General features: G+C 41.8%; 3 protein-coding genes, 2 long non-coding RNA genes and 4 other non-coding genes across 9 annotated transcripts; 5 read left to right on the top strand and 4 right to left on the bottom strand.

Moving 5' to 3' along the window:
* The first annotated feature begins 16,595 nt into the window (after positions 1-16,595).
* Positions 16,596-17,776, top strand: LOC148187006 (uncharacterized). The gene is made up of 3 exons (XR_015779225.1): positions 16,596-16,862; positions 16,985-17,475; positions 17,562-17,776. It is a non-coding gene; the product is annotated as an uncharacterized LOC148187006 (long non-coding RNA).
* A 7,724-nt stretch (positions 17,777-25,500) lies between these two features.
* Positions 25,501-31,755, top strand: LOC148187007 (uncharacterized). The gene is made up of 6 exons (XM_088089217.1): positions 25,501-25,605; positions 26,257-26,415; positions 26,668-26,760; positions 27,527-27,725; positions 30,424-30,600; positions 31,733-31,755. Exons 1-6 carry the CDS (start codon positions 25,501-25,503, stop codon positions 31,753-31,755), a joined length of 756 nt encoding a protein of 251 aa, XP_087945343.1.
* Positions 31,756-35,271: 3,516 nt separating this feature from the next.
* On the bottom strand, positions 35,272-102,212 carry LOC148187008 (uncharacterized). Its single transcript, XR_015779109.1, has 5 exons — positions 101,961-102,212; positions 41,954-42,130; positions 41,697-41,844; positions 36,924-37,105; positions 35,272-36,247 (listed from the first exon to the last, which is right to left on the bottom strand). It is a non-coding gene; the product is annotated as an uncharacterized LOC148187008 (long non-coding RNA).
* On the top strand, positions 90,225-99,178 carry LOC148187009 (uncharacterized). The gene is made up of 5 exons (XM_088089742.1): positions 90,225-91,660; positions 96,676-97,333; positions 97,772-97,861; positions 98,256-98,410; positions 98,868-99,178. Exons 2-5 carry the CDS (start codon positions 97,248-97,250, stop codon positions 99,176-99,178), a joined length of 642 nt encoding a protein of 213 aa, XP_087945868.1. The 5' UTR covers positions 90,225-91,660; positions 96,676-97,247.
* Positions 102,213-129,102: 26,890 nt separating the features above from the next.
* Positions 129,103-129,173, top strand: trnag-gcc (transfer RNA glycine (anticodon GCC)). Its single transcript has one exon. It is a non-coding gene; the product is annotated as a tRNA-Gly (tRNA).
* A 4,232-nt stretch (positions 129,174-133,405) lies between these two features.
* trnad-guc (transfer RNA aspartic acid (anticodon GUC)) lies at positions 133,406-133,477 on the top strand. The gene has a single exon. It is a non-coding gene; the product is annotated as a tRNA-Asp (tRNA).
* Positions 133,478-133,630: 153 nt separating this feature from the next.
* Positions 133,631-133,701, bottom strand: trnag-gcc (transfer RNA glycine (anticodon GCC)). Its single transcript has one exon. It is a non-coding gene; the product is annotated as a tRNA-Gly (tRNA).
* A 381-nt stretch (positions 133,702-134,082) lies between these two features.
* trnav-cac (transfer RNA valine (anticodon CAC)) lies at positions 134,083-134,155 on the bottom strand. The gene has a single exon. It is a non-coding gene; the product is annotated as a tRNA-Val (tRNA).
* Positions 134,156-138,698: 4,543 nt separating this feature from the next.
* Positions 138,699-139,822, bottom strand: LOC148187012 (uncharacterized). The gene has a single exon (XM_088089362.1). It carries the CDS (start codon positions 139,578-139,580, stop codon positions 138,699-138,701), a length of 882 nt encoding a protein of 293 aa, XP_087945488.1. The 5' UTR covers positions 139,581-139,822.
* Between the last annotated feature and the right edge of the window lie 4,357 nt (positions 139,823-144,179).

The following is a 144,179-nucleotide window of genomic DNA, read 5'->3' on the forward strand; positions in this document are numbered from 1 at the left end:
CATACATTTGCAGGTATTATTAAGTCACAATTATTACGTTTTCACAGGATATGTACACAGAAAGAGGATTTTAAACAGGCCACCAAGGTGCTGTTCTCGGCTTTGTCCAGTAGAGGGGACTCTAGGACCTTTTTGAGAAGCAGCTTTAAAGCCTTCCTCCAGGCCAAACCCCTCCTGGTGTCCACTGCACTCCCATTTGTCACCACCTACTCTCCATCTACAGTGAAGCTGGTCAGACAAATTAAAAACAATTTAGAGGCCACTGTGAGATCGCATCAACCCCATAATGATGTTAGAGTTATTGCTGCGTTCTGAAAAATAAAAATCTTCAAGATTTTTTTTGGTAAGGGCAAAGGTCAGGTCACGGGTCAATCAAAGAGCTGTTCCTAGGAATAATTATTTCAAACAATTAAAATGGGTGTATGATTCACATAAACAAAAGGTGTTTAGGACTGCTTTACAGGGGACTATTTTCACTAAAAATTGTGTTTATTTGATGATGTGTAAAGTGTGTAGTTTGAGATATGTGGGGGAAACGAGACATACTATTCATGTACGGGTTACATGTCACAAACATAATATAATTAGACAAAAGCATACAGACCGACATGTTGTCCAGCATTTCGTCCCTCATGGTTGGGATGCGGTTCAGGCCTCGGTCCTGGAGTGTAATCCACACTGGTCCACGGCCCAGAGAAGAAGAGCAGAGAGGGACTGGATTAATAAATTAGGAACAACATTTCCACTAGGCTTGAATGAAAGAATTTACTTTCGTGCCTAAACCCAACCTCTCGCCCTAACCCTGAACCTCACCCTAACCCTAACCTTAACCCTAACCCTAACCCTAACCCTTAATCTCACCTTAATTCGAACCTAACCCTTAATTCTGGCCCTAATCCTGACCCTAACCTAACCTTAACCCTAACCCTAATCCTAACCATGCCCCTTAATTCTTGCCTAATCCTAACCTAACCCTCAATTAGGCCCTGACCCGAACCACACTCCCTAATTTGTGCCTAATCCTAACCTAACCCTTAATTCTGGCCCTAATCCAAACCACGCCCTCTAAAATTTTCCCTAACCACACCCCCATAACAATAAAAGGAGAAATATATACAGGGTGGGTGGGGCAATGTTTAATGTGGGTATTATAGGGTTACAAAATTAAAAAAGTAACAAATCATCAAATTGGTCTTTGGCAATTAATTTATAATGGGATCATATAGTTAAAAAATACAAAATGACATCATTCATAAGGGGATACATAAGGACATCATATTAATAATTTAAGGGGCATATATACATATATGGGATGGGTTACAGTTCATACGGGGGGAATTATAGGTGAAAAAAGTCAAGTAGAAAATAAAAAATAATAAGAAATTAATAGATAAACCAATCAATTTATAACCCTAATTTTTTTCTCTCTAAATAAAACTGATTAAAACATCAATTACGAATAAACCAATTCATTATAACCCCCTTTCCCATTTAACAGATAAACAAACAATCAAAATAAATATAAAATAATTAAATAAAATTAATAAATAAACCTGTGGTTCATAACTCTCTGCAACAAAGCTCTTTTTGGACAATGTGTTTATTTTGGGGAGTCACTGAGAGGTCCCAGACATCGGACGGTCCAAACTCCCTTCATCCTAACCCGCTAGTTCCTCCATCTGCCCTCCTGGTTCTCTGTCACCTCCCAATAATGCACTTTTTATTCTTATGCTTTGTGACAATGCTTCTACTTCTTTGATGTTAATTGCACTTATTTACTGTTCTTTTGTTATAAAAATGTTCTTTTATAAGGTGATTGCTCCCCATATCAATATTTATAATCACATTCCTAAGTCTTAACTGTTTTTGTTTAATTGTAAGCGGACTTGTTTAAATCTATGTTGGATATAGTATTAGCGGCAGGCACAGGTTGACGACACTTCCTTTCTGCTACTTCCGGGTTCTGAGCCAATGGGCTTCTTCGGCGGGAGAATTCAATTTCAAACCGCACTATAAAACCATACAGACCCGCTCAGACTACTCGGAGCAAAGCAGAGAGCACTTGTCGTTCAACCAATACTTCTTTTTGCAAGAATAGCCTGAAGAAGGCTCGGTTGTGAGCTGAAACGTTGCTTGCTTGCTTGTGTTCTTGTTTTTGCCGTTTTTTGAAATAAAGAGAACCGAGTGCTCCAATAAGAAGTCTCCTCTTCTCTGTCACTCATTGAGAGGTTTTCTTCAAAAATTCCCCGCTACAATCACACACCAGCCCCTGATTCTTTGACGAAGAAGAGGATGGCTGGACCACGGTCCGGTACCGCGGCCGCCGCAGAGAGCCGGACCGCCACCGCTACGAGCCAAAAGAAGACCCGCCCAGATATAGCTCGTATGCCGCCGCCGTCACCGCTCCTGCCGGGAACTTCAGACCCCGCTACAGGGATAATCCGACCCGCTCTACCGATGACCGGGACGCTGTGGTTGTAAATGTGAATAAAGTATATGTTTATTTAGTTTTGTAGCCTTCTAGACATTCTAGAATTGTAATATTCTACAGATACATCATAACATTCCACAACTGTAACATTCTACACTTACATCAAAACATTTTATTACTTTAACATTCTACAGTTACAGCAACATTCTAGAACTGTTACATTGAACAATAACAGCAACATTCCAGAATATTAACATTCTACAGTTACATCATAACATTGTGGAACTGTAACATTCTAATTACATCATAACATTCTAGAACTTTAACATTCAAAACTTACATCATAACATTCTAGAACTATAACATTCTACAGTAACAGCAACATTCTACAACTGTAACATTCCACAGTTACATCATAACATTCTAGAACTGGGGATACTCACCACTATACTAACGAGGAGATGTCTGTAGGGAATAGCCCTCCACGGAGTAGACGTGGGTTCGATTCCCGGTCAGTGCAACACCTTTTGGCAAGACTGAAATTGCGGTGTCAGGTTTGTTATGTAGCACATAACTGCTTTCAAAAAAAAAATTAGGAGAAAACAGCCCAAATTTCCTTGCAGTTCCCCTGTCTAGGCTGCTCATTTCGACAGGTAAGACACACTTTGGGCCCTGACACACCGAGCCCACGGTCGTCCGACGCTCAATGTCGGACCGTTGGTGAGCATTTGTTGACCTAGGTTTGGCTGTGTCTTGCACCGTTGGCGCCAGTCAGCCATTGACGGGCCTTGTCCCTGTACGGGGAAAATTTAAAAAATCATGGTCAGGCTGAGCCTTGCAAACACATATAACCCTTACCTGGGAGGGAATAAATCTGGCAGAGTGGTGCACAGAGAAGTACCTCCTGCTCAACATCAGCTGAACCACTGAGGCGACTGTTGATTGTAGAAAGAAGGAGGCAAAAACACAGACCCTGTCTGCATCAGTTGAGCTGAGGTGCAGCAGGTGAACAGCTGTACGTTCCTTAATATCACAGTCACTGAGAGCATATGTTGGTCATCACACATCACCATCCAGGCTAAAAGAAAAGGACAGAATAGGCTCTACATCCTACGGAAACTTGGCAAGGCTACATTCTGGAGCAAGATCCTGGTTAACTTCTACAGAGGAGCAACAGAGATTATTCTGTCTTAAACCTTGGGAGGAGCTTCATTCCCGAGGATGTGGAAGTCCTCTTTAATCTTCAACAGACGTAGACGGATTAGGGACAACTTTCAGCACTGTCACATGAGCACTGGTGACAACCATTCATTTCTGTCTTCATGTATAAACAAGCAGGGGTTCACTCTTGATGTTTTCCTGCCTTTTCTGTCTCGTTGGTGCTCCCTGCCACCCGTAAGAATTATCTGAACTAAATTTTTTTGAATAAATGACAGTAATCCTAATATTCATCAGAATTGTTTTATTCATTATATAAGTTCCTTTGTTTGGCTCTGGATTTTAAATAGTTCTACTTTATATTTCTGTTATTTTAGTTGCCAAATTATTATTAATTTTCATAACTATTTGTATATTTTTTGTGACCATATGAATGTGAGTTACAGTAGTCATATGATCATAATAACTTGGCACCACGACGGTGGCGATCAACTAGCTTTGTTTACCCAGGCTTTCTCTCCCTCAGGCTCTGTGCAGGTCCCCATGAAAGAAGACGTTTGGCACACCATTGCAGTCTTGATGGGCGCAAAATGGATCGGTCGTGTCCCGCCTGATTCGGCCTAGGAAGAATATGAAGACAAGATTGCGTCAAAGAAGCAGTGGTGGCTGTGGCTGTCACTGCCATGTGAGCATTGGTGGTTCAGTGGTAGAATTCTCGTAAGTCTTTACTGCTGTATGGACTCAATGGTTGCACAACTTCTTTGTCTTGTCAGCCAATGCAGTTGTCCTTTGTAGTACTTAGCACAGACGGGCTACACCGGAGTACTTACCAAAGACCAGAGGAATAACCGGCGTCCCCTGTGGTTGTTAATGTGAATGAAGTATATGTTTGTTTAGTTTTGTAGCCTACGACTCCTCACGAGGCTCTACAGCTCTGCAACATGCCACCAAACAGCAGAGCACCACCACACATGTACTCCCCCTGAGGGCCACGTTCAGGGCCGCATCTGAAGTTACAGACCTCTTGATCATCGCCAGCAGCAGCTAGTCATTCGGTGTCAGGACATCAGACCACACAGACGTGTGATGTTTGAGACACGATAATGAAAACCTCTTATTGTTTCCGCCCGGTTTAGAAACCGGGGACCTTTCGTGCAGGAGCCGGATATAGTGATCACTAACTTTACTAACTTTTCCCATTCATTGTCTATGGTAGCGATTATCACTACAGATGCAATATATTTTTGGCTAAAAGTGGAATTGTGGTGGCGCTGTTTCCCCCACTTTTTTTAAAGAGATGAGTTTATCTTGTCCTTTGAGTGACAGACGACTGGAGCAGCAGTGATTTCAGTGGGGATTTTCCATTTGACTGTTTTTTTTCCGACTGCGGTGTCAAACGTAAAGTCAAACTCGACGAATGTAAGTGAGCTGTTTTTTAAGTACTAAATTTAGATGTATATGTGCGTAAACTGTATACTATTGATCAAAATAGGCTCAACTTTTATTGTTTAACTCAGGTTTTTTTTGCCAGGCAATACAAAATGAACGTTTTTTTATTGTTTGTAATGTTAATTCAGGCTATATATCGTATGTATCGTCACATGTCACTGTGGAAGAGCTGACAATCGGAGTTCTCAATTTCTCTCTTGCTCAGACTGATATATAATCGTGCTTTTTTTTCGACCCATTTATCATGTTTTCTAAAGTTAGGCCTGCTGTAAGAATGGAGCCTTTTGTCCCTTCGTATTTTTTTTAAGATGATTTTGTCTTGTGGGCAAGTTCATTCATTTTTAGTAGGTGAATATTATAACATATGTCATTTTCATTGTCTGCACGTAAGATCGGGGTTTATTTGCAAACACAGTGTTAGATTACTTTTAAAATGTGAAACAGAGATTTTGTTATCCCATTTGTCTAGTTTGCAAATTAACATATAACTAACATATCTAAGTTTGCTGTAAAGCAGCTTTTATTAGCAAAACATTAAAATGAGAAAAAAAAATTAAAATTCTGCAAGATAAACTGATTTTTGCAGTACTGTGTCCTGTTGGCACAAACTGAACCTTCTGTCAACATTCCTGTAAAGGCATATTTGTTCATCTATACACAGCCTCTGCAGCTAAACATCTCTGTTATGCAAATAAACACTCCCTAATTTTTTCAGTGCATCCTTGTATCCACATTACCCTGTTTATATGCTTCTCTATGTGCATTCCCGAACAATAATCCCATTTTCTTCTCTTCTTTAGAAATGTAAGAAATAATATCCACAAAACACACATGCATTAACAACAATTTTCATGTTAACATCATTTTAAAAGTTGTTTGCTGTATTGATTAATAAATACTTCATCAACCTGTCTTTTTAATACAGTATGTGTATTTCTACTAATACATTAATATAATACTCCGCCTCAAAGGTTGCTTGATCTAACCCTAGACTCTCAAACAGTTGCTCCACACCAGCATAACTACATTTCTGATTTGACAGATAAATAAATGGCTTTCATAATCTCCACTGCCTTCTTACCTGACTTTTTATCACCTACACTCTGTCTTTTTTACCCACATTCCTCATCACTACTGCAACATATCAATGTCCTAGTGGACAGCTGATATTCAAAACAATACAATGAACATAAATGTTTTTTATAAGTCCAAAGACAGGTACTGTCTCATTTACATTGGTGACTATCAGAGACCGTTCACTCATGTACTTGTTACCATTGAGAATCAACCACTTTACAGTGACGCATGTTGTCTGCCATCCATCCCCCCAAAAATATTGTGTCTTTTCTGTGATGTACTCCATATTTGTTACTTCTGAGACAGGACACCGCTGCTCTTCAGACGGACGCCATCCGGTCTGGGGCAGATCCTCCAGAAGATCCTCTGTCACGTTCTTCTTCACACACACCCACACGCAGACCTACAAGACACGTTAACACCACAAAAAAACTTAAAGACTGGAGTCTGTGTGTGCGGAAAAAATTCCTCATTATCGGCGACTCCAATGTGTCCAGGTTTCCTCCCTTTCAGATCCAGGACTTGCAGGTCGACAGCTATCCTGGAGCAACGTTCCACCACGCCGAGGCTCTCCTGCGTAAGGCTGTCTGCACCGCCGAGGCTGAGGTGATCATCCTGGCCTTTGGACTCAACAACAGGCAGCAGAAGACCCGTGTCACCACCATCAAACAGCTGCAGGGAGCCCTGAGAGTGACAAAACACAGATTCCCTGACGCCACAATCCTCGTACCTGCCATAAACTTTTCCACCGCTCTTCCACAGAAGGAACAGCTTAACCTGCAGGTACTGAACAACCACATCATGAAAAACTGTGATTTCATTGCAGAGCTTCCCAGCAAAGATTTCGACACAGAAAGGGACACAACCCACTGGACTCACCGCACAGCCTCTAAAATGCTGGACCATTGGATGCGCCGGGTAAACTAGAGGCCCCCGAGAGCCCGGTTTTCCAGGAGGGGGTTAAAAATGTTTTGATCCTAGCAAAACATACTGAATTATCCACTCGTCAAATATCTCTACTCAACAGAGGTTTGAATTTCATTCCCACCAGGGGCAGTAATAAAAATATCAAACCCCAATCTAGGCTGGACCTCCAAACCTATCACAGGAGATGAAAACTTTTAGCTTATTATGAAGATAAGGGGACCTCAGTCAAACAGCCTTTTACTCCTGCTTCCAATTGGACCCCCCCAGAATTAAATTTACCTTCTCACATTCGTGATTTGATTAAGATGGATCTCAGCTTCTTTGAAAATTCATTTGAAGTTCTCAGGGTTAAATCTAATCTGACACCAGAAGAAAATTTGGCTCTTGAGGAACTTAGGAACAATAACAACATCATTATTAAACCAGCTGACAAAGGGAGTGTGGTGGTGGTGATGGACCTTGACCAGTATTTATGGGAAGGACGAGAACAACTGAGGGATACTAGATATTACTCTAAATTAAATAAACCCATTTTTCTGGAGACTTTCACTCAGATCACCCAAATTTTTAACAAAACATATGAGAAAAAATTGATTAATGCTAAACAAAGGAATTATTTAACTGGAGACTCAGAACCTAGACCCAGAAGATTTTATTTCCTTCCCAAAATCCATAAGGATCCGAGCACTTGGAGCAAACCGTTTCAAACTCCTCCAGGGCGACCTATAGTGTCTGACTGTAGCAGCGAGACATACAGGTCTGCTGAATTTATTGATTATTATTGAAACCCATTGGCAAAAAACATAAAAGCTATATTAAGGACACTTATGATTTCATAGATAAAATTAAAAACCTCACCATCCCCACAGGGTCCCTTTTGTTCACTCCTGATGTCGAGAGCCTTTACACTAATATAGACACACAAGAAGGCATCCAAGCCGTTAGAGACATTTTTAATAAATTTCACGACAAAAGAAGACCAGATAAGGAATTATTCAAATTATTGGAAATTAATCTGACCCGCAACGATTTTGAATTTGATGGACAATTTTTTCTCCAAATAAAAGGTACAGCCATGGGCAAGAAATTTGCTCCAGCATACGCTGATATTTTTATGGCCTCATGGGAGACTGCAGCTTTGGACAAATGTGATTAAAAAAAAAAAAAAACCTTGCATTATTATAGATACCTTGATGACATTTGGGGTATTTGGACCTATTCTGAGGATGAATTTGCTGCTTTTTGGACACCTTAAACAATCACAATCCCTCTTTCAAATTAAAAGCCACAACACATCGTAATTCGGTTAATTTTTTGGACACAACCACATTTAAAGGCCCCAAATTTACACTACACAATCAATTGGATGTTAAAGTTCACTTTAAGGACACGGATACACATGCACTCTTACATAAAAGTAGTCATCATCCCAAACATACATTTGCAGGTATTATTAAGTCACAATTATTACGTTTTCACAGGATATGTACACAGAAAGAGGATTTTAAACAGGCCACCAAGGTGCTGTTCTCGGCTTTGTCCAGTAGAGGGGACTCTAGGACCTTTTTGAGAAGCAGCTTTAAAGCCTTCCTCCAGGCCAAACCCCTCCTGGTGTCCACTGCACTCCCATTTGTCACCACCTACTCTCCATCTACAGTGAAGCTGGTCAGACAAATTAAAAACAATTTAGAGGCCACTGTGAGATCGCATCAACCCCATAATGATGTTAGAGTTATTGCTGCGTTCTGAAAAAATAAAAATCTTCAAGATTTTTTGGTAAGGGCAAAGGTCAGGTCACGGGTCAATCAAAGAGCTGTTCCTAGGAATAATTATTTCAAACAATTAAAATGGGTGTATGATTCACATAAACAAAAGGTGTTTAGGACTGCTTTACAGGGGACTATTTTCACTAAAAATTGTGTTTATTTGATGATGTGTAAAGTGTGTAGTTTGAGATATGTGGGGGAAACGAGACATACTATTCATGTACAGGTTACATGTCACAAACATAATATAATTAGACAAAAGCATACAGACCGACAAGTTGTCCAGCATTTCGTCTCTCATGGTTGGGATGCGGTTCAGGCCTCGGTCCTGGAGTGTAATCCACACTGGTCCACGGCCCAGAGAAGAAGAGCAGAGAGGGACTGGATTAATAAATTAGGAACAACATTTCCACTAGGCTTGAATGAAAGAATTTACTTTCGTGCCTAAACACAACCTCTCGCCTAACCCTGAACCTCACCCTAACCCTAACCTTAACCCTAACCCTAACCCTAACCCTTAATCTCACCTTAATTCGAACCTAACCCTTAATTCTGGCCCTAATCCTAACCCTAACCCTAACCTTAACCCTAACCCTAATCCTAACCATGCCCCCTTAATTCTTGCCTAATCCTAACCTAACCCTCAATTAGGCCCTAACCCGAACCACACTCCCTAATTTGTGCCTAATCCTCAACTAACCCTTAATTCTGGCCCTAATCCAAACCACGCCCTCTAAAATTTTCCCAAACCACACCCCCATAACAATAAAAGGAGAAATATATACAGGGTGGGTGGGGCAATGTTTAATGTGGGCATTATAGGGTTAAAAAATTAAAAAAGTAACAAATCATCAAATTGGTCTTTGGCAATTAATTTATAATGGGATCATATAGTTAAAAAATACAAAATTACATCACTCATAAGGGGATACATAAGGACATCATATTAATAATTTAAGGGGCATATATACATATATGGGATGGGTTACAGTTCATACGGGGGGAATTATAGGTGAAAAAAGTCAAGTAGAAAATAAAAAATAATAAGAAATTAATAGATAAACCAATCAATTTATAACCCTAATTTTTTTCTCTCTAAATAAAACTGATTAAAACATCAATTACGAATAAACCAATTCATTATAACCCCCTTTCCCATTTAACAGATAAACAAACAATCAAAATAAATATAAAATAATTAAATAAAATTAATAAATAAACCTGTGGTTCATAACTCTCTGCAACAAAGCTCTTTTTGGACAATGTGTTTATTTTGGGGAGTCACTGAGAGGTCCCAGACATCGGACGGACCAAACTCCCTTCATCCTAACCCGCTAGTTCCTCCATCTGCCCTCCTGGTTCTCTGTCACCTCCCAATAATGCACTTTTTATTCTTGTGCTTTGTGAGAATGCTTCTACTTCTTTGATGTTAATTGCACTTATTTACTGTTCTTTTGTTATAAAAATGTTCTTTTATAAGGTGATTGCTCCCCATATCAATATTTATAATCACATTCCTAAGTCTTAACTGTTTTTGTTTAATTGTAAGCGGACTTGTTTAAATCTATGTTGGATATAGTATTAGCGGCAGGCACAGGTTGACGACACTTCCTTTCTGCTACTTCCGGGTTCTGAGCCAATGGGCTTCTTTGGCGGGAGAATTCAATTTCAAAAATAAATAAATAAAGAGAGTAAGAAGTCTCCGCTTCTCTGTCACTCATTGAGAGGTTTTCTTCAAAAATTCCCCGCTACAATCACACACCAGCCCCTGATTCTTTGACGAAGAAGAGGATGGCTGGACCACGGTCCGGTACCTTGGCCGCCGCAGAGAGCCGGACCGCCGCCGCTACGAGCCAAAAGAAGACCCGCCCAGATATAGCTCGTATGCCGCCGCCGTCACCGCTCCTGCCGGGAACTTCAGACCCCGCTACAGGGATAATCCGACCCGCTCTACCGATGACCGGAGAAGAGACCGCCAGCCACACCGCCGTTCTCCTCCTGACAGTGAGAGAGAGCGTCCTGCCCGCCGCTGCTCCCCAGCTGAGCGTAACAGAACCGACTGGGAGCGCCACCGCTCTCCAGCCGACCAACGGAGAGACCGCTCCACACACCATCACCCTCCAGCCTCCGACACCTACCGGGGCGGCCGTCCTGAGTTTCACCGTCGGCCCTGGTCCTCCGGCTTCCCGCGCCATGACACACGGCACCAGCAACAAACGCAGAGGTATAACTATCACACCAGCCGCCAACCACGCTACTTTAACCAGAATAACACAGGTTGGGGGCACACCCAGGGCTCCCGCGACACTAGGGTACAACCAGGTCGCAATAATCCGAACTGGATTGAGTCCCAGGATGCGCATTTTACGCACAAGATTAGGATCATTTATAAAATAATTACAGCAAAGCACCACCTCAAAAACACATCGGGAAGAGATCCACCACCCACAATTCGAAAAGTAACGGCTGATTTAGCCACTTTTATAAAACCTGCCTCCACCTGCGAAAAAACGCAGCTAATGCTGGAAGGCAATGCCTTATTCAAACTACAACAACACTATGAAGACATTATGACGGAGGAGCTCCAGAATCTGGCCGAGTTCCCCTCCTTGGAGTGGGACGGTCCGTTCATAATCGCCTCAGCATGGGCCAGGTGCAAACTCGGCCGCAGACTCAGGGAAGAGACCCTGGACCAAACCAGGGCCCTTTTAAGGGCCAACCTAAATGAGCATTTTCCTACGGCGGACACGCGTCACCGGAGTCCGGCTGCAGTCCAGCAGCCTGCTACACCTCAGCCACCTACAGTGCAGGCAGCTCCGATCCAGCAACCCGCCGCAGCTCAGCCACCTACGGTCCAGGCAGCTCCGATCCAGCAACCCGCCGCAGCTCAGCCACCTACGGTCCAGGCAGCAACCGTCCAGCAGCCGGCAGCAGCTCCAGCCCAACAACCCGCCCCAGACGAAGTAACTCTCTGTCCTCCAGACGCCAGACCACGACCTCCGCTATAATCCACACCACGACTGGCACGATGACCGACCAGAGAGGCAGCAGTTGGACCCCTGACCGGGATGAAGATAGGACGACAGACGGCGTCCCGGAGCTCATTCCCACCCCTATTACTCCCTCTGTTTCTCCTCCTCCTCCTGCTTCTCCTCTCCCCCAAAGAGCTCCTCGCTCGGGTCTTTTTCCTATTTTCCACTCTTCTACAACACAGGCTCAGAACCAGCCACGGCAGCAGCAGCCCGGGAGGGATCAACAACAGGCGGTTACCATGGCAACGGCACCAGTAGCAGCCTCCACCTCCACCGCCCAAGACGCAGAATCCATGCGTCCAACCCCTCGACACCGTGATCCTGTCGGGTGAGGGAGACAAGTCCAGCGGCCTTCCCAGCCCTCCTCCTCCTCCTCACCCTCCTCTTCCCCCCGTGAGGCTTACACCCATCCGACTCAGGACCCGATCTGTGGCCCAGAGAGCAGCTTCACAGCCTCCATCCCAGCCTGGTCCATCGGGGGACCCCCTGCTGCAGCAGAGGACGACTCACAGCTCCTCGAGCTGTTTGACTCACACCTCCTCAGACGCAGACTCACCAGGCACATCTCCACCAACAACAAACTAAGAGACTGGAATCTGACCATCACACACAAGGTGGTCATCATGGGGGACTCCAACCTCTCCAGAGTCCCCCCCTTCGCCAACAAACAGGTCCAAGTGGACAGTTTTCCTGGTGCCACTTTCAGGCACGCAGAGTCTCGCCTGAGGGGAGCGATCTGCACCCAACCACCGGAGATCATCATTCTCTCCTTTGGCCTGAACAACAGACGGCAAAAAGCCAGGCCCACCATCATCAGACAACTGAAAAAGACTGTTCAGACGGCAGCAGAGAGATTCCCGGACACCATGGTTTTCATCCCTGAAATCAACTTCTCTCCTGACCTACCCTACGGGGAGAAACACAACCTCCAGGTACTGAACAATCACATCATAAAACACTACGACCACTTTACGGCACTGCCAGGGTCAGATTTTAAGACTGAAAGAGACAATATCCACTGGACCCGCGGCACAGCCGTCAATATTTTAACCCACTGGAAAAACACTTTAAACTAAAGGACCCCACAAGCCTGTTTCACCAGGAGGGGTTCAAAAATGTAATGATATTATCTAAAAAAGTTAAACTTACAATACAACAGCTCTCACTGTTAAATAGGGGACTAAACTTCATCCCAACCACCATGAATAATAAAAATCTGACGCCACAGGCCAGATTAGACTTACAAAATTATCACAGACGATTGAAATTATGGGCCTATTATGGGGATGACGAGACCACCCAAAAACAGCCCTTTACTCCATCTTCAAGCTGGACCCCTCCTGAGCTTCAGCTCCCAGCGTATGTCAGAGACCTAATCAAACTAGATCTGACATATTTTGAAATTTTTTTCCATATTAAGAGCATACGACCTAACTTAACCTCAGGAGAAAAGGCCGCCCTTAAAGAATGAATCAATAACCCTGATATTGTTATTAAACCAGCCGACAAAGGCAGTATGGTCGTCGTCATGGACAGGGTACAATATTTATGGGAGGGGCATAAACAATTAGAAGATAAAAAATATTATTCCAAATTAAACAAACCTATTTACATGGAGACATTCACTGAAATAGCCCAGATTTTTCAAAAAATTTATGATAAAAAATTTATTAATGCAAAACAAAGGAATTATTTAATTGGCGACACAGAACCAAGGCCTAGACGATTTTATTTACTCCCTAAAATCCATAAAAATCCCAACAAATGGCCTAAACCCTTTGAAATTCCACCAAGTCGCCCCATAGTGTCTGATTGTAATAGTGAAACCTATAGATCAGCTGAATATATTGATTACTTTATTAACCCGCCAGCCAAATTATATAAAAGTCATATTAAAGACACAAATGATTTTATAGATAAAATTAAAAACCTGATTATTCCAGAACACTCCATTCTTTTTACTATAGATGTAGATAGCTTATACACGAATATAGACACAGTTGAGGGCATACAAGCTATTAAAGATATTTTTCAAAAATACTATGTCAAAAATAGACCGGATAAAGAATTAATTAAATTATTAGAAATTAATTTAACTAAAAATGATTTTGAATTTGACGACAAATTTTATCTTCAGACAAAGGGAACAGCCACGGGCAAAAAATTTGCACCGGCATATGCAGATATATTTATGGCAGCCTGGGAAACAGCAGCGCTAGAAAAATGCAATATTAAACCTTTATATTATTTTAGATATTTAGATGATATATGGGGAGTCTGGACTCACTCTGCTGCTGAATTTGATAATTTTTTAAATACTTTAAATAATCACAACCCATCTATAAAATTAAAAGCCACCACTGATGGTAATTCAGTAGATTTTTTAGATACCACTACATTTAAGGGACCTAAATTCGCCACCGAACATAAATTGGATATAAAAGTTTTTTTCAAAGAAACTGATACTCATGCTCTCCTACACAAAAGCAGTTATCATCCTAAACACACCTTTAGTGGTTTAATCAAATCACAGCTCCTCAGGTTTCACAGAGTCTGCACACAGAAAGAGGATTTTCTCACATCCACCAGAGTGCTGTTTCGTGCTTTGTCCAGCAGAGGGTACTCCAGGTCTTTTCTGAGGAAGTGTTTCAGGCTCTATCTGCAAACTAAGCCGATTACAGTCACTACGGCCCTCCCCTTTATAACAACTTACTCACCGTCATCTGTATCTCTGGTGAGAAAAATTAAAAACAATTTTGAGCATATCATTAATTTAAATAACCCCCAATTAGATATAAAAATAATCGCTGCTTATAGAAAAAATAAAAATTTACAGGATCATTTAGTCCGAGCTAAACTTAAATCACACAAGATCTCCCAAATTGACACAAACAACAATTATTTCAAACAAATTCAATATGTTTATGACTCCTCCCACCAAAACGTTTTTACAACGGCCTCTCAGGGAAACATTCATACCAAAAATTGTGTTTATTTAATTATATGTAAACAATGTAATAAGAAATATGTGGGGGAAACCAGATTAACAATCCAAGTCAGATTCACCTGTCATAAATATAATATAATTACACAAAAAAATACAGACCGCCACGTGGTAGCACATTTTATTTCTCATGGTTGGGATTCAGTACAGGCCTCGATATTACAGGTGACCATTTCTGTGATTGGTCGATAGAAAGTTAACCCGCCCCTATAAGTAGGAACATTTGTTAGCTGTTCTGCCATTGATGACTCTGCAACCCTTGAGGTAAGACCACACTAATTCCTGGATATTGATGTACTATTTCCGGAAATGGAAACGTGTGTAAATTTATGTCACTCCTTTAAATATGAGTACGTTTTTATTGATTTAACATGTTTAAGTCAAATTTCCCTAACCCTGCATCCTATAAATAGGAGCTTTTGTCACCTTTTTGACAATCTGAACATTCATAAAGGTAAGAACACACTATATCCTGGAATTTTGACGTACTATTTCGGGAAATGGAAACATCTATAAATTTACGTCACTCCTTTAAATATGAGTACGTTTTTATTGATTTAACACGTTTAAGTGAATTTTCCCTAACCCTGCATCGTATAAATAGGAGCTTTTGTCACCTATTTGAAATTCTGCACAGCCATAAAGGCAAGAACACACTAAATCCTGGATTTTGACGTACTATTTCCGGAAATGGAAACATCTGTAAATTTTTGTAACTGATCAAAATGTGAGGACATTTGTATAGTTTTAACACATTTAAGTCAATTTTCCCTAACCCTGTCCACTATAAATAGGAGCCTTTGTAAAGTGTCCTGGAACGGATTGTTTAGCAACCATGCCGGTAAGATCACACCATATCCTGGATGTAGATGTACTTTTCCTGGAAATGAAAATATTTTTTATTCATTTACATTCATGTCATGACTTACCTTACTCTAGCACAAGGGTAAGTGTCCACAATGTGGACACAGATTCATTTCAGTGTCCCGCCATCTGCACGAGGTCCACAAGGTGGATGATTCCACAGTGAGGCGTCTCCTAATTAGCAAGAGGAGCCTACGGTATGGGGGGAAACTGACCTGCCCCATTGAGTCCTGCAAGACAGGGAAAGAATACGTAAGGCTCGACAAACACCTGATGTCCTCCCACGGGAAAAAAGCAGTATGATACAATTACCACAAAATTGTTTTTAAAATAGAGTTGACTTCAATGTTCATTGTAAGGCAAAGCAAGGCAGTGTAATTTTATTTGTATGGCCAATTTTTACAACCAGTTTGTCTCAAAGGGCTTATTGGAGGTTCATTTCCTGGAACTGACATCCACCACTGATCACTCTTAACCTTTGCACCCCACAGTCAGGGCACTGTCTGGGGCGTGTGTCCGAGATACTTACCGCATGTAGGTCCTTTTCCTGGAAGTGAACTCATCCACCCTTCACTCTCACTCTTCACTCTTTCCACAGGGAAAACACTTGAGTAAATTGATGTCAAAGGCGAAGAAACTGGCCATCAGGGAAAGCCTGAAGAAATACTCTGGAACACCATCACTGCCTCGAACATCAAGACGCACTGCACCTCCATCAACACGCCTGGTGCCTCCATCACGTCAACATCACGCCTCTCTGCCTGCTCTTGAACCTCACTCTCTGCCTCCATCAGCCGCCACAGCTCTTCAACTGCCACAAGAAAAGCTGAAATTTGTGGTGACAAGTTTAAAGTTGGTGAAGGAGAAGCTAAAAACATTCTGTCAGGAAGTGGAGTTTTTGGAGGAGGTAACTTCTTCATTATGTGAAGAACCTCAGGCCAGTGCATCTCCTCCTACTGCTGTATCCAACGAGGGTGCAGCTGCTTCTCCACCTACTCCCACTCCCAACTCACAGAAACCTGAGGCCGGACCACCTCCTGCTCCATCCTCAATGACAACCACCGACCCTCAACAACCAGTGGCCGGGCCGTCATCAACCCCTGACTCCTGCAGCATAAGCAAAGCCCGGAGTGGGAGCCTGACACCAAACCTGGGTGAGTAATACAACTGTTGAAATTGACCTCATGTGAGTATTAAAAGGTAGAATTCCAGGAATCGAAAGAGTTTTTTTCCGGAACATGAACTTACCCACCCTTCGCTCTTTTATTTTGCTTAGATAATATGTTGGATATGTTTGAGGAAAACCAAATAGGGCCCAACCATTCCAAGAAAGCTAAGAGGAACATTAAACAGAGAACGTCATATGTCAAAAAGTTCCTGCTCTACATGTCTGGGGGAGAAACCGACATCAATCCGACACTTATATTTCTTAAAGAGATGAAAAAACTGAACAGGTACGTAGCTCAGCTTTCTACTCTCCAAATCCAAGTCATAAAATTCAGCACCATATTCACAGTTCTCATTAATTCCATCATTCCGTCATTAGGTACCTGAAAAACCTCAATTCCAGATTGAAGCCCACAAGTCAAAAACATGTCCTCGTGGACATCGAGGCGTTTCTGAAATTTGTGAGGGTCGCAGATGTCCCTAAAGTACGGTTGACAGTCAAATCAATCAATTACATTTTGGACAAGCTCTTACACTGGAGAAAGGGGTTGGGCCCTCAAGTCGTCATCCAAAGGACAGAATATAAAGCTAAAAAGAAAGGTTTGTTTCGATCTTAAAGAGGTTAGAAAGATTGATCCACTGAAACTCTAAGGTCAATGTGTATTTTTCTTTGTATTTTTCTGCAGCTTATCTGGTTCAGCCCATGGACATAATAGCATTCACCAAAAAGGCAGAGGCTGAGCAGGACATTGCCCTACAAGACCTTGCCAGGGAACCACACAATCACACAAACTTTGCCCACGCTGTGAGTTTGTTGGTCGGCCAGATGGTGGTGGCTACAGGCCACCGAAAATGTGTTTTTCTAGGGATGACGGCAAAGGACATCGCCAAGGCCAAGGATTATAAGAACACCTACGTCTTTCCAGTGAGTATTTTGGTTAATGATGGAGATTTTTTGAAGTAGAATACCTGGAATCCATAATGTGTTTTCCAGAACAGGAGCCTGCCGCCCATATGCTCCTAACCTTTCCCCCTCTGTCAGGAAACAATCTGGGACATGTGTGCAGCCCTTACCGCTTGGTGGTATTATAAGGTAGAATTCCAAGAATCGAAAGATCCTTTTCCAGAACATGAACTTACCCACTCTTCACTCTTATTCTTCCCCTCTGTCAAGCAACTGTCCTGGGCACGAGTCCGAGGTACTTACCACATAGAGGTGTCTTTCCTGGAATGCAAAATACTGCCCGTTCACTACTAACCCTTTCTCCTCTGTCAGGAAACAATCGGGGACATGTCTGCAGCACTTACCCCTTGGTGGTATTATAAGGTAGAATTCCAGGAATTGAAAGACCATTTTCCAGACATTGAACTTACTCATCCATTTCTTCTTCTTACTTTTCCAGGTCAACGAACACAAGACCATTCAATCCTTCAGCCCAGCAATGGTGTCTTTGAACGGGAAAATGATGGAGCAACTGAAGACCTTTGGGGACCTGAGGTCAAGCTTGCTGGCTTCAAAAACACCCACAAACATTTTTTTCACAAAGGCAGAGACACAGTTAGACAAAATGGGGATTATTTCACCAAGGCTTGGGAGGACCTTGGGCTGCCAGGGGCCCCGACACTGCGGGATATGCGCACCGCAATTTCAACATGGGTGTGTTATCTGTGTGTGTGCAAAAGGCCATCCACTTGACATGCGTACTTCGCGCAAACAGACGTTGCCAGGATCGATCAACTTTGCACCAATCACGATCCTCCTTTACCTGTCAATCTTCATTAGTTAGTTAGTATCAGTTCTGCAGCTTCGTGGGCCTTTGTCGGTCTGAGACGGAGAGAGAAGCATGTCGCCACACTTCACTGATGGACTATTTAGCACAGCCACTCGTGAATCACTTGATCAGGATTAGTGTACTCCCTTGTGTGCGTCCATGAGGATGTGAGTATCCATTAGTTTGACAGTTGCTAGTGTTGCTGTAACGAGGCTCCGGTGTTTTTTGATACTTGACGGACATATGCTGGAATAGTGTTATGAACAACTTTTGTCACAAAGAAGTGGCTATAATTTTGTGTGTAATGCACCGCTGTGTCTTCATGCATGCAGAGTTTTTATTTATTTATTTATTTGTTTTATTTGTGGTGTGTTAGCGAGTGTATCCAGCCGACGCATCCATTTAGGGACCGTCGCGCACTTCCTTACCTCACCCTCTGTGTGTAACAGTATGTGAGAGCCTGTTTTATGTGATAAGCGGCTATTTGCTGACGGTCCCTTACAGTTGACCACTGCATTTGGATCATGTTTCTTTGACATAACTTCAGTTTCAGTATCCTATTGATTTCATTCATTTCTGCTTTGATACTTCATTGTTAATATTTTATATTTAAATGATTGATTTTTGCAGTGGATAATGTTGTGTTATTTATACCTATTGTTTGTATTATTGCACGTTTGATTAATAACTAACATGCATGTTGTTTTTCTGTTTTCTCTTTATAGTAACCACACACACACACACACTCACATGTACACCCATTTCTACAATAAATGAGTGGTCATAAGAGAGAGAGAGAGTGTGGATTCTTTCATCTTGTCATTAAGCCATGATGTTCTAACCGGACAACCTGTGGTGATTGCAGTAATTCAGAGTCAGCTCCTAAATTCATTCACCTCCATTACAACCGGGGACTCCTCAGCCTTTCTCCTGGGAGTGAGTGCACTGTCTGGGGCTTGTGTCCGAGGTATGCGCCACCTGGAGGTCCATTTCCTGGAACGTGAATTCAGCCACAGTTGGACCTGGAACTTTACGCCCCATCAAGAGACTTCCCCGGGGCATGTGTCAGAGGTAAGAACCGCATGGAGGTCCACAGTCAGGTTACTTGACTGTGGTCAAATTTATCACATAGCTGTCTCACTCCCCGAACATGAACCTACAGTCTTGTTTAAATTTTTTCAGGGATGTGACTTACTCTATGATGTTTAATGTTGAAAACCTGGAAGAAGACACTGGGTCTCTGTCATGAACATATTTTTATTTGGTGATGTACATATCCAAACAGAACAAACAGCAAATACTCAAATAGAAACATCACCCCTGTTTTATCATAATGCAAACTTCGGTTGTTGAACTGTTGCTGCTGCAGTAGCCTCTGGCCATGCTCAGTCTCTGACGCCATCATTATATGTATCCATTAATGCGAAGAAGGAAAAAGGCGATCATGTACACCACTGCACACAGGTTAAAGGTAACAAGCGTCAGAAGAAGACAGGTTTCGCTGTGATAGCAACTGCATCTAAAGGGAAAACAAAAATCCTCAATTTAGACATATATCACTCCGCTTCTGGTTGAATTACACATATCAATGTATCTTTCCGGGAATTACACTTGCCCAGGTTCCTCGGTCGGTTCAGGTGGCCGCTGTTGTTGTCCGGTTTCCACATCCCCTGGGATCCAGAGTGAATCTGGGGCTTGCACTGCAGAATGAAGGACAAATAAACTCTACATTAGGCAATATATAACCAGACAAAAAAATGTGCAAAAGTAACAATTTTCATCTGGCCGGCCTAGACGTGGCATTTCCATGAATTGAAGCATCAATCCTGGCTGCTGACGTTACAGATGCATACACTGTAAATGTCAACTTTGCCCTGACTAAAGATGGAATAGTGCATTTCACTTAATTTACACTAGTTCTATAATTTTACTTTCTTACACCGAGTTTTCTGCACTTTTTACCCACATACTTGTTTCATTCAATTATATGTACTTGGTTTTTCTGAGTATGCAGCATGGTTCGTGGGATGAGACTTAAGTTTCAGAACTGCTGCGCCCCAGTGCGCATGTGTCCATTTCGGTTAGCGCATCTACTTCTGGAGGCAAGAGGTCAAAGCCGTTTACGCAGACCCAGGGCTCTCACGGAAAGTTGGCTCTAACGTTGATTTCGGTAAGTGTAAATCTTTTATTGATAGTCTTATCAGGCAGGTAGCCGAACGTTAGCCGACCTACCGACCTGCATTTTGTGTAGCCTGTACGTATTTTGAAATTCAGTTACACTGGTAAGAATTAATGCTCTAAAAGTACGCATAATGCTCGGTAATGCCTCGTGGATTTTCAACGGGCTCGCCTTTCCAAGTCTGTGCACGCTGAGTCATTATGGACGAGAGAAGCAGAATAGTTTGATCTATCACGTCGCTGAGTTCAATTGCAGTCAGACACACAGTAGAAAAACTAACTGCTCCCGTGCTGGTGCAGCTCTTTGCCTCACTAAACTGCACACTGCACACGATGCGACTCACCAAATTAAAGCTACTATATGCAAGTTTTGTAGAAAGGAGCATATGTAATCGATGTCCAACATGAATTTGTTTTCAGCTTTTTTAAACATTATTTATGTCTTAAACAATGCAATTGTGAATTATGAATTTTGCATCATATTTAAAAATACCTAATTCTCACTTTGTGGGTCTTTCTATCATGATAATAAAGTGTTAACATTGTTAGTATTAGTGTAATGAATATCTAAACACTAGTAAACCATCCACCTGATGCCATAAGAGTGGTGCAGTAAAGTATTATTATTATAAATATAAATATTATTATTAATAGTAAAGAGGTGGTACTCAAAACACTGTCAAAGGTTGTCAGGTCTGTAGTATTGTATTAAATGTGACTAAAAAGTTGTTTGGAATTGTTTTATAGACAACTGTTTGCTCTTTCCAAAACAGATTCAGACAGTACAAATTCACAAGTAAAAAAGAAAATCTTGGATTGTGGCCAACTGTCCTCCACTGAGGAGCAAATCAGATTTGTTGTCCTTTATTTAAAAATTCTTTTCATGTTTTTTCTGTGAAATTATACAAAACATCATTGTGTTATATTTCAAATTTGATAATTCAAATTCTAACAATGATGAATAATTAGTAACATTTCAAAGGGACGGGTTGCTGATCCCAAATATTTCAACATTAGTCATTACGATAGGTGGTTACTGTCTCTTTTAGTCTAATTTATTGTTGTCCTGTATTTTTTTTTTTCAAGTGTCTACTGGAAGAGGCATGCAGTGGACATGTAGGTTTTGCACTTTTGTCTCTTTAAAACGTGGCCAGCTATTAAAGCATTACAGATTGAAGCATGGTGGCTTCACAAGAACTTCCCCAATACCATGTCTTCATCAGCAGTGTATTTGCACATTCAAATCATTTAATGCCTTGAAGGTTCATTTATCCAGATTTCACTCACAGGTGACTAGTGAAAAAGATGATGTGCAAACATTTAATTGTCAAGTGTGTGAGTTTAACGAGCCCTGCAGTGAAAATGATTTTTTACACATTTACGCAAGCATCTGAAGTTGATGCAAAAAGTGCAGTGCCCCTATCTGGATTGTGACTTTGAGACAAATGTCTACTCTACTTTTAACACACACAAAAGTAGGAATCATGACCAGAAATATTCTACATCTAGTCTGCAGTTCAAACCAGGAATAGCTTTGCAGCTCTGTGGCACTGAGGAGAACACCTCTGTCCCAGCTGAACCTGTGACTGAAGATGTGACTATTTTAGGGGAAGAGGAGCTTACAGATGTTGGTGTTGATGTCAATGACCTCGACTCTCAACTTGAGCATAATTTAGCTTCACTTTTCCTGAAAATGCAGACAATACTGAACATACCTGAAAGTGCTCTCCAAGAAATCATCCAGCAAATACGACAGGTATTTGAACTTTCAGAACCGCTGATGTTTTCTGTGGTTCAGGAGATGCTCAGACGCCATTACCCTGATATTGATAATGCTGTTGTTAAGGAGGTAGTGTCTGCAGTAACTGACTCAAATGTGTTTTTGAAACACACATCAACTGGAGGCTCACTTTCAACTTCCAATAGGAGAGCAACTTACATAGAAAAGGAATTTCCTGTTGTGGAACCTGTGGAGTTTGTCACTGACAAGCAGGGTCAAAATATAGTTTACATTCCACTGATTAAAATGCTTCAGGCACTGTTGAGCAAAGATGATGTTTTAGACAAGGCTCTGACCACAAGCAGCTCTAAAGGAAGTGAATACAGTAACTATAGGGATGGTTCTCACTTTAGTGAAAATGCCATTTTAGCAGAAGACGAATTCAGAATTGCCCTGGGCTTATATATTGATGACTTTGAGGTTGCAAACCCACTTGGAACATCTAAGAAGAAGCATAAGCTGTGTGGAGTGTATTGGGTTCTTGCCAATCTACACCCAAAGTACCGCTCATCCCTTCATGCCATACAGTTAGCTGTTTTATGCAAGGTCAACACAGTTAAAGAGAAGGGGTATCATGAAGTCCTACGTCCACTTATTGACGACCTAGTATCACTTGAGGAGAATGGAGTTTATGTTGAAAAGTTGGGAGCAAGTATAAAGGGGACTGTGCTGTATGTTGCAGCAGATAACTTGGCTGCCCATGCATTGGCAGGATTTCAACAGAGCTTTATTGTGGAGAAAATGTGCAGGTTTTGTATGGCCACGTGAGAGGAAATACGAACAAAGAATGTCAGCTCAGGTTTTTACATACTGAGAACCAAAGATGCCCATGACAGACAGGTTCAGGAGGTCAAGCAAGACCAATCTAAAGTAGCACATTATGGAGTCAAAGGCGAATGTGTGCTTAGTGAAAGCTTGAAATATTTCCATGCTGTGGATGGATTTCCTCCAGATGTTCTTCATGATTTTTTGGAGGGAGTAGTCCCATTTGAATTGTACCTGTGCATTCAAGATCTGATTAAAAAGAAGTACATCTCTCTTGAGACACTAAATCAAGCCATCAAAGAATTCCCATATTCCTTTTCTGACAAAACGGACAAACCTCAACCAGTTCCAAAGACATTTGCTTCAAAGACGACAATAGGAGGGAATGGCCATGAAAACTGGTGTCTGATCAGGTTGCTTCCTTTAATGATTGGGCATCATGTACCTGAGGGAGATGAGGCATGGGAGGTGCTCGTGGTCTTAAAAGATGTGCTTGAATTGGCTGTATCTCTGAGATTCACAGATGAATTTTTGTTCTATTTAGAGTCTAAAGTGTCAGAGCATAGGGAGTTACTACTGAATGTTTTTCCAGATTGCAGACTCCGTCCAAAGCATCACTATATCGAGCACTATCCCCACTTGACAAAAGTGTTTGGACCTCTCATAGACATGTGGACAATGCGATTCGAAGGGAAGCACAAGTTCTTTAAAAAAGTCATCCATGAAACTCAGAACTTCAAAAATGTTCCCCTAACTTTGGCGAGGCGACATCAAAAGATGATGGCTTTCCACTTGGACTGTGCTTCCTTCTTCAAACCAGCACTCCAAGCAAACAAAGTAAAGAGCATATTGATTGCGTCCCTCCCACAGAACATCCAAGACATTTTGCACCAAAGATGTGGTCTCCAAAACACAGTCCTGTCAGCTGTGTCTGTCACTATTGATGGAATGAACTACGCTGCAGATATGGTGGTTTCTGTAGGTTCATGTGGAGGGCTTCCAGAGTTCAGGCAAATTAAGCAAGTGCTAGTGCTTAATGCAGACATTGTTTTCTTGTGCAAACCAATGATTGCATGGTATCATGAGCATCTTCGTGCTTATGAATTGACACAAAGCAGCACAGGCTTGGTTGCCACGCAGTTGACTGAGTTCAATGATGTTTTTCCTTTGTCAGCGTACCGAGTCAGAGGCACATTGTTTGTTTCTTTGAAACATTACATATTATGTTAACTGGACTAAATTTATGACTCTGTTCTTTGTAGGATGATGGAACAGAAGTGGCCAATCAGAGTCATCGTCACTGATTGTGACATTAGAAGAATCAGTCTTGATCAGAAACCAAGCAACCTTGAGTCTCTTTTGGATCACTTAAAAGTTAAACTGGAACTACCATATGACTTCAAACTACAGTTTGAAGACCCACTGTTTAACAATGCCCTCTGCAACCTGACAGATGTGTCAGAACTGCCAGATCGAGCTACGCTGAAAATTTTAAGTCTTGAGTCCCTCTCTTCAGTCTCTAGCGCACTGTCCTCACCGAGCACATCTGATACAGATATACTGTATACAAGTGAAGAAAAATCTCAAATGATGAGGCCGGATCCTTGGCCTTCTGCATTTGATATTCCAGCATTCTCTGTGGATGTAAATTACCGACTGAGACAGGGAGACCTTGCCTATATGAAGGATGGAACTCGGATGGATGTTTCTCGGGACATGAAACATGTAATCTTAGAGAGACTTGCAGAGACAATGTACAAGTACACGGCATACCCCACGGAGGGACACTGTCGAGAAGTAGCCTCTGCACTGATTGCAAAACATCCCTGCCTGAAAGAAGCTGGATCACTCACTGGATATTGTGGATGGAAGAATAGCATTAAGTTCAAGATGGGGAATTTCCGAACAAAAATGAGAAGATCTGGAATGTCACAGTGAATAGCAACAAGTTGAAAAGGGGTTTCCCTGAAGGACAGCCATCATGTAGTAACATAAAAGGGCAAAAGAAGTGAGACAAATTTCTTGCCAAATTTTCCTGATGGTGAAAATGCAGATACTCTAGAGTCAGTTAGAAGACAGCTTGAAAGTGAAGCAAAGAAAAGGCTTCCGGACTCAGCTAATGTGAAGAAAATGATGGACCAGACATTTTCTTTGCGACGTAAAGAAATCGTGGAAGAACAGCCTTCAGTCAGAAGGATGATGGAACGCTGGCCTGCACTGTTCACAGAAAGTCAGGTATGACTTACTTACACTGCACTACGCTGACCTAGGGCTGCACCTAACGATTACTTTCACAATCGATTAATCTGCCAATTACTGTTTTGATTAATCAGGTAATTGGTTGGGCCCTAGAGGGATCAAACCAATATGAACCAAACCCAAACAGTTAGTGGCTTGGTCTGCAACATATCAGAAAAATGGCAAAAATATTGATCACTGTTTCCCAAAGTTCAAGCTGGTGTGTGTAAATGTCTTGTTTTCCCTAAAACACAAAGATAATAGGTCTGCTTTCATGGAGGACAAAGGAAATCAGAAAATATTCACATTTGAGAGGCTGAAATCAGAGGGCTTTTTACATTTTTAAATCAAATAATGATTTATTAAATACCAAAATAGTTGTTGATCAATTGGATCATCAGTTCATTGATTAATCATTGAAGCTAGGTACTGAACCACACCACAACCAATCATTAATTTCATTGTAGATTACTCTGTTGGTTCTTTAGATTCCTTGATTAATCATTTAGTAGACCTAACACATCATCAGTTTCTGCAATTTGGTCTTTGCTTTTTGAGAAATGTATACAACAGTCAAATAGACTATTGGCATTAAAATGACTGCCATAGTGGAGTAAACAATCCTTTGGATGTGTTTTTGTTTTTAAGGTGTTTGCTGAGTTCTACAGGGTTGCCAGTAAGAACCTCAAGAAAGACTTCTCTGAAGCTCTTGACCACCACACCACTCGTCTCACTGACCTCTTCAAATCCAGAAAAGGAGTTGTCGGCCAATCACTTGATCACCTCCTCCAGCCAATCAGTACACAAGTAAGTGTTTCAGATTCTTCATTATTACCACCTTATGGTAGTGTGCTTGCTTGCTTCAATTACGCCTACAGCTGCTGCTACTACTTTGTAAAACAACTACTACTTCTACTACTACAGTACAAGTAATTCTTGAACTACCTCAAGCACACAGTTGTAACTTGAGCACACGCATATGCACAAATTTTGTTTTCTAAATAATGTTGCCTTTCATATGGTCTTCTGCTTATTTGTTTTTGTCATCTTTTCCATGAGACCAATGACATCACCACAACACGCACTGCTGTCCTGCAATGTCTGCCCCTGTATCTTGGAGATAATTCCAGCGAATTCTTCCTCAGCTGCTCAGTAAGTACATTTATGACCATCGTACAGTGCACATTTTAGGACATCTTCATCTTCAGGTTCAGTTCTCAGATTTCAGAGAAAAACACATTGTTCAGGTCTGATATAAATAAACCCCACTGATGTGATGCCCTTTGCAGTAAAATCATTTTGCAGAACACTCATTTCTTAAAGGATACAGTAATAAAATAATGGCTTTGTTTTGTTAAACTTTGGGTTGAAATATCTAAAAAATAAATAAATAAATAAAGATCTCTTTTGAGCATGTGCTGCTGCACTGTTTGGCATGATCCTGTTTGGTCTGTTTGGCTTGAGACTGCTTGGTCTGAAGCCGTTTTGTTTGAGGCCTCTTTGTACTAGCCCATCGGCCTGACAAAGTTTTCCCAGTGATCTGAAGCTTTTTAGTCTAAACACCAATATTATTTGTCTGATGCCAGAGAACTGAGACTGAGGTCTGATGTCGTAAAATGTACATCGCACCATTGAGTAGTACCGTAGGAAAATTAGCTCAAAAATTTGGCACACAAACAGCCTTTATGGACTTTTTAAAAATGCATTTTGTTAAGGCTTGGTGCTGAAATGCGGCCAGTTCCACCTGCTCACAGTCTTTCAAAAGAGCTCTGTAAGACACTATTCCTGAGTGCTGTTTTTTTCGATGTGATTTTTAAATTATGATTCCTGCAGAGACTATGATTACAGGAGTGACATTATAAGCGTGGGTCATAACATTCTACCTAAATTTATTTGTGTTCTTTCATTTTGAACACAGGATTCAGACACTGAAGATGACTTCACCCAGGTGCCTGTTGGGGTTCTTAGAGTCATGACTGAGGACATGCCACCATTGATCAACAGCGTTGCTATCATCCTAGAAGGAAACATCGTCATGGATGACATTCCTACAACCTCTCAAGCACTTTGTCTTCTCTTTGGCTTAATAAATGCACTCCATCTGGATTACCCCAAAGGTATGAAGAGCACATTTGAGTTCATCCAGAAGATATTGTTGAACATGGGACAGCAAAAGCTCAGCCCAAAACTGCAAACATTAAAAAATGCTCTTCTGGGCTAGATGTTGTGGCTAGGGATAGCTATAGTGGCATGCACAAGTTTGGGCACCCCTGGTCAAAATTTCTTTTTTTGTGAACAATTAAACAAGTAGAAGATGAAATGACCTTTAAAAGGCATAAAGTTACAGACAAATATTGAAAAGAGTGTTTCATGTTTAACGTTATGCCTTTTAAAGAACATTTCATCTTCTACTTGTTTAATTGTTCACAAAAACAGAAATTTTGACCAGGGGCACCAAAACTATTGCATGACACTGTATACTGGTTGTCTACACAAGTGTGAGTGTGATGTGGCTGAACATTTATTTTTACTTAATTGAATATTGTATTTTACTTTCATTTTTTTTTAATGTTTTGATAATGAAACTCTGACAGAATTGATGGACAACGCAATGACAATGATCCCGCTCTCAAAATTATGAATGGTCACAAAAACTGTTAAAAGAATAGCAGTACGTTTGTTTTGTGTTTTTTTGGTTCAGCCTTTTTTCATTTCATTCTCATCTGGCTCAGTATTACAAGTGCTCAGTTACTGCTACCTCAAAATTGCTGAAAGGGAGGAGGTACTTGGGGGGCCAACAGTAGAAAAAAAAAAAGTTCACGAAGACCAAAAGTAACCAAAGTATTCTATTGGAGTACACGGTTTTGTATTTGTTCACTGTTTTCACATTTGTGATTGGAAAGCATAAAAAAAAGTTAGATAGCAGAAAAACACCTTCTGTAGGTCACATGACCCTGCCAATCAAAGCAAGGTATTCAGGGATTTCTAGTGAGTAAAAACTGTTGAAATGAGCGTACAGTATTTGATGTTTAGTATTTGTGCTTCTGTAACACAGGTCAGGTTCAATATATGTCAAAGTTGTTAAATTGCTAAGAGCTGACTTGTGTTTAGCTGCTTTGAAGGTGTATGTCCAAGTACAGTTCTATGTACGGTAATCTAGTTTTAATTCTCAGGTTTTATTCAGGTTTTAAACTTTTACAGACTAAATGTTGCCAGGTCTGTTTGTTGCTGTGAGACATACAGGAAAGTGTCCATTTTGAGTCGAAAGCCTTCTGTTAGCTTACACCCAGACCAATCGGCCCACCTCACTCACACTCATTCTCACTCTTAAGTCTCACCCATTTTGTCATACATCACTCACTGACATACACTTTCTGTCTCACACACGCACGCACACGCACACGCACAGACTTGCATGCATGCACACACAGTCACTCGCACACATGAATGCTCATACACTCAATCTCACTTACAAACACATAATAATGAGGAAATAATTTAGAGAAATGCAGAACTTAGCTGGAATCTGAACCAATCAGCAAACAAGGATGGATTTGCCTCCAATTGCTTAGCATCATTTATGCCCCGTTTTCTCTCCTCTACTCACTGACTGGCCTGGTTCGCCACTAACAGAAAGGTTTCAACTAGGGCTGAACAATTCATTGCAGTATTAAGAAAACTCACCATATAGCCAAGTACTATTATTCAAATTACAGTATATTTTTTGATAAAGGTCAAATTTGGTTAACCCCTTTTAAAGTCTAAGTATTGTTGTGCTACAGAGATGGTCTGACCTAAAGATTGTATTGCATAGGAAATGTATTGTCAATGTAGCAGTGGATAACACTATTTTATTTATCTATCAGCCCCCCACCCATTGTTGAGCCAAACTTGAATTGATGGTCTCTTTCTAGACATGTTTCAAAATTAACAGCATGTTGATTGTTGTTGTTAATTATAAATACAGAAATACAAAATAAATTGTGGTTTTCATAATGCCATTTTGTGAGTTCCTATTTTAAGTTAGCTAAACTAAGGTATGTTAGTGCATTTATTTAAAATTAAGTACTGCTCACTCACTTTGGCACAGTATATTAAGTTCATGTGACTTATCTTTATTGAGTTCGTGTCAATTTTATTGAAGTGGATTACACTAAGATCCCTTAAGTGTAGTGTATTACAAATTTCAAGTAATGCCCACTTGTTTTGGCAGAATATATTAAGTTAATGTGACTCAAAATATTTGAGTTGTAATAGCTTGGTTTGAATGTAACTACACTGAGATACATTAAGTGCTCACAACTTCAAAAAAAGTATAGTTTACTTGAATATAATAATTTCAAGCTACTTCACACAAATAAGTTCGTTTACTTAGTTTTCCCAAGGTACTCGGTTTCCTAAGTTTCATTAAGTAAACTCAACTTGTTAGAATTTACAGTGTATGCACACGTAGGTCTATATATATACCCTTGGCCGCTCCCAGAAGTAATGCGATTGGCCGTCAACCAATCACATAAAAGCTGCCAAATTCAAAATTACCAAGTCATTTTCCAGGTTGTCTTGTCACGGAAGTCCTTTTCCTGGAAGTGAACTCATCCACCCTTCACTCTTTACCATTTGGTCCCCTCAGTCAGGGCACTGTCTGGGACATGTCTATGTAGTATTTGGACTCAAGGTCGATTTCCTGGAAGAAGGACTAATCTACAGACTTTGTTCTGGCCCTCTCATACAGTAGTAGCCTTTGTGTAGGAGGTGAGACTCAGCCAGGGGGATATTGTTCCACACACCTCCCCATAATTGTGATCACTTTGTCAGGCTTCCTTGCCTTCAGTGACCTGTATCTTACACAGAATGAGCCTACCCACTTGAAAGCCCCCCTCCCCCCACAGCAAGCCAGGGTCCAGGCTTACTACTACTGCAACTACTGCTGCTCTGTGGGCAGCTGCCATGTCCCATCCCCCGATGAGCCACCTTCCTGTAACGCAGGAAAAAGTAAAAAGACAAGTCACAATATATGTTGCCAAAGTGCACGGTGATATATATACATTCAGAAACCAAAACAACGAAACAAAAAAGGAGAGAAATAAAATAAATGTTCATCTGATATGCCCAAACTGGAAAGTGATCTGTTGCGGTCTCTGGAGAGAGTGGGAGGGAGGGGAGGTGCAATGTACAGGTGGTGCAGTATTCATGCAGTGCACTGTAGACAGAATATATTATATATATAAAAACAGGCAGTCTATTGGCAGTAACATTGTTAAAATAGATCAATATGGATATCCATTATGAACAGCACAGACAGATGATTTAAGTATGTGACCTGTACATATGTGTATTAACAATAACATTGTAAGAGCAGTAAAAGTGTTGAGCTGAGTCTCAGTACATGGGACTACACTTCCCAGAGTGCAACAGCGAGAGGCAAGAGGGTGCTTGATTGCACTCTGATTTAGAGCACCTGGGAAGGACTGGGGGAGCTCAACAGTCACACACACACAGAGGAGAAAGGAGCAAGAGGAGACAAAGGAGAGGAGACCCAAGTCCACCTTTGGATTCAGGCCAAAGACGCCAATGGTCTGTAGAATGTTTATTTGCTTCTTGTCGTCTGAAATGTGCAGCATTTATTTGATTTGATTTTCTGTCCAATAAGCTATTAAGATATTTAATTTTGAGCTTAAATAGAGTAAAAATATAGCATATATATTCTGTTAAATGTTAAAACACTACTTTTTTTCTTGATTATTCTTTATTCAATTTAAAAGGCTTAAATGATTAATTAATTAATTAATTAATGGGTAATGTGCCAACTTTTTGGTTCTGTGCTGGATGGTAATTTTGTTTTCTGTCTTTAAAGGTTTACAACCTATGAAACAAGACGACCAACCAACTAAAAATAAAATAAAAGTTTGAGTTGGAACCTTGAATCGAGTTGTCCTCGCGTCAATTTGGTGGGAAAAAGAGGTGGACTTGACAAAAAGTGTATGACAGCAAGAGCAGCAGAATGTGGCTTTGTATAATTGTAATTACAGTATTTACATTGTATACTTAGAGAATGCAGGCAGGTGAAGAGCAGGCCACTTTCCATAATAAACCAGGACCTGGTTTAATGTCTTTGCGTGTCGAGATGGAGCCTTCAGGGCTGGCTAAGAGTATTAGATTACAGTTCAGCGGGTCTGGGACATGTAACAGAATGACTGAAGGCTGATGTCTGGCAGATTATGGGAGCCCTCCTCCTCTCCTCCAAAAGATTTCTTGGTGACTCCACCGGGAAGCAACACTTCTTGATGTGCTGAAATCGTCCTGGTTGCAAGGAAAAGAGTCACATGCCGTTCCTCTACATCCATTTCAAGCGTGAAATGTTTGGGCATGACGTTGGCCTTCTTTTTTGAACGCTTGATAAACCGGCCTGGAGTCTGCTTTCCAGGGTGGCAATCACAGCTGCTCACTTCTTGGCCCTCACTGGCTGTGACAACACGTCCATGATCATCACAGACCACCTCACCAGTACAAAATGTGCGCTTTGTGAAAACTCTTGTGCCCTTCCCTTCAGAGTGTTGGATGCAAAGTCCTTTCCACTTCTGTTTCTTCACAAGTCTCTGAATCTTTGGGCAGTTCATGATGTTACAGTCAGATCCAGAGGGTCTCCACCCGTCAAGAAGTCGTCGGCTACCGACTTTACCGACCCATGCCTATGTGGTGGCTGACGCCAAGGGAAGAGCGCTGTCAAAAAAAGAAGTTGTGTTAGTCATGAAGATAACAATTTAGGACTTTGAATCATGTAATTATATTCGCGTGAAAATAAAATACTCATAGCAAACATATTCTTGTTGCAGTTTCAGCTGCCGCTTCTGGCCGCACCAGTCTGTAGTACGCATCAAACCACTGTTGGCAGAGGACAAAAGGAAATTGAGATTACTTTCTGCTGGAACAGAAATGATGTTCTGACAGGTTCTGACAGAAAATGTGATGAACTTACACGCTCCTCCTGCTCTGACAGGGCGAATGAGGCCACTTGCTGTGCTGCTGTCTTGTGCTCCTGTACCCCAACGATGTAGTGTGATTCGCATCTTCTCCTGGAAAGCCACTCCCTGACCTGTAAAAATATGAGGATATCAAATTAATTAGTAGTGTTAATGACTAAAATATCAGGGTGAAATTTGCCAATGCAGACCAAAATAACACGGAAACACTCACGGTCATGTGCTCCACCACGCCCGGTCGTTGGAGGTGTCGCAAGATCACAACAGCTGAGAGGTAGTACACCACAAAGAGCCTTTCGTCAGCGCCCAGGGTGTCAGGACAACTCGACAGTTTATCCATAACTGCCAAGAAGTCCTTCTTGGCCTTCTCCAGAACAGCCACGCAGTCTGTTGTTGACAACTGGTGTTTGTCAATCAACATGTTATGCCTATGACAAAAGAAACAAACAAATATTTAAAAACACATCATATTACAGCAGACAGAGAGAGGACTACCAGTTCTTCACCATTTACATGGGTACAATAACAAACCTCAGCTGGATGATCTCCTTCTTCGATTGCTTGGAAATGATTTCCTGCAAAGATCCAATGAACTCAGTGAAGTGCTGGCACTCTTTAACAAAGGCCTCATCCTCATGCCTCTTGTTGGTTTGGACCGTGTGGAAACCCAGGAATCTGTCAGGGGAAGTAAGAGGATTTAAGTATGTATGTATGTATGGATGGTCCAGAGAATGCCTCTGATATAGGCCCTTCTCAAGCATGAGCTGCTTGGTCTGGATGCTGTATTTTGGAGCTTGGACACTGCAATGAGGGATAAGAGTTTTGTTTTAATAGTGCATCATAGTTATTGATGTGAGCCACATGCAAAAACAAGCATCAGATACGTAGAAAAACTGAGACTCACCATTGAATCACCTCGCCACAGTCCGCAGCGGCCTCAGACAGCTCACCCTCTTCACTGTCAGGAGTCTGTCTTGTGGATGGTCCAGCTATAGCACTGGCATCAGGCAGTGTGTGAGCATCAGGTGGCTGCCTGGTCGGTGGTCCAACTGTAGCATTTGCGCTGGGCAGTGGTTGAGGAGCTCCAGTCACAATCAGGTGATGACGCTCCAGCTCCTCAGTCAGTCTTTCAATAAGGAAAAACATATTTGAAAATGGTTCATGAAGTGAATGAAACTAAAGTGTGTGAAGCTAAACTCAAAAGAAATATTACAGGGGACTGTGATGAAAGCAAAAAATACTTGAGTGTGAAAGCATGTTATGAAGGCTTTTCACACACACACTCACACAGCAGCACAGAGCCATCAACTAGAACAAAAGGATGGTCGTTAACTAAAACAAAGAAAGTGGCCCATTGGGGGCTGGGACATGAGCAATAACATGATTCTGACGATGTGTGTTTTTGAGAGTGGCTCACATTATATCATTATTATGCAAAGTATTATAACAAGTGTTATCCCACATTGCAGTGACCCAGATGTGAAGTGCTCTGTCACGGCCAGGAGTCACATGCTGGAGAAGGGGCTTTATCAAAAGCATACCGAGGGACTTTGAATATGGCTTATTATACCTTAAATCACATCTACAGGTCCTGGGCTTTCAGAAAATATAAGTATAGACAGTTTTTAAAGCTGTCTGGATGAAGGGGGACCCTAAAACTATCCCTAACCTAACCTACAGGCTGACCATTTAGGGCTCCAATTCGCTCTTTTGGGGAAGCCTCAGCATTTGTGAAAGCATATGTGCCTTAAACCCAACATGTTAGACACCAAAATAAAGCTTAGATTGTGCTCTTTCCAACAGTATCAGACTTATGTGTATATCTAGTAGTACTGCTGTGTAATTAGACAGTATGTGTAGTGTATTTCTGGCAAAGGCCTTTCCATTTTGAAACCCACCTAATATCTGACCTCCTTTAGAGGTCTGACCTCCTTTAGAGAGCACACGTGTTCTGTAAGAAACAGCATATTATGCATAAAATGATCCTGCCCACAATGACAGAACTTGCTACACTTCAGAAAGAGAAATTTTTTTGAACTAGAATTAGATGCATGAAAAAGTTGAAGAAAAAATTCCATATTGTTGTCAGACACAAAGTAACAAACTCAGCCCACATATACAAGTCCACATATATTTAAGAATCATTTAAATATAACCGACGCATAACTTCTATCTTGTTCTTGTCTAAAACATTGACTCATTTTTGACAGCTTTTATCAAAGTTTATCAAAGTGGCCTTTAAAACAGGAAGAGGGTGGTCTTTTATCAGTGACAATTTCTCAGATTAACCTTTATCTTCCAGGGTTAGGGTTAGTTGTTAATGTTGTCAGATAAATAGAACAATCTGAGTCTGTAAGTGGCAAAAAAACAACCTTGTGATTGTACATTGACTTTGTGCTGTTACCTCAAAGATGCAGACAATTTCCCAATAATTTTTTTTTCGACTGGTGCCGGCAGAGTAATACACAGTACAGCACAGTACTGAACAGTATGAAAAGAAGCAGTAAAGTAGAAGCAGTACTATATGATAGAGGAAAAATGCTAATATATAATGTTTACATGGTCTGAAAAGCTTCAGCTCTTGGTAGTTTTTCATTTAAGATTCAGCACACACACACACACACACACACACACACACGCACACACACGTCTGTGTATCTGTGTGCTATGGCCATTGCGATGGTAATTAAAGCGCCACCTGTGGGAGAGGAGAGTGGAGGTTAATTTAAGGAAGATGTGAGCTCTCAAACTCCTTTTTCCGCCAAATTATTGTCAAAATAACACATTCACAAAAAAGAGGAGATTCCTGCAAATGCACACATATCAAGAACATATTTGTCTTTTGTTTTGTCAGAAAATGTGGGCAAAAGGACGAGATAGAATCTGTAAGTTGGAGTACATGGGATTTTTTTTGGCTCTCCCATCTATTGGAGGCTCACTGAGCCAGATGTGTTAGGCTGTTTGCTTCCAAAAATACATGTGTGTGACCAGCACAATGTATGTATTCTAAGCTTGGAGCAGCAGCATTTTAAGATAAACCATAACTTCATCATAGATTTAATAATTGTAAGGGGTGCAAACAACTAACCATGTCAAAAATGGCACCTTTCATATGACTAAAACGCCACAATGAGAGGAAAAAGTCCCCCTCTTTGCCTAGAAACGTGACAGACGGGACAGTCGAGCAGAGTGCAGCGTTTTCACACCGTCCAATCAGCATGTGAGTGTGCAGTCGTGAGTGGGTGAACACAACTGACAAGTGAAGGCCGAGACCACACACCTGCTCATACCACAACAGGAAGCAGGCCCATCTAAAAAGCATCTTGTGCAGTTAAAATCTCAAAGTTTTCCTGCCTCAAGCTGAAGCTAAATCTGACTTAGAAAGAAATCCTTTACAATACACGTATTTTTATTAACATTCATTTAATTTTAATAAAAAGTCCTTCACCTTTCGGAACAACGCTGAGCTTCGTTTGTGCTGGATTTCCTGTTACGTCTGGTGGGTTCTTCACGTCACAGAAGAAGGTCCCAATGTCGCTGAACCGAGCTGGACTCAGCTGTATCGAGACATCCCTCTTTTGTATGTCTCCGATAAATTGCAATCTGTCTCTGTACTCGTCTTGTCCCGAGAATGCTTTTCCATTGGAAAAGTAGACAATCTACAAAAAGTTGTAGAAGAATCATTATGGAAATTATTCAAGTTGCAGCAATTAGTCAGTTAATCAGTTGACAGAAAATTATTTAACAGCTATTTTGAAAGATAACTTATTTTCATATTTTTTCAAGCAAAAAAGACAGCACCAATGCCAGCTTCTCAAATGTGAGGATTTGATGGTTTTCTTTTTTAATTAAAGATGTACTGAGCCTGGTTCTTGAAGCCTTTGAAACCTGAGTAATTTGGCTTGAAATCATTCAAAACCACAGCAAGAGGGAAATGAGGAACTAAAGTACAAATAACCTAACAATTAGTAAGAAATTACTAAAAAGTCCAAGAAAAGTATTTAAGTTTTTACCATCGTTTTCTCTTTTGTCCTAGACACTTTCCCCTGCTATTTTAAAAATATTATTATTAAAAATGTATCTCTTGCAATTTATTGATAATTTCTTACTACGTTGCTCGTTGCCCTTTCTCTCCATGTTTTTGAAAGGAATTGCACATATTTTAACAGGTTTCAAGGGGGTTACATTAGGGTTAAGGGCAGCCACCTGTAAATGGAAACCATTTCATCACAATGAGCGGCTCTTCATTTGTCAGTATAGATTAATGATCTCAGGAAAATGTCCTGCAGCTGTGGGAACTTGTCTCTGCAACAGATATGACCAACGAGGACTCACCACATACGGAGCTTTGAAGAACTGATTATCGGGCTGACTCGACTGAAAACTCCAGGTCACCGAGGTGGACTGGCTGACCACCGCACTGGACTTAAAGGTGCATCGAAGGGTTCCCGTGGTGCCGTTCTGCATAATCACTTCAGGGTCGGCGTGCATTTCGGTTGCTGGTGAAGGTTTTATGACTGTTGATGAAGGAGAGGATGAAAATAAAATTCCAGGAATTAGTTAACCTGCTGAATGCACCATGGGGAAATGAGATGGGAAAAACTGTGTGGAATATGTTGCAACAGAACACAATAACTACAAACACAGCCTCGACACATTAGAGGGGATGTGTTGTGATGTTTCATCTGTGAGTGAAACAATAAAATACAGTCCAGGAAGTCTAGTTTGAGAAAAAACTAAAACTCACAGGCAGGATTTCAAAACAATAACCATGGTAAACGGTAGAAATATGCCGTTCCCGTTGCAGGGTAATTTTTCATCTCTTATGTTTCTACCTCTGCAGGTGTTTATGTACGGTACCTCTGCACCAGTTTAAAAAAGAGAGAAAAAAAATCTCGAATTTGGAACCAGGATGAGGATAAAACTTTTTGGCCTTTTTGCTCAAAAAATACTTTAAAGGAGCAGTGTGTGAAATGTAATGACATCTAGCAGTGAGGGTTGTAGATTGTAAGCAGCTGAAACTTCAACGATGAGCCAAGCTTTAACTCCTGGTTAAGATTCCTTTGGGGGCTGAATTATCTGCAGAGGTCTCTTGTCTCCAAAACAAACTGACCCGGATCATTTAAACCGGTAACAACACTGAACAAAGCAGTTTCATGTGAGAAACTATTGTTTGTTCGACGCTGTTCAGCTCGTCAGGAAGGCACTTCTCTCTCCGGTGGCTGAGGCAAAAATGCCATTGGCCCTATATAGAGCCAGTTTGTCTGGTCTGGGCTACTGTAGAAACATGGCAGTACACATGACGCTTCTCTGTAGACGAGGACCCGCTCCCTATGTATTTATTAGCAGCTTATTCTTAGGTGATGACACTTGATTACTCATAAAAGAAAACATATAATATTCAATTTCTGCCAGTATATCCTCCTAAACTCGACACAGTGGACCTTTAATGACTAATCAGTAAAACTATGATTTGACTGATCTACTAATCATTAAAAAGGTTGTGTAACGGGTGTATTGAGGACCCAGATGCAGTACAGTACGCTTCACTGGCAGTTGGTAATAACCTTTATTAATACCAACACGAATGGAAAACAGGATACAGACTGAGAGTTCGTTCTTCGGGCTGTGAGCCCAAGCAATGTCTCTGGGAATCACACGAAGCGAAGACACGAAGCTTGTACCCACTGTGGCTGGTGACGAGGAAACCCCGTAGCTCCGCGAGCCGACAACACGTGTGTGAGCGTTGTCGGGCATCGAGCGGAGGAGTGGTCGAGGGCAGGCAGGGGTTCGGTTACCGGGAAGTCCGTCCACGGAAACAACAGTACCGGCAGGGATCAGGCAGGAGAATCGTCGGAGCAGAGCAGAGAGGTCTTTACCAGGGAATCCGTCAGATCTTCAGGTTACACGTCATGTCCAGCAAGTATCAAGAATATGAATAATTCATATGCATGAATTACTGTCATGTGCTCTTGACTCAGTCCCCCTTTAAATTAGGTCACAGGCTGTTGTGGCTCAGCAGCTGTGTTGTGGAGCAAATTGCAGAACTATTCTACAAATTATACATTTTTAATTTACTGCATTCATTTCCTCCTCCATTTTTCTCTCAGACTTTCTCACTGTTCTGTTTTTTTTCATTCTGGTTTGCTCTTTGCCAGCCAGCTGTGTGCTAAATGCAATCATATAGTGTAGGTAATGGAGATCAGGGACAGTGTAAGTGAGCTTATTTGGTTAAATAAGGCTTTAGTTTTGATTTTAGACTGGGAGACAAATTTTTTTAAATGATTGGAGAATAAACACAACGGTGTGCTATTTTCAACAACTGTTCAAAATGTCAAATTTCTCTCACAATAATGTGTACAAATTAATTAAAAGGGAATGGGTAACCAATTTGTGCACCCAAAATCTCAACATCAAGAAAAAAGACACTCACAACTCACAACACACCAAAATAAAGCTTAGATTGTGCTCTTTCCAACAGTATCAGACTTGTGTGTATAGACTTGTTTCAAAGCTTTCTAAATAAAGGATTAGTTTAAAATTACATTCTGACTAGTGAGATTTCTGATGCCAAAATGTAAAACCATGTATATTCACAATGAATAATCTCACTAGGAGAGTTTACCATGAAATATTTTATTTTAAATCACATCTACAGGTCCTGGGCTTTCAGAAAATATAAGTATAGACAGTTTTTAAAGCTTTCTGGATGAAGGGGGACCCTAAAACTATGGGCAGACTATTCAAATTTGTCATGGTAAATTTAGAAAGCATGTCCATTTGTCATGAAAAATCTCACTAGAAGGGAGTACCATGCCCATTTTGATATTAAATCACATCTACAGGTCTTGAAGCAACGTAACCTCATTGTGAAGACTTCTCAGCTGTTGAGCACGATGAGCAAAGTTTCAAGGTGAGCATGTTTTATATTTGCCAACACAATGCAAACATAACCAAACACACCATAATCTATATTTAGGCAAATATCTTAAAGTCTAATGTTTTTCTTATAATCTCATTAATTTCTTTTGTTTCATGTAGTGCTGAGGCTTCTGGGGAAGGTACTGGATGTGAGCTTTCTGATGCCTGTTCCAGCCATGCTGTCCAAGACTCACCAACCAAACAGCCAGTGATCTGTCTGCCAAGGCTCCCTGCTGATAATGAGAAGGTCAAATTCTTCACCGCATTTGAAACCCTACTGAAAACGTACCCTCTGTCACTGTCTGGGAAAGGGCCACACGTGAAACACCGGCAGGATGTGTCTGAAGAATCTGAGCGGAAACTTTACACATACTGGAGGAGGAAGCAGTTTGAAAAGCGTGTTGAACGTGTCCGCTGTAAGTAGTTTTCTTACCATATTTCACATTATTTTCAAGCAAAAATGATTGCACTGTTCAAAGTTTTCAATGATTGTATTCATGACTAACAAAACTTTTGTTATTTATTTTGACAGCACAATTCAGTCGGCGTGCGCCAACAAGAGATCGTCTCGAGGCTTGGATAAAGAAGCAGGGATGGAAAAACACTGGCTGCATCGCTGATGAAGTACTCAACAACTGGGCACCGTCTGGATCGGAGGACACCATCATGGACAGTAAACAGATTCAGATGTTGGTGAAGACACAGAAGTGGAGAGGACTTCATATCAACCAATGTGAAGACAAGGGCAGAGGGATCGTCACGACCCGCAGATTTGAGGCTGGCGAGGTGCTCTGCGACTACCACGGAACGGTTGTCACACATCGTGAGGGACAGAACATTCACAAAAGCACCACTGGCAAAGAGACTGGCCATGGCTTCTTTTTTACAAATAAAAAGGGTGAGAAAATGTGCATTGATGCAAAATCAGAAACGTGTGATTGCCACCCTGGGATGCAGACTATCGGCAGGTTGATAAACCACTCGAAGAAAAAGCCAACATCAAGTCAAGTACTTGAGCGTGGAAATAGACGGAGAGCAAAGAGATGTAATCCTTTTCCTCGCAACCAGGACTTTGATGGCCAATGAAGAAGTTCTGTTTGATTATGGCGTCAACAAGAACTCTTAACGGAGAGGGTCAAGGACTCGACAGGCTCAACTAACTTGCCGAGCGTCATGCTTTAGACCTTCTGTTGCACTTCTGTCTACAGTACACTGCATGAATACTGCACCACCTGTACATTGCACCTCCCCTCCCTCCCACTCTCTCCAGAGACCGCAACAGATCACTTTCCAGTTTGGGCATATCAGATGAATAGTACTATTACATATGTACTATAATTTATAATAGTATATATATCACTGTGCACTTTGGCAACATATATTGTGACTGTACTTTTTAAATATGTCTCTCTTAGTAAAGTGTGGTGTTGCTAATGCAATTATTTGTCTCCTGAGTATCATTTGGGGAATGTCAGCACAGGTAAGAGTGAGGGCCAGAACAAAAGCAGGGTCGTTACAGGAACGTGGCTCATCGGGGGATGGGACATGGCAGAGCAGCAGTAGTAGTAGAGAGCCAGCACAGTGCCCTGATAGTGTTTGGAGCCCACAGTATTTAATGGCATTATAACCCTAACCCCTAACCTACAGGCTGACCATTGAGGTCTACAGTTAACTCATTTGGGGATTGTCAGCATAAATGCTGATACTTCCCCACGAAAGTGAATTTAGCTTTGCTGAAAAAGTGAGGTTATTCAATGGAGTAAAGAAATACTCTGGGGTGGAATACAGCTTATTATACCTTAAATCACATCTACAGGTCATGGGGTCATAAGAAAGGATTCCACAGACCAGTCTGCAGTGTTAGGCCAAATAAAATTGTATTTATTCATTTTTTAAATTTTTTTTTTCCAGAAGGGTCCTGTCGCAAGCAACGTATGTGCTGCATCTGCAGCGCATGCACTGAAAATGCACCAAGTGTCCTGAAAATGGGCAAAAACACCATAAAAAGACATGAGGTGTCATAAGAAAGGGTTCCACAGACCACTCTGCAGTGTTAGGCCAAATAAAATTGTAAAAATACACAATTTTAAAATACATTCTAATCATGACTTTTGCTCCTTGCTTCATCTTTTATTAACTTTCTAATTAACATTTCTAATAAACAGGGTGTGTAAAGATGGTCCTCACCTCCTGTTTGAAACTTTCATTGAGGAGCTCAATCTTAAGGTGTGTGGCAAAGTCCCTCAGCAGGAGATGGTCCAAGGAATGCTTTTGATAAAGCCCCTTCTCCAGCATGTGACTCCTGGCCGTGACAGAGTAGTTCACATCTCGGTCACTGCAATGTGGGATAACACTTGTTATAATACTTTGCATAATAATGATATAATGTGAGCCACTCTCAAAAACACACATCATCAGAAAAGTTGTGAAACTGAGGTTCTCACCATTGAAACAGCTCTCCACTGCTGTTTGACGCCTCGTCCGATGGCTCAAACACTTGAGACGGCTCAGCCTGGACTTCGGCCACAGTTGGCCGCCTGGTGTCTACATTTGCATTGGGCAGAGGGGGGGGGGGGGCTCCAGTCACATACAAGTGATGACGCTCCAGCTCCTCAGTCAGTCTTTCACAAAGGAAAACAAGATTTTTGGAAATGGTTAATGAAATAAAGTTTGTGAAACTAAAACTTAAAGAAATAGTAAAACAAAATATTTGAAAATGGGGAGTGGGGGCATGAGCAGTGAGGAAGGAGGAGGTAATATTGAAGTAAAGCCACCTACCTTTGCAATGGGCATGCATCTGCCAGAATTTGTCTGAGGACTTTATAATTAAAAGTCCTGCCATTCTTCAGGAGGTCAACAACGTCTAACTTGGGTAGGAGTGTAGCCTGCGGCTTAATTTGACTCGACACGGGAAACCTCACCCGGCCCGGACACGGAAAGGGTTGACAGATTGATAGCTCTTTCTCACCTCTCCAAACATTATTTTTCAGACAAATGGTAGCCTAACTTAGTAGCTTGCAAATGCTTTGGTGCCCAGACATGACAGGACACTGCTTAAGGCGTAAGAAACTCAGAGGAGAGGAGTTAGCATTAGTAACAGACATGATAATTCAGTTGTTGTTTTTTTTCCCTTTTTTTTCTTTCATGGTTAGTTAGCAGAACATCTTTGCTCATGGTTGTGTTTGGCTTGGGGATTTCCCTCTTCTCTTTTCTTGGTGGAACAGCACACAATAGATGCTAAATACCATTTGTTACAAGCGAACATGATTGAATAGATATGACACAGACTCGCCGTTGTGAGTTCTATGGATGGCTTCTGCAAGGATCATGGAGATGTTGATGACCTGGATTTTGGACAATGCTTCATCTTCTCCTCCTGAGGAGTTGTATTGGTAACCAAGACAGCTTCAAAGCAGGCAATGTTAATGAACCAAAAAGACCTTTCCCAATCTGTCTGCTCCTATAACTGCTTTTGCAGCCTCGTCAGCAGCTTTATCTCCCTGTGAGACCTTGGCAGATGACCTTCGTGTTCTTACTGATGTCGAGGTTTTGTCTTTTTCCTGTATAACAGTGTCTGACTCCACTCTGCTGCCAAAGCAGTCTGGCAAACAACCTACTGTGAGACATCTTCAGTGCTTCACCAATGACACCGGAGACTGTAACCACAGACACTCTGCAACCAGTTTATCCTCTTTTTCTACAATAAACTCTCAATGAACTGAATTTGACCACTTGCATATTATTATTTTTTTTTTCATCTGTTTTGCCTCAATATCACAAGTCCTTGATGCCACTGTGGGGAAAATACAAGATAATCAGAGTTTAGTGTTTTACTTTGTTGCTTTGATTCAAAGCACATCGAGGTCTTCTTTCTTTTCTAAACTGCTTATTCAATACAAACTCCAATTAACTGATCCTTTTGATTATGTTTAGGATGTGGGGTAAGATGATGATGTCTTGTGACAAGATCATGTTGATGGGAAGGGAGGGCAGAATAGATCACAGCTGCCTAGTCAGAGTTTAGTGTTTTACTTTGTTGCTTTGATTTAGGGCTGGGCGATAAATCGATTTTATCGATTAATTCGAATTTGTACTTAATGTCGATTTGTTTTAATGAAAATTGATTTTCTCATCAACATCCGCAACCAACGCCTGCCTGCTGGGCTCCCGTAGTTCAGAGTGCGCGCCCCCCTCCCCCCGCGCTTGATACACAAACAACATGGCGGCAAGCGGTGCAGATCTCACTCCGAAGAACGGAAACGTAACTTCAGTCATTGGAATTGGTTCGGGTTTGTGGCGTCAGACACTGAACAAACAGCACCTCGCTGCAAAGTCTGTTTAAAGGCTGTTGCTACAAAAGGTAACAGTACTACCAATTTACTGCAGCACCTCAAACAGAAGCATGCTGCCGAGTGGGAGAGGTGTTGCTCCCTACGAAAGGAACAAGACCGCGGCAGCCCAAGCACCGCGACCAAAAAACAACCTACCGTCTTGGAAACATTGACAAACTGTATCCTGTATGATAAGAAAGGCGCCCGGTGGAAAACTGTCACGGATGCAGTTGCGATGTATATCGCAAGAGATATGGTGCCCATATATACACTGTGGAAAAGCCGGGGTTTATTCACCTGCTGAAAGTTTTGGACCCCAGGTACATGCTACCAGGCCGCAAACATTTTTCTGAAGTTGCCTCGCCTCAGCTGTATAACAGTACACGCCAAAGGATCGCCACGGAGCTGGAGGGAGTGCCGTTCTACTCCGCGACAACCGATCTGTGGTCCATTTGACTGGTGGAAGCGCCACCAACCTAACTTTCCAAGGCTAAGTAATTTGGCAAAGAAATACCTCTCGGTCCCAGCTACAAGTGCCCCCTCTGAGAGGGTTTTCAGTGTGGGGGGAGGCATTGTTACATGCCACCGTGCATGCCTCAAGCCAGAGGTGGTAGACAGGCTTGTCCTCCTGGCTAAAAATGTTTAAAAACAGCAAAGAAGCACCTCATGCACTACTATTTGATGCTGTTGATAATGCTGTGAATGCAGATGTTTCATTTTGTGAACGTGCACTTTTTTACTATGCAAAATATGTTAAGGTAACTGGATACTGAATAGCAAGTTGTTAAACTTTTGTAAATGTTTTGTCAAAAAGGCTTACATACATTTTATTTCATGTTATGTTTATGTCACTGTCAGTAAGAAAAGCTTACTGAAAAGTTACATTTTCACAGTTGTTTACAGTGGAAAGCTACTATTTAATGCAGAAAGAAGAAATGTTATGTTTAATTTTATTTGATGCAGATGTTTAATTTAGTTAACATGATTCAGGGAATTAAAATAGTAACCAAATACTTTTGTTTACCACACAAGTACCTCTTTATTATGCAAAACATGTTCAGGAAACTGAGAGTTTTGTCCATCCATCCATCCATTTTCTTCCGCTTATCCGGGGTCGGGTTGCGGGGGCAGCAGACTAATCAGGGAAACCCAGACTTCCCTCTCCCCGATTACTTCATCCAGCTCTTCCCGGGGGACCCCGAGGCGTTCCCAGGCCAGCTGTGAGACGTAGTCTCTCCAGCGTGTCCTGGGTCTTCCCCGGGGCCTCCTACCGGTGGACGTGCCCTGAACACCTCACCAGGGAGGCGTCCTGAGGCGCCCTAATTAGATGCCCGAGCCACCTCATCTGGCTCTTCTCAACGCTGGAGGAGCAGCGGCTCTACTCCGAGCTCCTCCCGGATGACCGAGCTTCTCACCCTATCTCTAAGGGAGAGCCAGCCGCCCTACGGAGGAAACTCATTTCGGCCGCTTGTACCCGCGATCTTGTTCTTTCGGTCACTACCCAAAGCTCGTGACCATAGGTGAGGGTAGGAACGAAGATCGACCGGTAAATCGAGAGCTTTGCCTTTCGGCTCAGCTCCCTCTTCACCACGACAGACCGGTGCAGAGTCCACATTACTGCAGACGCTGCACCGATCCGCCTGTTGATCTCCCGTTCCATCCTTCCCTCACTCGTGAACAAGACCCCGAGGTACTTAAACTCCTCCACTTGGGGCAGGACTTCATCCCCGATCCAGAGGGGGCACGCCACCCTTTTCCGGCTGAGAACCATGGTCTCGGATTTGAGAGTTTTGTTTGCACTTTATTTTATCAACCTCAAAAAAGGGTCTTATAATTTTCTGTTTTATTTTTTTAAGTTAGTTTTAGAGTGCATTGTGTCATTTTGAAACTAGATAAAGCTTACTGAAAAGTTACATTGTCACTGTTTACAATGGCAGGCAGGGCTTGCCATCTCTTTTTTGTGGCTTGTTTGTGTAACTTAAACCCCAGAAGGGAAAATTTAAACAAAATAAAATTGAAACTTGTTTTGAACAATTTCTTTGTCATCTGCAAATTGGTTTTAGGTAGGGGGTGAAAAAAATCGATTTAAATCGTGAATCGGGATTTTTTTAGTAAAAAAATCGGAGATTTTTGTTTTAGGCCATATCGCCCAGCCCTACTTTGATTCAAAGCACATTGAGGTGTCTTTTTTTTCTAAACTGCTTATTCAATACAAACTCCAATTACCTGATCCTTTTGATTATGTTTAGGATGTGGGGTAAGATGATGATGCCTTGTGACTTGAGAATGAAGGCAGCTTTAATTTTCTCAGAGATATACGTTGGTGTTTGTATTTGTTTCTGTAGTTCTTTTTTTTCTAACCTGTTCATTCATATTGTGTGTGTGTGTATAGACTGTGTGTTTGTGTGCATAGATTTGCTGTATATGTAATTTAAGTTTCTTCAGGGTCATTAAAGAAACAATTAACAGCAATATATAAATACAAAATCATAGTTATCAACTGTTAAAACAAGTGAAGTAGAGTAGTAAATAAAAAGGCAGAGTGTGAGCTGTGAGGAGATGAACTCCAGCTGGTGTGTGTTGGTGTGTGTGCATGTGTAGACTCTTAACAACAATTTGTTAATATACTCAACAACCGCTTCATCAGGGTGCACTGGTTTCGTGATGATGGGAGTGATGGGCAGGGCAGATAAGCACTTATACTATGGACCCACAGTGAGTATCAGCCCAAAAATTGGGCGAGGATAAAAAAAAACTTCTTATTTTAGTGTGTTTACACTAAAGTCACTCAAAGACCAAAGCACTTACAGTGATTTTGACTGCTGGGGATAAAACGTCAAAGTGTTACCTTTCAAATGAGACCATGCAAGTTCATGTACTACAAAAGAAACAAGAATAGCTTTCAGTTTACTTTGGGTGTGTCTTGGACAGGCGTTTTAGGCGAATTTGACAGGAGTTGTATGGGGTTAAATAAAGTTTTAAAAAAAAAGACACATAAACTGTGTCCCAATTCAGGGTCTGCATCCTTCGGAGGCTGCATTCGAAGGCCGATTACGTCCTGGCGCTTCTTGCCAAGGCTGTCCCATTTGGTCACAAGCCAAAGGCTCCTCCTTTCGCAGCCCACAAACGCGTCCTCCTTTTCCCTCTGTTTGGAGGACACATCGCTACTATCCTTCGCAGCCTTCCATTTCCCAAGATTCCTTGCGCGCCCGCGATCTTCAAAAATAATGGCGGCACAGAGCGGAGATCGGAGCGTTGATTTAACTTAATGTGGGTTTTTACTCATTTGAAAATCAAACGCCAGATATGTTAAACTTAGAGGGACATTAAAATCTCATAATTTCATTCATAATACGTGACGTTAGTAATGCTAACATGTAGCCACCTAGCAGCCCCGCTGTGCTGCCCACAGCACAAAAGCAAAAGTACATTTTAAAAATACAATAATCCCCCCCCCCCCTCTCTGGCCTTGACAGCAGGAATCAGCTGATGTGGGGGTAAGGGCGGGAACATCTGGTGACGTAACCAGGAAATCCTCCGAAGGCTAGTCTGTCCCAATTAACAACCGTTAATGCAGCCTCCGAAGGAGTCGCCTCCGAAGGCTGCGTCCTCCGAAGGATGCAGACCCTGAATTGGGACACAGCTTGTTGGTGCTGCAAGGGGGAGTGCTAGTGCTGCTAATCGATTAAAAAAATGTAATCTGATTAATCACAGTTTTAGGCTGTGATTAATCATGATAAATCACATTTTTAAAATACCCCTTATTCATGCAAATTATTGTTACTTATCAATTACTGCATGTAAAACTGATTATGACGAGATAAAAGTAACTATTACATTACTATAAATACTTGCTTTAATTTTATCATTACTGTGCACCATACAGCTTTATTACTGTTGTGTACCTACATTTTCTTTTTCTTGAAATTGCATTTGAACACACCATGATGACTTTTTTGGTTAGCATTGCCTAGTTGTCATTTTTTCAAGCCGACCTTGAACACATGATGTAACCTTATAACACCTCGTTTAGTTCGATAATTAGCTTTTATTTTTCAACAGGGATTTCAACATCGGATCACACATCACATTGGGACTGTCTGCAATGTTTCAGGTCACTTAAGGAGGCTGCTCTGAGCAGACGACCTGTCCTGCAGCTGCAGCAGCAGCCAGAGGTGACGGAGCTGTTTCATCCAGCAGACAATGAAGGTAACATCACTGACTGAAGACTGACTGGATCTAGCCAGCTTTCTGTCTGCTTCCTGTGCAGCTGTGACACAATGTCGGGTGATTAACTGGTATTTCTGGTCATGTGATTCATTTGCGTTGATAAAAAAAAAGTAGCGCATTAAAATCTCTGAATCAACTTAAATTGGAGATTTACAAAATGCACAATTCCGTGCACTGGTGGAGTCTAGTGACTCAGATGAGAATCCAGGTCCCTCTTTGCTGATAGCTCAGCAGACCTACAGACACAGGAGCAGTCTGATACAGGAGAAGACGAGTATCGAGATGATCACCACCCGCCAGACAGTGATGGTGAAAGTGATTCAGAAATTGTAACTTTGTCTGAGGAGGAATCAAGTGATCTAAGAAGTGATTTGGCAAAATGGGCTGTAAAAAATAAGGCAACGCGCACGTCGGTTGATGAGCTGCTCTTGGTGTTACGTAAACATGGCCACCGGCTGCCAAAAGATGCCAGACCTCTGTTAGGAACTCCACCTCAAGAAGTCAGGGATCTGTGTGGGGGCCAGTTCCTCTACTTCGGTGTGGAGACGGGACTTTTAAAAATGTACTCACAGTATCCCGATTTCTTTTCAGCAGAAAATGAGATACTGCTAAATTTCAGTGTAGATGGTGTGCCACTGTTTAAATCATCCAATGTACAAATGTGGCCCATTCTCTGTAGTGTGAAAAACTTTGAGCCATTTATCGTTGCGCTGTTTTGTGGAACTGCAAAGCCAAACAGCATTACTGATTACACGGCTAGTTTTTTAACAGAACTGAAGGCACTCCAACAACATGGGGTTGAGTTCCAAAATGGAACGTTGAATGTAAAAGTGAATGATTTTATTTGTGATTCCCCAGGGAGAGCATTCCTAAAATGCATCAAGTCCCACAATGCCTACAACAGCTGGGAGGGAGAGGACTGCCATGGTGCACTGGTTTTGTGATGATGGGAGTGATGGGCAGGGCCAGTCTCGCTCACAGCAGCAGCCTCAGCCACAGCCAGCCACGGTAAAATTTCATTTTAAAGCTGTCGTTATAAAATGTTTTGCCTCAACACCAACACAAAATATTATTTACCTGGGTCCCCCTGCCCCCCGCCTCTCTGTCTCTCTCTTTTCAGTTTGGGAATGAGACTCAGCAGCTGGAGTGAGCGAGTGCAGCGAGAGCTGCTGAAGAAGCTCAGACAGCAGGAGCAGGAGGACCTGGAGCATTCAGCCAGGCTCAGATGTCCAGCGCATGACTGCTGAGCTACAAGATCATGTTGATGGGAAGGGAGGGCAGAATAGATCACAGCTGCCTCGTCAGAGTTTAGTGTTTTACTTTGTTGCTTTGATTCAAAGCACATTGAGGTGTCTTTTTTTTCTAAACTGCTTATTCAATACAAACTCCAATTACCTGATCCTTTTGATTATGTTTAGGATGTGGGGTAAGATGATGATGACTTGTGACTTGAGAATGAAGGCAGCTTTAACTCATTTTCTCAGAGATATACGTTGGTGTTTGGTGTTTTTATTTGTTTCTGTAGTTCTTTTTTTAAAAAAACAAACAAACAAGTGAAGTAGAGTAGTAAATAAAAAGGCAGAGTTTGAGCTGTGAGGAGATGAACTCCAGCCGGTGTGTGTTGGTGTGTGTGTATGTGTAGACTCTTAACAACAATTTGTTAATATACTCAACAACCGCTTTATCAGGGTGCACTGGTTTCGTGATGATGGGAGTGCAGACCCTGAATTGGGACTGACGACACCCGCTTGCGCAAAGTGGGTCTGTGTCGTCATCGTCAGGCTAAACAGGTTTTGACCGGCGGTTCGGTTGACGTTGGTGGTAACAGCTACAACTGTATAAGGGTAAGCAAAGTTTTTGAAGTCACATTTTATAATAAACCCGTGACGTCGTGTACGCTTTGGTTAATGGTTAATTTTGGGCATACAGCCAACAGCAGCATTCGCCAAGACTAGCAGTGCTAACTAAGTTAGCTAGCGGAGTGCATGCAATCCAGCTCTTGCTAACACGTGCTAACGAATGTTAGCATTATAGCACATGTGTCACACTCAAGGCCCATGGGCCGAATTCGGCCCGCCATGTCCTTTAATGTGGCTCACAAGAGCTGGCATGACTGGTGCTTTTGGGGGGTGTTGTGGGGAAAACGCTTTAATTTTTTATTTTTTTGTCCAACATACAGCAGTAACGGGTCTATAGTATTTTCAGCTGCTGACACAGCTGGAATGCATGCCTGACACGGTGTTACAGTTCATAAGAGTGGATGCTCACATCATCTTTAGGTACAGTTCTTGAAATAGTTATCATTCTTAGCGTGGACGGCCTTTCACATACCTATAATCATAATCATATCTAGATCCAACCTCTCTCTGTATTTTACTGGTGAATAGGATCCACCGGTGTGTTTCACTTTTCAGTGAAAAAAAGGTGCGTTTTATACACCGGCATTTACAGTATGCTGTAATAACACAGCAATGGATTTACACGTTTATATATTTTTTATAAAAACATGTACAATATTTGTACATGGGCAAATAAATATTATCTATGTGGTGGCCAGTTCCTTAATACAGTTTTAAGTTTAGTGCACCCAAAACCCAGCCACGTCAAAGCTTCTGATAAGTCTAACCTGAAAACCCTTCATCACCCCTCAGCATTCAACTCCTGTAAGATACTGGTGTTTGGCCCTGGAGATTCTGCTGAGCTACAAGATCATGTTGATGGGAATCACCCAGCCTGAAGGTATGGTCAAGTTTCTGTGTGATGTACGTGTGGGGCAAGATGATTAGTGACTCCTGTAAGATACTGGTGTTTGTGGCCCTGGAGATTCTGCTGAGCTACAAGTTCATGTTGATGGGAAGGGAGGGCAGAATAGATCACAGCTGCCTCGTCAGACTTTAGTGTTTTACTTTGTTGCTTTGATTTAGGGCTGGGCGATAAATCGATTTTATCGATTAATTCGAATTTGTACTTAATGTCGATTTGTTTTAATGAAAATCGATTTTCTCATCAACATCCGCAACCAACGCCTGCCTGCTGGGCTCCCGTAGTTCAGAGTGCGCGCCCCCCTCCCCCACGCGCTTGATACACAAACAACATGGCGGCAAGCGGTGCAGATCTCACTCCGAAGAACGGAAACGTAACTTCAGTCATTGGAATTGGTTCGGGTTTGTGGCGTCAGACACTGAACAAACAGCACCTCGCTGCAAAGTCTGTTTAAAGGCTGTTGCTACAAAAGGTAGCAGTACTACCAATTTACTGCAGCACCTCAAACAGAAGCATGCTGCCGAGTGGGAGAGGTGTTGCTCCCTACGAAAGGAACAAGACCGCGGCAGCCCAAGCACCGCGACCAAAAAACAACCTACCGTCTTGGAGACATTGACAAACTGTATCCCGTATGATAAGAAAGGAGCCTGGTGGAAAACTGTCAGGGATGCAGTCGCGATGTATATCGCAAGAGATATGGTGCCCATATACACCGTGGAAAAGCCGGGGTTTATTCACCTGCTGAAAGTTTTGGACCCCACGTACGTGCTATCAGGCCGCAAACATTTTTCTGAAGTTGCCTCGCCTCAGCTGTATAACAGTACACGCCAAAGGATCGCCACGGACAACCGATCTGTGGTCCACTTGACTGGTGGAAGCGCCACCAACCTAACTTTCCAAGGCTAAGTAATTTGGCAAAGAAATACCTCTCGGTCCCAGCTACAAGTGCCCCCTCTGAGAGGGTTTTCAGTGTGGGGGGGGCATTGTTACATGCCACCGTGCATGCCTCATGCCAGAGGTGGTAGACAGGCTTGTCTTCCTGGCTAAAAATGTTTAAAAACAGCAAAGAAGCACCTCATGCACTACTATTTGATGCTGTTGATAATGCTGTGAATGCAGATGTTTCATTTTGTGAACGTGCACTTTTACTATGCAAAATATGTTAAGGTAACTGGATACTGAATAGCAAGTTGTTAAACTTTTGTAAATGTTTTGTCAAAAAGGCTTACATACATTTTATTTCATGTTATGTTTATGTCACTGTCAGTAAGAAAAGCTTACTGAAAAGTTACATTTTCACAGTTGTTTACAGTGGAAAGCTACTATTTAATGCAGAAAGAAGAAATGTTATGTTTAATTTTATTTGATGCAGATGTTTAATTTAGTTAACATGATTCAGGGAATTAAAATAGTGACCAAATACTTTTGTTTACCACACAAGTACCTCTTTATTATGCAAAACATGTTCAGGAAACTGAGAGTTTTGTCCATCCATCCATCCATCCATCCATTTTCTTCCGCTTATCCGGGGTCGGGTCGCGGGGGCAGCAGCCTAAGCAGGGAAACCCAGACTTCCCTCTCCCCGATTACTTCGTCCAGCTCTTCCCGGGGGACCCCGAGGCGTTCCCAGGCCAGCTGTGAGACACAGTCTCTCCAGCGTGTCCTGGGTCTTCCCCGGGGCCTCCTACCGGTGGGACGTGCCCTGAACACCTCACCAGGGAGGCGTCCTGGAGGCGTCCTAATTAGATGCCCGAGCCACCTCATCTGGCTCTTCTCAACGCTGGAGGAGCAGCGGCTCTACTCCGAGCTCCTCCCGGATGACCGAGCTTCTCACCCTATCTCTAAGGGAGAGCCCAGCCGCCTCACGGAGGAAACTCATTTCGCCGCTTGTACCCAAGAATCTTGTTCTTTCGGTCACTACCCAAAGCTCGTGACCATAGGTGAGGAACGAAGATCGACTGTAAATCGAGAGCTTTGCCTTCGGCTCAGCTCCCTCTTCACCACGACAGACCGGTGCAGCGTCTGCAGTAATGCGGACTCTGCACCGATCCGCCTGTCGATCTCCCGTTCCATCCTTCCCTCACTCGTGAACAAGACCCCGAGGTACTTAAACTCCTCCACTTGGGGCAGGACTTCGTCCCCGATCCGGAGGCACGCCACCCTTTTCCGGCTGAGAACCATGGTCTCGGATTTGAGAGTTTTGTTTGCACTTTATTTTATCAACCTCAAAAAAGGGTCTTATAATTTTATGTTTTATTTTTTTAAGTTAGTTTTAGAGTGCATTGTGTCATTTTGAAACTAGATAAAGCTTACTGAAAAGTTACATTGTCACTGTTTACAATGGCAGGCAGGGCTTGCCATCTCTTTTTTGTGGCTTGTTTGTGTAACTTAAACCCCAGAAGGGAAAATTTAAACAAAATAAAATTGAAACTTGTTTTGAACAATTTCTTTGTCATCTGCAAATTGGTTTTAGGTAGGGGTGAAAAAAATCGATTTAAATCGTGAATCGGGATTTTTTGTAAAAAAATCGGAGATTTTTGTTTTAGGCCATATCGCCCAGCCCTACTTTGATTCAAAGCACATTGAGGTGTCTTTTTTTCTAAACTGCTTATTCAATACAAACCCCAATTACCTGATCCTTTTGATTATGTTTAGGATGTGGGGTAAGATGATGATGCCTTGTGACTTGAGAATGAAGGCAGCTTTAACTCATTTTCTCAGAGATATACGTTGGTGTTTGTATTTGTTTCTGTAGTTCTTTTTTTTCTAACCTGTTCATTCATATTGTGTGTGTGTGTGTTTGTATAGACTGTGTGTTTGTGTGCATAGATTTGCTGTATATGTAATTTAAGTTTCTTCAGGGTCATTAAAGAAACAATTAACAGCAATATATAAATACAAAATCATAGTTATCAACTGTTAAAACAAGTGAAGTAGAGTAGTAAATAAAAAGGCAGAGTGTGAGCTGTGAGGAGATGAACTCCAGCTGGTGTGTGTTGGTGTGTGTGCATGTGTAGACTCTTAACAACAGTTTGTTAATATACTCAACAACCGCTTCATCAGGGTGCACTGGTTTCGTGATGATGGGAGTGATGGGCAGGGCAGATAAGCACTTATACTATGGACCCACAGTGAGTATCAGCCCAAAAATTGGGCGAGGATAAAAAAAAACTTCTTATTTTAGTGTGTTTACACTAAAGTCACTCAAAGACCAAAGCACTTACAGTGATTTTGACTGCTGGGGATAAAACGTCAAAGTGTTACCGTTCAAACGAGACCATGCAAGTTCATGTACTACAAAAGAAACGAGAATAGCTTTCAGTTTACTTTGGGTATGTCTTGGACAGGCGTTTTAGGCGAATTTGACAGGAGTTGTATGGGGTTAAATAAAGTTTTTAAAAAAAAGACACATAAACTGTGTCCCAATTCAGGGTCTGCATCCTTCGGAGGCTGCATTCGAAGGCCGACACGTCCTGGCCATGCCAAGGCTGTCCCATTTGGTCACAAGTCAAAGGCTCCTCCTTTCGCAGCCCACAAATGCGTCCTCCTTTTCCCTCTGTTTGGAGGACACATCGCTATATCCTTCGCGGCCTTCCATTTCCCAAGATTCCTTGCGCGCCCGTGATCTTCAAAAATAATGGCGGCACAGAGCGGCGATCGGAGCGTTGATTTAACTTAATGTGGGTTTTTACTCATTTGAAAATCAAACGCCAGATATGTTAAACTTAGAGGGACATTAAAATCTCATAATTTCATTCATAATACGTGACGTTAGTAATGCTAACATGTAGCCACCTAGCAGCCCCGCTGTGCTGCCCGCAGCAGCGGAGAGCTCCGTCCGCTGACGGAGGCTCTACTGCGCGAAAAATCAGCTTCCGACGCGGACAGAGGCACATGTCCTCCTCCTCCAGCAAAATTTAAATAAAAAGTACAGTAGGCTGCGTCCTCCGAAGGATGCAGACCCTGAATTGGGACACAGCTTGTTGGTGCTGCAAGGGGGAGTGCTAGTGCTGCTAATCGATTAAAAAAATGTAATCTGATTAATCACAGTTTTAGGCTGTGATTAATCGTGATAAATCACATTTTTAAAATACCTCTTATTCATGCAAATTATTGTTACTTATCAATTACTGCATGCAAAACTGATTATGACGAGATAAAAGTAACTATTACATTACTATAAATACTTGCTTTAATTTTATCGTTACTGTGCACCATACAGCTTTATTACTGTTGTGTACCTACATTTTCTTTTTCTTGAAATTGCATTTGAACACACCATGATGACTTTTTTGGTTACCATTGCCTAATTGTCATTTTTTCGAGCCGACCTTGAACACATGATGTAACCTTATAACACCTCGTTCAGTTCGATAATTAGCTTTTATTTTTCAACACGGATTTCAACATCGGATCACACATCACATTGGGACTGTCTGCAATGTTTCAGGTCACTTAAGGAGGCTGCTCTGAGCAGACGACCTGTCCTGCAGCTGCAGCAGCAGCCAGAGGTGACGGAGCTGTTTCATCCAGCAGACAATGAAGGTAACATCACTGACTGAAGACTGACTGGATCTAGCCAGCTTTCTGTCTGCTTCCTGTGCAGCTGTGACACAATGTCGGGTGATTAACTGGTATTTCTGGTCATGTGAGTCATTTGCGTTGATAAAAAAAAAGTAGCGCATTAAAATCTCTGAATCAACTATAAATGGAGACGGCAAAATGCACAATTCCGTGCACTGGTGGAGTCTAGTGACTCAGATGAGAATCCAGGTCCCTCTTTTGCTGATAGCTCAGCAGACCTACAGACACAGGAGCAGTCTGATACAGGAGAAGACGAGTATCGAGATGATCACCACCCGCCAGACAGTGATGGTGAAAGGGATTCAGAAATTGTAACTTTGTCTGAGGAGGAATCAAGTGATCTAAGAAGTGATTTTGCCAAATGGGCTGTAAAAAATAAGGCAACGCGCACGTCGGTTGATGAGCTGCTCTTGGTGTTACGTAAACATGGCCACCGGCTGCCAAAAGATGCCAGACCTCTGTTAGGAACTCCACCTCAAATAGAAGTCAGGGATCTGTGTGGGGGCCAGTTCCTCTACTTCGGTGTGGAGACGGGACTTTTAAAAATGTGCTCACAGTATCCCGATTTCTTTTCAGCAGAAAATGAGATACTGCTAAATTTCAGTGTAGATGGTGTGCCACTGTTTAAATCATCCAATGTACAAATGTGGCCCATTCTCTGTAGTGTGAAAAACTTTGAGCCATTTATCGTTGCACTGTTTTGTGGAACTGCAAAGCCAAACAGCATTACTGATTACACGGCTAGTTTTTTAACAGAACTGAAGGCACTCCAACAACATGGGGTTGAGTTCCAAAATGGAACGTTGAATGTAAAAGTGAATGATTTTATTTGTGATTCCCCAGGGAGAGCATTCCTAAAATGCATCGAGTCCCACAATGCCTACAACAGCTGGGAGGGAGAGGACTGCCAGGGTGCACTGGTTTTGTGATGATGGGAGTGATGGGCAGGGCCAGTCTCGCTCACAGCAGCAGCCTCAGCCACAGCCAGCCACGGTAAAATTTCATTTTAAAGCTGTCGTTATAAAATGTTTTGCCTCAACACCAACACAAAATATTATTTACCTGGGTCCCCCTGCCCCCCGCCTCTCTGTCTCTCTCTCTCTTTTCAGTTTGGAAATGAGACTCAGCAGCTGGAGTGAGCGAGTGCAGCGAGAGCTGCTGAAGAAGCTCAGACAGCAGGAGCAGGAGGACCTGGAGCATTCAGCCAGGCTCAGATGTCCAGCGCATGACTGCTGAGCTACAAGATCATGTTGATGGGAATCACCCAGCCTGAAGGTACGGTCAAGTTTCTGTGTGATGTACGTGTGGGGCAAGATGATTAGTGACTCCTGTAAGATACTGGTGTTTGTGGCCCTGCAGATTCTGCTGAGCTACAAGATCATGTTGATGGGAAGGGAGGGCAGAATAGATCACAGCTGCCTCGTCAGACTTTAGTGTTTTACTTTGTTGCTTTGATTCAAAGCACATTGAGGTGTCTTTTTTTTCTAATCTGTTTATTCAATACAAACTCCAATTACCTGATCCTTTTGATTATGTTTAGGATGTGGGGTAAGATGATGATGACTTATGACTTGAGAATGAAGGCAGCTTTAACTCATTTTCTCAGAGATATACGTTGGTGTTTGGTGTTTTTATTTGTTTCTGTAGTTCTTTTTTTAAAAAAAACAACAAAACAAAACAAGTGAAGTAGAGTAGTAAATAAAAAGGCAGAGTGTGAGCTGTGAGGAGATGAACTCCAGCTGGTGTGTGTTGGTGTGTGTGCATGTGTAGACTCTTCACAACAATTTGTTAATATACTCAACAACCGCTTCATCAGGGTGCACTGGTTTCGTGATGATGGGAGTGATGGGCAGGGCAGATAAGCACTTATACTATGGACCCACAGTGAGTATCAGCCCAAAAATTGGGCGAGGATAAAAAAACTTCTTATTTTAGTGTGTTTACACTAAAGTCACTCAAAGACCAAAGCACTTACAGTGATTTTGACTGCTGGGGATAAAACGTCAAAGTGTTACCTTTCAAATGAGACCATGCAAGTTCATGTACTACAAAAGAAACAAGAATAGCTTTCAGTTTACTTTGGGTGTGTCTTGGACAGGCGTTTTAGGCGAATTTGACAGGAGTTGTATGGGGTTAAATAAAGTTTAAAAAAAAAAAAAAAAAAGACACATAAACTGTGTCCCAATTCAGGGTCTGCATCCTTTGGAGGCACCTCCTGGGCTGCATCAACAGTTGTTAAATGGGACGGTCTAGCCTTCGGGGGACTTCCTGATTGCATCACCAGATGTTCCCGCCCCCACCCTTACATCACAAGGCTCGCGCTGTCTGTTGGTGCTGCAAGGGGGAGTGCTAGTGCTGCTAATCGATTAAAAAAATGTAATCTGATTAATCACAGTTTTAGGCTGTGATTAATCATGATAAATCGCATTTTTAAAATACCCCTTATTCATGCAAATTATTGTTACTTGACTACAAAGTTACTGAATAACTCTATCAATTACTGCATGTAAAAGTGATTATGACGAGATAAAAGTAACTATTACATTACTATAAATACTTGCGTTAATTTTATCATTACTGTGCACCATACAGCTTTATTACTGTTGTGTACCTACATTTTCTTTTTCTTGAAATTGCATTTGAACACACCATGATGACTTTTTTGGTTACCATTGCCTAGTTTTCATTTTTTCGAGCCGACCTTGAACACATGATGTAACCTTATAACACCTCGTTCAGTTCGATAATTAGCTTTTATTTTTCAACACGGATTTCAACATCGGATCACACATCACATTGGGACTGTCTGCAATGTTTCAGGTCACTTAAGGAGGCTGCTCTGAGCAGACGACCTGTCCTGCAGCTGCAGCAGCAGCCAGAGGTGACGGAGCTGTTTCATCCAGCAGACAATGAAGGTAACATCACTGACTGAAGACTGACTGGATCTAGCCAGCTTTCTGTCTGCTTCCTGTGCAGCTGTGACACAAGCTGTGTCCCAATTCAGGGTCTGCATCCTTCGGAGGCTGCATTCGAAGGCCGACACGCCACAGGCGCCATGCCAAGGCTGTCCCGTTTGGTCACAAGTCGAAGGCTCCTCCTTTCGCAGCCCACAAATGCGTCCTCCTTTTCCCTCTGTTTGGAGGACACATCGCTACTATCCTTCGCGGCCTTCCATTTCCCAAGATTCCTTGCGCGCCCACGATCTTCAAAAATAATGGCGGCACAGAGCGGAGATCGGAGCGTTGATTTAACTTAATGTGGGTTTTTACTCATTTGAAAATCAAACGGCAGATATGTTAAACTTAGAGGGACATTAAAATCTCATAATTTCATTCATAATACGTGACGTTAGTAATGCTAACATGTAGCCACCTAGCAGCCCCGCTGTGCTGCCCGCAGCAGCGGAGAGCTCCGTCCGCTGACGGAGGCTCTACTGCGCGAAAAATCAGCTTCCGACGCGGACAGAGGCACTTGTCCTCCTCCTCCAGCAAAATTTAAATAAAAAGTACATTTTAAAAATACAATAATCCCCCCCCCCCTCTCTGGCCTTGACAGCAGGAATCAGCTGATGTGGGGGTAAGGGCGGGAACATCTGGTGACGTAACCAGGAAATCCTCCGAAGGCTAGACTCTCCCAATTAACAACCGTTAATGCAGCCTCCGAAGGAGTCGCCTCCGAAGGAGTCGCCTCCGAAGGCTGCGTCCTCCGAAGGATGCAGACCCTGAATTGGGACACAGCTACAATGTCGGGTGATTAACTCGTATTTCTGGTCATGTGATTAATTTGCGTTGATAAAAAAAAAAAAGTAGCGCAATAAAATCTCTGAATCAACTACAATTGTTGACAGCCCTACTTTTATCAAAAAGTTATCAGAGTTTTTATGATGGTTCCTTGATGGTTAAAATATCCGACGTTAGAAGCTGAAACAAGCTAACACTAACTAAAAACACAAATACATTTAAAAGTCAACTCGTCGCTCGGGTCTCTGTTACTTGTCGCCATGGTGACAATTTTTTTCAGCATTTAACGGCAGCGCGCAATGACTCTTGGGATATGAGAGGCTGCGAAGGATAGTAGCGGCGTATCCTTCAAAAACAGGCAGGTGAAGGCTGCATTTGGAGGAGCCTTTGAATTGGGACAGACTTCGCGCGGCGTTGTGGCGTGATCGGCCTTCAAATGCAGCCTCCGAAGGATGCAGACCCTGAATTGGGACTGACGAAACCCGCTTGCGCAAAGTGGGTCTGTGTCGTCATCATCAGGCTAAACAGGTTTTGACCGGCGGTTCGGTTGACATTGGCGGTAACAGCTACAACTGTATAAGGGTAAGCAAAGTTTTTGAAGTCACATTTTATAATAAACCCGTGACATACAGCAGTAACGGGTCTATAGTATTTTCAGCTGCTGACACAGCTGGAATGCATGCCTGACACGGTGTTACAGTTCATAAGAGTGGATGCTCACATCATCTTTAGGTACAGTTATTAAAATAGTTATCATTCTTAGCGTGGACGGCCTTTCACATACCTATAATCATAATCATATCTAGATCCAACCTCTCTCTGTATTTTACTGGTGAATAGGATCCACCGGTGTGTAAGATGCACATCACTTTTCAGTGAAAAAAAGGTGCGTTTTATACACCGGCATTTACAGTATGCTGTAATAACACAGCAATGGATTTACACGTTTTTATATTTTTTATAAAAACATGTACAATATTTGTACATGGGCAAATAAATATTATCTATGTGGTGGCCAGTTCCTTGATACAGTTTTAAGTTTCGTGCACCCAAAACCCAGCCACGTCAAAGCTTCTGATAAGTCTAACCTGAAAACCCTTCATCACCCCTCAGCATTCGACTCCTGTAAGATACTGGTGTTTGGCCCTGCAGATTCTGCTGAGCTACAAGATCATGTTGATGGGAATCACCCAGCCTGAAGGTATGGTGAAGTTTCTGTGTGATGTACGTGTGGGGCAAGATGATTAGTGACTCCTGTAAGATACTGGTGTTTGTGGCCCTGCAGATTCTGCTGAGCTACAAGATCATGTTGATGGGAAGGGAGGGCAGAATAGATCACAGCTGCCTCGTCAGAGTTTAGTGTTTTACTTTGTTGCTTTGATTTAGGGCTGGGCGATAAATCGATTTTATCGATTAATTCGAATTTGTACTTAATGTCGATTTGTTTCAATGAAAATTGATTTTCTCATCAACATCCGCAACCAACGCCTGCCTGCTGGGCTCCCGTAGTTCAGAGTGCGAGCCCCCCTCCCCCCTGCGCTTGATACACAAACAACATGGCGGCAAGCGGTGCAGATCTCACTCCGAAGAAAGGAAACGTAACTTCAGTCATTGGAATTGGTTCGGGTTTGTGGCGTCAGACACTGAACAAACAGCACCTCGCTGCAAAGTCTGTTTAAAGGCTGTTGCTACAAAAGGTAACAGTACTACCAATTTACTGCAGCACCTCAAACAGAAGCATGCTGCCGAGTGGGAGAGGTGTTGCTCCCTACCAAAGGAACAAGACCGCGGCAGCCCAAGCACCGCGACCAAAAAACAACCTACCGTCTTGGAAACATTGACAAACTGTATCCCGTATGATAAGAAAGGAGCCCGGTGCAAAGCTGTCAGGGATGCAGTCACGATGTATATCGCAAGAGATATGGTGCCCATATACACCGTGGAAAAGCCGGGGTTTATTCACCTGCTGAAAGTTTTGGACCCCAGGTACGTGCTACCAGGCCGCAAACATTTTTCTGAAGTTGCCTTGCCTCAGCTGTATAACAGTACACGCCAAAGGATCGCCACGGAGCTGGAGGGAGTGCCGTTCTACTCCGCGACAACCGATCTGTGGTCCACTTGACTGGTGGAAGCGCCACCAACCTAACTTTCCAAGGCTAAGTAATTTGGCAAAGAAATACCTCTCGGTCCCAGCTACAAGTGCCCCCTCTGAGAGGGTTTTCAGTGTGGGGGGAGGCATTGTTACATGCCACCATGCATGCCTCAAGCCAGAGGTGGTAGACAGGCTTGTCCTCCTGGCTAAAAATGTTTAAAAACAGCAAAGAAGCACCTCATGCACTACTATTTGATGCTGTTGATAATGCTGTGAATGCAGATGTTTCATTTTGTGAACGTGCACTTTTTTACTATGCAAAATATGTTAAGGTAACTGGATACTGAATAGCAAGTTGTTAAACTTTTGTAAATGTTTTGTCAAAAAGGCTTACATACATTTTATGTCATGTTATGTTTATGTCACTGTCAGTAAGAAAAGCTTACTGAAAAGTTACATTTTCACAGTTGTTTACAGTGGAAAGCTACTATTTAATGCAGAAAGAAGAAATGTTATGTTTAATTTTATTTGATGCAGATGTTTAATTTAGTTAACATGATTCAGGGAATTAAAATAGTGACCAAATACTTTTGTTTACCACTCAAGTACCTCTTTATTATGCAAAACATGTTCAGGTAACTGAGAGTTTTGGCCATCCATCCATCCATTTTCTTCCGCTTATCCGGGGTCGGGTTGCGGGGGCAGCAGCCTAATCAGGGAAACCCAGACTTCCCTCTCCCCGATTACTTCGTCCAGCTCTTCCCGGGGGACCCCGAGGCGTTCCCAGGCCAGCTGTGAGACGTAGTCTCTCCAGCGTGTCCTGGGTCTTCCCCGGGGCCTCCTACTGGTGGGACGTGCCCTGAACACCTCACCAGGGAGGCGTCCTGGAGGCGTCCTAATTAGATGCCCGAGCCACCTCATCTGGCTCTTCTCAACGCGGAGGAGCAGCGGCTCTACTCCGAGCTCCTCCCGGATGACCGAGCTTCTCACCCTATCTCTAAGGGAGAGCCAGCCGCCCTACGGAGGAAACTCATTTCGGCCGCTTGTACCGCATAATCTTGTTCTTTCGGTCACTACCCAGAGCTCGTGACCATAGGTGAGGGTAGGAACGAAGATCGACCGGTAAATCGAGAGCTTTGCCTTTCGGCTCAGCTCCCTCTTCACCAAGACAGACCGGTGCAGAGTCCGCATTACTGCAGACGCTGCACCGATCCGCCTGTCGATCTCCCGTTCCATCCTTCCCTCACTCGTGAACAAGACCCCGAGGTACTTAAACTCCTCCACTTGGGGCAGGACTTTGTCCTCTTTTCCGGCTGAGAACCATGGTCTTGGATTTGAGAGTTTTGTGTGCACTTTATTTTATCAACCTCAAAAAAGGGTCTTATAATTTTATGTTTTATTTTTTTAAGTTAGTTTTAGAGTGCATTGTGTCATTTTGAAACTAGATAAAGCTTACTGAAAAGTTACATTGTCACTGTTTACAATGGCAGGCAGGGCTTGCCATCTCTTTTTTGTGGCTTGTTTGTGTAACTTAAACCCCAGAAGGGAAAATTTAAACAAAATAAAATTGAAACTTGTTTTGAACAATTTCTTTGTCATCTGCAAATTGGTTTTAGGTAGGGGGTGAAAAAAATCGATTTAAATCGTGAATCGGGATTTTTTGTAAAAAAATCGGAGATTTTTGTTTTAGGCCATATCGCCCAGCCCTACTTTGATTCAAAGCACATTGAGGTGTCTTTTTTTCTAAACTGCTTATTCAATACAAACTCCAATTACCTGATCCTTTTGATTATGTTTAGGATGTGGGGTAAGATGATGATGCCTTGTGACTTGAGAATGAAGGCAGCTTTAACTCATTTTCTCAGAGATATACGTTGGTGTTTGTATTTGTTTCTGTAGTTCTTTTTTTTCTAACCTGTTCATTCATATTGTGTGTGTGTGTGTGTATAGACTGTGTGTTTGTGTGCATAGATTTGCTGTATATGTAATTTAAGTTTCTTCAGGGTCATTAAAGAAACAATTAACAGCAATATATAAATACAAAATCATAGTTATCAACTGTTAAACCAAGTGAAGTAGAGTAGTAAATAAAAAGGCAGAGTGTGAGCTGTGAGGAGATGAACTCCAGCTGGTGTGTGTTGGTGTGTGTGCATGTGTAGACTCTTAACAACAGTTTGTTAATATACTCAACAACCGCTTCATCAGGGTGCACTGGTTTCGTGATGATGGGAGTGATGGGCAGGGCAGATAAGCACTTATACTATGGACCCACAGTGAGTATCAGCCCAAAAATTGGGCGAGGATAAAACTTCTTATTTTAGTGTAAACACACTAAAATAAGAAGTTTTTTTTTTGGTCACTCAAAGACCAAAGCACTTACAGTGATTTTGACTGCTGGGGATAAAACGTCAAAGTGTTACCTTTCAAATGAGACCATGCAAGTTCATGTACTACAAAAGAAACAAGAATAGCTTTCAGTTTACTTTGGGTATGTCTTGGACAGGCGTTTTAGGCGAATTTGACAGGAGTTGTATGGGGTTAAATAAAGTTTTAAAAAAAAAGACACATAAACTGTGTCCCAATTCAGGGTCTGCATCCTTCGGAGGCTGCATTCGAAGGCCGATTACGTCCACAGGCGCTTGCCAAGGCTGTCCCATTTGATCACAAGTCAAAGGCTCCTCCTTTCGCAGCCCACAAACGCGTCCTCCTTTTCCCTCTGTTTGGAGGACACATCGCTACTATCCTTCGCAGCCTTCAATTTCCCAAGATTCCTTGCGCGCCCGCGATCTTCAAAAATAATGGCGGCACAGAGCGGCGATCGGAGCGTTGATTTAACTTAATGTGGGTTTTTACTCATTTGAAAATCAAACGCCAGATATGTTAAACTTAGAGGGACATTAAAATCTCATAATTTCATTCATAATACGTGACGTTAGTAATGCTAACATGTAGCCACCTAGCAGCCCCGCTGTGCTGCCCGCAGCAGCGGAGAGCTCCGTCCGCTGACGGAGGCTCTACTGCGCGAAAAATCAGCTTCCGACGCGGACAGAGGCACATGTCCTCCTCCTCCAGCAAAATTTAAATAAAAAGTACATTTTAAAATACAATAATCCCCCTCTCTGGCCTTGACAGCAGGAATCAGCTGATGTGGGGTAAGGGCGGAACATCTGGTGACGTAACCAGGAAATCCTCCGAAGGCTAGACTGTCCCAATTAACAACCGTTAATGCCGCCTCGAAGGAGTCGCCTCCGAAGGCTGCGTCCTCCGAAGGATGCAGACCCTGAATTGGGACACAGCTTGTTGGTGCTGCAAGGGGGAGTGCTAGTGCTGCTAATCGATTAAAAAAATGTAATCTGATTAATCACAGTTTTAGGCTGTGATTAATCATGATAAATCACATTTTTAAAATACCTCTTATTCATGCAAATTATTGTTACTTATCAATTACTGCATGTAAAAGTGATTATGACGAGATAAAAGTAACTATTACATTATTATAAATACTTGCTTTAATTTTATCGTTACTGTGCACCATACAGCTTTATTACTGTTGTGTACCTACATTTTCTTTTTCTTGAAATTGCATTTGAACACACCATGATGACTTTTTTGGTTACCATTGCCTAATTGTCATTTTTTCGAGCCGACCTTGAACACATGATGTAACCTTTTAACACCTCGTTCAGTTTGATAATTAGCTTTTATTTTTCAACACGGATTTCAACATCGGATCACACATCACATTGGGACTGTCTGCAATGTTTCAGGTCACTTAAGGAGGCTGCTCTGAGCAGACGACCTGTCCTGCAGCTGCAGCAGCAGCCAGAGGTGACGGAGCTGTTTCATCCAGCAGACAATGAAGGTAACATCACTGACTGAAGACTGACTGGATCTAGCCATCTTTCTGTCTGCTTCCTGTGCAGCTGTGACACAATGTCGGGTGATTAACTCGTATTTCTGGTCATGTGATTCATTTGCGTTGATAGAAAAAAAAAGTAGCGCATTAAAATCTCTGAATCAACTAAAAATGGAGACGGCAAAATGCACAATTCCGTGCACTGGTGGAGTCTAGTGACTCAGATGAGAATCCAGGTCCCTCTTTTGCTGATAGCTCAGCAGACCTACAGACACAGGAGCAGTCTGATACAGGAGAAGACGAGTATCGAGATGATCACCACCCGCCAGACAGTGATGGTGAAAGGGATTCAGAAATTGGAACTTTGTCTGAGGAGGAATCAAGTGATCTAAGAAGTGATTTTGCCAAATGGGCTGTAAAAAATAAGGCAACGCGCACGTCGGTGGATGAGCTGCTCTTGGTGTTACGTAAACATGGCCACCGGCTGCCAAAAGATGCCAGACCTCTGTTAGGAACTCCACCTCAAGAAGTCAGGGATCCATGTGGGGGCCAGTTCCTCTACTTCGGTGTGGAGACGGGACTTTTAAAAATGTGCTCACAGTATCCCGATTTCTTTTCAGCAGAAAATGAGATACTGCTAAATTTCAGTGTAGATGGTGTGCCACTGTTTAAATCATCCAATGTACAAATGTGGCCCATTCTCTGTAGTGTGAAAAACTTTGAGCCATTTATCGTTGCGCTGTTTTGTGGAACTGCAAAGCCAAACAGCATTACTGATTACACGTCTAGTTTTTTAACAGAACTGAAGGCACTCCAACAACATGGGGTTGAGTTCCAAAATGGAACGTTGAATGTAAAAGTGAATGATTTTATTTGTGATTCCCCAGGGAGAGCATTCCTAAAATGCATCGAGTCCCACAATGCCTACAACAGCTGGGAGGGAGAGGACTGCCAGGGTGCACTGGTTTTGTGATGATGGGAGTGATGGGCAGGGCCAGTCTCACTCACAGCAGCAGCCTCAGCCACAGCCAGCCACGGTAAAATTTCATTTTAAAGCTGTCATTATAAAATGTTTTGCCTCAACACCAACACAAAATATTATTTACCTGGGTCCCCTGCCCCCGCCTCTCTGTCTCTCTCTTTCAGTTTGGAAATGAGACTCAGCAGCTGGAGTGAGCGAGTGCAGCGAGAGCTGCTGAAGAAGCTCAGACAGCAGGAGCAGGAGGACCTGGAGCATTCAGCCAGGCTCAGATGTCCAGCGCATGACTGCTGAGCTACAAGATCATGTTGATGGGAATCACCCAGCCTGAAGGTACGGTCAAGTTTCTGTGTGATGTACGTGTGGGGCAAGATGATTAGTGACTCCTGTAAGATACTGGTGTTTGTGGCCCTGCAGATTCTGCTGAGCTACAAGATCATGTTGATGCGAAGGGAGGGCAGAATAGATCACAGCTGCCTCGTCAGAGTTTAGTGTTTTACTTTGTTGCTTTGATTCAAAGCACATTGAGGTGTCTTTTTTTTCTAAACTGCTTATTCAATACAAACTCCAATTACCTGATCCTTTTGATTATGTTTAGGATGTGGGGTAAGATGATGATGACTTGTGACTTGAGAATGAAAGCAGCTTTAACTCATTTTCTCAGAGATATACGTTGGTGTTTGGTGTTTTTATTTGTTTCTGTAGTTCTTTTTTTAAAAAAAACAAACAAACAAGTGAAGTAGAGTAGTAAATAAAAAGGCAGAGTGTGAGCTGTGAGGAGATGAACTCCAGCTGGTGTGTGTTGGTGTGTGTGTATGTGTAGACTCTTAACAACAATTTGTTAATATACTCAACAACAGCTTCATCAGGGTGCACTGGTTTCGTGATGATGGGAGTGCAGATCCTGAATTGGGACTGACGACACCCGCTTGCGCAAAGTGGGTCTGTGTCGTCATCGTCAGGCTAAACAGGTTTTGACCGGCGGTTCGTTGACGTTAGCGGTAACAGCTACAACTGTATAAGGGTAAGCAAAGTTTTGAAGTCACATTTTATAATAAACCCGTGACGCCGTGGTACGCTTTGGTTAATGGTTAATTTTGGGCATACAGCCAACAGCAGCATTCGCCAAGACTAGCAGTGCTAACTAAGTTAGCTAGTGGAGTGCATGCAATCCAGCTCTTGCTAACACGTGCTAACGAATGTTAGCATTATAGCACATGTGTCACACTCAAGGCCCATGGGCCGAATTCGGCCCGCCATGTCATTTAATGTGGCTCACAAGAGCTGGCATGACTGCTGCTTTTGGGGGGTGTTGTGGGGAAAACGCTTTTCTACCCGCCTGGTTTAATTTTTTATTTTTTTGTCCAACATACAGCAGTAACGGGTCTATAGTATTTTCAGCTGCTGACACAGCTGGAATGCATGCCTGACACGGTGTTACAGTTCATAAGAGTGGATGCTCACATCATCTTTAGGTACAGTTCTTGAAACAGTTATCATTCTTAGCGTGGACGGCCTTTCACATACCTATAATCATAATCATATCTAGATCCAACCTCTCTCTGTATTTTACTGGTGAATAGGATCCACCGGTGTGTAAGATGCACATCACTTTTCAGTGAAAAAAAGGAGCGTTTTATACACCGGCATTTACAGTATGCTGTAATAACACAGCAATGGATTTACACGTTTATATATTTTTTATAAAAACATGTACAATATTTGTACATGGGCAAATAAATATTATCTATGTGGTGGCCAGTTCCTTAATACAGTTTTAAGTTTAGTGCACCCAAAACCCAGCCACGTCAAAGCTTCTGATAAGTCTAACCTGAAAACCCTTCATCACCCCTCAGCATTCGACTCCTGTAAGATACTGGTGTTTGGCCCTGGAGATTCTGCTGAGCTATAAGATCATGTTGATGGGAATCACCCAGCCTGAAGGTATGGTCAAGTGTCTGTGTGATGTACGTGTGGGGCAAGATGATTAGTGACTCCTGTAAGATACTGGTGTTTGTGGCCCTTGAGATTCTGCTGAGCTACAAGATCATGTTGATGGGAAGGGAGGGCAGAATAGATCACAGCTGCCTAGTCAGAGTTTAGTGTTTTACTTTGTTGCTTTGATTTAGGGCTGGGCGATAAATCGATTTTATCGATTAATTCGAATTTGTACTTAATGTCGATTTGTTTTAATGAAAATTGATTTTCTCATCAACATCCGCAACCAACGCCTGCCTGCTGGGCTCCTGTAGTTCAGAGTGTGCGCCCCCCTCCCCCCCGCGCTTGATACACAAACAACATGGTGGCAAGCGGTGCAGATCTCACTCCGAAGAACGGAAACGTAACTTCAGTCATTGGAATTGGTTCGGGTTTGTGGCGTCAGACACTGAACAAACAGCACCTCGCTGCAAAGTCTGTTTAAAGGCTGTTGCTACAAAAGGTAGCAGTACTACCAATTTACTGCAGCATCTCAAACAGAAGCATGCTGCTGAGTGGGAGAGGTGTTACTCCCTACGAAAGGAACAAGACCACGGCAGCCCAAGCACCGCGACCAAAAAACAACCTGCCGTCTTGGAGACATTGACAAACTGTATCCTGTATGATAAGAAAGGAGCCCGGTGGAAAGCTGTCACGGATGCAGTCGCGATGTATATCGCAAGAGATATGGTGCCCATATACACCGTGGAAAAGCCGGGGTTTATTCACCTGCTGAAAGTTTTGGACCCCATTGTTACATGCCACCATGCATGCCTCATGCCAGAGGTGGTAGACAGGCTTGTCTTCCTGGCTAAAAATGTTTAAAAACAGCAAAGAAGCACCTCATGCACTACTATTTGATGCTGTTGATAATGCTGTGAATGCAGATGTTTCATTTTGTGAACATGCACTTTTTTACTATGCAAAATATGTTAAGGTAACTGGATACTGAATAGCAAGTTGTTAAACTTTTGTAAATGTTTTGTCAAAAAGGCTTACATACATTTTATTTCCTGTTATGTTTATGTCACTGTCAGTAAGAAAAGCTTACTGAAAAGTTACATTTTCACAGTTGTTTACAGTGGAAAGCTACTATTTAATGCAGAAAGAAGAAATGTTATGTTTAATTTTATTTGATGCAGATGTTTAATTTAGTTAACATGATTCAGGGAATTAAAATAGTGACCAAATACTTTTGTTTACCACTCAAGTACCTGTTTATTATGCAAAACATGTTCAGGTAACTGAGAGTTTTGGCCATCCATCCATCCATTTTCTTCCGCTTATCCGGGGTCGGGTCGCGGGGGCAGCAGCCTAAGCAGGGAAGCCCAGACTTCCCTCTCCCCGATTACTTCGTCCAGTTTTTCTCGGGGACCTGAGGCGTTCCCAGGCCAGCTGTGAGACGTAGTCTCTCCAGCGTGTCCTGGGTCTTCCCTGGGCCTCCTACCGTGGGACGTGCCCTGAACACCTCACCAGGAGGCGCCCTGAGGCGTCCTAATTAGATGCCCGAGCCACCTCATCTGGCTCTTCTCAACGCGGAGGAGCAGCGGCTCTACTCCGAGCTCCTCCCGGATGACCGAGCTTCTCACCCTATCTCTAAGGGAGAGCCCAGCCACCCTACGGAGGAAACTCATTTCGGCCGCTTGTACCCGCAATCTTGTTCTTTCGGTCACTACCCAAAGCTCGTGACCATAGGTGAGGGTAGGAACGAAGATCGACCGGTAAATCGAGAGCTTTGCCTTTCGGCTCAGCTCCCTCTTCACCACGACAGACTGGTGCAGAGTCCGCATTACTGCAGACGCTGCACCGATCCGCCTGTCGATCTCCCGTTCCATCCTTCCCTCACTCGTGAACAAGACCCCGAGGTACTTAAACTCCTCCACTTGGGGCAGGACTTTGTCCCCGATCCAGAGGGGGCACGCCACCCTTTTCCGGCTGAGAACCATGGTCTCGGATTTGAGAGTTTTGTTTGCACTTTATTTGATCAACCTCAAAAAAGGGTCTTATAATTTTCTGTTTTATTTTTTTAAGTTAGTTTTAGAGTGCATTGTGTCATTTTGAAACTAGATAAAGCTTACTGAAAAGTTACATTGTCACTGTTTACAATGGCAGGCAGGGCTTGCCATCTTTTTTGTGGCTTGTTTGTGTAACTTAAACCCCAGAAGGGAAAATTTAAACAAAATAAAATTGAAACTTGTTTTGAACAATTTCTTTGTCATCTGCAAATTGGTTAAGGTAGGGGGTGAAAAAAATCGATTTAAATCGTGAATCGGGATTTTTTTAGTAAAAAAATCGGAGATTTTTGTTTTAGGCCATATCGCCCAGCCCTACTTTGATTCAAAGCACATTGAGGTGTCTTTTTTTTCTAAACTGCTTATTCAATACAAACTCCAATTACCTGATCCTTTTGATTATGTTTAGGATGTGGGGTAAGATGATGATGCCTTGTGACTTGAGAATGAAGGCAGCTTTAACTCATTTTCTCAGAGATATACGTTGGTGTTTGTATTTGTTTCTGTAGTTCTTTTTTTTCTAACCTGTTCATTCATATTGTGTGTGTGTGTGTATAGACTGTGTGTTTGTGTGCATAGATTTGCTGTATATGTAATTCAAGTTTCTTCAGGGTCATTAAAGAAACAATTAACAGCAATATATAAATACAAAATCATAGTTATCAACTGTTAAACCAAGTGAAGTAGAGTAGTAAATAAAAAGGCAGAGTGTGAGCTGTGAGGAGATGAACTCCAGCTGGTGTGTGTTGGTGTGTGCATGTGTAGACTCTTAACAACAGTTTGTTAATATACTCAACAACCGCTTCATCAGGGTGCACTGGTTTCGTGATGATGGGAGTGATGGGCAGGGCAGATAAGCACTTATACTATGGACCCACAGTGAGTATCAGCCCAAAAATTGGGCGAGGATAAAAAAAAAACTTCTTATTTTAGTGTGTTTACACTAAAGTCACTCAAAGACCAAAGCACTTACAGTGATTTTGACTGCTGGGGATAAAACGTCAAAGTGTTACCTTTCAAATGAGACCATGCAAGTTCATGTACTACAAAAGAAACAAGAATAGCTTTCAGTTTACTTTGGGTATGTCTTGGACAGGCGTTTTAGGCGAATTTGACAGGAGTTGTATGGGGTTAAATAAAGTTTAAAAAAAAAAGACACATAAACTGTGTCCCAATTCAGGGTCTGCATCCTTCGGAGGCTGCATTCGAAGGCCGATTACGTCACAGCGCTGCGCGAAGGCTGTCCCATTTGGTCACAAGTCAAAGGCTCCTCCTTTCGCAGCCCACAAATGCGTCCTCCTTTTCCCTCTGTTTGGAGGACACATCGCTACTATCCTTCGCAGCCTTCAATTTCCCAAGATTCCTTGCGCTACCATGATCTTCAAAAATAATGGCGGCACAGAGCGGCGATCGGAGCGTTGATTTAACTTAATGTGGGTTTTTACTCATTTGAAAATCAAACGCCAGATATGTTAAACTTAGAGGGACATTAAAATCTCATAATTTCATTCATAATACGTGACGTTAGTAATGCTAACATGTAGCCACCTAGCAGCCCCGCTGTGCTGCCCAAGAGTCAGCTGGAGAGCTCCGTCCGCTGACGGAGGCTCTACTGCGCGAAAAATCAGCTTCCGACGCGGACAGAGGCACATGTCCTCCTCCTCCAGCAAAATTTAAATAAAAAGTACATTTTAAAAATACAATAATCCCCCTCTCTGGCCTTGACAGCAGGAATCAGCTGATGTGGGGTAAGGGCGGAACATCTGGTGACGTAACCAGGAAATCCTCCGAAGGCTAGACTGTCCCAATTAACAACCGTTAATGCCGCCTCCGAAGGAGTCGCCTCCGAAGGCTGCGTCCTCCGAAGGATGCAGACCCTGAATTGGGACACAGCTTGTTGGTGCTGCAAGGGGGAGTGCTAGTGCTGCTAATCGATTAAAAAAATGTAATCTGATTAATCACAGTTTTAGGCTGTGATTAATCATGATAAATCACATTTTTAAAATACCCCTTATTCATGCAAATTATTGTTACTTATCAATTACTGCATGTAAAAGTGATTATGACGAGATAAAAGTAACTATTACATTACTATAAATACTTGCTTTAATTTTATCGTTACTGTGCACCATACAGCTTTATTACTGTTGTGTACCTACATTTTCTTTTTCTTGAAATTGCATTTGAACACACCATGATGACTTTTTTGGTTACCATTGCCTAATTGTCATTTTTTCGAGCCGACCTTGAACACATGATGTAACCTTTTAACACCTCGTTCAGTTCGATAATTAGCTTTTATTTTTCAACACGGATTTCAACATCGGATCACACATCACATTGGGACTGTCTGCAATGTTTCAGGTCACTTAAGGAGGCTGCTCTGAGCAGACGACCTGTCCTGCAGCTGCAGCAGCAGCCAGAGGTGACGGAGCTGTTTCATCCAGCAGACAATGAAGGTAACATCACTGACTGAAGACTGACTGGATCTAGCCATCTTTCTGTCTGCTTCCTGTGCAGCTGTGACACAATGTCGGGTGATTAACTCGTATTTCTGGTCATGTGATTCATTTGCGTTGATAAAAAAAAAGTAGCGCATTAAAATCTCTGAATCAACTAAAAATGGAGACGGCAAAATGCACAATTCCGTGCACTGGTGGAGTCTAGTGACTCAGATGAGAATCCAGGTCCCTCTTTTGCTGATAGCTCAGCAGACCTACAGACACAGGAGCAGTCTGATACAGGAGAAGACGAGTATCGAGATGATCACCACCCGCCAGACAGTGATGGTGAAAGGGATTCAGAAATTGGAACTTTGTCTGAGGAGGAATCAAGTGATCTCAGAAGTGATTTGGCCAAATGGGCTGTAAAAAATAAGGCAACGCGCACGTTGGTTGATGAGCTGCTCTTGGTGTTACGTAAACATGGCCACCGGCTGCCAAAAGATGCCAGACCTCTGTTAGGAACTCCACCTCAAATAGAAGTCAGGGATCTGTGTGGGGGCCAGTTCCTCTACTTCGGTGTGGAGACGGGACTTTTAAAAATGTGCTCACAGTATCCCGATTTCTTTTCAGCAGAAAATGAGATACTGCTAAATTTCAGTGTAGATGGTGTGCCACTGTTTAAATCATCCAATGTACAAATGTGGCCCATTCTCTGTAGTGTGAAAAACTTTGAGCCATTTATCGTTGCGCTGTTTTGTGGAACTGCAAAGCCAAACAGCATTACTGATTACACGGCTAGTTTTTTAACAGAACTGAAGGCACTCCAACAACATGGGGTTGAGTTCCAAAATGGAACGTTGAATGTAAAAGTGAATGATTTTATTTGTGATTCCCCAGGGAGAGCATTCCTAAAATGCATCAAGTCCCACAATGCCTACAACAGCTGGGAGGGAGAGGACTGCCAGGGTGCACTGGTTTTGTGATGATGGGAGTGATGGGCAGGGCCAGTCTCGCTCACAGCAGCAGCCTCAGCCACAGCCAGCCACGGTAAAATTTCATTTTAAAGCTGTCGTTATAAAATGTTTTGCCTCAACACCAACACAAAATATTATTTACCTGGGTCCCCCTGCCCCCCGCCTCTCTGTCTCTCTCTTTTCAGTTTGGGAATGAGACTCAGCAGCTGGAGTGAGCGAGTGCAGCGAGAGCTGCTGAAGAAGCTCAGACAGCAGGAGCAGGAGGACCTGGAGCATTCAGCCAGGCTCAGATGTCCAGCGCATGACTGCTGAGCTATAAGATCATGTTGATGGGAATCACCCAGCCTGAAGGTACGGTCAAGTTTCTGTGTGATGTACGTGTGGGGCAAGATGATTAGTGACTCCTGTAAGATACTGGTGTTTGTGGCCCTGCAGATTCTGCTGAGCTACAAGATCATGTTGATGGGAAGGGAGGGCAGAATAGATCACAGCTGCCTCGTCAGACTTTAGTGTTTTACTTTGTTGCTTTGATTCAAAGCACATTGAGGTGTCTTTTTTCTAATCTGCTTATTCAATACAAACTCCAATTACCTGATCCTTTTGATTATGTTTAGGATGTGGGGTAAGATGATGATGACTTGTGACTTGAGAATGAAAGCAGCTTTAACTCATTTTCTCAGAGATATACGTTGGTGTTTGGTGTTTTTATTTGTTTCTGCAGTTCTTTTTTTAAAAAAACAAACAAACAAGTGAAGTAGAGTAGTAAATAAAAAGGCAGAGTGTGAGCTGTGAGGAGATGAACTCCAGCTGGTGTGTGTTGGTGTGTGTGTATGTGTAGACTCTTAACAACAATTTGTTAATATACTCAACAACCGCTTCATCAGGGTGCACTGGTTTCGTGATGATGGGAGTGCAGACCCTGAATTGGGACTGACGACACCCGCTTGCGCAAAGTGGGTCTGTGTCATCATCGTCAGGCTAAACAGGTTTTGACCGGCGGTTCGGTCGACGTTATGTAACAGCTACAACTGTATAAGGGTAAGCAAAGTTTTTGAAGTCACATTTTATAATAAACCCGTGACGCCGTGGTACGCTTTGGTTAATGGTTAATTTTGGGCATACAGCCAACAGCAGCATTCGCCAAGACTAGCAGTGCTAACTAAGTTAGCTAGCGGAGTGCATGCAATCCAGCTCTTGCTAACACGTGCTAATGAATTAGCATTATAGCACATGTGTCACACTCAAGGCCCATGGGCCGAATTCGGCCCGCCATGTCATTTAATGTGGCTCACAAGAGCTGGCATGACTGCTGCTTTTGGGGGGTGTTGTGGGGAAAACGCTTTTCTACCCGCCTGGTTTAATTTTTTATTTTTTTGTCCAACATACAGCAGTAACGGGTCTATAGTATTTTCAGCTGCTGACACAGCTGGAATGCATGCCTGACACGGTGTTACACTTCATAAGAGTGGATGCTCACATCATCTTTAGGTACAGTTATTGAAACAGTTATCATTCTTAGCGTGGACGGCCTTTCACATACCTATAATCATAATCATATCTAGATCCAACCTCTCTCTGTATTTTACTGGTGAATAGGATCCACCGGTGTGTAAGATGCACATCACTTTTCAGTGAAAAAAAGGAGCGTTTTATACACCGGCATTTACAGTATGCTGTAATAACACAGCAATGGATTTACACGTTTATATATTTTTTATAAAAACATGTACAATATTTGTACATGGGCAAATAAATATTATCTATGTGGTGGCCAGTTCCTTAATACAGTTTTAAGTTTAGTGCACCCAAAACCCAGCTCGCAAAGCTTCTGATAAGTCTAACCTGAAAACCCTTCATCACCCCTCAGCATTCGACTCCTGTAAGATACTGGTGTTTGGCCCTGCAGATTCTGCTGAGCTACAAGATCATGTTGATGGGAATCACCCAGCCTGAAGGTACGGTCAAGTTTCTGTGTGATGTACGTGTGGGGCAAGATGATTAGTGACTCCTGTAAGATACTGGTGTTTGTGGCCCTGCAGATTCTGCTGAGCTACAAGATCATGTTGATGGGAAGGGAGGGCAGAATAGATCACAGCTGCCTCGTCAGACTTTAGTGTTTTACTTTGTTGCTTTGATTCAAAGCACATTGAGGTGTCTTTTTTTTCTAAACTGTTTATTCAATACAAACTCCAATTACCTGATCCTTTTGATTATGTTTAGGATGTGGGGTAAGATGATGATGACTTGTGACTTGAGAATGAAGGCAGCTTTAACTCATTTTCTCAGAGATATACGTTGGTGTTTGGTGTTTTTATTTGTTTCTGCAGTTCTTTTTTTTAAAAAAACAAACAAGTGAAGTAGAGTAGTAAATAAAAAGGCAGAGTGTGAGCTGTGAGGAGATGAACTCCAGCTGGTGTGTGTTGGTGTGTGTGTATGTGTAGACGCTTTCGGTGCGTACCCACCAAACGCGATTAAAAATGATCGCGCCTCAAGATTACATACAAAGTCAATGCAAAGACGCGATTTGACGCCTCATTTTGCCGGGCGACGCGATGGACGCGATTGCGCGGCGCGTTGGACGCGTTGGACGCGAAATTCGCGGCGCGTTGGACGCGAAATTCGCGGCGCGTTGGACGCGAAATTCGCGGCACGTCCAACGCTCGAGTTGAAATAATTGAACTTTTGCGGCGGCGTCGCGTGAAGACGCGCCGCGACAGCCTATCAGCCTATTGAGATCGTCATCGACGTGCTGACGTATGGACGTCCTGGTGTTCCCTCGCAAAATCTAATCAAACCGCCAGAAACAATGGAGGAGCAGCTTATCGTCGCCGTCACCGCTCACCCAGAGCTGTACGACAGTTCCTGTCCCTTGTTGCAGGAGACGGTGGAACTCGCCGAGCTCACGCCGCCTCCGTAGGGTAGCATGCACCCAGAACCGACTTCGGCGCCTAGCCCGCAGACGACGCTGGGAACTTCTCCAGAGCAGGTGCGGTGCAGCGATCGTCAACGAGAGAATGAAATGGCGGAAGAAATGTTGTTGTTTGGGCGGGCTCAACGCAGCGCGATTTGCCGCTGCCGAGTCCCATTTTGGGGTTTTTGTACGAGCGTCAAAACTGGAGCGTCCGGCGCGACGCGATTTCATTTGAGGCGCGATGAAATAATTTTTATCGCGTTTGGTGGGTACGCACGGTTAACAACAATTTGTTAATATACTCAACAACAGCTTCATCAGGGTGCACTGGTTTCGTGATGATGGGAGTGATGGGCAGGGCAGATAAGCACTTATACTATGGACCCACAGTGAGTATCAGCCCAAAAATTGGGCGAGGATAAAAAAAAACTTCTTATTTTAGTGTGTTCACACTAAAGTCACTCAAAGACCAAAGCACTTACAGTGATTTTGACTGCTGGGGATAAAACGTCAAAGTGTTACCTTTCAAACGAGACCATGCAAGTTCATGTACTACAAAAGAAACGAGAATAGCTTTCAGTTTACTTTGGGTGTGTCTTGGACAGGCATTTTAGGCGAATTTGACAGGAGTTGTATGGGGTTAAATAAAGTTTTAAAAAAAGACACATAAACTGTGTCCCAATTCAGGGTCTGCATCCTTCGGAGGCACCTCCTGGGCTGCATCAACAGTTGTTAAATGGGACGGTCTAGCCTTCGGAGGACTTCCTGATTGCATCACCAGATGTTCCCGCCCCCACCCTTACATCACAAGGCTCTCGCTGTCTGTTGGTGCTGCAAGGGGGAGTGCTAGTGCTGCTAATCGATTAAAAAAATGTAATCTGATTAATCATAGTTTTAGGCTGTGATTAATCATGATAAATCGCATTTTTAAAATACCCCTTATTCATGCAAATTATTGTTACTTGACTACAAAGTTACTGAATAACTCTATCAATTACTGCATGCAAAACTGATTATGACGAGATAAAAGTAACTATTACATTACTATAAATACTTGCTTTAATTTTATCGTTACTGTGCACCATACAGCTTAATCACTGTTGTGTACCTACATTTTCTTTTTCTTGAAATTGCATTTGAACACACCATGATGACTTTTTTGGTTACCATTGCCTAATTGTCATTTTTTCGAGCCGACCTTGAACACATGATGTAACCTTATAACACCTCGTTCAGTTCGATAATTAGCTTTTATTTTTCAACACGGATTTCAACATCGGATCACACATCACATTGGGACTGTCTGCAATGTTTCAGGTCACTTAAGGAGGCTGCTCTGAGCAGACGACCTGTCCTGCAGCTGCAGCAGCAGCCAGAGGTGACGGAGCTGTTTCATCCAGCAGACAATGAAGGTAACATCACTGACTGAAGACTGACTGGATCTAGCCAGCTTTCTGTCTGCTTCCTGTGCAGCTGTGACACAATGTCGGGTGATTAACTCGTATTTCTGGTCATGTGATTCATTTGCGTTGATAAAAAAAAAAAGTAGCGCATTAAAATCTCTGAATCAACTACAATTGTTGACAGCCCTACTTTTATCAAAAAGTTATCAGAGTTTTTATGATGGTTCCTTGATGGTTAAAATATCCGACGTTATAAGCTGAAACAAGCTAACGCTTACTAAAAACACAAATACATTTAAAAGTGAACTCGTCGCTCGGGTCTCTGTTACCTGTCGCCATGGTGACAATTTTTTTCAGCATTTAACGGCAGCGTGCAATGACTCTTGGGATATGAGAGGCTGCGAAGGATAGTAGCGGTGTATCCTTCAAAAACAGGCAGGTGAAGGCTGCATTTGGAGGAGCCTTTGAATTGGGACAGACTTTGCGCGGCGATGTGGCGTGATCGGCCTTCAAATGCAGCCTCCGAAGGATGCAGACCCTGAATTGGGACTGACGACACCCGCTTGCGCAAAGTGGGTCTGTGTCGTCATCGTCAGGCTAAACAGGTTTTGACCGGCGGTTCGGTTGACGTTGGCGGTAACAGCTACAACTGTATAAGGGTAAGCAAAGTTTTTGAAGTCACATTTTATAATAAACCCGTGACGTCGTGTACGCTTTGGTTAATGGTTAATTTTGGGCATACAGCCAACAGCAGCATTCGCCAAGACTAGCAGTGCTAACTAAGTTAGCTAGCGGAGTGCATGCAATCCAGCTCTGGATTGCATGCACAATCGTTAGCTATCGTTAGCTAACATTCGTTAGCACGTGTTAGCATTATAGCACGTGTCACACTCAAGGCCCATGGGCCGAATTCGGCCCGCCATGTCATTTAATGTGGCTCACAAGAGCTGGCATGACTGCTGCTTTTGGGGGGTGTTGTGGGGAAAACGCTTTTCTACCCGCCTGGTTTAATTTTTTATTTTTTTGTCCAACATACAGCAGTAACGGGTCTATAGTATTTTCAGCTGCTGACACAGCTGGAATGCATGCCTGACACGGTGTTACACTTCATAAGAGTGGATGCTCACATCATCTTTAGGTACAGTTATTGAAATAGTTATCATTCTTAGCGTGGACGGCCTTTCACATACCTATAATCATAATCATATCTAGATCCAACCTCTCTCTGTATTTTACTGGTGAATAGGATCCACCGGTGTGTAAGATGCACATCACTTTTCAGTGAAAAAATGGTGGCCAGTTCCTTAATACAGTTTTAAGTTTAGTGCACCCAAAACCCAGCCACGTCAAAGCTTCTGATAAGTCTAACGTGAAAACCCTTCATCACCCCTCAGCATTCGACTCCTGTAAGATACTGGTGTTTGGCCCTGCAGATTCTGCTGAGCTACAAGATCATGTTGATGGGAATCACCCAGCCTGAAGGTATGGTCAAGTTTCTGTGTGATGTACGTGTGGGGCAAGATGATTAGTGACTCCTGTAAGATACTGGTGTTTGTGGCCCTGCAGATTCTGCTGAGCTACAAGATCATGTTGATGGGAAGGGAGGGCAGAATAGATCACAGCTGCCTAGTCAGAGTTTAGTGTTTTACTTTGTTGCTTTGATTTAGGGCTGGGCGATAAATCGATTTTATCGATTAATTCGAATTTGTACTTAATGTCGATTTGTTTTAATGAAAATTGATTTTCTCATCAACATCCGCAACCAACGCCTGCCTGCTGGGCTCCCGTAGTTCAGAGTGCGCGCCCCCCTCCCCCCTGCGCTTGATACACTAACAACATGGCGGCAAGCGGTGCAGATCTCACTCCAAAGAACGGAAACGTAACTTCAGTCATTGGAATTGGTTCGGGTTTGTGGCGTCAGACACTGAACAAACAGCACCTCGCTGCAAAGTCTGTTTAAAGGCTGTTGCTACAAAAGGTAACAGTACTACCAATTTACTGCAGCACCTCAAACAGAAGCATGCTGCCGAGTGGGAGAGGTGTTACTCCCTACGAAAGGAACAAGACCGCGGCAGCCCAAGCACCGCGACCAAAAAACAACCTACCGTCTTGGAGACATTGACAAACTGTATCCTGTATGATAAGAAAGGAGCCCGGTGGAAAGCTGTCACGGATGCAGTCGCGATGTATATCGCAAGAGATATGGTGCCCATATACACCGTGGAAAAGCCGGGGTTTATTCACCTGCTGAAAGTTTTGGACCCCACATACGTGCTACCAGGCCGCAAACATTTTTCTGAAGTTGCCTTGCCTCAGCTGTATAACAGTACACGCCAAAGGATCGCCACGGACAACCGATCTGTGGTCCACTTGACTGGTGGAAGCGCCACCAACCTAACTTTCCAAGGCTAAGTAATTTGGCAAAGAAATACCTCTCGGTCCCAGCTACAAGTGCCCCCTCTGAGAGGGTTTTCAGTGTGGGGGGAGGCATTGTTACATGCCACCGTGCATGCCTCATGCCAGAGGTGGTAGACAGGCTTGTCTTCCTGGCTAAAAATGTTTAAAAACAGCAAAGAAGCACCTCATGCACTACTATTTGATGCTGTTGATAATGCTGTGAATGCAGATGTTTCATTTTGTGAACGTGCACTTTTTTACTATGCAAAATATGTTAAGGTAACTGGATACTGAATAGCAAGTTGTTAAACTTTTGTAAATGTTTTGTCAAAAAGGCTTACATACATTTTATTTCATGTTATGTTTATGTCACTGTCAGTAAGAAAAGCTTACTGAAAAGTTACATTTTCACAGTTGTTTACAGTGGAAAGCTACTATTTAATGCAGAAAGAAGAAATGTTATGTTTAATTTTATTTGATGCAGATGTTCAATTTAGTTAACATGATTCAGGGAATTAAAATAGTAACCAAATACTTTCGTTTACCACACAAGTACCTCTTTATTATGCAAAACATGTTCAGGAAACTGAGAGTTTTGTCCATCCATCCATCCATTTTCTTCTGCTTATCCGGGGTCGGGTCGCGGGGGCAGCAGCCTAAGCAGGGAAACCCAGACTTCCCTCTCCCCGATTACTTCGTCCAGCTCTTCCCGGGGACCCCGAGGCGTTCCCAGGCCAGCTGTGAGACGTAGTCTCTCCAGCGTGTCCTGGGTCTTCCCCGGGGCCTCCTACTGGTGGGACGTGCCCTGAACACCTCACCAGGGAGGCGCCCTGGAGGCGCCCTAATTAGATGCCCGAGCCACCTCATCTGGCTCTTCTCAACGCTGGAGGAGCAGCGGCTCTACTCGAGCTCCTCCCGGATGACCGAGCTTCTCACCCTATCTCTAAGGGAGAGCCCAGCCACCCTACGGAGGAAACTCATTTCGCCGCTTGTACCCGCTGATCTTGTTCTTTCGGTCACTACCCAAAGCTCAGTGACCATAGGTGAGGGTAGGAACGAAGATCGACCGGTAAATCGAGAGCTTTGCCTTTCGGCTCAGCTCCCTCTTCACCACGACAGACCGGTGCAGCGTCTGCAGTAATGCGGACTCTGCACCGATCCGCCTGTCGATCTCCCGTTCCATCCTTCCCTCACTCGTGAACAAGACCCCGAGGTACTTAAACTCCTCCACTTGGGGCAGGACTTCGTCCCCGATCCGGAGGGGGCACGCCACCCTTTTCCGGCTGAGAACCATGGTCTCGGATTTGAGAGTTTTGTTTGCACTTTATTTTATCAACCTCAAAAAAGGGTCTTATAATTTTATGTTTTATTTTTTTAAGTTAGTTTTAGAGTGCATTGTGTCATTTTGAAACTAGATAAAGCTTACTGAAAAGTTACATTGTCACTGTTTACAATGGCAGGCAGGGCTTGCCATCTCTTTTTTGTGGCTTGTTTGTGTAACTTAAACCCCAGAAGGGAAAATTTAAACAAAATAAAATTGAAACTTGTTTTGAACAATTTCTTTGTCATCTGCAAATTGGTTTTAGGTAGGGGGTGAAAAAAATCGATTTAAATCGTGAATCGGGATCGAGATTTTTGTTTTAGGCCATATCGCCCAGCCCTACTTTGATTCAAAGCACATTGAGGTGTCTTTTTTTTCTAAACTGCTTATTCAATACAAACTCCAATTACCTGATCCTTTTGATTATGTTTAGGATGTGGGGTAAGATGATGATGCCTTGTGACTTGAGAATGAAGGCAGCTTTAACTCATTTTCTCAGAGATATACGTTGGTGTTTGTATTTGTTTCTGTAGTTCTTTTTTTTCTAACCTGTTCATTCATATTGTGTGTGTGTGTGTATAGACTGTGTGTTTGTGTGCATAGATTTGCTGTATATGTAATTTAAGTTTCTTCAGGGTCATTAAAGAAACAATTAACAGCAATATATAAATACAAAATCATAGTTATCAACTGTTAAAACAAGTGAAGTAGAGTAGTAAATAAAAAGGCAGAGTGTGAGCTGTGAGGAGATGAACTCCAGCTGGTGTGTGTTGGTGTGTGTGTATGTGTAGACTCTTAACAACAGTTTGTTAATATACTCAACAACCGCTTCATCAGGGTGCACTGGTTTCGTGATGATGGGAGTGATGGGCAGGGCAGATAAGCACTTATACTATGGACCCACAGTGAGTATCAGCCCAAAAATTGGGCGAGGATAAAAAAAAACTTCTTATTTTAGTGTGTTTACACTAAAGTCACTCAAAGACCAAAGCACTTACAGTGATTTTGACTGCTGGGGATAAAACGTCAAAGTGTTACCGTTCAAACGAGACCATGCAAGTTCATGTACTACAAAAGAAACAAGAATAGCTTTCAGTTTACTTTGGGTGTGTCTTGGACAGGCGTTTTAGGCGAATTTGACAGGAGTTGTATGGGGTTAAATAAAGTTTTAAAAAAAAAGACACATAAACTGCGTCCCAATTCAGGGTCTGCATCCTTCGGAGGCTGCATTCGAAGGCCGATGGCCAAGAAAGGCGCTTCTTGCCAAGGCTGTCCCATTTGGTCACAAGTCAAAGGCTCCTCCTTTCGCAGCCCACAAATGCGTCCTCCTTTTCCCTCTGTTTGGAGGACACATCGCTACTATCCTTCGCGGCCTTCCATTTCCCAAGATTCCTTGCGCGCCCGCGATCTTCAAAAATAATGGCGGCACAGAGCGGCGATCGGAGCGTTGATTTAACTTAATGTGGGTTTTTACTCATTTGAAAATCAAACGGCAGATATGTTAAACTTAGAGGGACATTAAAATCTCATAATTTCATTCATAATACGTGACGTTAGTAATGCTAACATGTAGCCACCTAGCAGCCCGCTGTGCTGCTGCCAGCAGCGGAGAGCTCCGTCCGCTGACGGAGGCTCTACTGTGAAAAATCAGCTTCCGACGCGGACAGAGGCACATGTCCTCCTCCTCCAGCAAAATTTAAATAAAAAGTACATTTTAAAAATACAATAATCCCCCCCGGCCTTGACAGCAGGAATCAGCTGATGTGGGGGTAAGGGCGGGAACATCTGGTGACGTAACCAGGAAATCCTCCGAAGGCTAGACTGTCCCAATTAACAACCGTAAACGCAGCCTCCAAAGGAGTCGCCTCCGAAGGCTGCGTAGGCTGCGTCCTCCGAAGGCTGCGTCCTCCGAAGGATGCAGACCCTGAATTGGGACACAGCTTGTTGGTGCTGCAAGGGGGAGTGCTAGTGCTGCTAATCGATTAAAAAAATGTAATCTGATTAATCACAGTTTTAGGCTGTGATTAATCATGATAAATCACATTTTTAAAATACCTCTTATTCATGCAAATTATTGTTACTTATCAATTACTGCATGTAAAAGTGATTATGACGAGATAAAAGTAACTATTACATTACTATAAATACTTGCTTTAATTTTATCGTTACTGTGCACCATACAGCTTTATTACTGTTGTGTACCTACATTTTCTTTTTCTTGAAATTGCATTTGAACACACCATGATGACTTTTTTGGTTACCATTGCCTAATTGTCATTTTTTCGAGCCGACCTTGAACACATGATGTAACCTTATAACACCTCGTTCAGTTCGATAATTAGCTTTTATTTTTCAACACGGATTTCAACATCGGATCACACATCACATTGGGACTGTCTGCAATGTTTCAGGTCACTTAAGGAGGCTGCTCTGAGCAGACGACCTGTCCTGCAGCTGCAGCAGCAGCCAGAGGTGACGGAGCTGTTTCATCCAGCAGACAATGAAGGTAACATCACTGACTGAAGACTGACTGGATCTAGCCAGCTTTCTGTCTGCTTCCTGTGCAGCTGTGACACAATGTCGGGTGATTAACTCGTATTTCTGGTCATGTGATTCATTTGCGTTGATAAAAAAAAAGTAGCGCATTAAAATCTCTGAATCAACTAAAAATGGAGACGGCAAAATGCACAATTCCGCGCACTGGTGGAGTCTAGTGACTCAGATGAGAATCCAGGTCCCTCTTCCTCAAATAGAAGTCAGGGATCTATGTGGGGGCCAGTTCCTCTACTTCGGTGTGGAGACGGGACTTTTAAAAATGTGCTCACAGTATCCCGATTTCTTTTCAGCAGAAAATGAGATACTGCTAAATTTCAGTGTAGATGGTGTGCCACTGCTTAAATCATCCAATGTACAAATGTGGCCCATTCTCTGTAGTGTGAAAAACTTTGAGCCATTTATCGTTGCGCTGTTTTGTGGAACTGCAAAGACAAACAGCATTACTGATTACACGGCTAGTTTTTTAACAGAACTGAAGGCACTCCAACAACATGGGGTTGAGTTCCAAAATGGAACGTTGAATGTAAAAGTGAATGATTTTATTTGTGATTCCCCAGGGAGAGCATTCCTAAAATGCATCGAGTCCCACAATGCCTACAACAGCTGGGAGGGAGAGGACTGCCAGGGTGCACTGGTTTTGTGATGATGGGAGTGATGGGCAGGGCCAGTCTCACTCACAGCAGCAGCCTCAGCCACAGCCAGCCACGGTAAAATTTCATTTTAAAGCTGTCATTATAAAATGTTTTGCCTCAACACCAACACAAAATATTATTTACCTGGGTCCCCCTGCCCCCCGCCTCTCTGTCTCTCTCTTTTCAGTTTGGAAATGAGACTCAGCAGCTGGAGTGAGCGAGTGCAGCGAGAGCTGCTGAAGAAGCTCAGACAGCAGGAGCAGGAGGACCTGGAGCATTCAGCCAGGCTCAGATGTCCAGCGCATGACTGCTGAGCTACAAGATCATGTTGATGGGAATCACCCAGCCTGAAGGTACGGTCAAGTTTCTGTGTGATGTACGTGTGGGGCAAGATGATTAGTGACTCCTGTAAGATACTGGTGTTTGTGGCCCTGCAGATTCTGCTGAGCTACAAGATCATGTTGATGGGAAGGGAGGGCAGAATAGATCACAGCTGCCTCGTCAGACTTTAGTGTTTTACTTTGTTGCTTTGATTCAAAGCACATTGAGGTGTCTTTTTTTTCTAATCTGTTTATTCAATACAAACTCCAATTACCTGATCCTTTTGATTATGTTTAGGATGTGGGGTAAGATGATGATGACTTGTGACTTGAGAATGAAAGCAGCTTTAACTCATTTTCTCAGAGATATACGTTGGTGTTTGGTGTTTTTATTTGTTTCTGTAGTTCTTTTTTTAAAAAAACAAACAAACAAGTGAAGTAGAGTAGTAAATAAAAAGGCAGAGTGTGAGCTGTGAGGAGATGAACTCCAGCTGGTGTGTGTTGGTGTGTGTGTATGTGTAGACTCTTAACAACAATTTGTTAATATACTCAACAACCGCTTCATCAGGGTGCACTGGTTTCGTGATGATGGGAGTGCAGATCCTGAATTGGGACTGACGACACCCGCTTGCGCAAAGTGGGTCTGTGTCGTCATCGTCAGGCTAAACAGGTTTTGACCGGCGGTTCGGTCGACGTTGGCGGTAACAGCTACAACTGTATAAGGGTAAGCAAAGTTTTTGAAGTCACATTTTATAATAAACCCGTGACGTCGTGTACGCTTTGGTTAATGGTTAATTTTGGGCATACAGCCAACAGCAGCATTCGCCAAGACTAGCAGTGCTAACTAAGTTAGCTAGCGGAGTGCATGCAATCCAGCTCTTGCTAACACGTGCTAACGAATGTTAGCATTATAGCACATGTGTCACACTCAAGGCCCATGGGCCGAATTCGGCCCGCCATGTCATTTAATGTGGCTCACAAGAGCTGGCATGACTGCTGCTTTTGGGGGGTGTTGTGGGGAAAACACTTTAATTTTTTATTTTTTTGTCCAACATACAGCAGTAACGGGTCTATAGTATTTTCAGCTGCTGACACAGCTGGAATGCATGCCTGACACGGTGTTACACTTCATAAGAGTGGATGCTCACATCATCTTTAGGTACAGTTATTGAAACAGTTATCATTCTTAGCGTGGACGGCCTTTCACATACCTATAATCATAATCATATCTAGATCCAACCTCTCTCTGTATTTTACTGGTGAATAGGATCCACCGGTGTGTAAGATGCACATCACTTTTCAGTGAAAAAAAGGTGCGTTTTATACACCGGCATTTACAGTATGCTGTAATAACACAGCAATGGATTTACACGTTTTTAGATTTTTTATAAAAACATGTACAATATTTGTACATGGGCAAATAAATATTAATAATCAAATGCAGAGAGTTATTCAACAATATGTTCATGAGTAGTTACATTTATACAGTCTTACAGTTCCAGCCGGCCCTTCAAGGACAAGCAAAATGCTGATGTGGCCATACCCCTGCATTAAAGTAACTTCTGTCGACCACTAGAGAAGTGCTAATTATAAAAACGTTACTGCCACTTATGTCTCGCAGTTTTGGCTGCGGTCACACAAACATAACGTTAATGTAACATGAATGAGGCACTGGCAAGAGCGGTAACGCTAATCTCCTGCTGATGGTGAATGTGGCTGCGAGGGCCCCGAGCTCGCCCTTTGTTACGATGTCTCTGTTGGTCGAACGTGGCATATTGACACACTTTTCTCAAACTTTAAAAATAAGGTTGAGACTTCACATTCGTCTGCCTTCTCTTTTCCAGAGATTTGGAAGAACACGACCTGAAAGTCTCCTTCAACGGTGAGCTGTCCCCAAACCTAACCCAACCATCTATTTGAATTTGAAAGTACCTTACTGTAACCCTTAAAACTAAAAAAAATCATTTACATTTTTGTGAAATTTAATTACAGGTTGTTGTGGAAGATATAAAAAATGATGAGCACAGCCTATTTGATTGAATGTTTTTATTATTTTCAAATTGAATGATAGACTCTTCTGTTGTTCCCAAATGGTGGAACAAACTTCCAAACTCTGTGCGTTCTGCTGAGTCCCTTTCTACTTTTAAGAGACAATTGAAAACTCAATTGTTCCGAGAACACCTCGGCACTTAACCTGACTCTTCTCCTCTTTGCCCTTTGGGGTAGATTAAGTCAGATGGTCCAAAACCCAGAACCTAATGATTATCTAGCACTGACAAAAGTTGTGTGATGTTGTATGTTGACTGTCATCGTAAGTAGTGATACTGAGATTCTTGAATCTCAGATGCTGAGATCGCGACTGGTTATTACTTTGGTTTCCAAAAAAAAAAAGGGGGGGGGGGGCTGTGCGGCACTAGACGGCAATACCTGTGACCAATCACACCTGAAGCACTTTTTGCACTTACTAAGGGTTTTTTCCTTAAGTCTAAATTCTTGCTTGTGTTGTACGTCGCTTTGGATAAAAGCGTCTGCTAAATGAAATTGTAGAATTGTAGAATTGTAGATTTTCTTTAAAAAACATTTAGGCTTAAAAATATTTATTTTGTTTAATTTTCACTCCCAGATGTATCACAAAAAATGGAGACGACAAAATGCACAATTCCGTGCACTGGTGGAGTCTAGTGACTCAGATGAGAATCCAGGTCCCTCTTTTGCTGATAGCTCAGCAGACCTACAGACACAGGAGCAGTCTGATACAGGAGAAGACGAGTATCGAGATGATCACCACCCGCCAGACAGTGATGGTGAAAGTGATTCAGAAACTGGAACTTTGTCTGAGGAGGAATCAAGTGATCTAAGAAGTGATTTTGCCAAATGGGCTGTAAAAAATAAGGCAACGCGCACGTCGGTTGATGAGCTGCTCTTGGTGTTACGTAAACATGGCCACCGGCTGCCAAAAGATGCCAGACCTCTGTTAGGAACTCCACCTCAAATAGAAGTCAGGGATCTATGTGGGGGCCAGTTCCTCTATTTCGGTGTGGAGACGGGACTTTTAAAAATGTGCTCACAGTATCCCGATTTCTTTTCAGCAGAAAATGAGATACTGCTAAATTTCAGTGTAGATGGTGTGCCACTGTTTAAATCATCCAATGTACAAATGTAAAAGTGAATGCTTTCATTTGTGATGCCCCAGGGAGAGCATTCCTAAAACGCATCAAGTCCCACAATGCCTACAACAGCTGGGAGGGAGAGGACTGCCAGTTCTGTAGTGTAATCCATTTACATGGGGACAAACACTTAAATTTACCTCTTCTGGGCGATCTCTTTGCTGACTTGCTTGGATGTGACTTTCTGGAGAGAACCAATGAAATCAATGAAATGCTCGCACTCTGTATGCAGTGCAGGAGGACCTGCAGTTGGTCATCGCACTGAGCAAGTGTCCAACACATGACCTGGAAACCAAACCACACACAGGTACACAGACAGAGCGCAGACAGGCTAACCTGCACACAAAAATGACAGACATCTAGATAATCAGACACAAAGCACATCACTGGACTAACTCAAGTGTTCATACACACTCCGGTACACACACACACACACACACAGACAGGACCTGCACTCCCACTATCTACATTCCCCTACGCACTATGACTCAATGAATAAAGAGCTTCTTGACGAGCTGCTGACCCTGTGTTTAGAAAACAAGCCAACAAAAGTGAGTACAAAGAGTCTCCCATAAACTGATCCGTAAGAAACACAAGGTAAGTGATTTTTTTTCAGCATTCTGAGCAAAGTCAACGCAGTTCCAAAACTTACCAAAGTTAATACAGTTTCAAGTTTGGTGCACCTAAAACCCAACCACATCAAAGCTTCTGATAAGTCTAACCTGAAAACCCTTCATCACCCCTCAGCATTCGACTCCTGTAAGATACTGGTGTTTGAGGCCCTGGAGATTCTGCTGAGCTACAAGATCATGTTGATGGGAAGGGAGGGCTGAATAGATCACAGCTGCCTAGTCAGAGTTTAGTGTTTTACTTTGTTGCTTTGATTCAAAGCACATTGAGGTGTTCTTTTTTTCTGTTTATTCAGTACAAACTCCAATTAACTGATCCTTTTGATTATGTTTAGGATGTGGGGTAAGATGATGATGCCTTGTGACTTGAGAATGAAGGCAGCTTTAACTCATTTTCTTGGAGATATATGTTGGTGTTTGGTGTTTGTATTTGTTTCTGTAGTTTTTTTAAAAAAAACAAGTGAAGTAGAGTAGTAAATAAAAAGGCAGAGTGTGAGCTGTGAGGAGATGAACTCCAGCTGGTGTGTGTTGGTGTGTGTGCATGTGTAGACTCTTAACAACAATTTGTTAACCTGATAGCAGTCCTATGTCCTGTCCTCGGGTCAAAACACATCGGGATTACATTGTGCTATTAATAGAGCAGCCGTTCAATGAGGTATATGGCATGCCGCATCCCAGCTGGCATTCGACCGACATTAAACGTCTAAATGTTGTTGAAATAAAGTCAGTTTGTGAAAAAACATTAATTCAACGTCAAAACAATGTTGAACACCAAATAGTTGAAGTGGTGTTGTTAACTCACTGTGGATTCAACATTGAAATATCAACAATTTTTGATTTGTATGTCAAATCAACATTATTTTTACAACCATGACTTTTAAAACTTTTGTTGAAATATATCAGTTGAAAAATGACGTTGTTCTGACATTTTTACTCTATACTGGACCTGTTGCTGACCTGACAGTTTTTACCATCACTTTTTGACACTGTCAGTTGCCATGTCTGTACTGTTGGACTCCAATGACATTACACGGATGTCATCCATTGGCTACGCCGTTGAGCTTCTAGTATATTTTTATAGAACATCTACCAAGCTCTACAGCCCAATCTTGCCATCCTATAATGTCCATGCCCTGATCCACTTGGCTGAAGATGCAAGGCACTTTGAAATATCTTTGAATGACATCTCTGCCTTTCATTTTGAAAACCACCTGCAAAAACTCAAAAAAGTGTCAGAAAGGCAAAAAACCCAATTGCACAACTATCAAAGAGGATAGCAGAAATGGACAATGCAAAAATTCATGTCTTACCAGCAGCACTTGGGACATTTGTGTCAACTACGAAGAAGAACTCCTGTTTTTTTTTTTTTTTTGGGACGTGCCTTAAAAGACGTGTGTGTGATGTGTACAGTCTCGACGCTTTGGACAGTTTCTTCACCGGTCCATGTGACTCAAAACTGATTAACATTGCTGTACTGCGTGATGAAAGAGGGAACAGAAAACGAGAACTGATTGAGGAGAAAAAACTGAAGCACAAAGCAGTTTGTCTACCATACAAAAGTGGCTACATATTTATGCCATTGCTTCATGGTCGTGAAAGGAACTAACCAACCTCGGATAAGTGACAGAAGAAGATGAGAGTTAGTCCACTTATAGCTGTGAATCTTTCAATGATAGAAGTTTTTAGTTATAATGTAATGATGGTTATTCACTTTAACTGTTGGATTGCATTGTTCTGAGTTTTCTCTCTTGTTTTTTCTATAGACCAGAACAATGTGGACCAGAGTGGTGTGGAGAGAGGAGACCAAGGAGATGGAGGAGGTGATACCATCATGTTGGGTTAAGAATGGTGATGTATTGTGGCCTACACAAGGAGCTGCGAGAGCTGAAGGCCTGCAAAGAACCAGAAGAGTCACGGACGAAATACCCGTTAATAAAAATTAAGATTCAGTCAGGTATGTGTTTTGTAAGGCAAACACTTACGTCATATATGGACGTAAGACGAATTTCAAACTGTCAACACATACATAGGGACATTTCTTAATTTTTCTGTTTTACATGAACTTTTAAGTATATCTGCCTCTTATGTATGTTTGGTAATTTCTGGCCTGCTATAATGTCAGTTTTGTTTGTGTGTGTATTTTGGGGAAACTGTTTTATTGTTTGGTTATATCTCAAACAATAACACCAACTAATAACCATACAATTAAAAATAACACAACACAAATAAACAGTCTCATCCAGAAAGGGAACAGGGAAAGGGAGAAAGGGAGAGGGGACAGGAGGAAGCAAAAAGCTTATTTAGTCCTTCCCCTTCCTCACAAAATCATGTCATACGCAATAAAAAAATAAATAAATATTGTCATTCAATCGCCTCAGTTTATTGTTGACTGTTGGCATGCAAGATCATATCCGCTTATACAAAAAATGAAACAAGTAATTTATAATAGCCAAACCTGCATTTTTACCCAGTTACTGTTATATATTAAGGCTTACTCATCTGTATGCATTTTACCATTGCTGCATGTACTTTCAGATGACAAGAATGAATGCGAGAAGTATGATGTTACAACAACTGCAGAATTGAGTGGCTCAGAAGAGGAGTTACTGACGAAGAGGAGGCCAAAAAAAATATATTATCCTGACTACCTAATGGGTATGTTGTGCACTTTTACTACTCTGATCATTTGTAACAGTTTCAGTGTTGAAGAATACTGAAACATTTGTAATTGTCTATCAAAGATTTATTGACTTTTTCCTTTTTTTAGATGAACAGTCTGCCAATAAAGACAGTGAAAAAGAATCTGCTCCAGGTCTCATGATAAAGAGTACAGGTATGTAATAAATTACATGTTTTGGTTTTCACATTTATTTCCATACCTCTATCACAGCAATGTGGTTGGAGCAGGGTTTTCTAACCTTTTTTTGTCAATTCAAACTAAGACAGTCGACGCAGGTATGTCTAATTGTTTGAAAGATGACTACTGTCTTACAGAATGTATATTGTCAATTTTAGGTGAAGAGGCTACCAAGAAGTCTGGAAAATGTATTCCTTGTGAAGGTATGTCTTAATTTACAGGAAACAATGCACTGAAGGCAATGTCCACTTGGCCCCAAGGCCTACATCATTGTAACATTGTATTTCTAGAGTAAACCAACAAAATCATCTCCTTGTGCACAGCCAGTGTGATGATCAGGTGCAGGTTGGTAGCAGGAACGTTTAAAGAAAAACGGTGAAATAGACCACCGCATGCTGAAAAACTTAACAGAAGCTGTGTCCCAATTCAGGGTCTGCATCCTTCGGAGGCTGCATTCGAAGGCCGATTACGTCACAGCGCTGCGCGAAGGCTGTCCCATTTGGTCAAAAGTCGAAGGCTCCTCCTTTCGCAGCCCACAAATGCGTCCTCCTTTTCCCTCTGTTTGGAGGATGCATCGCTACTATCCTTCGCGGCCTTCCATTTCCCAAGATTCCTTGCGTGCCGGTTAAACTCCTTTGTCAACATGGCGGCACAGAGCGGAGATCGGAGCGCAGATTTTACATTCAAGTGTAAGTATTGGGTTTTAAACCATTTGAAAATTAAACGCCAGATATTTTAAACTTTGAGGGACCTTAAAACATCAGTTTCTTGTAATAATTTGCGACGCTAGTAATGCTAACATGTAGCCACCTAGCATAGTAGCTATGTAGAGCAGCTCGGCGCTGTAGCCCCGCTGTGCTGCCCGCAGCAGAGGAGAGCTCCGCCCACTGAGCGAGGCTCTGCTGCCCGTTTAGCTTGATGCCAGGAGCTCTCAGCCTTTGGATGTAAAGCCTTAAAAGCTTCACTTTCAAATGTCAAACGTCCAGAGGTTGACTTAAATGTTCTTGTGACTGTGGAGATGTTATTTATGCTTCATAACACTAGCTATATAAATGGACCAAGACAGAAGTTTGAGTCCTGCTTTATTTAAACTGTGCAACTGTAGAGTCAAGTTAACTGTTTGGATTGAATATTAGATTAATTCAACATAATTAAAATAATATTAAGAATAATAAAAAATATTATTATTTCTGTGACATAAGAACTTTTATGTTTGTCATGCTTTACATTTCATCTTGCTTTAGGGAGCAAGGAGCAAACTGAAAGCTTCATAAAGCTGCGTGGAGAGAACGGCCATCTGTTCACCGGGGCCAAAAACACCGCCACTGTGGGATGGAGGTAAGGCAATAAAAAATAGCTCTTGTATTCTATAAATATTTAATGTTAAAGATACTTAAATTAACCCAAATCCTTTATAAAGTCTAAACTAAAATGAGGAAAACTGTGGTTTGTGATAATGGCCTTTTTAATAAAACTGACTTGCTGAAAACTGCTGCTGTTGACATGATTGATTTCCTTTGCCTCAGGATTGCAAATATCCAGGGACAGGTGAGGGGGTCAGCGGGAAGCCCACCGCTGCAACTTGGCCCTGGTTTGTCCTCATGGATGAGATATTAGGACAGACGCCTTCCATGGCTCCCCCTGTCCTAATTGCCTCCATCCCTGAGGACACACCAGGGCCAAGTGCTGCGGGGGCTGATCACGAGGATGAGGAGGAGGAGGATGATGAGGAGGAGAGCCAACCAGGGCCAGCGAGGAAGAGAAAGAGAGGGAGAGAGGATGAACTCCTTAATTTAATTAAGGAGGACATGAGGCAGCAGAGAGAGGCAGAGGAGAGGAGAGCTCAGGAGAGCAGAGAGAGGATGGAGAGGCTCTTCTCTCTACTTGAGAGAATGGTGGACAGGCGGTGATTTTTTTTTTGTTTTTTGCTGAAAGTGTTTGAGTTCTGTTTTATATTGTTTATATTTTTGAATTATTTTGTATAGTTGTTTCACATTTAAGATTTTATGTTGTATTTAATAAAATATTGTGACTTTGTAACACGTGTATTCCATTTAGTATTTACAAATGTTTTCTTTTATTTACAAAAATCAGAACATTTCTAACTATTTACAAGGAAGCAGTCTTAAAATTTACAACTATTTACAAAAATACAACAGAAATTACTATTTACAAATTAAATCAAATTATTTACAGTTTGCTGTTAAAAAAAAATATTAATCTTGTGAAAATAAAATAAAATAGGCTGAGCAGGAGTCCCTGGCAGTGCTGCTGGACTGGATGGGATGCTGCAATGAAGACCCTGGTGTCTTCTGTCTGTCCTTGGGACATCATCTGGGGTGGTCTCCAGAGTGTGTTTGGGGATGCTTCTCTCCACTGTCCACCACATCGTCCATCAACTGGATTTGCAGGGCTGACTCATTCGACGGCTGCCACGTCACTAAGAATTTTTAAAGATAGAGGTGAGAATTAAACAAAGTGCAAACTCCTTTATAAAGACAAAATACATCCCACCACAAAACACTCTACAAAACACTTTAAAAGGGAATATCAGCTTTCAAATGATTTTACTTGCCGACTACAGATAGTCATGGTCGGGGTGAGCCTCCTCCAGGGCAGACACCTCCGCAGACAGCTGGTCCCGCCACCGAGCACCACTGACAGCCTCCAACCCGTTCTCCCCCTCATCCTCATCCTGCATGTCGTCCTGCAGCTCATCCTGTGGGGCCATGATGTCTCCCGCCCCCAGGCAGATGTTGTGCAGGACGGCACATGCTGTTATGACCTGAAATGAAAAAAAAAAATTCATTAATTTTGATTTACTCTGCTTCACTATTAAAATGAAATCCTGTTGAGTGATGACGTACCTGAGGCACAAAGGTGTGGTGCACCTCCAGCGCCTGCAAGAAGATGGAGCGAAACCTGGTCTTCATCATTCCAAAGGCACGCTCGATGATAGCGCGTGCCCTGGAATGATGGTGGTTGAAGCGCTGGGCTCCCACACCTTGTACCGGCCGCTTGTAGGGAGTGATGAGGGGGAGTGGCTGTTGGAGGCACGGGTACCCGCCGTCTGCGAGGATGAAGTGCCCTGGAGGAGGGTAGATGGCCCGCCTGTACAGTGGGCTGTGCCGGAGTACTCTGGAGTCGTGCACCGACCCCGGCCAGCCCACGTACGTGTCGATGAAACGGCCCTGATGGTCACAAACTGCCTGCAGGATAACTGATGCGAACAGTTTCCTGTTCTTGTAACAGTGACCATCAGGGCCGCTTGGTGGCTTGATCCTGACATGGCAGCCGGCCGATTGCTCCAGCAGCTTTTACAAAAGCTCTGTGTCTTGCCAGCCCTGCAAATCCACGAGTTACTGTCGCCAGGTCTTCTGCAGTCCTTGGGAGGCAGACGACCTTGTGGCGAATCGCCACCACTCCTCAGTAACTCGGTGGACGATGCGGTGGACAGTGGAGCGAGGCATCCCAAACACTCTGGAGACCACCCTGTTTGACGCCCCACTCGCCAGCCAGAAGAGCAACACCAAGGTCTCTATTGTGGCACCCCATCCGTGTCTCCGCTCCTGGTGGAGAAGATCCAGCAGCACTGCCAGAGACTCTCTGCTCAGCCTGAAGTCCTGCCTGGTGTCACCCTGCCCAAAAAACCTGTCCAGCACAGGGACGGCCAGGTTTATCCTGCAGTACAGGGGTCTGGTCTGAATTGGGAAAGGAGGAGAACAGGGGATAAAAAATGATTATCTCAACAAAAGCTATTTAATTTGAGTTAACGAGATCTTTTAGTTAATTTCATAGCTTAGATAGATAATGCTTATTCTGTCTATCCACTTGAAAGATCTGTCTTGATCACTTGATCTTTCTTATGATCAACATCAGGTTATCAGTCACTTTATTAATTTGGAATATATTAATTATTAGAAATAAAATGAAACAAATACAGCACAATACACTGTAGAAAGTAATGTACTGCACATTAACTAAACAATATTGGACATCAATGTACATTTGAATATTGTAGCCTGACATCTCAGCACTTTATTTAATGAACAAACAAATAAAAACCCTTATAAAAGACATCACAATAGTTTCTATAATTAGCGTTATTGTCACTTCTTGGTAATAAATGTATACAGGTATGCTAGTTACTGCTAACTAGCATAACTGTTATCTAGCTAATGATAACATTACTTTGGGTTAAAATAACAGGTTTACCTCTCCATGGTCCGCTCTCAGCCGGAGATAAATCAGCCGCCGACGCTGGCGCTGACGGAGGCGCTTCTCCTCTTCCTCCAGCAAAATAAAAATTCAAAATAAAAAAACGATTAGCTCAGGCTCCATAACTTCTTTCCGTTTTTGAGTTGTCCCTCTTCTCTTTCCCGCGAGCGCGAGCCTTGACAATAGAACTCCTTTGTGACGGAGGGTAAGGGCGGGAATATCTCGTGACGTAACCAGGAAATCCTCCGAAGGCTAGACCGTCCCAATTAACAACCGTTGATGCAGCCTCCGAAGGATGCAGACCCTGAATTGGGACACAGCTACTATCTTTGTGAGCAAGCGACATGTTTTGCCTGTAGATCCCTCTGATTGTTGCTCACTCAGAACAAAGATTCATTAAAGTTTTTCAGTGTGCGGACGTCAAATTGGCGGCTTTGCTTTCATTGTATTTTCAGAGTTTGTAATAACATAATAGTCTTTGTTGGAGCCACAATGGGTGCTTTTTGTTTTTGAACACTGGTTCATTTTGGGGTATGCCACACCTAAGGGGGGCAGTGACACCTTGGTGGTGGGTCATGTCACACAGTCATGTCATATAAAGACACGGGTGGGCTCAGTATGTTTGAATTATAGGAGAGATGTCATTCTTACTGCAAACTCACAACTAAGTCTCACTTTTCAGTAAATATTGCACAACTACTAATACAATAAAAAGAAGCCACATCCTGCAAATACAAGTACTTTTTTTTATGAGTGTTGACTATTTATTACAGATGACTTTGTTCTTCCAACTCCTCCCAAAATGATCCATGCACAGTCTGGTAAATATTGCAAAACTTCCAACACAAAGAAAAGACGCTGCATCCTGCATCCTGCAAATACAAGTAATGAGAATCAAGCCAAGAGAAGAATTACAAAAGGTATGCACATCCAGAACACATAATTGTAGCATTTTAATCACCACGTGGCTATGTCAGTATTGGGCCAATTAGCCACTACAGTTACTAGTTAAGTATTTTTTTTATGACTGTCGCTTATTTATTATAGATGACTTTGTTCTTCCAACTCCTGCCAAAATGACAGATGCACAGTTTGGTAGGTGGTTGTGTGAAACCAGTTTTGTCTTTGATTGGGTATCAAATATTTTGAAGTTCAGAACCAGAACTGAAAGGTTACAACTTGTATTGAATGCTGCAAAATATAAATTTCAATAGTCATTTATGTTAATGTTAACTGTTAATGTTGCTTATGTTGACTAACCAAATACGTGTAAAGTAATTTTGAATTATTGACATATTAACTCTTCCCAGTATCTAAACCCTCTAAAAACGCAGAAAGAACCCCGATGGACAGCCCCTCAAGCCCTCAATCTCGATCCTTGGCACAAAGTGGTAGCAGGAGTCCCTCTGAGTCTCTTTCTAATGGTCGAAGGTATTTAATTGAAATATGATAAAAAGTGCAATATTTCAGTGCAAATGAAGCACTGTTATTATTCTCATTGTTGTTATTAGATTTTATTTGGTATGGACATCACAATTAAACTGGACAAAGCAGATGCACTGATTGAGTGCTTAAGCATACATGCTAATTTTCAACGCTTGTCCACAGGGGGCTTTTAAAAAAGTACAGACAATGAAATAATACACTGTAAAGCTGCAGAGTGTGAACTACAAATCTCCCAGATGTAAGAAAATGTTTGTTGTACTGACCCCAAATGTCACATGTTAATAATATAACTTTTTTTCCCACTAAAAATAGAAATTGTTATGCAAAATAATCATTCCCACTAATTTAAATTATACTGCATTTGCAGTACCTGCTGTAGAAATTTTTCTTTATTTTTATTGTTTGTTTTTTTTTTTTAAGCAGATCGTTCAGCCCTGGCCAAGAGAGTCTGTCCGAATCCCTTTCTCAGAGACAGCGTGGGGGTTCCTCAGGGTCTTCCACTCATGGACGGAGGTATTTGATTTAAATAAGATCAAAATTACAATATTGTCAGTATAAATGAAGTATTGTAAAGCTGCAGAGTCTGAATTACAAATCTTCCAGATGTAAGAAAATGTTTGGCACAGACCTCAACAAATGTCACGATATATATATTTTATAAAAACTGCAATGCAAAATGGTCATGCCCACTAATTTGAGAATTAGACTTCATTTGCAATAACGGTCATAGCAATTTCCTTTTTAATGTATATATTTTTTTAACCATAGTGAGGGTGTTGTGAGGAACATATTCTGGCATATGGGAAAAAAATACTGGAACTCTTTGAGATACTTGTATCTGTCTTGGGTGTATGCTTGTACATGATCGTTATGGGTTGCATAGTATCTAACCCATTTTCTCCATCAGTGCCACCCCAAGAACGACTATCGACCGGAGCCTCAGGCAGCCTCCTGAGAAGCCTATGAGAGCTGAAAGGGATCCCCCAGATGCAGCCGAGGCAGTGTCCACGCATGCACGCTACAACAGATCGAGGAAGGAAGACTTCCCGATGTCTGAAAAAAGTAATGTTATTCTCTTATTTTTGCAGACAAATTAGTCTTCCAGTGTCCCAAGCTGTCCCAAAAGTGTCAGTTGAATCAGATTCAGCAGTTCAATATGCCACTTTGCCGATTTTTCAAACTAACCTGACTTTTCACATGGGCACATGGTAACACATGTAAGGTTTTTCTTTTGTTTTTATTACAAGCCAAAAGAAAAAACTGTTCCACTGGCAGATTTTTCTACTTATTTCAAGTGAAAATTTGTGTGAAACAAGTGAAAATTGATATTTTGAGTGTATGAGATTTATTTTGACTAGAAATTAGATATTTTGACTAGAAATAGCACAAATATTCTTGGTAAGATTTTGAATTTTTGCAGTGCGTTTTTATTGGGCAAATGAAAAAACAATGATTTTGTGGTGTAGAGCATACTCACTACGTTATAAAAGTAATAATCGGTCACTTCTTTCTTGGCTAGGATTCCAGGAGAGAGTTCTTCAGCTCCTTCTTGAAATCAAGGATACGATTCATGTTGCCACCTCATCTGCTGGAACACATTATGAAGTGAAGCCAGCAAACACTGAAGAAGAGCTCGAAGCTTTAGAGAATCGCCTGGAGGACAAGAATGAGGGAGCAGAACTGGTAAGTTTTAACGCTCAGGTGGTATTGGGGTCTGAGTATCAGGCTAGTGCAGGGGTCTGCAACCTTTACTCTCAAAAGAGCCATTTTGCACTCCTCCTCCTCGGCCAAAAAATCGGTCTGGAGCCGCAAAACATATTGGAGCGTTAAATTTGCCTATCAAGATTAATATACTTACTTCATCAATATTTTCACATTTGTGTACTGTGCAGTGGTCTATTCATTTTTAATTATGTACTTGAACTTTGCATTTTTATATGTTTAGTTGCCTATTTTTTCATTCCTTGGAAAATTTGTTTCTTACATTTAAAATAAACATGGTAAATGCAAGCTTTCATATTTACATAGTTTTTAGTTGTTATAATTCAGATTCTGCCATTCCCATTATTTTTCTGATCATTTTCTGTTTAAACTGCTGGAATCAACAAGAACTGTCAGTGGAAATCTATTTTCACCAGTTGAAAAATATTCTGAAAACTTAGCATTGATTTTAAAGATATTCCAATGGCGAGTCATAATTATGGGCTAAAAATTGAAAATGAAATTCTGAGATAACTTTCAACCTTGTCTTTCATAGCTGACTTCATTAATAATTCATAATTCATTTTTCTTATCTATTATTATACTGTTTAGGGTGCTTTCTCTTCAAGTTATTGAACAAGTTCATCGTGTTGCCATCTGATGTGCGAACCACCTCTGTGCAAACTTTGCAAATGACCTCTGTTTGCACTTTGTCATTTGGGGAAAAGTTAATCAGATTAATCAAAAGACTGTTATGTGGGGTGGAATTTCTACCTCTACCTGCAACCCTCCTCCGGGGTGCGCGTCTCCCCTCTGCTCTGACTGCAGCTGAGCAAACAGAGCATAATACACCTCATTGCCAAAGAAGTTGCCAAGAGGGTTTGCAAAGTCGACAGATTTAGGGAGAAAGTCACCAAGTTGGCAACACTGACGAGAAGGCGGGTAAGAAATTGCATCACTGCCCGTAATTTCCTATGATTGGTCGAGCAAGTCTTGCACAGAAGAGGTCTCCATGGACGTAAACCTTGGAAGACGCCGCTGCTCAGTAAGAAACATCTGGTAGCTCGCCTGGCCTTTTGTAGAGGTCATCTGAAGTAAGATCCCAGCTTTTGGTCAACCATCGTGTGGTCTGATGAGACAAAGTTGGAGTTATTTGGCCATATGGATGCTCAATATGTCTGGAGGAAGAAAGGAGAAGCCTATAGGCCAAAGAACACTGTGCCCACTGTCAAGTATGGTGGTGAAAGCATAATGCTAGGGGGATGTTTCTCCTCCAGTGGCACAGGATCTCGTCAAGGTCCAAGGTATCATGAAAAAGGAGGATTACATCAGGATACTTGATGAAAATGTGAAGGAATCTGCTGTGAAACTCCAGCTTGGCCACAACTGGATGTACCAGCAAGACAATGATCCTAAACACACTGCCAAGGTAGTGAAGAAATGGTTCAAGGACAATGATGTCAATGTCCTGGAATGGCCAAGTCAAAGTCCTGACCTGAATCCCATTGAGAACTTGTGGCATCACTTGAAGACCAGAGTGATGGCGAGGAAACCAACCAACCTGACCCAGCTTGAGGCATTCGCCAAGGAAGAGTGGGCCAACATCCCACAGGAGACATGCAGGAAGCTTGTGGACACGTACAAGAATCGTCTAGAAGCAGTCATAAAGAATAAAGGCTATGCCATTGACTATTAAATAAAGACTATGGACTAGGGTATGAATAATTTTGAACATGGCATTTTTTGGGACTCCATTAATAAAATACCCCAGAAATAAATATTTTTTTGAATTTTGTATTGTTGTCATTCTTTCAATTGTTGGTCACATATAACTGATACACAAATTTGAAAACATTCATTTCATCACTAAATGAAAAAATCACAAGAATTAGCAAGGACATGAATAATTCTGAGGACGACTGTATGTCCAAATACTTGAAATATTCACCAGAGAGGATGGGTGGTGGTGGCAGAAAGAAATAAGAAGGGAAGATTTAACTAAAACTCTGCTGTGCTCAGTATTGCCCAATGTTCGGGCTATTTGTCTCAGGTTCAACTTCAACATATGTTTCCAAAATGTTGAAAAAAAGACTGCTTGTGTGTCAAATGTTGGTACACTTGATTTTCAGCCATGTCAGCTATTAAAGCATACAGTTTCTTATGTCATTGACATGTCTTTATTTATCTTATGTTTATGTTTTTAACATTTAAATGACATATTTGGTGCTTTCCATGTAATGTAGATGAGATCTCTTCAAGATGATCAGGAATCACAAAAAAGATTCTCATTATGATTGCTATAGCTTACTTGTCTAGATAGAAAGATAGAATTATGTCCAATAAGATAGCCATGCTCTTATAAACGGTGAGATTTACATCAGTTGATAAAACTGTGAACTTGGGTCAAATACAAAAAGATTTTACAAATGACCATTTTGTTTAGGGTTGCACTGTAGGACAATCACAGATATAGTGTTTTGCAGACTTGCAAGCTCTGCAAAGTGTAACAAAAATATATATTTAGTGCACTGAAAATCAGGACTTTATAGTGACCTTGAAATTTCAACGTTGATTGGATTTGCAAAATCTAAACTAAAATCAATATTGATTCAATGTTGGCAAATTCACCTATGTTGAGAAACGTGACGTAGAAATGACGTTGCTATTTCAACGTTGATTAGATTTGCAAAATCTAAACAAAATTCAACGGTTATCCAACACTGGCACCTGTCGTTGATTCAACAGTGACTCCGCGTTAAAATGCCAGCTGGGATATCACCAGAAACCTTAGAATCTCGTGATTTGATTCATTTTGTCCATTTCAAGATACAACCACCACAGCAGACGCTATCTCCACTTATATCAGATAAACAAACAATCGAAACTTTCAAGAAAAAGTGTTGTTACTCACCTGTGATGGTCTAGGATTATCCACACATCAATAATATTCCAACAAAAACAGTTTTGATACACTCCCAGACGTCCAGAGGATAAAATCCAGTAAAATATTTAGTCCAGGCACATTATAACCCCAATACATATCCTAGGAAGCACTTAGCTTCATTTCAGACCGTCCGGTAAATGTACAATATTTTTTTCTGTATTTTCTGTGATAATCCTCATATGCATGCATGCAATGTTGGTCCCAGGGTATCAAAATGGCCACTGGGCTCTCCTCTTGTCATTGACATTTCGTTTGAGCCAATGTGAGCTTCTGTATACAGTTTAAGAGACTGCTAAAGCCAATGAGTGCCTGCAATGAGAGAAGGGGCCTGTCTCTGCTGATTGATGGGGTTAGTGTCAGCAGAAGGGGGGGATCCCCTGCGTAAAGGGGAGATCACCTGGTGCGCTCCCGTGCGCTCCGAGTGTCATCGTCAGAGCGCATCTGTTTTGAGCGTCTTTTTGAGACAACGATGAATGAATACGGCTAAAAGCACGGCCAAAATTAAATTTACTGTGGATGAGGCTTTGGAGAAAGTTACTCGTCGGCCTCGAAGTGATGAGACCAGTGTGGAATATTCTCAGGACAGTGAGGAATCGCACGAGTCAGAGGCGGAGGAGCGATTTATTGACGGAGAAGCTAAACCCTTGAGTAAGTATTTTATTATTTTATATGCATGCTGTATACTGTATATTTCGACATAGATAAGCTTTAGTTTGAATTATGAATCGCAGTGTCGGGTTGTTTTTTTTTACGAACGAACCTGTAGTCGAGGGGGGAGGGGGGATATTTTGTTTACTAATTTACTAATTCCTATTTGTTTTCTCGACGTCTTACTGCTTTTTTGGGGGATGTTACTGCTTATATAATGTACCTACTACTGTATATTTGGACACAAATAAGATGTAGTTTAAATTATGAACACGCATTTTGTAAATCATCTTACCGTGTGAGGGGACTAGTTGTTTTGTAAACTCTTTCCGGTGAGGCTTACTGTGTTCTTCTTGAGGTGTTACTGCTTGGGGCCCAAGATTATGACTGTACGTTGAAGCATTCAAAAGTGGCAGCCTTTTTACCAAAACGTGACCATGGTTACCAAGTGTCCTTTTGGAGTCTCCAAAATGTCCCTTTTGGAAATGCCTAGAAAACTTTTAGAAAAACCTGTGTAAAATAGTCATTTTCTGTAATATTGCTATCAACTTTCAGCTTGGATTAGATAAGCACTTATACTATGGACCCACAGTGAGTATCAGCTAATACCTCCAAGTTACAGTCATCTGCAGCATCTTTTTCCTAAAAAAAATTGGGCGAGGATAAAAAAAACTTCTTATTTTAGTGTGTTTACACTAAAGTCACTCAAAGACCAAAGCACTAACAGTGATTTTGACTGCTGGGGATAAAATGTCAAAGTGTTACCTTTCAAACGAGACCATGCAAGTTCATGTACTACAAAAGAAACAAGAATAGCTTTCAGTTTACTTTGGGTATGTCTTGGACAGACATTTAAGGTGAATTTGACAGGAATTGTAAGGGGTTAACAAAAACAGGGGTTTAACAAATAGCGAGGGAGTTGAGGCTTCCTCACATCATAACATTCTAGAACTGTAACATTCTACAGTAACAGCAACATTCGAGAACATTAACATTCTACAGTTACATCATGACATTGTAGAACTGTAACATTCTATGGGAACAGCAACATTGTAGAAATGTAAAATTCTACAGTAACAACAACATTCTAGAACTGTAACATTCTAGTTACATCATAACATTCTAGAACTGTAACATTCTACAGTAACAGCAAAATTCTACAACTGCAACATTCTAGTTATATCATAACATTCTAGAACTGTAACATTCTTTACTTACATCAACATTCTAGAACTGTAACATTCTACAGTAACAGCAACATTCTACAACTGTAACATTGTAGTTACATCATAACATTCTAGAGCTTTAACATCCTACATTTACAAAATAACATTCTATTACTTTTACCTTGCACAGTTACATCATAACATTCAAGAACTGTAACATTCTACACTGACATCATAACATTCCATTACTTTTACATTCTACAGTTACATTCCAAAACTCTAAAACTGTAATATTCTACAGTCACATGGACAGTCTAGAACTATAACATTTTACAGTAACAGACATTCTACAACTGTAACATAATACAGTAACAGACATTCTAGAACTGTAACATTCTAGTTACATCATAACTTTCTAGAACTCTAACCTGCTACACTTACATCATAACATTCTGTTACTTTTACCTTGCACAGTTACATCATAACATTCTAGTACTGTAACATTCTACAGTTACATCAACAGTCTACAAGTGTGACATTCTACAGTCACAGCAACATTCTAAAACTAACATTCTACTGATACATCATGACATTCTAGAACTGTAATATTCTACACTTACATTTTAACATTTTATTACTTTAACACTCAGCAACATTCTACAACTGTAACATTCTAAAGTAACAACAACATTCAAGAACTGTAACATTCTAGTTACATCATAACATTCCAGAACTGTAACATTCTAGTTAAATCGTAACATCCTAGAACTGTAACATTCTACAGTTACATCATAACATTGTAGAACTGTAACATTCTACAGTAACAGCAACATCCTAGAACTGTAACATTCGAGTTACATCATATGTTGCAAAATGAAGTGCAGAGGACAAAAACATCTTGCAGGCAGGGAATTGAGCTGAGAAATGTAGGCAGACGTTTATTGTCAGTCTCTAACAGAAAAACAACAACAACAAAAAAAAAACAAAACAACAAAGAACACTTAACAATACACTTTCTATAGTTACATCATAACATTGTAGAACTGTAACATTCTACGGTAACAGCAACATTCTAGAACTGTAACATTCTAGTTGCATCGTAACATTCTAGAGCTTTAACATTCTACAGTTACAGCAACATTCTAGAACTGTAACATTCAACAGTTACAACAACATTCTAGAACTGTAACATTCTAGTTACATCGTAACATTGTAGAACTGTAACATTCTATGGTAACAGCAACATTGTAGAACTGTAACATTCTACAGTAACAACAACATTCTAGAACTGTAACATTCTAGTTACATCATAACTTTCTAGAACTCTAACCTGCTACACTTACATCATAACATTCTGTTACTTTTACCTTGCATAGTTACATCATAACATTCTAGTACTGTAACATTCTACAGTTACATCAACAGTCTACAAGTGTGACATTCTACAGTCACAGCAACATTCTAAAACTAACATTCTACGGATACATCATGACATTCTAGATCTGTAACATTCTACACTTACATTTTAACATTTTATTACTTTAACACTCAGCAACATTCTACAACTGTAACATTCTAAAGTAACAACAACATTCAAGAACTGTAACATTCTAGTTACATCATAACATTCCAGAACTGTAACATTCTAGTTAAATCGTAACATCCTAGAACTGTAACATTCTACAGTTACATCATAACATTGTAGAACTGTAACATTCTACAGTAACAGCAACATCCTAGAACTGTAACATTCGAGTTACATCATATGTTGCAAAATGAAGTGCAGAGGACAAAAACATCTTGCAGGCAGGGAATTGAGCTGAGAAATGTAGGCAGACGTTTATTGTCAGTCTCTAACAGAAAAAAAAACAACAACAAAAAAACAAAACAACAAAGAACACTTAACAATACACTTTCTATAGTTGCATCATAACATTGTAGAACTGTAACATTCTACGGTAACAGCAACATTCTAGAACTGTAACATTCTACAGTTACAGCAACATTCTAGAACTGTAACATTCAACAGTTACAACAACATTCTAGAACTGTAACATTCTAGTTACATCATAACATTCTAGAACTGTAACATTCTACAGTTACAGCAACATTCTAGAACCGTAACATTCAACAGTTACATCATAACATTGTAGAACTGTAACATTCTACGGTAACAGCAACATTGTAGAACTGTAACATTCTACAGTAACAACAACATTCTAGAACTGTAACATTCTAGTTACATCATAACATTCTAGGACTGTAACATTCTGCAGTAACAGCAACATTCTACAATTGTAACATTCTACTTACATCATAACATTGTAGAACTGTAACATTCTACAGTAACAGCAACATTCTACATCTGTAACATTGTAGTTACATCATAACATTCTAGAACTTTAACATTCTACACTTAAATAATAACATTCTGTTACTTTTACCTTGCACAGTTACATCATAACATTCTAGAACTGTAACATTCTACAGTTACATCAACGTTCTACTACTGTAACATTCTACAGTCACAGCAACATTCTAAAACTGTAACATTCTACAGATACATACTAAGATTCTATTACTTTTACCTTGCACAGTTACATCATAACATTCTAGAACTGTAACAATCTACACTGACATCATGACATTCTATTACTTTTACATTCTACAGTTACATTCCAACACTCTAAAACTGTAATATTCTACAGTCACATGAACAGTCTAGAACTATAACATTCTACAGTTACATCAACATTCTACAACTGTAACATTCTACAGTAACAGAAACATTCTACATCACATCTGAGAATCCGCCTACTCCTACAGCACATAAAAGAGCTATTGTTCAGGCGTGCTTCCTTTTTGAAAACCAGCACAAGATGGCCTCCACAAGGACTCACACTCCAACCGGTTAAAACTTTGATTACCACATGACGTTAAAAGATTCTTAAGAAAAATGTGCTTCTAATGCTGAGAACCATTCTACAGTTTGTATTTCTCAATTAATTTATTGAACTAAAAATTTAATCAAGAAAACAAAGGAATTGTGTGAGAGTATCTGTTCACCTTACTTAACAAAAACAGGGGTTTAACAAATAGCGAGGGAGTTGAGGCTTCCTCACATCATACCATTCTAGAACTGTAACATTCTACAGGAACAGAGACATTGTACAACTGTAAAATTCTAGTTACATCATAACATTCTAGTACTTTAACCTGCTACCCTTACATAATAACATTCTGTTACTTTTACCTTGCACAGTTACATCATAACATTCTAGTACTGTAACATTCTACAGTTACATCAACAGTCTACAAGTGTAACATTCTACAGTAACAGCAATAATCTAAAGCTGTAACATTCTACGGATACATCATAACATTCTAAAACTGTAACATTTTACACTTACATTTTAACATTTTATTACTTTAACATTCTACAGTTACAGCAGCATTCTACAACTGTAACATTTAACGGTAACAGCAACATTCTAGAACATTAACATTCTACAGTTACATCATAACATTGTAGAACTGTAACATTCTACAGTAATAGCAACATTCTAGAATGGTAACATTCTACAGTTACATCATAAAAATGTAGACCTGTAACATTCTACACTTATATCATAACATTTTATTACTTTAACATTCTACAGTTACAGTACCATTCTAGAACTGTAACATTCAACAGTTACATCATAACGTTGTAGAACTGTAACATTCTACAGTAACAGCAACATTCTACATCTGTAACATTTTTCAGTAACAACAACATCCTAGAACTGTAACATTTTAGTTACATCATATGTTGCAAAGTGAAGTGCAGAGGATAAATACATCTTGCAGGCAGGGAGTTAAGCTGAGATATTTAGGCAGATTTTTATTGTCAGTCTCTAACAGAAAAAAAACAACAACAACAACAAAAAAAACCAAAAAAAACAAAGAACACTTATCAATACACTTTAGCTCCAATTACTCAGCTTAGAGCAAATCTGGTGCTGCTCTTCTTAAACCAGTCCAGTCTTACTCCCAGTGCTCTCACATATATAGCATAGGAGCCCGCCTCGCCAGTTCAAACTGACCTATCAGGTCAGCACAGCAGGAAACAGGGTTGACAAGATTATCCACAAATACAGATTATCTTTCTTCGCTTGCTCATACAACAAAGCCTCATTTCATTCTACAATGTGTTATCATAAGTACCATATATTCAAAATAAGAAAATCATTTAACTATCACAGAGTATTTGTCTTAATTACCTGTCATTTCATCACTCATCCTTTGACCAATCACATCTGAGAATCCGCCTACTCCTACAGCACATAAAAGAGCTATTGTTCAGGCTTGCTTCCTCTGTGAACACCAGCACAAGATGGCCTCCACAAGGACTCACACTCCGACAGGTTAAAACTTTGATTACCACATGACGTTAATAGATTCTTAAGAAACATTCTACAGTAACAGAGACATTCTACAACTGTAACATTCTTGTGACATCATAACTTTCTAGAACTTTAACCTGCTACACTTACATAATAACATTTTGTTACTTTTACCTTGCACAGTTACATCATAAAATTCTAGAACTGTAACATTCTACACTGCCATCATAACATTCTATTACTTTTACATTCTACAGTTACATTCCAACACTCTAAAACTGTAATATTCTACAGTCACATGAACAGTCTAGAACTATAACATTCTACAGTTACATCAACATTCGACAACTGTAACATTCTACAGTAACAGAGACATTCTACAACTGTAACATTCTAGTTACATCATAACATTCTAGAACTTTAACCTGCTACTCTTACATCATAACATTCTGTTACTTTTACCTTGCACAGTTACATCATAACATTCTAGTACTGTAACATTCTACAGTCACAGCAACATTCTAAAACTGTAACATTCTACGGATACATCATAACATTCTAGAACTGTAACATTCTACACTTACATTTTAACATTTTATTTCTTTAACACTCTACAGTTACAGCAGCATTCTACAACTGTAACATCTAACGCTAACAGTAACATTCTAGAACATTAACATTCTACAATTACATCATAACATTGTAGAACTGTAACATTCTACTTACATCATAACATTCTAGAACTGTAACATTCTACAGTAACAGTAACATTCTACAACTGTAACATTCTAGTTACATCATAACATTCTAGAACTGTAACATTCTACACTGCCATCATAACATTCTATTACTTTTACATTCTACAGTTACATTCCAACACTCTAAAACTGTAATATTCTACAGTCACATGAACAGTCTAGAACTATAACATTCTATAGTAACAGAGACATTCTACAACTGTAACATCCTAGTTACATCATAACATTATAGCACTTTAACTTGCTACTCTTACATAATAACATTCTGTGCATTTTACCTTGCACAGTTACATCATAACATTCTAACATTCTAGTACTGTAACATTCTACAGTCACAGCAACATTCTAAAACTGTAACATTCTACGGATACATCATAGCATTCTAGAACTGTAACATTCTACACTTACATTTTAACATATTATTACTTTAACACTCTACAGTTACAGCAGCATTCTACAACTGTAACATCTAACGGTAACGGCAACATTCTAGAACATTAACATTCAACAATTACATCATAACATTGTAGAACTGTAGCATTCTACTTACATTATAACATTCTAGAACTGTAACATTCTACAGTAACAGCAACATTCTACAACTGTAACATTCTAGTTACATCATAACATTCTAGAACTGTAACATTCTACACTGCCATCATAACATTCTATTACTTTTACATTCTACAGTTACATTCCAACACTCTAAAACTGTAATATTTTACAGTCACATGAACAGTCTAGAACTATAACATTCTACAGTTACATCAACAATCTATAACTGTAACATTCTACAGTAACAGAGACATTCTACAACTGTAACATTCTAGTTACAACATAACATTCTAGAACTTTAACTTGCTACACTTACATCATAACATTCTAGTACTGTAACATTCTACAGTTACATCAACAGTCTACAAGTGTAAAATTCTACAGTCACAGCAACATTCTAAAACTGTAACATTCTATGGATACATCATAACATTCTAGAACTGTAACATTCTACACTTACATTTTAACATTTTATTACTTTAACACTCTACAGTAACAGCAGGATTCTACAACTGTGAAATTTAACGGTAACAGCAACATTCTAGAACATTAACATTCTACAATTACATCATAACATTGTAGAGCTGTAACATTGTACTTACATCATAACATTTTATAACTTTAACATTCTACAGTTACAGCAACATTCTAGAACTGTAACATTCAACAGTTACATCATAACGTTGTAGAACTGTAACATTCTAGTTACATCATATGTTGCAAAGTGAGGTGCAGAGGACAAAAACATCTTGCAGGCAGGGAGTTAAGCTGAGAAATTTAATCAGACTTTTATTGTCAGTCTCCAACAGAAAAAAACACAACAAAAAAACCCCCAAAAAAATAAACAACAAAGAACACTTAACAATACACTTTAGCTCCCATTACTCAGCTTAGAGCAAATCTGGTGCTGCTCTTCTTAAACCAGTCCAGTCTCACTCCCAGTGCTCTCACATATATAGCATAGGAGCCCGCCTCGCCAGTTCAAACGGACCTATCAGGTCAGCACAGTAGGAAAGAGGGTTGACAAGATTATCCACAAATACAGATTATCTTTCTTAGCTTGCTCATACAACAAAGCCTCATTTCATTCTACAATGTGTTATCATAAGTGCCATATATTCAAAATAAGAAAATCACTTAACTATCACAGAGTATTTGTCTTAATTACCTGTCATTTCATCACTCATCCTTTGACCAATCACATCTGAGAATCCGCCTACTCCTACAGCACATAAAAGAGCTATTGTTCAGGCGTGCTTCCTCTTTGAACACCAGCACAAGATGGCCTCCACAAGGACTCACACTCCAACAGGTTAAAACTTTGATTGCCACATGACGTTAAAAAATTCTTAAGAAAAATGTGCTTCTAATGCTGAGAACCATTCTACAAAGTTTGTATTTCTCAATTAATTTATTGAACTAAAAATTTAATCAAGAAAACAAAGGAATTGTGTGAGAGTATCTGTTCACCTTACTTAACAAAAACAGGGGTTTAACAAATAGCGAGGGAGTTGAGGCTTCCTCACATCATACCATTCTAGAACTGTAACATTCTACAGTAACAGCAACATTCTACATCTGCAACATTCTAGTTGCATCATAACATTCTAGACCTTTAACATTCTACACTTACATCATAAGATTCTAGAACTGTAACATTCTACAGTAACAGCAACATTCTAGAACATTAACATTCTACACTTACATCATAACATCGTAGAACTGTAGCATTCTACGGCAACAGCAACGTTGTAGAAACGTAACATTCTACAGTAACAACAACATTCTAGAACTGTAACATTCTAATTACATCATCACATTCTAGAACTGTAACATTCTACAGGAACAGCAGCATTCTACAACTGTAGCATTCTAGTTACATCATAACATTCTAGAACTGTAACATTCTACACTTACATTATAACATTCTATTAATTTTACCTTGCACAGTTACATCATAACATTCTAGAACTAACATTCTACAGTTACATCAACAGTCTACAAGTATAACATTCTACAGTCACAGCAACATTCTAAAAATGTAACATTATGCAGATACATACTAACATTCTATTACTTTTACCTTGCACAGTTGCATCATAACATTCTAGAACTGTAACATTCTACACTGACATCATAACATTCTAGAACTGTAACATTCTACACTGACATCACATTCTAGAACTGTAACATTCTACACTGACATCATAACATTCTAGAACTGTAACATTCTACAGTTACATCATAACATTCTAGAACTGTAACATTCTCCACTGACATCATAACATTCTAGAACTTTAACCTGCTACTCTTACATAATAACATTCTGTTACTTTTACCTTGCACAGTTACATCATAACATTCTAGTACTGTAACATTCTACAGTTACATCAACAGTCTACAAGTGTAACATTCTACAGTCACAGCAACATTCTAAAACTGTAGCATTCTACGGATACATCATAACATTCTAGAACTGCAACATTCTACACTTACATTTTAACATTTTATTACTTTAACACTCTACAGTTACAGCAGCATTCTACAACTGTAACATTTAACGGTAACAGCAACATTCTAGAACATTAACATTCTACAATTACATCATAACATTGTAGAACTGTAACATTCTACTTACATCATAACATTCTCGAAAGTAACAGCAACATTCTACATCTGTAACATTCTACAGTAACAGCAACATTCTACAACTGTAACATTCTACAGTAACAGCAACATTCTACAACTGTGACATTCTAGTTACATCATAACATTCTCGAACTTTAACATTCTACACTTACATAATAACATTCTATAATTTGTACCTTGCACAGTTACATCATAACATTCTAGAACTGTAACATTCTACAGATACATCATAACATTCTACAACTGTAACATTCTACAGTAACAGCAACATTCTACAACTGTAACATTCTAGTTACATCATAACATTCTAGAACTTTAACATTCTACACTTACATAATAACATTCTATAATTTTTACCTTGCACAGTTACATCATAACATTCTAGAACTGTAACATTCTACAGTTTCATCATAAAAAATGTAGAACTGTAACATTCTACACTTACATAATAACATTCTATAATTTTTACCTTGCACAGTTACATCATAACATTCTAGAACTGTAACATTCTACAGTTTCATCATAAAAAATGTAGAACTGTAACATTCTACACTTACATCATAACATTTTATAACTTAAACATTCTACAGTTACAGCAACATTCTAGAACTGTAACATTCAACAGTTACATCATAACTGTAACCGTTACATCATAACATTCTACAACTGTAACATTCTACAGTAACAGCAACATTCTACAACTGTAACATTCTAGTTACATCATAACATTCTAGAACTTTAACATTCTACACTTACATAATAACATTCTATAATTTTTACCTTGCACAGTTACATCATAACATTCTAGAACTGTAACATTCTACAGATACATCATAACATTCTAGAACTGTAACATTCTACAGTTTCATCATAAAAAATGTAGAACTGTAACATTCTACACTTACATCATAACATTTTATAACTTAAACATTCTACAGTTACAGCAACATTCTAGAACTGTAACATTCAACAGTTACATCATAACTGTAACCGTTACATCATAACATTCTAGAACTGTAACATTCTACAGTTTCATCATAAAAAATGTAGAACTGTAATATTCTACACTTATATCATTACATTTCATAACTTTAACATTCTACAGTTACAGCAACATTCTAGAACTGTAACATTCTAGTTACATCATATGTTGCAATGTGAGGTGCAGAGGACAAAAACATCTTGCAGGCAGGGAGTTAAGCTGAGAAATTTAGGCAGACTTTTATTGTCAGTCTCCAACAGAAAAAAACACAACAATACACTTAATACACTTTAGCTCCCATTACTCAGCTTAGAGCAAATCTGGTGCTGCTCTTCTTAAACCAGTCCAGTCTCACTCCCAGTGCTCTCACATATATAGCATAGGAGCCCGCCTTGCCAGTTCAAACTGACCTATCAGGTCAGCACAGTAGGAAAGAGGGTTGACAAGATTATCCACAAATACAGATTATCTTTCTTAGCTTGCTACAACAAAGCCTCATTTCATTCTACAATGTGTTATCATAAGTACCATATATTCAAAATAAGAAAATCATTTAACTATCACAGAGTATTTGTCTTAATTACCTGTCATTTCATCACTCATCCTTTGACCAATCACATCTGAGAATCCGCCTACTCCTACAGCACATAAAAGAGCTATTGTTCAGGCGTATTTCCTCTTTGAACACCAGCACAAGATGGCCTCCACAAGGACTCACACTCCGACAGGTTAAAACTTTGATTGCCACATGACGTTAAAAGATTCTTAAGAAACATGTGCTTCTAATGCTGAGAACCATTCTACAAAGTTTGTATTTCTCAATTAATTTATTGAACTAAAAATTTAATCAAGAAAACAAAGGAATTGTGTGAGAGTATCTGTTCACCTTACTTAACAAAAACAGGGGTTTAACAAATAGCGAGGGAGTTGAGGCTTCCTCACATCATACCATTCTAGAACTGTAACATTCTACAGTAACAGCAACATTCTACATCTGCAACATTCTAGTTGCATCATAACATTCTAGACCTTTAACATTCTACACTTACATCATAAGATTCTAGAACTGTAACATTCTACAGTAACAGCAACATTCTAGAACATTAACATTCTACACTTACATCATAACATCGTAGAACTGTAGCATTCTACGGTAACAGCAATGTTGTAGAACTGTAACATTCTACAGTAACAACAACATTCTAGAACTGTAACATTCCAATTATATCATCACATTCTAGAACTGTAACATTCTACAGTAACAGCAACATTCTACAACTGTGACATTCTAGTTACATCATAACATTCTAGAACTGTAACATTCTACACTGACATCATAACATTCTATTACTTTTACATTCTACAGTTAAATTCCAACATTCTAAAACTGTAATATTCTACAGTCACATGAACAGTCTATAATTATAACATTCTACACTTACATCAACATTCTAGAGCTATAACATTATGAAGATACATCATAACATTCTACAACTGTAACATTCTGCACTTACATAATAACATTCTTTTATTTTTACCTTGCACAGTTACATCATAACATTCTACAACTGTAACATTCTGCACTTACATAATAACATTCTTTTATTTTTACCTTGCACAGTTACATCATAACATTCTAGAACTATAACATTCTACACTTACATCATAACATTTTATTACTTTAACATTCTACACTTACATCATAACATTCTATTAATTTTACCTTGTACAGTTACATCATAACATTCTAGAACAGTAACATTCTACACTGACATAACATTCTAGAACTATAACATTCTACAGTTACATCATAACATTCTAGAACTGTAACATTCTACAGTTACATCATAACATTCTAGAACTGTAACATTCTCCACTGACATCATGACATTCTAGAACTTTAACCTGCTACTCTTACATAATAACATTCTATTATTTTTATCTTGCACAGTTACAACATAACATTCTAGAACTATAACATTCTACAGTTACATCATAACATTTTATTACTTTAACATTCTACAGTAACAACAACATTCTAGAACTGTAACATTCTAATTACATCATCACATTCTAGAACTGTAACATTCTACAGGAACAGCAACATTCTACAACTGTAACATTCTAGTTACATCATAACATTCTAGAACTTTAACATTCTACACTTACATCATAACATTCTATTAATTTTACCTTGCACAGTTACATCATCACATTCTAGAACTGTAACATTCTACAGTTACATCAACATTCTAGAACTGTAACATTCTACACTGACATCATAACATTCTATTACTTTTACATTCTACAGTTAAATTCCAACATTCTAAAACTGTAATATTCTACAGTCACATGAACAGTCTATAACTATAACATTCTACACTTACATCAACATTCTAGAGCTATAACATTGTGAAGATACATCATAACATTCTACAACTGTAACATTCTGCACTTACATAATAACATTCTATTATTTTTACCTTGCACAGTTACATCATAACATTCTAGAACTATAACATTCTACACTTACATCATAACATTTTATTACTTTAACATTCTACAGTAACAACAACATTCTAGAACATTAACATTCTACAGTTACATCATAACATTCTAGAACTGTAACGTTCTAGTTACATCATAACATTCTAGAACTTTAACATTCTACACTTACATAATAACATTGTTATTACACTGTCAGAACATAATTTCTGTTCCAGCAGAAAGTAATCTCAATTTCCTTTTGTCCTCTGCCAACAGTGGTTTGATGCGTACTACAGACTGGTGCGGCCAAAGCTCCAGAGAGGCATCTTATAATCTTTTTTTTTGTTTGTTTTTAAATTTTATTTGTAGTTCTGATATTTTTGGGGAGGATATCAGCCCTGAGGGTAGCAGCCGTGACTCTTCTGAGGAGAGTAGCAGCCGTATTACCTGCAGCACTGCTGGTTCTTCTACTGCTGTCAGGAAGGAAATTGAGGCATCATTTCAAACCCTACTGGAGAAATATCCTGTCTCAATTCACGGGCTAAAATCAAAACAGGAACTTCTACCGGGTGTGTCCTGTTGGCCAAAGGTGTATGAGCGCTGGGAGAAGCGGCAGCTGAAACTGCGACAAGAATATGTTCACTGTGAGTATTTTCTTTTGACATTATTTTCACGTGTGGCGACGTGGTAGTGGGTACTTTTATGTTATAAAGGGGCTGTAACAGAATGATACAAATTGCAAGGCAGACAACGCCACCTAGGGACTTTCACCCAAGGAGTTTTACCCAATTCTAAGCAGTAAGGCAAACACAGGTTCAAGCACTACAAGACAGAGACGTGGTTCAAAAGCAAATCAGAATTTATTTATTAATAATTATTTAAGCAAAAATAATTTTAAACTGGAAGTGTCTGTGGAGGGAAAAGAAGGAATTAGTAGTGAGCAATGAATGCGGGTCAAAATTACGGGAGAAGGTATGAAAATTTATTACAATTTATGCTCTTAATAACTCTTTCCAATTAATAAAAAAAACTTCCAAAGTAAATTATTAAAACTATCAAAAAACAAGGGAAAGGGGGAGTGAGTGGAAGCTAGCGAGGGGGAGGCAAACTACCAAAGGAAGTGTCCCAGGAGTGCACTTACCCACCACTCGTGAACTCACAGCAAACACACAGCAAACGGGTGCAGACTATCGTGTCCCAGTGTCCTTATCACTACAACAGAAAGGTGCTGGGAACCACCCTGAGTGCCTAGCCTCCACCGCTAGCCAGCAACCACTGCACTGTAAGGGGGACAAGAGGAAATATTACTAAAGAAACGGTTAAAACTGTATTAGACCAGTTAATTCAAGCTAAAAAGGCAAATTTTAATAACACTTACAAAACTACCTAAAACAAACACTTATCTCAACAGAGCAAACAAAACGAAAACAAAACAACTCAAAAAAAACAGCAGCTGATTGTGTCTGAGCAGGTACTACAATTACCCTGATGTTCTTCAAACAGTCTGGAACAATTCACCACTCAAATCTGTTTTAATGGACACCACGACGACCAGGTCATCAGTGCACAGCAGACAGTAAACTCAGAGACATGACCATGTGGCAGCCACCAGGCACAGACAAAGAGAAAGGCAGCCTTCATGTCACAGGTGTCTTAAGTAGGCTGCTGATTTAAGAGGGTTGGGAAAGGAGAGGAGCTGACCTACTTTTTGGAGAGGCTGCAGTCTGCAGTTTCTAACACAGATCCTCTCTGCTACACATGTAAACATAATTACATGATTCAAAGTCCTAAATTATTATCTTCATGACTAACACAACTTCTTTTTTTGACAGCACTCTTCCCTTGGCGGCAGCCAACACATAAGCGGCTCGCAAAATGTGTTGCAAAGCAGGCATGGGTCGGTAAAGTCGGTAGCCGACGACTTCTTGACGGGTGGAGACCCTCTGGATCTGACGTTAACATCATGAACTGCCCACAGATTCAGAGACAGAAGTGGAAAGGACTTTGCATCCAACACTCTGAAGGGAAGGGCACAAGAGTTTTCACAAAGCGCACATTTTGTACTGGTGAGGTGGTCTGTGATGATCATGGACGTGTTGTCACAGCCAGTGAGGGCCAAGAAGTGAGCAGCTGTGATTGCCACCCTGGACAGCAGACTCCAGGCCGGTTTATCAAGCGTTCAAAAAAGAAGGCCAACGTCATGCCCAAACATTTCACGTTTGAAATGGATGTAGAGGAACGACATGTGACTCTTTTCCTTGCAATCAGGACGATTTCAGCGCATCAAGAAGTGTTGCTTCCCGGTGGAGTCACCAAGAAATCTTTTGGAGGAGAGGGAGGAGGGCTCCCATAATCTGCCAGACATCAGCCTTCAGTCATTCTGTTACATGTCCCAGACCCGCTGAACTGTAATCGAATACTCTTAGCCAGCCCTGAAGGCTCCATCTTGACACGCAAAGACATTAAACCAGGTCCTGGTTTATTATGCAAAGTGGCCTGCTCTTCACCTGCCTGCATTCTCTAAGTATACAATGTAAATACTGTAATTACAATTATACAAAGCCACATTCTGCTGCTCTTGCTGTCGTACACTTTTACTGCTCTTACAATGTTACTGTTAATACACATATGTACAGGTCACATACTTAAATCATCTGTCTGTGCTGTTCATAATGGATATCCATATTGATCTATTTTAACAATGTTACTGCTAATACACTGCCTGTTTTTATATATAATATATTCTGTCTACAGTGCTCTGCATGAATACTGCATCACCTGTACATATTGTATATATGGCCTATATACACTGCACAATGGCAACATATATTGTGACTGTACTTTTTAAATATGTCTGTCTTAGTAAAGTGTGGTGTTGCTAATGCAATTATTTGTCTCCTGTGTATCATTTGGGGAATGTCGGCACAGGTAAGAGTGAGGGCCAGAACAAAAGCAGGGTCCTTACAGGAAGGTGGCTCATCGGGGGATGGGACATGGCAGCTGCCCACAGAGCAGCAGTAGTTGCAGTAGTAGTAAGCCTGGACCCTGGCTTGCTGTGGGGGGAGGGGGGCTTTCAAGTGGGTAGACTCAACACTGCAGACCCATATAGCTCACCATAGCCATCATGTGGTCAGAGCAGGTAATGCAGGGTCACCCCTGCCACTCAGACTCCATACTTGTAACATTGTAACATCTGTAACCTTTGTATTGTTTCCTTAGGGAACATAAATATGGGTCATAATTTGGAATATATTTATTGGCACTTGCATTGGAAGCATGCACTTTAGATTTTTTTGAAATCTTTTTGAAAATTTAGATATTCTGAAAAAAAAATAAAACAAATAAAAATCATATTCTTTGTGGCTTAACACGATACAGTTATAGTTATACAAGGAAACCTACTGTGAGGGAAAAAACAAACAAACAATGCAGTACTGTTTGTTGTATTGTGTTTATTCAGATCACACAGAAACTTAAGCATGCATTCATGCAGGTCTCCATTAACATGATCTTGTAGCTCAGCAGAATCTGCAGGAGCACAAACACCAGTATCTTACAGGAGGCACTAATCATATTTCCTCACACGTACATCACACAGAAACTTGGCCATACCTTCAGGCTGGGTGATTCCCATCAACAGAATATTTAATGTACAAACTACAGATGCACAGAACATCCTGAAAAATGTTGTGGAAGCATCTTTCGGAGTCTACCTGGTAAAGGCTGACGTGTTGCTTTTCTAAAGTGCTACTTTGATATTATTTTGATTGATAAAAAAGGGAATTGCTGCATTGATACCATAGTATGGGTTTGAGTGCGATGGCCAGGTCCTCCTGCTCCTGCTGTCTGAGCTTCTTCAGCAGCTCTCACTCCGCTCGCTCACTCCAACTGCTGAGTCTCATTCCCAAACTGAAAAGAGAGAGAAAGACAGAGAGGCGGGGGGATACAGGTAAATAATAGTTTGTGTTGGTGTTGAAGTAAAACGTTTTATAACAGCTTTAAAATGAAATTTTACAGCGGCTGGGGCTGTTGCTGTGAGTGAGATTGTTCCTGCTCATCACTCCCATCATCACGAAACCAGTGCACCCTGATGAAGCGGTTGTTGAGTATATTAACAAATTGTTGTTAAGAGTCTACACATACACACACACCAACACACACCAGCTGGAGTTCATCTTCTCACAGCTCACACTCTGCCTTTTTATTTACTACTCCGCTGCACTTGTTTTTTTTTTAAAAAAAAGAAGTACAGCTGCTTTCATTCTCAAGTCACAAGGCATCATCATCTTACCCCACATCCTAAACGTAATCAAAAGGATCAGTTAATTGGAGTTTGTATTGAATAAGCAGTTTAGAAAAAAAGACACCTCAATGTGCTTTGAATCAAAGCAACAAAGTAAAACACTAAACTCTGAGTATCTTGTATTTTCCCCACAGTGGCATCAAGGACTTGTGATCTTGAGGCAAAACAGATGAAAAAAAAAAAAAACTAATAGTATGCAAGTGTCCAAATTCAGTACATTGATAGTTCATTGTAGAAAAAGAGGATAAACTGATAAATTAAAGATCAGCAAAGCAAGTTCCAGGTTCTCAATTCTTGTCCTTTTCTTCATCTACCTTCTTCTCGATCACCTTTTTGATCGATCTCTTTCCTTTTACAGAGAGTTCCTCCAGAAGAGTTAATTGCAGAAATTAATGATAGTAAAAGATAGTAGCAGATAGTAAAAGATCATACTCAAAGTGATTCGGATGAAGTCTTTGGAGGGTATGACTCTGCAGTGAGGCGGATACTGGCTAAAGCAGAAAAAAAAGAGGAACTAAGACACTGAGGAAAATGGATCCAGGATAGGACAGCACAACTGAGAGTGAGAATGGAGGCAGTGACTCTGAGGATCAGCGGTTCATAAAGATTATGATTTCAACTCAAGGACAGAGACGATCACGAATGGTGCAGATGACACCTGAGGCAGTTTTCAGTGCGAGGTTGGACTAAAACCCTATGAGAGAGGAAATGATGAAACAGGTTGCAGAGAGTCTGTGGTTACAGCCTCCAGTGTCATTGGTGAAGCACTGAAGATGTCTCACAGTAGGTTGTTTGCCAGACTGCTTTGGCAGCAGAGTGGAGTCAGACACTGATATACAAGAAAAAGACAAAACGTCTACATCAGTAAGAACATGAAGGACATCTGCCAAGGTCTCACAGGGAGATAAAGCTGCTGACGAGGCTGCAAAAGCAGTTATAGGAGCAGACAGACTGGGAAAGGTCTTTTTGGTTCATTAACATTGCCTGCTTTGAAGCTGTCTTGGTTACTGATATAACTCCTCAGGAAGAGAAGATGAAGCATTGTCCAAAATCCAGGTCATCAACATCTCCATGATCCTTGCAGAAGCCATCCATAGGACTCACAACGGCGAGTCTGTGTCATATCTGTTCAATCATGTTCGCTTGTAACAAATGGTATTTAGTATTTAGCATGTGCTATTCCACCAAAGAGAAGAGGGAAATCCCCAAGCCAAACACAACCATGAGCAAAGATATTCTGCTAACTAACCCTGAAAGGAAAAAAAAAAGGGGGGGAAAAAAAAACAAAGACTGAACTGTCATGTCTGTTACTAATGCTGACTCCTCTCCTCTGAGTTTCTTACGCGTCCTCTCCTCCTTTGCACTTGTACTAGCTCCTTCTCCTCCCACCCACAAAGCTGGTAAAGTCCTTGACTTGGTGCTGACTCGTAACTGCTCCATAGCAGATGTGACAGTTACCCCACTACACCTGTCAGACCATTTCTTGGTAAAATTTGCAGCCGCCTTTCCGCAATTGCAGACACCCACTCAGACAATTTCCCTCCGCAGAAACCATAAGTCCCTCACAGCAGCACAGCTGTCTGATGAGGTGAGCTCTGCCATGCCTGACCACTCACACTTCTCCTCACTTTCTGTTAATGAGGCTACAGAAACACTCTGTTCCTCTCTGGCATCCTCTCTGGATAAACTCTGCCCCCTGGTGTCCAAACCAGCCAAGAAAAGACAACCAAGTCCATGGCTCTCTGAAGTTCTGAGAGAACAAAGAACTGGACTCAGGGCAGCAGAAAGAAAGTGGCGTAAATCCCAAGAACCCACTGATTTGTCCTGATACAAACAGAAACTTGCTTCCTTTACCTCTTCCTTGCAGTCTGCTAAGAAAGCCTTCTATCAGAACAAGATCTGTGCTGCTACTGACTCCAGAAAACTGTTTATGGTGTTTAACTCCTTGCTTTCTCCTCCAGCTGCTCAGCCTTCCACCACACTGACCCCAGACATGTTTGCCTCCTTTTTCACTGAAAAGGTGGCTGCAATCAGCAACCAGTTCTCTGAACCTGACCGGCCCAGTCAGCTCAAACCCACTACTGCCGCTTCACTCTGCTCTTTTGCTCCTCTGACCGAGGATGAGGTCTCCAGACTTCTTCTGAGCTCAAAACCTACAACATGTCCTCTCGATCCAATACCCACCCGCATCCTGCAGACCATCCTGCCCACTATCAAACCTGCAGTCACACACATTGTCAATTCCTGCCTAAAAACTGGCACTTTTCCTGCTACTTTTAAGCAAGCCCGTGTCACCCCACTGCTCAAAAAGCCTAATCTCAACCCCGCCCAGGTTGAAAACTACAGGCCAGTCTCACTTCTACCTTTTCTGTCAAAAATACTGGAGTGTGCAGTATTTAACCAGGTCTCTGAACACTTGCAGAACAACAACCTACTTGACTCCTTTCAGTCTGGCTTCAAGTGTGACCAGTCCACTGAGACTGCACTCCTGTCAGTCACTGAGTCACTGAGACTGGCTCGAGCTGCTGGTCAATCCTCTGTCCTACTGCTGCCTTTGACACGGTGAACCATCAAATCCTCCTCTCCACACTCTCTGAGCTCGGCATCTCAGGTTCTGTCCTATGGTGGTTCAAATCCTACCTCACAGGCAGATCCTTCAGAGTGTCATGGCGAGGAGAGGTGTCTAGGTCACATGGCCTATCGACAGGGGTTCCTCAGGGGTCGGTGCTTGGTTCCCTACTCTTCTCTCTGTACACCACCTCACTCGGTGCAGTGATCCGCTCCCATGGTTTCTCCTACCACTGCTATGCTGATGACACTCAGCTCTTCCTGAGTGTCATCAGCCTGAAGCACTCTTTGCACTTACTACGGGTTTTTTCCTTAAGTCTAAATTCTTGTTTGTGTTGTACGTCGCTTTGGATAAAAGCGTCTGCTAAATGAAATTGTAGAATTGTAGAATTGTGACTAGAGCTCCTCAACCACTGCCCAGTGCAAATACTACAGTTGGACCACCGACCAGGCAGCCACCTGAAGATGCTCACACACTGCCTGATGCCAGTGCTATAGCTGGACCATCCACAAGACAGACTCCTGACAGTGAAGAGGGTGAGCTGTCTGAGGCCGCTGTGGACTGTGGCGAGGTGATTCAATGGTGAGTCTCCGTTTTTCTACGTATCTGATGCTTGTTTTTGCATGTGGCTCACATCAATAACTATGATGCACCATTAAAACAAAACTCTTATCCTTCATACAAACAGGAGGTGAGGGCCACCATTAAACACTGTTTTTATTAGAAACTTTGTATGCAGACTAGAAGGCAATTTAACATGATCTCTTTTATTTTCAGGTTGAAAATGTTGCTCGGTATCTCTATTATGCTGACCCAGAGGCACCATCCCTGCAGTTTGTCGGTGATAGAGAGAAGCTGCGACAGTACCTCCGTGAGCTCTCTGAGGCAAAACTGAAAAAGAGAACACAGCAGAACTACCTCAAGAGCTTGAAAAGGTTGGTAGCAAATTTTGTTTTTATGATGATGTCAACAGTCTAGTAACTTGTTAGTAAATGAGTCTCTCAACCAAGCTTCTGTATTTTGATGCGGATTTGCTGCTGAACATTACTCCGCAGCACGACCAGTTGTTAGTACATGTACATACTCAAATCCTCTTACTTCCCCTGACAGATTCCTGGGTTTCCACACGGTCCAAACCAACATGAGGCATGAGGATGAGGCCCTTTTCAAAGAGTGCCAGCACTTCACTGAGTTCATTGGATCTTTGCAGGAAATCATTTCCAAGCAATCGAAGAAGGAGATCATCCAGCTGAGGTTTGTTATTGTACCCATGTAAATGGTGAAGAACTGGTAGTCCTCTCTCTGTCTGCTGTAATATGATGTGTTTTTAAATATTTGTTTGTTTCTTTTGTCATAGGCACAACATGTTGATTGACAAACACCAGTTGTCAACAACAGACTGCGTGGCTGTTCTGGAGAAGGCCAAGAAGGACTTCTTGGCAGTTATGGATAAACTGTTGGTTTGTCCTGACACCCTGGGCGCTGACGAAAGGCTCTTTGTGGTGTACTACCTCTCAGCTGTTGTGATCTTGCGACACCTCCAACGACCGGGCGTGGTGGAGCACATGACCGTGAGTGTTTCCGTGTTATTTTGGTCTGCATTGGCAAATTTCCCCCTGATATTTTAGTCATTAACACTACTAATTAATTTGATATCCTCATATTTTTACAGGTCAGGGAGTGGCTTTCCAGGAGAAGATGCGAATCACACTACATCGTTGGGGTACAGGAGCACAAGACAGCAGCACAGCAAGTGGCCTCATTCGCCCTGTCAGAGCAGGAGGAGCGTGTAAGTTCATCACATTTTCTGTCAGAACCTGTCAGAACATCATTTCTGTTCCAGCAGAAAGTAATCTCAATTTCCTTTTGTCCTCTGCCAACAGTGGTTTGATGCGTACTACAGACTGGTGCGGCCAGAGCTCCAGAGAGGCACCAGGAAACGCAAGAGGGATGTGGAGGATGGGATGGATGGAGAAGAGAGATTCTTCATTTCCACTGCAGGAAAGGTGAAAGGTGTATGAGCGCTGGGAGAAGCAGCAGCTGAAACTGCGACAAGAATATGTTCACTGTGAGTATTTTCTTTTGACATTATTTTCACGTAAACATAATTACATGATTCAAAGTCCTAAATTATTATCTTCGTGACTAACACAGCTTCTTTTTTGACAGCACTCTTCCCTTGGCGTCAGCCACCACATAGGCATGGGTCGGTAAAGTCGGTAGCCGACGACTTCTTGACGGGTGGAGACCCTCTGGATCTGATGGTAACATCATGAACTGCCCACAGATTCAGAGACTTGTGAAGAAACAGAAGTGGAAAGGACTTTGCATTCAACACTCTGAAGGGAAGGGCACAAGAGTTTTCACAAAGCGCACATTTTGTACTGGTGAGGTGGTCTGTGATGATCATGGACGTGTTGTCACAGCCAGTGAGGGCCAAGAAGTGAGCAGCTGTGATTGCCACCCTGGACAGCAGACTCCAGGCCGGTTTATCAAGCGCTCAAAAAAGAAGGCCAACGTCATGCCCAAACATTTCACGTTTGAAATGGATGTAGAGGAACGACATGTGACTCTTTTCCTTGCAACCAGGACGATTTCAGCACATCAAGAAGTGTTGCTTCCCGGTGGAGTCACCAAGAAATCTTTTGGAGGAGAGGGAGGAGGGCTCCCATAATCTGCCAGACATCAGCCTTCAGTCATTCTGTTACATGTCCCAGACCCGCTGAACTGTAATCGAATACTCTTAGCCAGCCCTGAAGGCTCCATCTCGACACGCAAAGACATTAAACCAGGTCCTGGTTTATTATGCAAAGTGGCCTGCTCTTCACCTGCCTGCATTCTCTAAGTATACAATGTAAATACTGTAATTACAATTATACAAAGCCACATTCTGCTGCTCTTGCTGTCATACACTTTTACTGCTCTCATGTTACTGTTAATACACATATGTACAGGTCACATACTTAAATCATCTGTCTGTGCTGTTCATAATGGATATCCATATTGATCTATTTTAACAATGTTACTGCTAATACACTGCCTGTTTTTATATATAATATATTCTGTCTACAGTGCTCTGCATGAATACTGCACCACCTGTACATATTGTATATATGGCCTATGTACACTGCACAATGGCAACATATATTGTGACTGTACTTTTTAAATATGTCTGTCTTACTAAAGTGTGGTGTTGCTAATGCAATTATTTGTCTCCTGTGTATCATTTGGGGAATGTCAGCACAGGTAAGAGTGAGGGCCAGAACAAAAGCAGGGTCATTACAGGAACGTGGCTCATCGGGGGATGGGACATGGCAGCTGCCCACAGAGCAGCAGTAGTTGCAGTAGTAGTAAGCCTGGACCCTGGCTTGCTGTGGGGGGAGGGGGGCTTTCAAGTGGGTAGGCTCATTCTGTGTAAGATACAGGTCACTGAAGGCAAGGAAGCCTGACAAAGTGATCACAATTATGGGGAGGTGTGTGGAACAATATCCCCCTGGCTGAGTCTCACCTCCTACACAAAGGCTACTACTGTATGAGAGGGCCAGAACAAAGTGCTGGTCTGTGGGGGTCAAGTTGGTAGGCTCATTTGTCCCAAGCTATGCAGGGTTTATTTATTTGTTTTACCCCTCCATGGCCTGGCAGAGTCCTCCCCAAATGACCCTGGTGTACCAACTTGACCCCCACAGACCAGCTCTTTGTTCTGCTTAATGGCTCTTCTTTTGTTTAGGCACTCTCACACTGCAGCCTGCCTGCACACAACACTGCAGGCCCATATAGCTCACCATTGCCATCATGTGGTCAGAGCAGGTAATGCAGGGTCACCCCTGCCACTCAGACTCCATACTTGTAACATTGTTACATCTGTAACCTTTGTATTGTTACCTTAGGGAATATAAATATGGGTCATAATTTGGAATATATTTATTGGCACTTGAATTGGAAGCATGCGCTTTAGATTTTTTTGAAAACTTTTTGAAAATTTAGATATTCACCTCATTTCAACTATCCTGAAATGAGACTGAGTTTCCCTCCTCAGAGTCTGTGCAGGATTCTGCAGAGTTCTACAAGAACGTCGTGAGCTGCACAAGAGGCTGCAGATAGAACCTCATCACATATAAATAAAGCTCCCAGCAGCCTCCACTGATTCTCTCTGACTGATAGACAAAGCAAAGATTTGCTCCCCAAACCAAAGTAAAGTGGGAGTCAGTGAATAGAGGGGAAACTAAATGAACGGCCAAAAGAAGAAGCTCACTTCCAACACACACTCAACTCACATCACCAGTCAAAAAGCAAAAGCACAGAAAGCCAACTGAAGGTGTCGACTCTCTGGAAACACACGAGCAAGTGAGCAGGAGAAGCCCACCTCCCTATAGAGCCTCCCAGCAGGCTGATTGGCAGCAGCTGAGGGAGAACATCACAGCTGCAGCCAATAGCTCCTGATCAGCAGCACACCTGGGACCTGGATTTTGGAGCTCTGAGGAGCTCTGAGCACAATAACACTTTGATGACATGAGATTCAGATTAAAGCAGTTTCTTCAGCTGAACATTTCAAATGTTTCATTTCCTCTTTGAGTTGACAATGTGAGCAAACAGCAGAAATGTTGAACACCATCAGAAAGCACCTCAAAGTCATTTGCAATTGGCAGGTTTTGAACCACTTAGTACTTCTTTGTAAGTTAGACAGCGCAGGACTTTGTTTGCCCTAGCTGGCTCCACAAAGACTGCAACTCAACATGGGTACCACGACAGTGGCGATCAACTAGCTTTGTTTACCCAGGCTTTCTCTCCCTCAGGCTCTGTGCAGGTCCCCATGAAAGAAGACGTTTGACATGCCGTTGCACTCTTGATGGGCACAAAATGGATCGATGTGAAGAAAAGATTGCATCAAAAAACCAGTGGTGGCTGTGGGTAATACAACCATGTGAGCATTGGTGGTTCACTGGCAGAATCCTCACCTGCCCTGCAGGAGGCCTTGCATTCGATTCCCAGCCAATGCAGTTGTCAGTTGCTTCATTGACACTGTACCATAGGGCCTTTTATGTGAGCTCCGACACATCTGTCAGTGGGCAATCAGGAAATGACTGTTACAGTGTTACTGTTGTTGTCCCTGCTCATTCTGACACAGACGAGGTGAGGTGATGCAGTGGATTCGAATAGGAATCTACCCTCATTCCCAGTCAGGGAATTGAACCCCGGTCTCCCGCATGACAGGCGGGGATACTCACCACGATACTAACGAAGAGATAACGAGTAGACGCGGGTTCGATTCCCGGTCAGTGCAACACCTTTTGGCAAGACTGAAATTGCAGTGTCAGGTTTGTTATGTAGCACATAACTGCTTTCAAAAAATCAGTAGGAGAAAACAGCCCAAATTTCCTTGCAGTTCCCGTGTCTAGGCTGCTCATTTCGACAGGTAAGACACACTTTGGGCCCCGACACACTGAGCCCACGGTCGTCCGACGCTCAATGTCGGACCGTTGGTGAGCATTTGTCGACCTAGGTTTGGCTGTGTCTTGCACCGTTGGTGCCAGTCAGCCATTGACGGGCCTTGTCCTTGTACGGGGAAAATTAAAAAAATCATGGTCAGGCTGAGCCTTGCAAACACATATAACCCTTACCTGGGAGGGAATAAATCTGGCAGAGTGGTGCACAGAGAAGTACCTCCTGCTCAACATCAGCTGAACCACTGAGGCGACTGTTGATTGTAGAAAGAAGGAGGCAAAAACACAGACCCTGTCTGCATCAGTTGAGCTGAGGTGCAGCAGGTGAACAGCTGTACGTTCCTTAATATCACAGTCACTGAGAGCATATGTTGGTCATCACACATCACCATCCAGGCTAAAAGAAAAGGACAGAATAGGCTCTACATCCTACAGAAACTTGGCAAGGCTACATTCTGGAGCAAGATCCTGGTTAACTTCTACAGAGGAGCAATAGAGATTATTCTGTGTTAAACCTTGGGAGGAGCTTCATTCCCGAGGATGTGGAACTCCTCTTTAATCTTCAACAGACGTAGACGGATTAGGGACAACTTTCAGCACTGTCACATGAGCACTGGTGACAACCATTCATTTCTGTCTTCATGTATAAACAAGCATGGGTTCACTCTTGATGTTTTCCTGCCTCTTCTGTCTCGTTGGTGCTCCCTGCCACCCGTAAGAATTATCTGAACTAAATTTTTTTGAATAAATGACAGTAATCCTAATATTCATCAGAATTGTTTTATTCATTAAATAAGTTCCTTTGTTTGGCTCTGGATTTTAAATAGTTCTACTTTATAATTCTGTTATTTAAGTTGCCAAATTATTATTACTTTTCATAACTATTTGTATATTTTTTGTGACCATATGAATGTGAGTTACAGTAGTCATATGATCATAATAACTTGGCACCACGACGGTGGCGATCAACTAGCTTTGTTTACCTAGGCTTTCTCTCCCTCAGGCTCTGTGCAGGTCCCCATGAAAGAAGACGTTTGGCACACCGTTGCAGTCTTGATGGGCACAAAATGGATCGGTCGTGTCCCGCCTTATTTGGCCTAGGAAGAATATGAAGACAAGATTGCGTCAAAGAAGCAGTGGTGGCTGTGGCTGTCACTGCCATGTGAGCATTGGTGGTTCAGTGGTAGAATTCTCGCCTGCCACGCGGGAGACCCGGGTCCGATTCCCGGCCAATGCACTGTGTCTTTACTGCTGTATGGACTCAATGGTTGCACAACTTCTTTGTCTTCTTGCAGTTAATACCCCAGAGAGGAGCATTAGAAGATGCTGGCGTTGGTGACATGTCATACACCACACCAGAAGCAACACTTGTGACTCTTTCCCCCTGTTTTTCTTGGGTAAGAAAAGGCTTGCTCCTATCTTAAATTTAGCTGCATTTTGTGCCTGTCTGGTGCAGAAGGCAGTGAGTCAAACTTCCAGGTGTATGCACGTGCCATCACCAAAGTGGTATTGGAGTCAATGAGCATTGGTGGTTCAGTGGGAGAATTCTCACCTGCTATGTGGGAGGCCTGGGTTTGATTTCCAGCCAATGCAGTTGTCCTTATTGCATACGGGCTACACAGGAGCACTTACCAAAGACCAGAGGAATAACTGGCGTCCCCTGTGGTTGTAAATGTGAATGAAGTATATGTTTGTTTAGTTTTGTAGCCTTCTAGACATTCTAGAATTGTAATATTCTACAGATACATCATAACATTCTAGAACTGTAACATTCTACACTTACATCATAACATTTTATTACTTTAACATTCTACAGTTACAGCAACATTCTAGAACTGTTACATTGAACAAAAACAGCAACATTCTAGAATATTAACATTCTACAGTTACATCATAACATTGTAGAACTGTAACATTCTACAGTTACATCAAAAAAATTGTAGAACTGTCACATTCTACAGTTATATCAACATTCTAAAACTGTAACATTCTACAATTACATGATAAAATTTTCTTACTTTAACATTCTACAGTTACAGCAACATCCTAGAACTGTAACATTGATTAGTAACAGCAACATTCTAGAACATTAACATTCTACAGTTACTTCATAACATTGTAGAACTGTAACATTCTACAGCAACTTTCTAGAACTGTAACATTCTACAGTAACAACAACATTCTACAACTGTAACATTCTGGTTACACCATAACATTCTAGAACTGTAACATTCTACAGTAACAGCAACATTCTACAACTGTAACATTTTAGTTACATCATAACATTCTCCAACTGTAACATTCTACAGTCACAGCAACATTCTACAACTATAACATTCAACAATAACAGCAACATTCTAGAACATTAACATTCTATAGTTACATCATAACATTGTAGAACTGTAACATTCTACAGTAACAGCAACATTCTAGAACTGTAACATTCTAAAGTAAAAACAACATTCTACAACTGTAACATTCTAGTTACATCATAACATTCTACAACTGTAACATTCTAGTTACATCATAACAATGTAGAACTGTAACATCCTACCCTTACATCATAACATTTTATTACTTTAACATTCTACAGTTACAGCAACATTCTACAACTATAACATTCAACAATAACAGCAACATTCTAGAACATTAACATTCTATAGTTACATCATAACATTGTAGAACTGTAACATTCTTCAGTTACATCAACATTCTAGAACTGTAACATTCTACAGTAACAACATTCTAGAACTCTAACATTCTAGTTACATCATAACATTCTGTGTTCTGTGTTCCTCTGTTTTTCAGCTGTTGCCAGAGTCCTGGCGGGCAGCTCTCACTGTGGAGCAGCAGCAGTGGATCTGTCGGGTGCTGTTTTCCAGGGACAGCTAGGGGAGGCCTCTGCTCATCAGTGAGCTGAACGTCTGGTGGTACCCCACCCAACCCCGGCCGGTCTACAACCAGCCTCCCGTGTCCCCCCACCCCTTCTTTGCATGTCGGCTGTTCCTATGGATGCCACACCGCATCTGGCATCTACAGCTGACATGCCCCCAGCCTTTGTGCAAAGGGTCCATGACAAAGGCTGGGCTGTACAGGACCATCTGGAGGGTCCTAGACATCGACGGCTGGTATCTCATGGCCACTGAATACCTGTGCCGTCGATGTAAGAAGAAGGTCGGCGGGTGGTCACAGGGCATCATGAGGCAGCTTCCCCCCACCTACAGCTGCCAGTTCCCAGCTGTATAATCAATTTAAAAAACATGTTAAACAAACACACACACACACACACACAATATATATATATATATATATATATATATATATATATATATATATATATATATATATATATATATATATGTATACATTTAGAGAGAGAGGTGTGTGTTTGTATTGAGTGACCTGTTTGATGTATTTATGTGGTGACAAAGCTCGACATAATGTTTGTGTTTCTGCAGGCTGTCCTGTGACCACGGGGTTGTTGGACAGCTGAAGTCTCGCACCCTGGCCAACAGTGCTAATCGGCTGTACAACACCCTGGGGGAGCAACATTCAGACGCCTGGATGCGGAGAGCGATCCAGTACCTCGGCGTGTGCGAGCAGTTCCTAGCCTTGTCCTCTGTGAGGGGGTAATTTCCAACACCACCGGAGATGCCCCCTCTGCCATCACCCATCTGGCTGCTGACGGTGTACAGCTACGACATCCTGACGCAGCTGGATGAGTACAAGGCCAGGATCACTTCAACCTTTGGATCCATCTTGAAGATGGATTCCACCAAGAAGGCGAGTAAAGCTTCTCACACTTTTCTCACAGCTGCTTTTACACCACAGCTGTGTGTTTATTTAAAATCTCCTTCCCTCTGTCCAGGTAACGAAGAAGCTCGCAGGTACCGCTTCGGACACGGCCGCCTGGGCCACCAACATCGGCAATGAGCACGGGCAGGTCCTCATGAGCGTCCTCACCTGCGCTGAGAGCTCTGAGGGCCTGTCCATGATGGCGGGCGGATTGATGAGGCGGTACCGACTCGCCGGGGTACAACCCCCCCAGCTCAACTACGTGGACCGCGACTGCTGCAACAGAGACGGCGTGTTGAAGACAGCTGCTTGTTTTCGGTCTGAAACTGAGAACGTTTATATTGATATTGATAATAACAATAGGATTAAAATGACACTAATCACACTGTGTTCACAACATTCAAAAACCTAAATGAAATAATCAAACAGTTTATGAAAATTAAACCGCACTACGTTCTTCTATCACAGGAGTGGGGACAGCTCGTGGTGCGCCTCGACATCTGGCACCTGATGCGAAGTGTCGCATCAGGTGTGACCACAGAGTGCCACGACCTGTACCCAACCTTCATGAGGCAGCTGTCTCATTGCATCTTTGAGGTCGACGCCGAAGATGCCCGCCGTCTCACCGAGGCTAAGCGGTCCGAGCTGGAGGGGAAGCACGGGATGGTTGGCCTGACTGATGCTGAGGTGATGAAGAGGATCTCCAAGGAGGTGTGGAGGCTCCACTGTTGGCGCAGGACACGTGGGGCCGTGGAAACCGCACTCCTCATCAAGGATCTTCTTGACACCTTTAGCGGACCAACAGGACTCAGCAACCTGGACGTCCCGTTGCTGAACGCTCTCCGCATCCAGGACATCTGGAGTACGCAGAGGCGCCACCTCAGCTGCATCCAGGACCCACCGGGGGTGCAGCTTTACACGCAGACTGGCAGACTGACGAAGGACGGAGTTAGCCTGCCGGTTTATTGCTGTGCGAGGGGCTCCACGTCGCTGGAGTCCTTCCACCTCCACCTCAACCGGTTCAGCCCAGGTACTTTCATGTGTCTCTCAGCTCGTCAGCAAATCAATTCTGTATTCGCATTTCAGGCAGACATGAATTAATATTTGATCCAAAACCTGCCTTTTCAGGAACACGAGCTAGTGCTAAACACTTCCAGGCGTTCCTGGTTGAAGGACTGGTGAGGTGGAATGAGGACCGCGCAGCAGCGGCAGCTGCACCACCGGACGCAGCTGAGGAAGGCATGGCACCTCTGCACTCCTACAGTGGCCACCTCAAGCACCTTAACCAGAAGAGCCAAAGGGTGCTTGGCCTTCAGATGGTTAAGGACTTCACCAAGCCTGCTGAGTACATGTGATGTGCACTACTTTATTTCAACATGGTAACTGTGAGCAAAGGAGTATTTACTGAGTCTTACTTTCTGCCTCTGCAGTGTGACAGGGGAGCTCATCGGGGTTGAGTACCTGTACCAGCAGACAGGAAAAGTGCTTGAGGATGTCAGCTTGCCCAGCTCAGACACGGGAACTGCATGGAAATTTGGGCTGTTTTCCCCTACTGATTTTTTGAAAGCAATTAGTTGCTACATAACAAACCTGACACTGCAGTTTCAGTCAAGGTACACTAACTGGGAATGGAACCCACCGTGATTGCGTAGAGGGCTATTTCTTACAAACATCTCCTCGTTAGTATAGTGGTCAGTATCCCCGCCTGTCACGCGGGAGACCGGGGTTCAATTCCCCGACGGGGAGATTAGTTTCCTTTTCAAACATGCTGCAACACCTCAACTCATCCATGTCAGATGGCTAAACAACATTGCTGAATTGGCTGGAAAAGTGGCAACGAGCAAGAGCGCTGTATTAGTCATTCCCATTGACAGACATATTCATTGGAGCAAGGAATTTTGCATTGGCCGGGAATCCAACCCAGGCCTCCCACGTGGCAGGCGAGAATTCTACCACTGAACCACCAATGCTATACCTCGGGCAGAATCAAGCAGATGGTTGTCGCTTGCCCCAAACAAGCAGCAGAAAGACTGGATACACGGGAAGGTTAGCAGAGGAAAGGAACAGAGAGAAAACACTACGGAACGAGGCAGAATGATCTGGCAGAGACGTGAAGAGCAGCTTTTCTGGAGGAGCTGATTGCTCCATAGGCCTGGGGTTTTCTGTGTGCCTCATTATAGTGTTGTGCAGTCTGCTGAGCCTCATGCACATTTGGCAAATCCATGTACTGCCTCATCAGTGTTGGACATGGTGGAAGTTGCAGATCTTTTGATCATCGCCAGTAACAGCAGCTAGTCATGCAGCGTCAGGAAACGTGTGATGTTTGAGATATGATCACGAATATGTCTCCTTGTTTCCGTCCGGTTTCGAATCGGGGACCTTTCGCGTGTGAGGCGAACGTGATAACCACTACACTACGGAAACACGTGCTGTGTGAAGCCACAATCAGATATTAGTCGTTCATGCTTGGTTGATAAGTGCTGAAAGCGACCTATGGTCACGTTGTACAGTTTGAACAACGAGTTCATATGTTTCCGCCTGGTTTCGAAACCGGGGACCTTTCGTGCAGGAGCCGGATATAGTGATCACTAACTTTACTAACTTTTCCCATTCATTGTCTATGGCAGTGATTATTATTACAGATGCAATATATTTTTGGCCAAAAGTGGAATTGTGGTGGCGCTGTTTCCCCCACTTTTTTTTAAAGAGATGAGTTTATCTTGTCATTTGAGTGACAGACGACTGGAGCAGCAGTGATTTCAGTGGGGATTTTCCATTTGACAGTGTTTTTTTTCCAACTGCGGTGTCAAACGTAAAGACAAACTCGCCGAATGTAAGCGAGCTGTTTTTTAAGTACTAAATTTAGATGTATATGTGCGTAAACTGTATACTATTGATAAAAATAGACTCAACTTTTATTGTTTAACTCAGGTTTTTTTTTTGCCAGGCAATACGAAATGAACGTTAGCTAAAGTCAAGTCAAGTCAAGTCAGTTTTATTTATATAGCCCATTATCACAAAACATGGTTTGCCTCAGAGGGCTTTACAGTGTATGACATCCCTCTGCCCTTAGACCCTCACATCACCCAAGGAAAAACTCCCCAAAAAGAACCCCTGTAACGGGGGGGGGGAAGAAACCTCAGGAAGAGCGGTAGAGGATAGTGAGGGATCCCTCTTCCAGGACGGACAGACGAGCAATAGATGTCGTAAATAGCAAGTGAAATACAATCATGGCAAAAAAGGAAAGAGAAAGAGAGGGGGAGGGGGAGAGAGGAGGGGGGGGGCACAGAATAATAGAAACTGATGCATGTCATATTACAATAATGGTAGGTGTGAAATTAGTAATTGCTCTCTATGATGATGCTGATAGAGATGATAACAGTCTCATGCATATGTGAAAGGGAGTTGTCCAAAGGCAAGATCACAGCATCGGCGCAACCAGGACCAGACCACGATCAGGCCGAGCGGGGGGCACAGAATCAGTACAGCCACAGCACGAGCACAACCAAAGGCAGGGTCGCGGCATCAGCACAGCTATCACCACGGTCAGGCACAGTCAAGGTTACGGCCAGGATCCAGGGAAACTAGGAAACAAGGGAGCAGGAACGCTCCCGAGAGGCAACAGGATTAGCGTAGTGCAGTTCAACAGACCCAGGCTCTGTAATCGCGAGCCCCAGGTAGTGAGAGTACCACATGGCTATCACAGAGCTAAGCTAAGCTTGCACATGGCAATGCAGTAAACAGACATGCATGATTTCTGATGGCAGCATTGAGAGAAGGAAAGGAGCTCAGCATATCAGAGGAAGTCCCCCGGCAGGTTAAACCTATGTCAGCCTAACTATGGGCTGGTCCAGGCAGCCTGAGCCAGCCCTAATTATAAGCTTTATCAAAGAGGAAGGTCTTAAGTCTACCCTTAAAAGTTGAAACAGTGTCTGCCTCCCTGACCGAAAATGGGAGATGGTTCCATAGGAGAGGAGCGTGGTAGCTGAAGGCTCTGGTTCCTAACCTACTTTTGGAAATTTTGGGAACCACAAGTAACCCTGCGTTTTCAGAGCGCAGTGATCTTGAGGGTTGGTAAGGAACTATGAGCTGTGACAGATAGGATGGAGCCTGACCATTTAGAGCTTTGTAAGTAAGGAGGAGGATTTTAAATTCAATCCTGGATTTCACAGGGAGCCAGTGCAGAGAAGCTAAAACAGGAGAAATATGATCCCTTTTCTTGCTTCCCGTTAAAACACGAGCAGCAGCGTTCTGCACCAGTTGGAGAGACCTAAGAGATTTGTTTGGGCAACCAAATAATAGGGAATTACAGTAATCCAGCCTAGAGGTGACAAATGCATGTACTGATTTTTCAGCATCTGTTTGGGAGAGGATATGTCTAATTTTTGCGATGTTACGCAAGTGAAAGAAAGCCATCCTTGAAGTTTGTTTTATATGGGAGGCAAAGGATAAATCCTGGTCAAATAAAACTAAAACTGTAAGGTTCCTTACAGTTGTGCTAGAGGCCAAGGTAATGCCATCTAGAGAAATTAAATTGTTGGAAAAGGAGCTTCTGAGGTGTTTTGGGCCAAGAACAATAACTTCAGTTTTGTCTGAATTCAACATCAGGAAATTACGGCTCATCCAGGCTTTTACATCCTTAAGACATGTTTGAAGTCTAGATAGCTGATCAGTTTCATCTGGTTTCATAGATAGATATAATTGCGTATCATCAGCATAACAATGGAAATTTAAGGAATGTTTTCTGATTATGTTGCCTAGAGGAAGCATATATAAAGTGAAAAGGATTGGTCCAAGCACCGAACCTTGTGGCACTCCAAAGCAGACCTTTGTATGTACGGAGGGTTGATCATTGATGTGAACAAATTGGGAACGATCTGATAAGTATGACTTATACCAGGCTAGTGACGTTCCTTTAAGGCCAATTGAGGTTTCAAGTCTGTGCAGTAAGATTTGATGGTCAATGGTGTCAAATGCAGCACTGAGATCTAATAGGATTAAAACAGAGATCAGACCTGTGTCAGAAGCGATAAATAAGTCGTTATTAATTTTTACTAGTGCCGTCTCTGTGCTATGATGAACTCTGGAGCCTGACTGAAAGTCCTCGAATAAACTGTTGTCTCGGAGAAAGTCACAGAGCTGATGAGCAACCACTCTCTCAAGGATTTTAGAAATGTAGGGGAGATTAGATATCGGTCTATAGTTAGCTAAAATCTCAGGATCGAGAGTGGGCTTCTTTAGAAGAGGTTTAATGACAGCTACTTTAAAAGACTGGGGTACATAACCTGTCAATAAAGACGCGTTGATTATATCTAATAAAAAGTTGTCTAATAAAGGTAAAACTTCCTTAAGGAGCTTAGTTGGGATGGGGTCTAGCAGGCATGTTGATGGCTTAGATGCAGAACCAAAGTATAGAGTTGATGAAGGTCAATGGGGGAGAAATGGTCTAGATAAATTTCAGGCCTTGCTGCCATAATCAGGCTATCTGAGTTCGGGGTCAGGTCAGTTGAGGGTAAGAGGTGATGGATTTTATCTCGAATAGTTATGATTTTATTATTAAAGAAATTCATAAAGTTGTCACTGCTTAGGGCTGAAGGAATACAGGGCTCTATAGAGCTGTGACTCTGAGTCAACCTGGCTACAGTGTTGAAAAGAAACCTGGGATTGTTTTTGTTTTCCTCAATTAGTGATCAATAATAGTTTGCCCTGGCATGGCGGAGGGCCTTCTTATAGACTTTAAGACTGTCCAGCCAGACTAAACGGCACTCTTCCAGTTTGGTCGAACGCCAGTGTCTTTCAAATTTTCGCGATGTTTGTTTCAATTTGCGAATCTGGAGGTTAAACCATGGGGCTAATTTTTTTTGTTTCATTATTTTCTTCTTGAATGGTGCAACAGTGTCGAGAGCTAATCGCAGTGAGCCAGTAGCATTATCGATGAGACAGTCAATTTGGGAATGACTTAAGTTAGTAGTAGTGTGCTCAGGAGTTGTAGGACATGGTAATGATGTCAAAGCAGAGGGAATTAGTTTCTTAAATTTAGCCACTGCTGAATCAGATAGACATCTAGAAGAGTAGCTCTTACTGAGAGGCTTGTAGTCAAGTAATAAAAAATTAAAAGTTATCAAATAATGGTCTGACAGAGCAGGAATCTCAGGAAAGACTAATAAATCTGCAATATCAATGCCGTATGCAAGAACAAGATCAAGTGTGTGATTGTAGCGGTGGGTGGGTTTATGTACACACTGACTGAAGCCTATTGAATCCAAAAGTGTGGAGAAAGCAGAACTAAGGCTGTCACTATTAACATCCATGTGGATGTTAAAATCCCCTACGATAATAATTTTGTCTGATTTGAGCACTAAACTTGATATAAGCTCAGAGAACTCAGATAGAAATTCAGAGTATGGGCCGGGGGTGCGGTACACTATGACAAATAGAATTGGCTGTAAAGTTTTCCAGGATGGGTGAGAAAGACTAAGAAAAAGGCTTTCAAATGAATTATAGTTTAGCTTGGCCTTAGTGTGAATTGCTAAGCTTGAATCAAAACTCCCCCTCCTCGGCCAGTGTCCCGCGCAACGTGACTATTTATATGACCAGGAGGAGTGGATTCATTCAGGCTAACGTACTCTTCAGGACAAAGCCAGGTCTCAGTGAGGCATAATAAATCAATATGGTTATCCAATATTAAATCAGTGACTAAATGAGCCTTGGTTGATAAGGATCTAACGTTCAAGAGTCCGCATTTAATTCTCCTGTTATGATGCTGTATGACAGGAGATGAGTTAATTTTTATGAGATTTTCATGTACAACTCCCCTTTTGTTTATTTTAGTATTAAACAAATGAAGTGGTCGGGGGACAGACGCTGTTTTTATAACATTTGCATTATGGGTGTGTGACTGTGCTAGAGGAAGCTCAGAGAAGCGTGTAAGACTGCGACTCCGAAACCTGGTCCCAACTCTGGTTTGTCATGGCTTTGGGCCTCTAATAAAATCAGCCAGATTCTTAGAGAGGAGAGCGGCTCCATCCAAAGTGGGATGGATGCCGTCCCTTCGGATAAGACCAGGTTTACCCCAAAAGGAGCACCAAATATTAACGAAGCCCACATCATTTGCTGGACACCACCACGACAACCAGCGGTTGAGTGCTGACATGCGGCTAAACATGTCATCACTGGTCACATTGGGGAGGGGTCCAGAGAAGATTACGGTGTCCGACATCGTCTTGGCGTACTCACACACCGACTCTATGTTAATTTTAGTGACCTCCGATTGACGTAACCGGGTGTCATTGCCGCCAACGTGAATAACAATCTTACTGTATTTACGTTTAGCCTTAGCCAGCAGCTTCAAATTTGACTCGACGTCGCCCGCTCTGGCCCCAGGGATACATTTGACTATGGCCGCTGGTGTCACTAACTTCACGTTTCGCAAAATAGAGCTACCAATGACCAGGGTTGTGTCCTCGGTCGGTGTGTGGCTGAGAGGGGCATACTTATTTGAAACGTGAAGGGGGGGTGGGTGGTGTACCGCGGGCTTCGGCTTACTATGCTTCGCTCGGACAGTCACCCAGCCTCCCGGCTGCACGGGGGCTGCCGGGGGACGGCTAGCAGAGGCTACGCTATGTCGGTCCGCACCGGCTACAGGGGGCTTACTAACAGTCGCAGCTAAAGAGGGATTATCCACGGTGCGGAGCCGCGCTTCCAGATCGCTAAGCCTCGCCTCCAGCGCAGCAAATAAACTACACTTGTTACAGGTACCACTAACACTGAAGGAGGCAGAGGAGTAACTAAACATCTGACACACTGAGCAGGAGAGAGCAGAAGAGGGAGAGGAGCAGGGAGAAGCCATCGCTAACCAGAGCTAATGCTAACGAAGCTAACCGGCTAACAGTGAGAGAGCGGCTGTGAATACACAGGAAAAACCGCTGAGAGGAGGAGACAGCTGTGAGTGATTAAGTAAAACTTATGTGAATTTTCAGTCACAGATAGATAAGAGCAGCCGAAGTAAGGAACAAGTTAGAAGATTAGCTGAGGATCGCTCGTAGGAGCAGCTCAGAGACACTACCAGAGACACAGACAAGATACACCGGAAGTGATGTAACACGCTTACCCGCAGTACGTCAGCACGTCAAAGGCAAGTTCATAATGTTAATTCGGGCTATATATTGTATGTATCGTCACATGTCACTGTGGAAGAGCTGACAATCGGAGTTCTCAATTTCTCTCTTGCTCAGACTGATATATAATCGTGCTTTTTTTTCGACCCATTTATCATGTTTTCTGAAGTTAGGCCTGCTGTAAGAATGGAGCCTTTTGTCCCTTCGTATTTTTTTTAAGTTGATTTTGTCTTGTGGGCAAGTTCATTCATTTTTAGTAGGTGAATATTATAACATATGTCATTTTCATTGTCTGCACGTAAGATCGGGGTTTATTTGCAAACACAGTGTTAGATTACTTTTAAAATGTGAAACAGAGATTTTGTTATCCCATTTGTCTAGTTTGCAAATTAACATATGACTAACATATCTAAGTTTGCTGTAAAGCAGCTATTATTAGCAAAACATTAAAATTGGAAAAAAAAATTAAAATTCTGCAAGACAAACTGATTTTTACAGTACTGTGTCCTGTTGGCACAAACTGAACCTTCTGTCAACATTCCTGTAAAGGCATATTTGTTCATCTATACACAGCCTCTGCAGCTAAACATCTCTGTTATGCAAATAAACACTCCCTAATTTTTTCAGTGCATCCTTGTATCCACATTACCCTGTTTAGATGCTTTTCTATGTGCATTCCCGAACAATAATCCCATTTTCTTCTCTTCTTTAGAAATGTAAGAAATAATATCCACAAAACACACATGCATTAACAACATACTGGATTTTCATGTTAACATCATTTTAAAAGTTGTTAGCTGTATTGGTTCAATCAATCAAATCTTTATTTGTATGGCACTTTTCATACAAAGAGTAACACAAAGTGCCTCACAGAGATTAAAAACAATAACAGAAATGAAAAACATCAAAGAAAATCAAGAAAAATACAGACAGCCTGACCCTCCCACCCCCACATATACGTACGCAACAAAACACACACATTCATGTAGATATTCCCACACATATTCGCAAAGGCACCTGAACACCCCCCCTTACCACCCACACACACGCACACATACACCAGCACACACCAATTGTTACTAAAGAGACATGGCTAGGCACTGAGACCTGAGGCGAGGGAGAAGCTACCTTTGGGGGCCAACCTCACTGAGAGAGGTCACGGTCCAGCACCGCCGGGGCGCCGCCACAGAGACCATCACAACCCGGGCGGACAGGAGTGCCTGCACCAAGATGCCGAGCCCTCTAGCCACCCGGGCCGAAACAGTCCACGGTACAGCACCCCCAATGGTGGACCAGAGACCACTCCCAGTCCGGTAGGCCCCGATGAGGAAACACTGGAGCTAAAAACTAACACAATAAAATAAGGTAAAGAACATAAAAGCTAAGAACGTAAGGGACTGAAACAGTAAAATAAGACAAAGAATACAAGTGCACAGTAAAATAGTTTAAAGGTTATAACCGCTAATAATTAGATAAATAAATAAATAAATAAATAAATAAATAAATAAATGGAGACTAAAACAGTGGAATAAGATAAAATAAAAAAGTAGAATAAATAAATAAATAGTTAGTTAGTTAGTTAGTTAGTTAGTTAGTTAGTTAAAAGCCTGATTGAAAAGATGGGTCTTGAGCCTCTTTTTAAACACTGTCTGTGATCCTGAGGTTCTCCGGCAGGCTGTTCCACAGACGGGGGCCATAGTAACTGAAAGCCGCCTCCCCATTTCTTTTAGAGCTAACTTGTGGTATGGTTAAAAGGCCAGTGCCGGAGGACCTCAGGGTCCGCGAGGGTTGATAAGGTAAAAGCAGCTCAATTAGGTAAGAAGGTAAGAAACAAAATAGATTACCATAACTATGCTGATGACACCCAGCTCTACATTTCAATGTCCCCAGGTGACCATAGCCCCATACAAGCACTGGGTAAATGCATGGAGCAAATATCTGAATGGATGTGCCATAATGTTCTTCAGTTAAACAGAGGAAAAACTGAGGTAGTTGTTTTTGGACCCAAGGAGGAACGTCTTAAAATCAGCATGCAGCTCCAGTCACTTCAGTTAAAAACCTCAGACCAGGCCAGGAATCTGGGTGTTGTCATGGATTCAGACCTGAATTTTAAAAAACACATACAAACAATTACAAAGCCAGCTTACTATCACCTCAAGAATATTTCTAGGATTAAAGGTCTGATGTCGCAGCAGGACCTTGAAAAACTTGTCCATGCATTTATCTTTAGTCGAGTTGACTACTGTAACAGTATCTTCTCTGGTCTGCCTAAAAAGTCAATCAGACAATTGCAGCTGATCCAGAACGCTGCTGCTCGAGTCCTTACTAAGACCAAGAGAGCGGACCACATCACTCCAGTTCTGAGGTCTCTACACTGGCTCCCTGTCTCTCAGAGAATAGACTTTAAAATTCTCTTGCTAGCATATAAAGCACTGAATGGTTTAGGCCCAAAATGCATCAAAGACCTTCTAGTCCAGTATGAACCATCAAGACCACTCAGGTCATCTGGTGCAGGTCTGCTCTGTGTTCCAAAAGTCAGAACTTAACATGGAGAATCAGCATTCAGTTTCTATGCTCTGTATATCTGGAACAAACCACCAGAAAATATCAGGTCTGCTGAGAGTCTGAGTTCTTTTAAGTCAAGGTTAAAGACTCACCAGTTCACTGCTGCCTTTGACTAAAAGGCTTTTTACTTTTTAAATTTTATATTTTACTTCGAAACTCTGCACTGCAACTCTTATTTCAATATATGTGTTTTTATATTTTTGGGTTTTATCTGTTGTTTTCCCACTTGCTTTTTTTTTAATCACCTTTTACATGCTTCTTTTCTAATGTTTTAAATGTGTTTCCTTTCCCCTTGTTGTTGTATTTCAATGTTCTGTGTGAAGCACCTTGAATTGCCTTGTTGCTGAAACGTGCTATACAAATAAACTTGCCTTGCCTTGCCTTGCTTTGAATCAAAGTAGGGCTGGGCGATATGGCCTAAAACAAAAATCTCCGATTTTTTTTACAAAAAATCCCGATTCACGATTTAAATCGGTTTTTTTCACCCCCTACCTAAAACCAATTTGCAGATGACAAAGAAATTGTTCAAAACAAGTTTCAATTTTATTTCGTTTAAATTTTCCCTTCTGGGGTTTAAGTTACACAAACAAGCCACAAAAAAGAGATGGCAAGCCCTGCCTGCCATTGTAAACAGTGACAATGTAACTTTTCAGTAAGCTTTATCTAGTTTCAAAATGACACAATGCACTCTAAAACTAACTTAAAAAAATAAAACAGAAAATTATAAGACCCTTTTTTGAGGTTGATAAAATGAAGTGCAAACAAAACTCTCAAATCCGAGACCATGGTTCTCAGCCGGAAAAGGGGACGAAGTCCTGCCCCAAGTGGAGGACTTTAAGTACCTTGGGGTCTTGTTCACGAGTGAGGGAAGGATGGAGCGGGAGATCGCCAGGCGGATCGGTGCAGCGTCTGCAGTAATGTGGACTCTGCACCGGTCTGTCGTGGTGAAGAGGGAGCTGAGCCGAAAGGCAAAGCTCTCAATTTACCGGTCGATCTTTGTTCCTACTCTCACCTATGGTCACGAGCTTTGGGTAGTGACTGAAAGAACAAGATTGCGGGTACAAGCGGCCGAAATGAGTTTCCTCCGTAGGGTGGCTGGCTCTCCCTTAGAGATAGGGTGAGAAGCTCGGTCATCCGGGAGGAGCTCGGAGTAGAGCCGCTGCTCCTCCGCGTTGAGAAGAGCCAGATGAGGTGGCTCGGGCATCTAATTAGGACGCCTCCAGGACGCCTCCCTGGTGAGGTGTTCAGGGCACGTCCCACCGGTAGGAGGCCCCGGGGAAGACCCAGGACACGCTGGAGAGACTACGTCTCACAGCTGGCCTGGGAACGCCTCGGGGTCCCCCGGGAAGAGCTGGACGAAGTAATCGGGGAGAGGGAAGTCTGGGTTTCCCTGATTAGGCTGCTGCCCCCGCGACCCGACCCCGGATAAGCGGAAGAAAATGGATAGATGGATGGACAAAACTCTCAGTTACCTGAACATGTTTTGCATAATAAAGAGGTACTTGTGTGGTAAACAAAAGTATTTGGTCAATATTTTAATTCCCTGAATCATGTTAACTAAATTAAACATCTGCATCAAATAAAATTAAACATAACATTTCTTCTTTCTGCATTAAATAGTAGCTTTCCACTGTAAACAACTGTGAAAATGTAACTTTTCAGTAAGATTTTCTTACTGACAGTGACATAAACATAACATGAAATAAAATGTATGTAAGCCTTTTTGACAAAACATTTACAAAAGTTTAACAACTTGCTATTCAGTA

Source organism: Plectropomus leopardus, chromosome 16, assembly GCF_026936395.1.
Source record: "Plectropomus leopardus strain MGB_pleo_1.0 chromosome 16, ASM2693639v1, whole genome shotgun sequence".
Classification (NCBI taxonomy): Eukaryota; Metazoa; Chordata; class Actinopteri; order Perciformes; family Serranidae; genus Plectropomus; species Plectropomus leopardus.

Bases quoted from the DNA above. Each gene is read 5' to 3' on its own strand.
- LOC148187012 (XM_088089362.1), bottom strand. From the start codon at position 139,580: ATGGCTTCTCCCTGCTCCTCTCCCTCTTCTGCTCTCTCCTGCTCAGTG.
- LOC148187007 (XM_088089217.1), top strand. From the start codon at position 25,501: ATGATGGACCAGACATTTTCTTTGCGACGTAAAGAAATCGTGGAAGAA. The intron at 27,726-30,423 runs GTATGAAGAGCA...TCACTTTGTCAG, and splicing joins CCATCTGGATTACCCCAAAG to GCTTCCTTGCCTTCAGTGAC. The intron at 30,601-31,732 runs GTAAAAAGACAA...TTGCGTGTCGAG, and splicing joins TTCCTGTAACGCAGGAAAAA to ATGGAGCCTTCAGGGCTGGC.
- LOC148187009 (XM_088089742.1), top strand. From the start codon at position 97,248: ATGGACAGCCCCTCAAGCCCTCAATCTCGATCCTTGGCACAAAGTGGT. The intron at 97,334-97,771 runs GTATTTAATTGA...TTTTTTAAGCAG, and splicing joins TCTCTTTCTAATGGTCGAAG to ATCGTTCAGCCCTGGCCAAG. The intron at 97,862-98,255 runs GTATTTGATTTA...TTTCTCCATCAG, and splicing joins TCTTCCACTCATGGACGGAG to TGCCACCCCAAGAACGACTA.